This window comes from Accipiter gentilis, chromosome 25, assembly GCF_929443795.1.
Source record: "Accipiter gentilis chromosome 25, bAccGen1.1, whole genome shotgun sequence".
NCBI lineage: Eukaryota > Metazoa > Chordata > Aves > Accipitriformes > Accipitridae > Astur > Astur gentilis.
Window position 1 is genome coordinate 9,033,069 of NC_064904.1, and position 144,179 is coordinate 9,177,247.

At 44.4% G+C, this 144,179-nt stretch overlaps 1 protein-coding gene across 4 annotated transcripts; it reads right to left on the minus strand.

Annotated features, from left to right (window-relative positions):
• Positions 1 to 18,694: 18,694 nt before the first annotated feature.
• Positions 18,695 to 115,301, minus strand: BCL11B (BCL11 transcription factor B). Of its 4 annotated transcripts, none has more exons than XM_049828911.1 (4): positions 115,168 to 115,301; positions 100,982 to 101,347; positions 72,634 to 72,849; positions 18,695 to 25,837 (listed from the first exon to the last, which is right to left on the minus strand). In XM_049828911.1, the coding sequence occupies exons 1-4, from the start codon at positions 115,223 to 115,225 to the stop codon at positions 23,826 to 23,828; spliced, it is 2,652 nt and encodes an 883-aa protein (XP_049684868.1). In that variant the 5' UTR covers positions 115,226 to 115,301; the 3' UTR covers positions 18,695 to 23,825. The 4 variants fall into 4 exon arrangements, with proteins under 4 accessions (XP_049684868.1, XP_049684866.1, XP_049684870.1 ...); XM_049828909.1 differs by having other exon boundaries at positions 100,982 to 101,350; XM_049828913.1 differs by lacking the exon at positions 72,634 to 72,849.
• Positions 115,302 to 144,179: the final 28,878 nt, after the last annotated feature.

A 144,179-nucleotide genomic window follows, 5' to 3' on the forward strand; every position in this document is an offset into this window, starting at 1 on the left:
AGGACATTAACATGAAGGTGGTACTGAGACTCAGTCAGCAGGATGTGGAAAGGAACATAGCAGACAAACAACCAGTAAACATCAGAACAGACTTTCAAAACACCCTGCTAACAGAAGAACCAAGTACAAGCCAGTCTCTTATCATCAAGAATAAATTGCATTGGCACCAACATCAAGATGCCTGCAAGGTAAACACAAGACTTTGTACAATACTGGCATGAAAAAAGGTAACTCTCTTAAACCCAGAAGAAAACACCTTAATTTTCCAAGAGAGTTGGAAGCTCACAAAAACTATGAAAGAAAGAACTTGGTGTGAAATGGTGTTGAGTTATATAATCGATGAGGATTTTAAGTGTATAAGAAAGTTCTGCTAACCACATTTAATGCTGCTATTTTAAGTACGGTAAAAAGTACATTAGGAAAGGTGGCTTCGCAAGAAGGGATACTGTGTTTTGATAGGCTGCTTATATGATACATTTATGTCTGATATCTTCAAAAACTCTGCTCTCAAGAAGTGCCTCATGAGAGAGGACACTATATGTGTAGGAAGGACTAAAACCTGACCTATGCACCGCTTTGGCTCTCTCTTTTTTTGTGCTTGAACATCAAACACCAAGGACATCACTTCACTTTTAGTTCACCTTTTTAGCTTACCCCCGATAACCCTTAACACTTCCTTTCAGGAGAGTATAACTTCTAGGTGCTGCCTCTTCTCCTTTCTTCCCGTGAGTGCAGTAAAGATGAAGCTACTAATGTCCTTCAAATGAAATGACAACAGCTGTAAAAGAGAAGGCATTGTCTGGGGTTCTGAAGAGACATGTTACTTGTCACCTTCTGCGTTACCTGTTAGTGCTGTGCTGACTTACTGCTTTTTTTCTCTTTAAAGTGGATTTCACATTTTTCTCTAGCAGCTCCTTTGGCTTCTGTGGGCCTTTGTTTTGTTGTTTATTTTGTTTTTATCTGCAGGAACAATGTGTGCTGGTTTTTCCCATAGTGTTTTTGTACACTGTGACCCAAAATCTAACACTTCCATTTCTTATTATCTACAACAGAAAATTCCAATATTTTGAATTAACTTTTCTGTTGAGACCAACCTCCGCCCAGCATACGAACAATCACATAGCATGTCTGTATGCTGTACTGTGCGTAGACACGAACACTCTGCCAGCGTGCTAAACCAACCACACTCCACTCAACCGCAGTTAGCAAAGCATTAAACCTGACATAATAAGCCCAGCTGATAATGAACCCAAATATGCTGACTGCAAGACGGCAGGCAACTATCCCACTGCTTACAATGTCCCATTTTTTGCAGCTCAGCAGGGTTGTGTCCTCCTACATGTCAAATGAGCGTGCAGCTCACATACCATATCAAGGCACCCACCTCCGAGAGGAAACTAAGCCGGTGGATTCATTTTGTGTATCTACAACCACACATTCAGATTACAGCTTTCCCCTGCTAAGACTCATGTTTAAATAATTTTCAACTTCCTTTTTAATTATGTGCCTTAGAGCCCGCTTTCCAGATTGAATCTTTACCCTAGGCAGACTGGATCTATGCTAGAACAGCATGTCTCATTTCAGCAGGTATGTGGTTGGAGTTGTCGCCCAGAAAGCCAACAGTCTCCTTCAGGGGAGGAGGAAACACAAGAGAACAAAACTGAGAGGCTGAGGACCCCAGTCCAAGCAAACACGGTGAGCAGATTTGGATATGCATGGCATGCCTGCCCAGCAGCGCATTGCCATGGGTGAGGAGAGCCTCTGATTCTCAGCCCCAGGCAGCGAGAGCAGCTTGCAGTGGGAGGGCAACTAGAGCCACGCTCAGCCTTCTGAGGCCAGAATTTGCCCTGTCTCAACATAAATTCAGAAAGACGAGCAAGGAAGCTGCTGCACATGCCCTGAATTGTTGGCCTGTCCTTTTAGAACAATGTAAATCACGTGAGAGGGATCAGCGGAGGAAGTGAAGGAGACGGGTGGCTGACAATAACCTTGTCAGCCCTTTCCATTACAGGCGTCCCCAAACCCCACCAACTGAGGCAACACTCAGAGGGACAAAGAAATGCACTAATTGTTTTCCCCTGAATATGTCACAAACATCTCTTGCCCAGTGAACCACTCTCTCCTGTACACCCTGAAAAATCACAAAGTCAGATTATCAGAACTTGTAAAAAGAATCATATTTAGCAATCTCTACAATACTACAATGGCTGCAGATTGGATCTGATATGTCTGATGGTTACGGGCAGCAAATTCCAAAACACCTTCATCGTTTCAGTTCTACTGTGTGATTTACGTGAGATTGTATTAAGTGATGGCTGTTGGTTGTCTGAAGTTTAATTTCCAGAAGGATTCTCTTCAAAGCTCCACTTCCAAAAAGCAACTAAGAAATTTGTTTCGCCCACTGAAGAGAGCTCCTGATTTTGGGAAGTACTGGAATTGGTTATTATTAAGCCTTCTGTGTGAAAATTATCTCCCACAGGCAAGTAGTCACAGCAGGTACCAACAATATGCACCTACAGACTTCCAGTCACTCAATGTGGGAGCAGAACTGAAGAATTTCTTCCTTCGGTCACAATTATTTTTCTCTCTCTGCCTATCTCTAGCTTTCTCTGTAAGGCAAGTGATATTTGCTGTCATAGCTTCAGCCTCACTATGTAAGTTAAAAACATGCCCTGTCTCCATTACATGATTACAGGCAGACTTTCAACTCTGATAGTCTATGAGCTAAAGTCAAGGAACGTGCGCCAGTTGTTACAAAACAGTTTTCCTGGAAAATAGCCACCAGACCAGCAGTCAAACTAGGACATTCTACATACAAGGAAGAATAAAATAAAAAAACAGCACAGCAGTACAACACATGATTTTAATAAAGTCAGGAATGCCATGAAATGTCCAGAAGAAAACATGTCTATACTAACCACTAAATTTGATGATCCATGAACATTCACTGCAAGGAGAGTACTGTGGCACCAAAACACTCACCCCAGCATCTTCACTTTCCGTTGAAATCTGTTACAGAAATTCAGGTGTCCTTCTGCCCTGTCGAAACACAGATAACTTGCTCATCTGAGTATCTGAGGACATCACATTATGTGATGTGTCTCACATCCATCACATGTTCTTTGTTCTCTCATCATCTCCCCATGGAGGAGGAGTATGTGGCGCCAGGCCTCTTGTTTTCCTAGGGTTTGGGTTTGGGGTTTTTTTTCTGTTTTTGTCTGCACATGTTGCTGCATACTGGATAAAGCAAGGTCACAAAGCATGTCTCACACTTGGAGTGGAAGACTGTGAGGCTTGTGATGGTCCTTAGCTTCTTAGGCTTTAGTTTTATTTGATGGACAGCCTTCCTAAGGCTGTGTTTCTTTCACACACAAGCTTTACCCAAATGGAAGAGTGCTCACTCGAGCCAGAAGAGCAAAACTACCAGTGTGCACCACCAGAATGCCATTTAGGTAGCTTTCTACAAACTTCAGTGGGTAAATCCTAAGTGTCCCCTAGAGAATTCAAGTGAGGAGTTGTGGCTTGGGCCCATTTCTGATCAGAAATTACTAAGCCTAATGATCCTCATACTATGAGCCATGACAACAAGAGAAAATATAGGTACTGTAGCTTTATTTAACACCTGACACAACCTCTGCAACAAATGTTCACAGCATTTAACTTCAGGAGAGCGCTTTGGTGACTAAGTTAAGACTGAATTCCCATGTGTTCAGAGGTTGGGGGTTCAGAGCTAGGAGCCTACTCATCCTCCCAGATGCCCAGGCTCTTATGCCAGTTCCCTCGTGTCAGCACGAGCACAAATCGCACCAACACTAAACACAGACCTACTCACAAATAAGAATGAACTTAAGGACTCAGCTTCCTCCAGACCATAATGTTACGTGAAATCCAGGAGGAGCAGCCGCACGATGTAACACCGCGTGGCCATGATTGCTGGCATAGATCATGAAAGGAAGGAGGATGTTTAGTCAGCTTGTCCCGGATGTATTGAGAGCTGTTGGCAGCCAGGAAGGAGAGTTTTGGGCAGTCGTCAGGGAAACTGCAGATGGATTAAACATTTTGGAGGGTCCGGGTATCTCTGTTGCAGGAGAATGAACAGCTGGGAGGAGAAGGAGACTGTGAGCACTCTCATTGCGGCTGGGAGGTGCTTCTCTGGGATTGTCTCCGGTTGACCCTGCGCATTTTTGATGGCAAAGCAAAGCCATTCTGTCATGCAGAACTGACGATGCAGAAGCCAGGGTGCACAGGAGGGCATTGCTACTTGTTTGGGTTTAGCATTTTGGCTATTCTGTTGCAAATTACCCAAAGGAACTGCTGTTCCTGGTGGCTGAAGTTCACAGTGTGGGACTGAAAACCTAACTTAAAGAAAAGGGAGGGAGAGCAGGAGAGAGGGTAAATATGCAGATTAGCTATCCTGAAGATTCAAAACAGAATTAATCGTTCTAGAAGCAAGAAAGCTTACATTTAAGATAATGAAAACAATGTCAGGTCACCAAGAAAAAACAGAGAATCACACGTTTAGCATATGCATATCAAGGTTTTTAATGTTATCAGAAGGGAAGTTCTTTCAAGAAATGCAAAGTATCCTGATTTGGCTTGAACACAAGTATTCCCTTAGAAATGCTAATCAGTTAGGTAAAATTCTACAGAAGAATATTTTGTACAGATCTTTTGTCCTACATATGGGTGAAACAGGAATAATTGCATGATGAGATATCTACTATGTTCCCCACACAGGGCTCAGTATGGTATCAGTTCTAGCTCTACCTTCATCCACAAAAGCACCCCTCGTAATTTTTTTCATTAGTACAGGCATGAGCATTTTACTGTACATTGCAAGCATCTTTTCAAGACATCACGTTCATGTTGTGCTTCTAAACATGCACAGATGTGTTTGGACAGGGCAATATGGGTTAATTGTAACTTTACCAGTTATATATTGCAAACAAAACACTGACAATAAAACAAGAGACAGAAAATCAATATGGTGTCAGACAAATTAATTATCAATAGTATATGGAGTTAAAAATAATGGAATGAGATCATCCACTTAGTTATTTTCAACGGTCTGCCTCTCTGTGATCCTCTTTTGAGTCTAGAAAATTCTCCATAGGTCTGCAAAAGCAGAATAATTACCTGTTCAGTCAAGCTCCTTTCTACACCTGCTTCTGCAATGGAAACTCAAACCCATGTCACCAGCCGCCACTCATAGCCCTTTGCCTCAGATCATACCACTTCCCACCTTGCTGGGACCTCCTGGTGCTCTTATGCTTTATTATCCTGACTGGGAAACGAGCAGTTCCAATTTCCAAATGTTTTCCCCTTCTCCCACTTCCTGCTCAGGCGCCCAGCACTGAAACCTGCCTAACCACTCTGCTGACCCTTACCTCCCACAAAGGAGGTACCTGCTCTTTCTCACTGCCTTCCCATTTCCCTGGCCTGGATTTCGTTCCCATGCATTCCTCATTCTCTCCCTGCTTCTTTTGGTCTAACCCCTGTTTTGCATCTTTCACATCAACCAGGCTTTCTGAACCTTTTCTTCAAACCTGGTTGAAGGGCTTTCATAGCTCCATCCCACCTGCAGCTCCTATAATCTCCTGTGCTTGATGCCTTTAGGCCAGGTTTCCAATTTGAATGACACAGTTACAGACTGTCCCTTTCCAAGACAAAAGAAAATGTCTTTGGGCCAAATCCTGAGCTGATATGCATCAGCTTGGCTCTCCTGATTCCAGGGGAAGGGTGCAGGCTCAGAGCAGCTGAGCAGTTCATATGCAGCTTTGCCCTAGGAGATAACTGGAGCACATCACACAGAGTTGAGAAGTTCTCATTACCCCAGTAATGGCTACGGCTAGTCCTGCCTAAAAGCCAAAGACGGGAGCGGGTATATTGGGTTTTTATAGTGGTGGGTCATTCACAGTTCTGTCAGATACATAATAGTCACAGCAGACTTTGTTTGGCTGTTTTCAAAAACTTGGAATTGCTTGGGGGGAAAGGGGTGAAAAGCAACAAAAGGACTTAATTAAAGCGTATTCACTGAGGTCACCAAGTTATGACACATACATTTGGTTAAACAATTACATTTTTGTTCATTGTCGCAAAAACTGGCAGTTCAGATTTACAAGGCCAGTTCCTGTCTGCTAACTCTGCTGGTCTGTCTGGAGTCTCCCCTAGTGTCAGCGTGTGAAAGCAGCGGCCTCCGATAACCAGCGTTTACATAGGACAAAACGTGATTTTTCGGGTCCTCCTCCTTCCTGGAGTACCAAGCTCTAATTAACAGGACTCGGAGGTCAGAAACTCAGCCTTTCGGCATTATGAGATCCTTTCATCAACAAATTATGGCTCAGATCATGCCTCCAGGCGCAGCCCCGGGACAGCAGTAGGTGATGATGGCGAGTCAGCCCCGGAGCAGCCCTGGGAGGCCGAGCAGCTCAGAGACAACCCCGGCAGAAAGCACTCTCTATCCCCAGCCTCTTCCAGCAGCAGCCTATAACCCTCCCCATGACAGCTCAGCCGTCCCTCCCATCCACTGCCCGCACACCTGCCCGTGGGAGAGGGAAGCGGCGGAGGAGCTCCACCCGCAGCACCCAACACCTGGGCACAGGCAGGTTCACAACATCCCTACTCCTCTGCACGGACACATAAATCTGCCCCAACAGGTTTCTCTCCCCAGCTGCAAAATGACTTATATATTCCGCAGTTGATAGGTCTCTGAGCAAGATAAATGAATTAACAGCAAGGGCCAAACCCTCAGCTGGGGAGATTTAGAGCCGCACAGATTTGGTGCAATACGGAGATTTAGTCTTTGGGGGTTTTTTCCCCTATATTTCCCTGCAAACCAAAGCTGTTGTCCAGCAGATTCTTCTTGCAGTACACTTTGACTGGAGATTATTCTATTGCTTTGACCATCCTTCTTTTTCATCCCTTTCCTTTTTTTGCACATTTTAACCTGATAGCTTTTAAATAAAAAATTTCAGTGCTTACATAACTTCCAGCGCACCACCCTGACTGATGAAAGCCAGCGAATCTCAGAGTAAAACCCACCTCAATAATGGTGCTACAAATGAAGAAATAGAAGACGCTTAGAAGAAAGTTGCCAAGAGAGGCTGCGAGATGCCAGATACAAGCCAGGGATGTGTCTGAGGAAACAAGGCAACTGCAAGAGATAAGGCGGCAAATGTAGAGATTTAAGCTTAAGAAATAAAGCAGATTTTTGTAAATCAGGACAATGATACAAAGATGAGAGAGGAAACCAGGAAGAACAATATTGAATTTATCAAGACAACACTGAACAAACAAAACAAAACTTGAAAGTACAGCAGTAGGAAGGAAACACAAGAGAGGGAAATACCACTTTATTGCAGTGCTGGGAAAGAGACAGAACTCTTTAAGTGACAGGGCACAAATCATTAAAAGGACTGGAGTATTCTACAGAGACTTAGAGTCCTGCGTTTAGAGCAACTAGCCGAGAAAAGAGTTTTTGCCTTCAAAAAGCACCTCTGAAATCGCAAATGAATGAAATGCGTGGCCTGACCAAAGCATACAGTAGGTCAAGGCACTGGCAGGCAGTTGCCTTTGATAATCCATGGAACAGCCTGTCAGACAGCAGTGTGCCCTTTCTGATGTCTGTTTGGTGTCCTGTATAAAAAGAGCTGTTGGTTCCCATTGCAGGAGATGTTTGTCTCTGTCACAAAAAACACCAGGGCAGTTGGCACAACTGATTCTCTGAGCAGAGATGCTGAAAGCTGACTGGACATAGAGGAATATTTTTTTATATATATAATATGGGCCACAGAAACAGAGATATTCTGAATGAAGAAATACAGCATCACAGCTGCAAACATACAAGATGGTGCCAAGTACTAGGACCTTTGAAGATTGCTTCAGAAAATTTTAGAAAGGTACCTTGAAGGGCATACACCAGCCTATAACACTAGCCCTGCCGATTTGACCGTTGGCCCCTGAGTATGACCATAGCAGCAGTATGGGATCAGAACAAAGTTCTGCATCATTCCCCAACTGTTCCCCAACAGATGCATATGAAGCATCTAAGGTCAAGGCAACATTAACAATATTCCTCCAGTCTTCTATTTTCCAGCCATGTGCAGCTCAGCAACTTCCCATTCCTGTATATTCAGGAATTCTCAGGGGGTTTCTCTTCCGTAAACTTGCAAAGTCTCCCCTTAAAGGCATATGAACTGTTAGAAACATGCAGCAAGGAGTTCTGCACACAGGGTGAAAAAACACTTCTGACCTTCCCCAGCTAGCATCATCTCACCCATCCCAATCCACCCACATGATTTTACAGACCTCAGATATCTCTTTCACAGTCTGAAGAGACCTTTTCTTAATTGCCCTCTTTCCACATCTTGGATCTTCCCTGTGGACCTTCTCTGAATAAGAACCATGCTAAACTACTTGAAAAAGAAAGCACCACCAATGGTCTTTGCAACTGATCTGTGGATCAATGGAAGGCACTTTGTTATCAGGATTAATGGGGTGGTTTTTAAGGACAGAAGGGGGCAGAGAAAACATGGTTTTTTTAAGAAAAAGAAGGCAGGAGAGTTGAGAGTACATTGAAATTAAGTTATTTTGGCCCAACAGGCATGCAGATATGCAAAGTGGGCTTAAGAGCATTTCTGTGATAGAAGTGGCCTGTACAACCAGAAGGGCAGAAGAGCCCTCCACCCGCGAAGCCACATGGCTCTGGAGCAGCCCAGCAGAATAGGCAGAAGGCGTCAGATCTCAGACCAGCCCATCTTCCCTACTGTCTTACCACGCTGGTCTGGGCTGCCACCGCGCCAAAAGCCGAAGCCCCTTGAGGACGGCAGCAAAATATGCCTTCCTCCTAATGAGCAGGAATGCATTTCTGAGCTACCTGTGAAGCTTCTTTCCACCCCTTACTCTAACCCTAAATTATTCTCAAAGGAGGTGATTTTGTACTGCCCTTCTCTTAACCTCCATTAAACCATCTTTAACGCTACAGTGCCCCTTAATTTCAGTGAGATCAACCACAGAGTAAGACACTATTCAGTGCGGGAGTGATCCCACCCTCCATTTTTGCCTCTGAGAATCAAAGCCTGGGAAAATATTTCACAGCTGATGTCTGTTCCCCCCCACCCCCGATATTTAAGAGGCCAGTCTATTTGTTTATAGTATTCGTTTGTCCCAGCCTAAGCAATCAAGTACTATCCTGCCTGGGGAGGACAACAACACTGGCAGAGCAGTAATGGACAAACATGTAGAGAGGAAAACGAGGGAAAACCAAGACAAAATGCTTGCAAATCTTTACATCTTCTTTAACATCACCTACAACCTTCTCTGGCAAATGCCACGTTAATTGCCAACGCTGTGGGTATGGTCTCCAATTAGGCAATCTGCAGAGGGTAAACACTTGGGCCAGATCTTGGAGCTTCTGCTGGTTTTTAGCAGCTACAGATCTGGCCTGGGATCTGCCGTTTACCCAAGACAAAGGCAAGAAAGAGTATGTCTTATACGTCATGTTAGCATTCGAGCAAACATCGTGTTTAATATTAGAAGCCGGTATGCATGTGGTTGCTTAGGAATGAGAAACATCCCTTCGATATGCCCTCCGATACGCACCGGGTTGCTGTGGGATGTTTTTGTGCATTCTACTTGAGCAGCTACCAGGGTCTGGAGTCCACGGGAACATGACATTGTAATCTTGGTCATGTTTTATTTATGGGGAGTAGTGCAGCAGATAGGGTGTGTTAACAAACAAAGATGATTGCTTCAGGGGCACTCTCTCGTCCTGAGGTAATTAAGACAAAGTAGTTTCACTGGTTGGGGGATTCATACTGCAGACAACCTTTCCCTTGCTAAAATGATCTGCAGCAACCAGGCCAAAAAGGCTAAATCAGAAGCAACATGGGTAGTGTTTTATCTTTGGTTAAAGGTGCATCATTAAATGGCACTGGCATAAATTATACTTCTTAAAAATCCATATAACATTAAAAACTACTGAGAAGAAAATGTCAGGCTCAGAGATGTGCAGATTTTCAGCTGGAAAAATATCCAAAGAATTGCTGCTGCAGCCCAGCATCTCTTTCATGGCCTGAACTGAAAACAGTGACTGTCACCAAGGCCACCCTAACCACAAACCCTGAGAGATGCTGGCCTGACAAAACATGTAAACTCGGAGTCAGGCTCAGCTGTCAAAGAATCTCAGCATCACGAGGGAAATCTATTCCACCACCAAAGGTCACAACTCAGAGACTTATGGCTGCTCACATTTGTTGGTTATTTGCAAACTGTACGGCTGTGATCACAGCCCTGCAGTACTCACTCCAGAGGAACTCACAGAAATACACACAAGGCACAGCGCAGGTTTAGCCAGGAAACACTGAGACCCTCCTCCTCGCCCATCACCTCTTCTCCCTTCTTTTGTCTCTGGCCCTATCCCTTCCACTGCAGCAAGTCCAGTAGGAAAACTCCCCCCAGCTCCTTCTCGCTTTCCATGGCAGGTCAGGCTCTTCCAGTGCTGGGCAGGTGTGTTGGCTGGCTGAGATCAGGCTGATCCCTTGTGGCCCAACACAGTCATGCTGTGCTCCCCCTGAAAGCAGAGGATAGCTTTGCCCCTTGCGGTTTTCAGCTGACCCATTGAAACCAATGGGAGATTTTTCACTGACTTGGACAAGCTCTGGGTGAAGCTTGTATGGAAAAACATCTTTTCTTATACCTTCAGATGTCGCTTGCCATAACAACACATCTACCCAAAGGATGGTTGTTCCTTTAGGACTGAGGAACCAGATCAAAACCCACCAGAATTGGACTCAGGAGATCTCTAAAAAACTTCTAGTTACTTCACGGAGTTTTTTGTATGACCTTGAACAAGTAACTTAACCTTTCTGTGCTTTAGATCCCCATTCATAAAGCTACTATAATAACGATTTTTTCTCTTACTGTTTTTACGTAAGCTCCAGCTTTGCTTTTCTGAGACAGTCGTAGTATATGGGGTATTTCAGAGGCATCAACAATAAAGTATTTCATTTTCAGGATTCCCCGTCTTTCACTAATAGGCTACATTTGCTGTGTAGGGTGCTTACAGCAGCGCTGCTGTCTTCTGTCACCATTAACCCAGAAGAGTGGTCTGCTCAAATGAGAGACAATTTGAAAGGAAAGAATAAATACACTTAATGAAACCTGACAGGTACCTTTCACACCTTTCCAGGGAAAGACATTAATTGCCCCCTTTGCTTTTAACTGTCCTACGTTGATATTTTAAAATAGATCAATATAGTATAAAACCAGTATCTTGATTGCTTGAACTGTATGTTTAATTAGGCTAATTTGCATTTTTCTCTGAGTTAAATTAAGGGCTAAATTCAGGTCTGGTGGAAGGAGGAGGAACTCTTTCCAAGGTTATGTTGCACTAGCTTACACCAGGTCTGAATCTGGTCCACAGGTCTCTACTTACGTTTGATAAATCCTGGGTGAAGGCAAGTGTTGCCATTGAACTCCCTTGTTTAGTAAACATTTTAAAAAATCTTTGCTCTTTTAAGATGCCAGTCAGGGGAGCCATGACCACCGATTTGTAGGGAAAGGAAATGTTTGCCAAGGAAAGGATTTGAGAGGTGCATAAGGTGAAATTCCTTGTGAAGGTACAGTGGATATGTTTCTTCTTCCAGGTACCGTGGAGGTGTATGAAACTATGGAGGGGGAGAACATCTTTACAACATATTTTTCCCTACTTGAGAGGAGTTGTCTCCCTCCTTCATTTTGCCTCCTTCTTCTGCTCTTTTTTGGATAAACAATCCAAATGACTTCAATATTTCCTCATCAAACATACATTGTAGCCTTCTGATCATTTCCTTTGCTCCCTTCAGGACAACCCTCCAACTGGCCTACATTTTTCTTGAATTTTAACCCACAACTGGATGTCCAAAGTGCTCACTATGCTGGACAGAGTGGGCAGCGTACACCATGTCATTTGCAGGCTACTCTCTTGTTGATACATTCCATGGTGATGTCTGCCTTTTTTTTGCAACAAAATGTTGTTGCCTCCCCATCACTTGTGAACCTTCATACCTCTTTTTCTGACCAATGGCTGCTTAGTGAACTTAGTGAGATATTAAAATCACTTTGAACACCACCACCAACCTTCAACACACTTTTGATCTCTCCCAACTTGGTTTGGTGTGCAAATATAATGTGTTGTCTCCAGACCAACTTCTAAGGTTTTAATGAAACATTGCACAGAACTGCTCCCAGTACTGACCCCTTAAAACCTGCTCCATTTTGAGAGTGGCTCTGTGTCTCTTTCTCTCCCTGAACAGAAAAGGTACCCTGAAGAGAAATTCAAGAGCACATAGGAATTCAAACAAACTGAAATATGATGTGTGTCTGGTAGACACAGAGGCAAGCCAAACAACACTTTACTTGTAAGTATGCAGCTTGTTCTAGTGTCCTTTGTGCTCAGAGGATCTGAATTCATTTTTGCTTAAGCTCCTATTTTGCTTAAGCAGCTGTCGTGTGGGAGAACTGCGGAAGCTGATCACCAGTCCTCTGGGCCAGGAGTGTTTCACAGGGACCAAGAAACTTCCCTTGAGCTACAATTACCTGTACAAATTAGTTCACATTAACAGTTTAGGGAGAAGTCAATGCCCAGTTTTGCGTGGCCAGAGGAAGAATGACCAAAACCTCATGTGTGGGAAAACAGCATGGTGAAGAGAAAACTATGGGTTTTACATTGAGGAATCACTCATCACCAGGATTAAAGTGGTAACATGAAATCACGTCTGAATAACAGCTAACAAAAGAAACAGTCTCCAAGTATGGAAAATCATGTGAACTATGTGGCCAGAGTTTCTGCATATCAAGACAAGTACGTACTTCTGGGAAAAATCGCTTGAGAGATGACATCAGACTGAAATGACAAAAAAGCTACTTAATCCTGCTGGCTGATCATTCACATACATCACAGAAGTTCCTACTGACATGCACAGTCTACCTAATTTACCAAGAGCTACAGGTTCCTGCTACTCTTTTTGAGGATTGACTTACTGGGGAAGTCACACTCAGTACCACAACGCCATCAGGGTAATTTGGTTTAAAACACTTCTTGCTTTAAAAAATCTGAAGAACATCGTAGTCTTTTTGAAAAATAATATTTGAAAATATATCAGATATTAAAACTATTTACCAACCTGGAGTGGATAGCACAAATTTGAAAATAATTCCCAAGTTATTTATTATTCATCATCTCAGATAAGTAAGTAAGCCTAGTTGCCTTGGCACAACAGAGCAATACTAATTTACACCAGGCAATGTCCCATTTTGGTTTGCTTCCCCACAAAGCAGAATTAGAAAAGGTGTTTCTCTAACTTGCTACTAAAAAAGAAAATTTTTTAAAAAATCTGCTTCTGCTTTCAGATCCACATCTGGGAAGAGAATCCATCTTCATAGGCATATCCTCATCGTCATAGATGGACAAGACATTCTACAGTCATGGTCAAACATCTGTTGCAGAACAAGATGTACCAACTGAAGCTCTACACCTGAGGTCCTCTCCTCTTCTCAGACTAGATTGATCTGCCAGCAGAGAACTGGCTAATCTACCCGACTTTGCATTAGAGTAGGTGAGGAGCACCCATGCAACTCTTCTACAGAAAGGATAAACTATGGCAGAGGAGTAAACTGCAAATACTTCACATATCAAACTTCAAAACTAGCACATACATAGAAACATTTTCATCATTGAACATTTTTCATAGAGAGAGACATGACTTCTGACTCAAAATGTGTTTTTCTCAACCAGAAAGTTCATGTTGTTAGTCACTGGTAGTTTGGACATTTTAAATAGCTACAATTTCATACCTTTACCTCAAGAGTCTTTGCAATGAGCCAAATTAGAGATCTAAATTTGAACCTCCTGCAGGTAGTGAGGTTTCCACCAGGGTCTCATTCTGAGAGTTTCTCCATGGGACTACTGGAACACTTATGAGACTTATGATCTGGAAATAACTCTGCAGTCTTTCATATCTAGTGAAATGGTTAGACCACTGTCCTGGCCATGTGCTGTTTAGCTTGAATTTGTGCTATCTGTTGGGTACAGTGATGGGTTTCTAGACCTGAAATATGGGGAGTTAGGACTTCTGTCTCTCTTTAGTAAAGATGAAGCTAAGCCACAAACTGAGAGAGGGAGTCTGGCATTCCAATTTCTCTATGTTCAAAAATGTTCAGACATTAAAAGTAATAATTTAAGCCATTGGAATATAAGCAGAATAATATCTATGACAGGAGACTGTTTTTCTAAAATACCTTTAGACCACTGCCTTATTTTCAAAAGCCATTTGGAAATGCAAGGCTTGTTAAAAATCGTTAGATCTTAGAACTCAAGTTACCTCTAAAATAGGATTTAAACTCCCATTTCACTTAGGTATTTTGAAATGTCTAACAGGCTTGATTCATCAATGATCCTCCAACACATTACTTTTTTCTGAACATTATTACCATGTGAAACATTATTTTCTCCCTTGTTTATATCTCTTAACATCTCCTTCCCTCTCCTCTTCTAATTTTGTAATTGCATCAATTCGTTCTGTCAGTCATTTGGGGGTATTTTGCAGGAATAGTGCTTTTCTCAGTGAAGCTGCATTATGTTACATCATTGCTAAGAAGTCAAAGTATTCTGTGATAAGTGCCTGGTTTCCAATTAGATTGCTGCAGCCGCATCCTGAATAGAAACTACTATTGTTATCAATATCAATTTTCCCTGGTTTTGCTGATGGTTCACATTGGGAATATATCATATGGAGACTTTACTCCTTTGGCCTCCTGCTTCACTCCAAAAATTATTCTCACTGTCACATCATGGAGAGTTAAATGAGGAGAGTTTGTTCTGGAGTGTTTCCATATCTGCTCAGCTTTTATGACTTATCTTGGTTTCTCTCATCTCACCCCATCTCACACCAGTGGGAAGACCCATGCACTATGATGAGTGAAGCCCAACATCCCTCAAACACACAGGTAGTTATATCCATCTTTTCGTATAAATTAATAAATATAGTGAGAAAAAGGATTATAAACATACCTCCCAGTGGTGCTTTGGTACTGTGGAAACTTCACATGCCCCAGATTAGTCTGGCTAGTCACTGAACTTTGCTTTATGATCTATTGGTTTCTAGTAAAAACCAGCATATTAAGGATTTTAATAGTGTCTAGTAAAATGTTATATATATGGACATTGCCCGCACGCAATGGCTGCTCCAGTTGTGATTTCTAGAGGGAAGGCAAGGGGTCTTCATTTATCACTGTAATATCCATTTCAAATCAGCTTTGCTAAAGTAACTGGCAATCTTAAGGATATAGTGCTGTGGACTAAAATTAGCTCAGTTACACTTGCCTGTTAATTAGGAGAAATTTGAATGAAATCAATATTATGCTTTAGCTTTCTAGACGTACACTTGAAATTTGAATCTAAGTTACGTACACAGAGATGTATACATAGTTTTTGCATGCTCACGCATATAACTTGTTAGTCATTGGACATCCGTTCTTTATGCTTAAAACATTTTTGAAGAGCAATGTGTTATTTTTGCATTACTGTAATTCCTAGCCAGTTCATAGGAATCATTAAAACATGATTGTTTCCCTTCACATTTTCATTAGCTTTGATGCTTTCTGATGATACCTATGTCTTCTACCATAATCAGCACTGGCACTTGCCAAATCTACATGAAAATACGTAAGTGGTCTTCACTTGCACAGGAGGTATTTCACAGGTATCCTGAGAGAATAAGAAATAAATGAAAAGATACACATAAAAGGAAACCTACATCTAACTTCTGTGCAGAAAAAGTAATCTGTAAATCAGTACATTGTCTGTATAATGCAATGGTCTCCTGATTAGTAATGGGAAATAGAAGAATTAGGATATCTTTTGGAACTAGCCTCACTCTCAAACTACAGTCCAACAAAGCCCTGAAGCACGTGTCCATTCTCAAAAAACGTAGTGCCATATCGTTATATCCTTTGATTAAACCCACAGGGTAATGGACAGTGACAAAACTGGCTGAAGAATCTTTTCTTACCAGGCAATTTTTTTTTTTCAATGGGTAGGTATAAAATTATATTTGATTCTGTTCTGCATAATGTCCTGTTTAGAAAAAGTACCGAAAGAAATAATCTTGCGTTGGTAGTGGATGGGCAAAAGGAGTTAATAGGTCTTTTCCAGCTCTAACATGTGTGATCCCAGAGAACAGTCTGTCATCTGTCAGACAGCGAAATGCATGTTGTCATTGAGTAGCTAAAGGTCAGCGTTTAGCTGAGCTAGGAGAATAATTCAGAGCAAATCAACTATTAGGCAAATGTTGCCTCTTTTTTGCTTACAAGTTGTCTGCAAATAGATCACAATTTTCTCAAATATATTCATTATTCAGAATTATTTCCTGAATGATTTTGGTGTATAATTATTGGTCTGTTCACAAGCCTTTCATTTTGAGTTTTCAGGCTGTTTTAATTGGATGTACAGTTCACATGGTATCTTTCTGTCCTTTGATAGGGTAAATGTAACTCTTTGACTCCACTTTCTCGTGGAAACATCTCAATTATGGAGTTAGAGTTAGATGGCCGCTGCTGTTCTGTTCTATGTTCTAATCATTTAAGTAAATTTTTTGTATATAAAACCACTAAGCCAGATTCAATCCCATGCCATACTTATGTGTAAATCAGGAGTAAATCTATTGAATCATAAGAAGCAATATGGTGTAGAATCAGTGTGAGGAATAAGGCCTTTGAGAAATTAAATCACCTTTATAACAGGTTTCTTCATTATAATAACTACAACGCTGACTTAAAGTACCTCTCCTTTCATACCAAAGTTTGAACTCCATTGGTTTCATTTGGATTTCACGAAGATTTTTCTAAACCTTTTTCCTTTCTTGATTATAACAGAGTTCTTCTTGGGTTACACAAGCATGTGTGATACAGGAACATCCAACCCGAGGATGCTGCAGAGAGACTCATTCGGATTTAGTTGTTTGCAGCCTTGTTTGTGTGATTTCTCGCATCTCCTCTGTCAAAAGGGCGTAATCCAGCTTTTTCCCTCATGCCAACATGTGAGTAATCGGGGGTCTGACAGACAAGCTCTAGCAGATCCAACAGTAATGAGTTAAGGCATCACTACTTCTAGGACGTCCATGCTTCTCCTTGCCGGGCAGATAGCACCTCCCCGAGCAGAGGCAGTGGACGGAAAGTCCCCTCGCACCTTCAAACCCTCCTGGCCACAGGCCAGGGTGCACAGCAGCGGCTGCTGCCGCTCCGTCTTCAAACATCGCATCAACATCTGCAAGGCCTGCAATGCCTTTAAAGCTGACAAAATGACACAGCAGTGTAAAGCTCCACTAGAGTGAAGTCATGTTTATGGGGTGTCAAAAACACCCCATTCAAATGCAAACTGTACAAAATTTAGAAGTAAAATGTAACAGCCTTTACAGCTCACTGCAGAAGGCATTCAAAATGAACATGGCATTTTGGGAATTACAGCGTGAACTATTGCCCAATATAATTGTCAGCGTCGGGTTCTGATTTCATTTTCACTGGTTTTTCATGAGTGCAACTTTTCAAAGCCTGTAACTTTTATATCACTCTGCAGCCTTGATCCAGCAAAGCACTTACACACATACCTAAATTTAGATTGTAGATTCAGGGAGCCTGAGATCAGGAAGGGACCATCTGTAGGAGCTCTTCTGTAGCACAAACCACTTAGCTTCCCCTCCTGACTTCTGAGTTGAGCCAAATACTTTAAAGTCCAGGAGCAGTTCCTTTGAAATGAATTTCAATTACCCACCTGCTTTGAATCACAAGCCTGTTACATGGTTTGTTGGACCAGGGCCTCCAGGAAATCAGAATCTGGTCTCCGACACTCCAAATCTTTACTGAGCTTTCCAATAATGGTTTGAATAACAATTCTCTCATTTAAGATTTCCATGCATTTGCTAACAGGTTGGCTTGATAAAGAGTATCAGGACAGCGAACTGCCTGTAGCTGTCAGCTCTTATCCTCAAACTGCAAATTGTGCAAAATTCTGCCTTTAACTGTGCATGCCTTCATCCCTAGCTGAGGAGGAGGAGCAGATGTGTAGCCGCAGTTACGTTTTGGTGCTTCTCACATGGTAATACGCAGTCTGTGGCCCAAATTCAGCTCCTGCTTAAATTGGTAAGCCTTCTCCCTATTTGCATTGGCATGCAAGAAGCAAAACACGTTAACGAACTTAGGTGCATACAGCACATAGTTAAGTTTATGGGGTTGGAAAGGAACACAAGAGCAAAGCACATCTCACCATCTTCAGAAAACTGTGCTAATTGCCCAAACGTAACATAATTTCCTATGAGAAAGTTGACCGTTTCTAGCATTAGTCTACCACTTTCTCTCAATACCCCTACGCAGGAAATACTTGACATTATATTTAAGTTCAAGAGATGTAAGCAGGACTTGAGCATCTGCTTAGCATCATGCAGGTGCTCACGTGTCCTCCCCAAACAAGAATTCTCTCCTGATCGACTCCCACGAGAATCGACAGAAAATACAGCACAAGCTCTATCATCTGTACTGAAGCTTCAACTTCTCACTCCCTTCTTTTTACCCTTTCCCACCCCTCAATTTCAAAAAAACAGGAAAGACAAGATTTGGAGATCAAGTCAAATGTCCAATTTATTTTTATAACTTGAAACTGGAACAAACGTTGTTTTGAACGAGCGTACAAATGAAATGGTAGACACATGCTGAACTCAACATTGTGACAATAAGGGAAAAAAAAGAGGCCAAAAATCTTGTACAGAGAATAAAAGGAACAATAAATATTTCACTAAGCCATATTGAAATGACCTCCAGCCATCTCAACATTTTATCCATAATAAAAAAAAAAGTGCTCGTTTTTTAAACAGAGCACAAATACCAAGCAATAATAAATAGTTCCAAACTTGTAGTAAAAGACAAAACCTCCAAGTAAACAACAAAAGCTCATACAATAAGTAATAGAAAAAGGTAATAAAAATATTTTGCCTTGCCGGTACAAATGCAAACAACTTAAATCAACGTTACTTTGCTTTGCAGTTCTAAAATACAAAGAGCACCATAAAAATGAGTTTGCCTGTGATAAACAAAACCTTGGACTGTCTTTTACATAGGACTGGGATGAAATGCTGATTTTTTGACCCTTTCCTTAAAAATCAGTATTTTTCTTTCTAAAACCAGGTTCTTGGACCTGTCCTGTTGCCAAGGGATTTGACTGGAGTTTTGCTCTGGACTTCAAAGGCAGCAGGACTAGACACAATAAAAGTAATAAATTCAACCTTAAAATAATAATAAAAAAAAAACCTATTTAAATTGTGAAAAGAACTATGGCAGCATTCTAGCTATTTTATGTCTATGTTATATTGTGCTTATGGCCTAGTAAACTACAGTTCTTCTAAGCAAGAAGAAAAGGAGGGCCATTTCATTATCACTACAGTCTGCAGAAACACAACCCTTGTGCTTTTGGGTGACTTGTTTCAGTGATCTAAGTCACAAAATTAGACAACTGCTGGTGTTAGCTATCCTGGATAATTAAGAACAACAGGGAGACTGGAGCTCCTGAACAACTTACACTAAAATGAAAGGTGAATTTCTTTCTTAAATCAACAAATTGTGGACTGAAAATATGCCGTTAACTTCTGATCTTCATTACACTGATGCATGTCCAAGGGATTCTGCTGAGTTCTGTGACATGACTCTGGATTTATACTAACGCCAGGGACCTGAATTTTCACCAAAAAGTGAAAATGTGCCTTTAAGGGACCAAATTCCAGCCTCAGCTACACTGGAGTAATCCAGGACTAAGAGTGATGAATAATTCTTGATTTATATCAGTTTAATTGAGATCCAGAATTTGTCCAGAAGTCTTAAGGGTACGTTGTTCAAGCCAGGAAGACATATATCTATCTGTTAGGTAGCTGGACCAAATTCTCCCTGCTGTCACACCCATGCCTCTCCAATTGCTCCAGCAGTTCTGCACCGATGAAAGCAGCAGAAGAATTTGGCATGGCAATAGGTTTTGTTGTTGTTGTTTTTGTTTTACGTTTTACCGTCACTTCCTGCAAGAGCGGTGAGCATTTTCTCCTTCTCCCCTTCACTAGAGCTTCAGTGCCTCTTCTGCCACCTGTCTTCCCCTCGACCCAAAAGGGAGAGAGCGTGAGAGAGAGAGAGAGAAAGAAAAGCAAAGAAGAGAGAAATCAAAAGGCACAGGATTTCATCCCAGTCCCTCAAACATTCAGAAATTTATGGAATGTACAATTAGGAGTGAACAGCAGCAAAGCAGCTAAAAACATGGACTGGCAAGACCTGTACACGGAGTAGGTCCTGTTCTGACAGGGAAGAGGAGGGCTGTGCCTGGACCAATTTTACTTCAACCTGGTTACAGCTGTACCAACAGCAGACCATTTTACCATTTTGCGTCGAAGTGGAAGCAACAGCTCTCACTTTTTGCTATGAAACGACTTTCTTCCAGAGGACGGTGGCAGGGTGTGGGGGGCAGTGAGGTGGGGGGTGGCCAGGACAGGGAAGATGTGTCGGACATCTTCGTGTTTAGAAGGGGTGGAAAAAAATCTCCTCTCTCTCTCTCAAATCTGCGGGGAAGCTGTGGGATGTCACCCCAGACACCTTTACGGGAACAGAATTTCATTTCACATGAATAGGCAATAACCATCCAGCCTGGTTCAACCATACCTGGTAAAACCTTGATGCAAGGGGTCCAGGCAACTTTGAAGTTATTTAGAGCCCTGTGGGAACAGCACTTTTTTGTAGGCCATTTCTGACAAAAAAAAATATATATACAACTAAAATTATCTGTGAACAACAACAACAAAAAAATTAAAAATAAAAAAGCACTTAATTATTTTGTTTTGTTTCTTTTACTCAAAGGTCGTCTAACAACCCCCTTTTTTCCTGTACAATAAGGACTTCACATACAAATTTTTTTTTATTTTTGCAATATTTTATCCTGCCAAATTAAAAAAATATATTATGGCAGCCTGTTTGTTTGTTTTTATTTTTATTTCCAAATTCACTAACAAAAAGGTACATTAAATCCCTTTAAAAGGACAAGCGTACAGTTAAAAAATTACAAGCTTCAGTAAAAATACAGCAAGTGCCTACATCATATGAATCAACCAATATCAATATCCATTCCAGAAGGGGAAGGGAAGGGGGGAAAGGGAGAAAAAAAGAGAAAAATAGGTACAGGTCAGAAACGTGATTTTTTTTTTCTGCAAAGCAATAACAATATTAAGCACTTTTTTCTACATACTTTTTCTACATGGTGTAGCAATCACCTTTTAATCCCCAAATACAAGATTCTATACATTTTTTGAAATAAAAATTCAACACCCAAGGCAGAAAAAAATTTACTAAAACTCAAGACTTTACAGTTACAGTGACAAGAACAAATTTATAGACCCACCATTTAAATTTTACTGCAACATTTTCAAGGAAAAAAGAAAAGGGATTTTTTTTTTTTTTCTTTCTGGTTTTGTAAAATGCCCAGGCATTCTCCATTATTACAAATACTGGTCCACTTTTACAGTAATCAAGAAATTTTAATATATATAATATATACTAAAACCCCGTCACCAAAAGAAAACAATATACACATGGCCATTATGGCATTTTTTTTTAATAACCTATTAAGCAAACTTTGAAAAAAAAAAGATTGCTCAAACACACATACACACAATTTCTTTTTTACCCTTGTATGTATTCAATACTGTAAACGTATTTTAAGACAGAGTGCACTAAATTTAACTTTAAAAAAAAAATTAGCCGTTGTTCCTGAATTGTTTTTTCTCATTCAATGATAACAACTTGTAATTTGTGTCATTTGAGTTTTAATTCAGCAGTAAATCATTTCCATTCCATTTCCTAAGCAGCGTTGTCCTGAAAAAAAAAAAAGGCTGAGAATAATTCAGCTAATGGATGTCCGAAGTTGTGCTGGGTATACATCTTCATTTGATTGGGTCTTATGGCATTTTCATGTCCACTATCTTCAACCAGTAATTTTTTTTTTTTTAAGTAAATGTGGCTCTTTTTTTCTAAAGAATGTACTTTTCTTGTTTTACTTTTTTTTTTTTAAAAGTCTTTTCATTTCACAAAAACGTTTTGCATTTGTCTCAAGAGACTCAAATAGGAAGATCAGTTTTCAAGGCACTCACGTCAAATTGAATGGCAGTAGAAAAACTGTCCAATAAATTATTTTTATTTATTTTTCTTTATAGTGCCAGTATTGTGAATGCCATGCTTAGCAACACTGACACTTAATCTCAGCTGTTCCCTTACAGTTTAACCCACCTTTGGGCCAAGTAGAAGAATATGATGTAATTTCTTGTTGAGAAGCCATTTTTCTCTTAACCACAAACAAAAGCTTTAAAGTGCGGGTCAACATAATTAAAATCTCTAACCATAATTCTCCACTGTTTGCTAATATTAGTCATAAAAGGCTTTAAAAAATTTGGAATTTGAAAGTAGAGCAGGTGCATTTTTCTTTTCTTTACTTTTTTCTGTCGTAATGCTTTTATCTGAATACAATCCCATTCTGTTCCTAATTAAGCCAAGGGGAAAACTCTTACCAACTTCAGTAGGAGCAGAATCTTGCCCAGACAGGTAAATAAACTAGAATTTGTTTTTCCCTTCCTTATAATAACATCATTGTACATCATATAAGATAGTTCTAATGTTTCTATTCATAAACCAAATGCCTATGAGTTGAGGCTTTTCATTGAGAAATTCACACTTTCCCATCCTCTAGTAATTATTTTGACTACAACAACTCTGGACTAAAGTAGATGTCCTGACCTCAAATCTATGATTTTGCAGTTTAAAAAGAAAAAAAGATGGCATTTGGCTCCTCCAAGGTTCGAAAAGAATATTACAATACTCACGATGTACTTTCAATGTCTCTGGGAAGAGTGGCAGGAGGCGAAGAGGGTGGGAAAGACACCCCAAAAAGTGACAAAATGGCACCATTATGTTGCCATAGCTTTTAACAACAGGAAGGAACTGTTTAAGAATGTTTCTGGTTTTGGAATGTAGCTGCCTTCTACACCTATGTCTTTTTTGTTGTCATAACTTTAGTGATGAAATCCATCTAGAAAAGGTCTCTATCGTCAGCAACATTGTCAGTGCTACATGTTTGATCCAATTGCAAAAGAAAGTGCTAATTTTAAAGATTGTTATCCGCTGTATAATTTTGTTTTCCCTAATCTTCAAGGTTATTTAAGAAGAGGAAAGGGAAGAAAAAAAGAAAGAATTAAAAAAAAAAAGGAAGATTTCTGTTCAAATGCTGGCTTCTTCACAAGAAATTACACACACTTAGCTTAAATTTCAACAAAGCAGCGGCCCAAAAATTATAATTTTAAAAGATATGTTTCTCCCCTACAATGCAAGTAATCTCAGGCTACGACTGGGTAAAATTAAACAGGGATACCCAACAAAATTTTAAAAGAAATTTAAACAGAAAGAATAAAAAAAAGTACCTGCACATGCCAAAAAATTACAAAAACCCAATAAATACAGAAATTATTGCACAGTTAAAAGGCTCCACAATTTTTACTGCCTTAATCAACCCTCGGGTTTAATAGAACTTTGTAGACACAGGTTATATTTAAGTGCCAAAGTCTGGCACCTACCATAGTTATGCTAAGTTATGTTTACGGAGGCAAGTTAGGTCATCTTTTCTCAGTTGGCAATAGTTAAACTGTACAAATAAAATGTTACCTAGACCCCTGAAATTTAACCTAGCGGGGGCGTGGGGGGAGGGGGGAGGGGGGGGGGGGGCCTTAGCTTCTTTCTGCCTGCTCAATTTTGACGTCATTTGTCAGCAAATGTTCTCCATGCCACTTTTTCATGTGTTTCTCCAGGGTGCTGTAAACACTGAAGGGCATCTGGCAAATGTCGCAGCGGTAGACCTCCTTCCCTATCTGGCCATGCGTTTTCATATGGCGCGTCAGCTTACTGCTCTGGGCACATGCATAGTTGCAGAGCTCGCATTTGTAAGGCCGCTCTCCAGTGTGGCTCCGACGGTGCACCGTCAAATTGCTGCAGTTCTTAAAGACCTTGCCACAGTACTCACATGTATCGCTCCTGCGCCCTTCCTTCGAACTGGGTCGCCCGGGGCCGGGGCCACTGATGTGGGGGGTGCTGCCTCCGCTCGCCGTGCCGCTGCGCCCTGAGAGCCCCCCGTCCAGCATGTCCCCTGGCGGGGTGGAGAAACGCAGGCTCCCGTTCTCCGACGAGTGCTCGGAAGAGGTCGCGAAGGGGGATTGTCGGGAGTCTGTGAATCCGAGGAACGGATCCTTCATGAAGTGCCGCGATGCTGCATACCCTACCAGCCACTGGGAGTAAACGTTTTCGGAAGGTATTATCGTTGCTGGTGGCAAGTCCAAATCTTTCTCTACCTTTATTCTTTTAGAGGAATTGTTTAAACTGGGGCTCGTGATAGGCGTCGGCTTGCGGGGGAACAAGTTTGGGAAGGGTTCACCCGGGCCAAAGTTTCTTCCGTTGACCGTCCCTTCCTCAGTGCGGTCCAGCTCTCCCACCACTGAGTCCTCGTCGCCTGGATCTCTCTGACAGAGGTCTCGGGGACACAAGTCTCGCTGGTCAGAAGACCTTTTCATGAAGCTACTCCTCTTCTGTTTTTCAGCTAGCATGTCGTTATATTGCTGGATGGCACCTAGACTTACATTCTCGATGACTTTTCCCAGGACGAGGGATTTCTCATCCGGCAGCGACTTGGAGCCGTTTTCTCGGTTACGACTCAGCTCTGAGTCCATACTGAAGCTCGACTCTGGCCGGCTCTCATTTTCGAGCTCCTCTTCCTCCTCCTCCTCCTCTTCCTCTTCTTCATTGTCATGGCCCAGGGAAGGATCGCTCTCGTTCCTGAAATCTGCCTCACTGGATTTCAGTCCCTCTCCAGTGAGCTCGCTTGTGCCCGGCTCTGGGGAGCTAGTGGTGGATAGTCCATCGTCTGACCTGCCCGTCATGGAGCCAGCTTTATGCATATGCGTTTTCATGTGGCGTTTTAGCTTGCTGGCCTGGGAGCAAGCGTGGTCACAGAGCTGACACTTGTAGGGCTTTTCTCCCGTGTGACTGCGCCGGTGCACGATAAGGTTACTCTGGAACTTGAATGTTTTCCCACAAAATTCACAGGACTTGCTCTTGGCCTGAGGCTGGGGAGGCGTAGTGCTGCTGGGGGGCATGGGGGGCAGTGGTGGGGTGCTCAAAAAAGGTGATTTCGGACTCGGCTGGAAAGGATTCAACAGGCGATGCATAGGGTTGGTGCGACTGGGTGAGACTGGCGGAGGGGTGGAACTGTTTCCTGCCAGCTCTCGAAGCCTTCTGGAGAAATCCATCGCTGGGGACTCAATTGCCATGGGGTTTAAACGCATAACTCTGTCAAAGGCACTGGGATGCTGGGCAACTAACCCCATTTCTTCGGCACTAAGGCGATGTGGATCCAGATGATGACGAGGCGGTGGGCTGAACAGGGGAGGCGTGTTTGGGAGCCGACCCTCACCAAAGCCAGGGTGTTCGCGCAAGATGGGTCCTGTCATCCGCAAAAGATTGAAAGGGTTGTTGTCTCCAAGGAAATTCATCAGCGGGGACTGTGCAACAGTCTCCGGTCCCAGAGGAGGAGGGATGGTGATGCGTGGAGTAAGGGAACTGTTTGAAGGGCTTGTTTCCAGGTAGATGCGGAATCCATGTGTGTTCTGGGCATGCTGAAGCAAGAACCAAGCACTATTAAAAGGCTGCTTGCATGTTGTGCAAATATAGCTTGAAGGCTCATCTTTACCTATAAAAGAAAAACAGAAAGAACACTCAAAAAATAATACAGCGGAGAACATTTAAATACAGTTGGCATGCACTTTATTTTGCTAGCACATTTCCTCCTTGGCATTTCTGAAAGAAGGACTTAATTGCAATGTATTGACTGATATAAATTGTTGAACAGCACATTTACTTACCACGCTTATTCACTTAACATGTATGACAAATATCACACATACGCATTGGTGCTATATAAGTTTATATCCTCTAACTTGCAAATAAAACCTTCCTTTATGATGCATAAGGATCCAAATCCTTTCACGTGTTTATTCCACAAAAAGGAACTTGTTTCAAGGGATTTATGACTACAGACAAAAAACAAAGAAAATGCAGTGTGGTAGGTTTTACAAGGCACCTGCAAGAAGCTTCAGTGTCATTCTCACTCTTTCATTTTATATTTTTGTATACTTCATGCAGCAGTCCCCTGAGATCTTGCTGAATTTAATTTATACATGCTTCAGTCATGCCAGCACTTCCATTTTTAAAATACTATGTAGGTATTTAGCTGCACAAGTCCTATTCAAGTCAACAGGAGCTTGGAAAGCGTACCCTTGCATAAACCACTTTGACTTTCTTTTTGCCAAAACACCAAGAAGCCACTCAAATGAAACATCCGGTAATCAAAGCCGACAGCACAGTTGCAATTAACAGTAACAAACGTTGGGCCGTGCTTGAACTGGGTCCCAAGAATTTCTGAGCCTGAGCCTGCCCTCCAATGCAGAAATGCTCACCAGAGCCAAAAACATTGTTCTGTTTGCCTTTCTAGCCTCTTTGAACGACTGCATAAAGGTGGAAAGCATTCCTTTAACCTTGATTCAGCTTTACATAAAGTACAGGTGTGGACAAGTCTGCACTACAGTCATAATTTTGCTAGCTAGAAAATTCCAGTCCTGGGCACGATATAAACTTTGTGCTATCTTCAAAAAGCACTTCCCCCCGCCCCCCCTAGCCACCCTTCTTTTTTCAATGCCTCTGCAAGACTCTGATAAATTCATAAATACGTGTCAGCTTGAAAATCACAATCCAGGATTTGTTTTGTTGTTGTTTTTTTTAAATGAGGGGGAGGTTTCCTGAAAAAACAACTACCCATTTTGGAAAATCTAAAATTAATTTCTTGCTTGTTTGTTTGTTTATGAAAGCACGTATTTTGGCTAGCAGTGGCCCTGCTGCACCTAAAGGCACTAAACTTCCTGAAAGTTCAAAGCCTGAACCAAGCTTCCCGCCTGACCCGTATCTGCAGAACAACCCAAAGGAGGCCCAATCCCAGCCCCTCCACAGGAGCTCAGGTCCAAAGCTGAACTACACGACCCCTTTCTAGATTGAGGAGACTGCAATTCATAAAAGCCTATTGCTTGAGCTTGAAAATGAAAATGTATAAGGTGAACAGAACCGTATTATTGAAACTACCATTGTAAAGAGGAAGACTGACTCATAGCAGTCAAAAAAATAAAAGAAGAAAAAAATTGAACTCAGGCACACCGGGCAAAGCAGGATTGCTGCTGACTGAATTCCCCTCTTCTGGCTGTTGCAGGAATGGCCGCTGCTAACAAAACCTACAAAACCTTAGACAAGGAGGCTAGAAGATTATGTGCCTACCTAACAGCCTGTCAGTCTATCTAATCTTATCACCCAATGAACATCCATAAAAGCGTAAAGGAAAAAGCATCTATCAGATTGAGACTTATTTACAAAGGTAGGTGATAAATGTGGTGCAGCTCCTCACGCTCCTATTGATTTAGTAGGGCTATTGCTGTGGATAGCATCTTCAGACCCCGATTTCGGAGAAGGCGGCTCTTCACAGCCAAGAAAAAACATACACAACACAGCGGGCATTTCTGCCTGGCTGACATGGCCCCTGTGCCCCGGCCCTGCACGCTGCGTCGTACGGGACAGACTCAGTTGCTTTGATTAATCTCTAACAACCGCTATTAGAAAAAACACAAGTTTGGGAACTGTACTCCGCTTGGAAAAAGTGCCCGTAAGTGCTATTGACAGTAATGAAAGCCACATACAATCACAGAAAGGAACTGATACATTATCCCTTAAAAATCTACTCAGCACTGAGGCATAGGGAATTTTATGTCAGCTCCGCAGCCAAAGCAACAGTAAATGCTCCCATTATTACTTCAAATATTTAAATTTCTGTTTCTTAGAGAAATATGATGAAAATGTCTAGACCTTTAACTTTTCTTGCACAGCAACATGTGTAGTATAAAAAGTGACAGAAATCACTGAAGCAGACTAAAGTATATAACATACTCTGTCAAAAGCTTTTTTTAACAATATGTTTTACCTCAGCTCACCCTAGAATAGATTTTAATAAAGCCCCTTCCAAAGTGTGATCTAATAGCAAATGAAGTGCAGCATCTTACAAGGTCGTATATCTTCAAATTAAAGACTGCTCTGCACCCTTCACCTTCATTTTATCCACTCTAATTAATCGATTTATTACCCACAGCTGTTCGATTCTTTCATTTTTAAAGTCACAGCATGCATTCTTCTTTGTTGTGGGGTTTTTTTCTCTAAAAAAATAAAAGTGTGTGAGTGTGTGTGCGTGCATTCTCCTTGCTTAGCTCAAGAGCTGACAGGAGGAAGAAAACAGCTGTGTATTAGAGAACGACGACGACAACAGCAACACGTTTACTTCAGCAAAGGCACATACGTAAGGAGAAAAATTCCTGAGCAGTCTGAGGATCAAGGCCAATCTAAAACTGAAATGGCTGATTAAAAAAATTACCCTCAAAATGGCAGCTGGCTGGATGCTTGCTACTACATGTTACATGGAACTGAGATGTTTTGTTTTGTTTTGTTCTCCAAAACTTCACCTCCGTGAAATTCAACTGAGGAAAGTAAATCCCCCTCCTTTTTAGTTTTCTTTCATACAGAGCAAATTAGTGCTATTAGTGATCTAAGATTTACAAGCTAGCAGTCATAAAAGAGTCTTCTCTTCCTTTTTGTTTTGTTTAGCTTTTACGCTCCTTAACACTCCTCTTCAGGAGACCCCAACACGGCGGCAAAATTGACTGCAGGCTACCTGGCTACCGATCTCTGACTGCTTCAGGAGTGTTCATGTGTGCATGCCTGTGTATATATATGTTTTAACTTTCACAACCCTGAAAGACTCTCCTCAGACTCCCCGTTTAAAAAAAATGAAAAAAATAAATTAAAATGTTCATTTCCATATTATCACTTCATGGTTATCTTGCCTAGAAGTAGCCCTGAGCAGTGTAGATGCTCACTTTTAAGAACAGAACAATGTCAAAAAGTCTTTGAAGATCCACTCCAAATATTTTTATATTCAAAAACTTGCTAAATATTTTAAACATGCCCAGAAACAGCCATGTATTGCTCAAGAATGATCCTTATATTTAATAATGCAGTGCACCTACACTATAAAACTCTTTGTTATAAGGCTACTTTTGATATATGGCTATCTTAATCCCTTGCCACCTGCACTGAAGTCTGTCTAAATACCCGCTTTATGACAACTAGCTGTATAGGCTTTGCCATATGCAGTCTTTATCACTTTAGCATGTGCTTGACTTTGAGCATGTGAGTAATCAACATCAGTGAAACTTAAGCATAGGCTGAAGTGCTCTGTTGGATAGTGATGAAATTATTCATGTGCTCAGAGTTAAGCACAAGCCACGACTTTATTAATACTGTTAAATGAACTGCACATGGATTCAACCCTACAGTCTGTAACTAGGCACGATTTTCAGGGCTGATGGCTCAACTACAATCTTTTATCTTTACATTAGTTGGTAGATAGGGTGTATGTACTGAGATGAGACATCCAGGCCACAAGCCCCAAGCAGTCAATAGTAGCTCCAAGGTTGCACTAAAGCCAAACAAATACTGCTGCTGAAGTTCAGACATGAGACAGGTTTGTAGGGCTGGATCCTACTGAGACACGGGTCTATAGGTTCAGAAACGTTGATTTGAAGGCTAGGAAGGACTGTGAATTGAAAGAATGAAAGGACTGGGATAAACCTTAAGGGTTGCCCTTGTCCAATTCCTGACCCAAAGGATCTCCATATCTATGCATCTATTCGTACCTACGGCAGATGCTCCATTTATCCCACTTCAAAGGCCACCTGGATGGAGAGTCTACAACCTTCCCAAAGTCTACCTCATTCCTTCTCTCCTTTACCATCATGAAGGTTCCCCAAATGCCTAATCTAATTTTTTTCTTCTTGAAATTTAAGATCATAATATTTTTTCCTACATACATGTACATGAAAAACATAGGAAACAGTTTAGTCTGTACCTCACATACAGATATCATCCAGCCCAGCAATTTGCAGTTGAACCACTTCGTGTCTTTTAGCACCCCCTTCTCCCAACTTGATTTGGAAATGCCAAGTGAGAGAGAGTTCACTATGCATCGGAGTAGTCTGTGGCAATGGTTGACTACCTTCAGTATTAAAAAAACTGTCTTCTTTTCGACTCAAATTGCTGAGTTGAACTGCCAGCCGTTAGATCTTGTTATGTTTTTATCTGGTAGATTAAAAATCTCTCCAGTATCTTCTCTCTAAGCAGGTGATTATAAACTATGAACTTACTGAATATTCTTGCCTTTTCTGCGTATTATGGCAAACGATGGTCTTTTCCAGAAATATTAAAACGTGTTCCCTCCATTATTGCATGACAGATTATGTTCCATTCAAAATGTCAAAGCAATAATGAGCTTTTTTGTCTTTCATGAACAGTACAAAACAAAGGTAAATTCAGATCCTGCCTCCCAAATTCTGCCCTTACAGGGGGCAGTGAGAAAAGACAGTTCAGTTTTCCCAGCCCAGAAGAAGAATAGCCTGGGTCTGTGGACATTCATCCCGCTGCACCAGGCAGCCTGAATCCCCTGACTTATCTGTCCTCTGCAGTCTTACTTGTATCATTTAGTGATACGCAGATCTTCCTTGCCCAGTTGGTACATTACTTTCTATATACCCTGAATGCTGAGCGCCTTTGCCCTGGAGATAAATTTCCCTCAAAATATCCTCAGTTATTTTGGATACCATCAAACAATAATCAGTGTGAGATAAGAACTGTTGAGAATTCATTATTTTTCTGCTGGGCTACAGTGACATCCAGTGCCTTACGAATCCTCCCCTCAGCATGCCTGAATAATGCCATTAGCTGTAACAGAGAACAAACTTCCCCACCGCCACCCTTTTTAATCACCCACCCATAACCCCTGCCAAGACTGCGGTGAGGACCTGCAGTCAGGTCCACATAACCACTGCCATTCTTTACCTCTAGCAATACTTTCCAGATAATGTTTCTGGTTCCCTTTACAAAGTTACAACAGCAGCAATAAAAATGTTAAGGAATTTTAATGCTGCTTTACTGCACCTTTAGAAGTTCAGGAAAAGTAGAAACTTGCAAGCTTTAAAGAAAGGACACCTTTTACTGTAGCACTCAGGAACAGACATGTGTCAGGTTCCTACAGTCTTTCCGCCAATGTTACTCTCTTCTCCACCACTCGATTTTTAATGAGCATTTAAATAATTACTCCTTGTTATTATGATGGTTACTCTAATAATACCAATAAAGGTAGCATGGATGCTCCATAAAAAACACACCTTTAATTGAATTATTATTAAATTAAAATGCCATAATTGAGAACACTAGTTTAACAAGTCTCCTTGTAAGACCAGCTGACATTAAAGTGCATTAAATACTGAAAAGATTTAGTGTTTCATAGTGAAGAAAATACATGGTTATACGCAGTTTGACAGGTCACCTAGATAAGGGCCAAATACTTTCCAGGTGTCTGCAGTGTGCATCTGCAGTGTGAACTATATCGGTTCATACCCGATGCTTGACTGGGTATGCAAAAATATCTCTACTATAGGTATTTCTGCTGAAGAGGTTTTATAAGCCATATTGCCACTCTAAATTATCCAAGTTAGCAAGAAGATTGACTTACATATGTTTATGATTAAACAAACATATGCTGAGCACCCCCAATATCGAGAGTTTTACCCTCCCTGCACTCCCTGGGGTGTTTGGCAGTGCTGCTACCTCCATTTCAGAGGGACTGACAGTCTCAAAAAAAAAAAAAAGTCAGAAGTGTGAAGTACGGTCCAAGCCTGGGTGAGGATCACCACTGCCAGTCCAATGCCAGTCACTAGTTTTAAACACCAAATGCAAAGGAACCATTTCTCTTTATACCTCTCTTCATTTTCATTTTGTTTAGATCGCAACACAAGCTGAAGATGTAGAACAAGCACAACTCCTCTATCTATCCCCAGAGCTAACACAGTGCATCCATCTCTACGCTGCCTTGTCTAAAGAAAGGGCTCAAGAGAGTCTTGCAGCCCATCCAGCTGAGGCTGATGGGGACTATCACCAACAATTCATAAAGTAAGCATCGACTAGCAACTAAAGTTGGTGTTTTGTGGCTTAGCAAGACGCCTGCAGTCTCACAGCCTAAGCACCTCCAATTCTCCACTCAGATAAACAGCCACTCTCTCTTGTAAAGCTCAGCCGACCTGAAGCGCATCTCAGTCAAGAAGAGGAGATGGAGGTTTAGGTTCAAGAGCCCAAGCATGAGGGGCCACAGAGCCTGTCATCATCTGGAAATGGGGAATCTCAGGATGAGGTTGGTGAAGGGAAAGAATGTGACAGGGAAACAAAAATGAAATGTTTTTAAGAGGTGGATGGAAAAATAAGGGTGTATGAAGAAAGGAGGAGAAGTAACCAAGAAGTGTTACTTCTCAGTAACAAAATCTTGTTTCCTCCCATACTAGGTCCTGTTCTCTTTTTCTGCCTTGCCTCTTGAATAGCCTGTCTCCTCCAGTGCCATCTTCTAGCAGAAGAATCATGACTTCATGCAATATTCTTCTCCCACACGCTGCCTGCGTGTTTTACAGCTTTCTCCATCCTGTTTCCACCTTGACCAGTGAGACTGCAAGTTCTCTACAGACATTACACAAGAAGCTTTATGCCAAGAGAACCTACAAACCCCACAAGACCCTCTCATTCCAAGCACTGATTTTAATTAGCGATGCGAATATTCTCGAGAGCATTTTCTACCTGTTGAAAAAGATCTACAAGAGCGCTGGTTGACACCAATATTAAAATATATTAACATTACACTACTATTAGTAAGTTACTGTTAATTCTTTCTATGCTAAAGCCAACTACCAAACTTGGCCTTTGGTGGACTAAATGCTGCCCCACTTTTGGGAGCCTATTTTATTTTCTGAAGCCATTTGTGCTTTTCAGCCATGTTCCTTTTCTATTAGGCAGGACTGCAAATTGTCTGTTTATCATTCTTGTAATAATAAATATCTTTTTTGTGAAATGAACTATTTTACCATACAAGTGGAAAACCAAACAGATTAATTACCAATCACATAGTCAAAAAGTCAGACTGTCATGCTGTCTGTCTACAGCCTATCCTTTCATAATTCCAAGAACAAAGAGCATGAATCCCTGAAGACCTGGAGATATCAACATGATACCTTAAAATCATACTCTTAGCCAAATGCTGATTTGAATTACCCTGCTATGGATTCAAAGCAGCTCTGATGGCCACCATTGCAGACTTCAATTTTTTCCAGATAAGCTACACCAGGTTATCACAAACTAGGATCTTAACTAGGCTTATATGAATATACCAAGTTGTGATTTTTTTTTTTCATTAAACTTTCCCCAGAAGCATTTTATATGTCCTCTCTAGCATTTATACTTACAAAAAAGAAGGAGACTGCAGGCAGACTACAGTCATGCATAACACAAACAGATGCTTCCTGCTTCTTAATGGACACAGGCGACCTTTGGCTGAAGATGCAGCTTGTGTTCAATAGTACCATTTTCTGTGAGACTTAATCATACCTCAGATCTGTACTGCCAGATTCACATAAATGAGCCAAATGCACGGCTCAGTTTAATTTCTAGTGCATTACAAAATGGCAATATTATATTTTTAGGTATAAAATGTCAATAGTCATTTTGGGCAACTTCCTTCTGGATGTCCAATTTCTCGTTCCTTAAAAGAGCTTGTGGCTTACTGGAAGTTAATGTTCACCCTACAGAAGTATAAGAAGTGCTTTTACTTAGTGCAGAGAAAGCAAGAAAAACGCATAGCAAAAATTGGAACTCACGACACAGGGATTTTGACCCAGGAGCACTATTAAAATGGAAGATAAAAAACATGTTTGTCATCTCTGAACACCTTCTTCTAATTGGTGTTAAATTCTAAAATACAAAGGCAATTTATAAAGCAGAGAAAGGGAGAAGTGTGAAAAGTAAGGAGCGAGCAGGAAAATCAATATTAAAAGATCAATAGTGAATGAGTTAACTTTTAAATTAGCCCTTTGTGATACAACAGTTTCAATTGACTCCACCTTTAGCATCTAAACAGCTTTGTGTCTTTTAGTTGGTTTGTCTGAACCTAAGACATCAGCTAGCAGACTGAAAGGATGCTTTACAAAGCTGCTGCATAAAATAGTGAAAACTATCAGTGAAAATGGCGAAGGCAATATGTGGGGGGAAATGTACCCATTCATGAGACAAAAAGACCATAGGACTACCCATGGCTGGTGGTTTAATATATAGGATCCCATTTACAGCATTAATGAAAAACCCTTGTACTGCTCAAGGACACTTTTAGGCCTTTTCTTTGCATAAGGTATTCAAATGCATTTGAAATAATGTCAGTCTTTTCTACAACATATGACATATGCCAGCAGCTTCCCTTTAAATCGGTTTCCTGTAAGTAGTTTTGTTTGAAAACTGGCAAGTGCTGGGATTTTTTTTTTCCCACAGACTTTTCTAAGGTGCCATTTTCTCATCTTACAAGCAAGAATTCTCAGTAATCTGAATAGGAACTTAAAGGAGGATACATAAAGGAAATTGTCCATGTCATATAATGGAAAAATAAAGAGTAAATTAGGAAACAATAAAAAAAGCCAAAGGGTGAAAACAAATTTTCCTGGGTTTTTTCCCCAGGAGTACTTCAGTCTGTTTTACTATAACTATTTCTTAAGGGTATTAGGTGCCTATTCATAGTTAGTAAATGAAATAGCATTTTTGTTTTAATTCATTGCTTCTTTAACAAATGCTAACTCCCATCTCTGCTTCTTTAAATCCACAAAATCTCCACGTTCAATCCTAAGAAGTATTATAAAGGCCGTAAATCTTGTTTTAATGGAATGTACATTTAGCTATGAGGAGATAATTGACGTTATGGAGGGCCTAGATGCTGAATTATATAGGTTATCTAATACAAAGGGGACTCATTACTGAAGCACTACAAACAAGTAGTAATATATGTATATTGTTCTGAGTGGCGTTATAGCAAAAGTGTTCGGGTCTGCAGGGATTTATAAAACACAAGAAAACAGCAGACATGCACTTGTAAATTTGTCTCATTTGTCTCTGAAGTTAAAGGTTATTCCCTTGATCTGAATTTGTAATAAAAACATGCTAGACTAAGGTTTGTAGAGAATGTTTGAATATGTAAATTGTGTATAATGATAGGCAATTATAGGGTAAAAACTGGACCTTATGAATGTTACAGAATTGCATGGAGCATCAAAGTATTTTCCTTCAGATGAAATATTTATTTTTTATGCATGTTATAAGCACTTTTTCAAAGGTATTCAGCAACCTATTTGAGTGGAGAGTTGACAAAAATCAAACCATTACAACTGACTAAGACTGTGGGCTTATGCACAGGAGAAGCCACAGCTTTTTACAGAATATGCATAATAAATCTCTTGAACTAATGGTTCCGGAGATGGATCCTCAAGGACAAGTTCCACTGATTTTCACTCCCTTAGATGAAAGCTGGTCAGATGTTTCTGGCTTTTTTTTAAGAAGATGTGGGGGTAGAAGTGTGGGGAGGGAGACTGGGGAGAATAACTAGGTAAGAACATGAATTTTCTCGGACTGATTCAGTGAAGCCCCATTTTCCCTTCAGCTCGTTGGCTGCTGTGCTCAGGGAATAACATTAAAAAAAAAAATTAAAAAAAAAAGGATGCTGCACTGAGATAGAAAGGAGTAAAGCCGGGAGATGATACTGTAGTTTATGCTACCGAAGATAAGGTTTTCTCCTTCTCTGAGCACGACAGTCTGTTCAGGTTAACCAACTGCAGTGTTAGAATAACTCCAGCCGACTTGTCACAGAGTACAAAAGTCATCAGCAACTGAATGTTCTTTTCTGCACCGCAATTAAGACGAATCAATACGACGTGCCACAAATGGTATTTTACTCTCAATAAGAACTCGGGCTGAGTTTATTCAGAATATTTTAGCGCTTCCCCAGGGGATTTTGGTCCGACGCAGATGGCAAATAAAGTACTCAGCCTAGGGCTAGAGCACATTATGCTAATTCTAATGTCAGATGTACTTTAATATACAGCTCTATTTAATCACCCCATTATTTCACATTTCCATATGAAAAACCTGCGGCACTTCTGCAGAGCTTTCACTCTGCGACAATGCCAGCTTCCTTCAACTAGCTCACTGCGAAAGAGAAAAGAAGACTGGTCATTCTCACCAGTCAAAATGTTACAGTTTCAAAGTTTCAGTATTCCTGAATTTAAAGTGGGTCTTCCAGTGCAATTAGCAAATCGGTCGGCTAGAATGCTGATATGTACAAAATGCTAAGGAGGTGTGACTGAAAAAAAATAAAAAATAAAAGCCCTCCCCTCTCTACCTCATCCATTCGTGCACACATATCTCAAATCCACTTGCAGAACAGTAATAATAAAAATAAGGAAAATATTTTCATAGTGCAATTCAACCAATATTCTCAACGCTTGTCACCAAAACACTGCTATTCCCGGCTGCACGGCTTCCGTTACTTAGAAGAACAGACATGGCTGGCACAGCTGCCAACCTACAGATGTCTCCAAATAAAACCTTCCTTGTGTATCAATAATTTTTGCCTGCAACAAACTACACCTCTAATTAGGTTTAGAAGCCACACACCTTCAGCATGGGCCACTATCCAAATTATCTGCAAATTTACCTTGATGCCTCATCTCTGGTGACCACAGAATTTGAACCTATGGACCTGAAGGTAAAATGGTTCAAAACTGGATTTACATTGAAAGAAATGAAGGAAAAAACTTTGCTCTGGAGCTATTTTTCAAGCCATGTAGGCTCTTGATGTGCAGACAGGGAAAGCAGAAGCAGTCCTTGTAGCACCTCTTCAGCATCCAAGCTTTCCCTTCAGAGTAATTCTCTGAAGGAACCTTAATTCAGCATTTGTGTACAGTCACCAGTGAAATGAGTTTCATGGTCTCAACAAAATCTTCCCCCAGTTTGGCATAATTGGGGCTCCATGACAACTGGTACTGCACATCAGGGGGAGCCAGGTCAGGACCGGATTATATCGAGCTGCTATTAGCGGAATGTATGAAGCTTAAGTCAATCGTTGTTTTAATCATTGCATTAAACCTGCAATGTATTTCACAAAAAAAGATCTATTTAGAAAAAGACCTACTTTTTCCTCCTCCAGCCACCCAATCTGCATCCTTTAAAAATTGTTCAGCAATGCATGCAGGAGCCAGCACCTGGGGCCAGATCTCACCTGGTTTCACTGTTATGCATGAACATTTAAAGATACAGAACTGCGCTGCTGTGCCTTGACACGGCATATGCCACAACTTCCATGTCCTAATTTGAACACAGCGGATGATATCCCTCACATTCAAGGCAGAAATGCTTACATTTTCAAGCACTCTTTTATTTTTATATATATACATATATATGTGCGTGTGTGTATATACATGATTTGCTCTCTGTAAGACCGGCAATGAATACAGCACTATGCACAAAGGAGAAAGGGGGCTGAGTACAGGGCAGAGGTCCATCTTTCCCCAGCTATTCCAACTAGACCTTCAAAAACATAATCTTATTTTGGGAGACCCATATGCAACGGTTTCACTCTACTGGAAGTTTTGCACAAGTTAATTCAGTAAATTAGGGCAACTTTAAGATTTGTTTAAAGTAAAGACTATCTCACCCTAAAAATGAGTAGTTAAATTCAAAAAAAAGAAGAGGAAATGAATGTTTAATATCCCAATACAAAGTCAATATGAATCTTTCCACTAGCTTCAATGGGTTCTGGATGAGGGTCTTCTTCCACATTGGGATTTGTTAGTCCCAAAACACTGTCTTCAATGTAGGGATAAATCTGGTTTGTGGTGGTGTAGTTAAAAGAAGAGAACTGAGTTCACAGCAGCTATAAGCCTAAAGAACTCAGCTGTAAATATTTTAGAGGAATAAATGGAGACGTATCTAGTAAAGTATCTTTTGTATCTTTAGTTAAAAGAAAAACAGTTGAAATAGGAGAAATATATAAACTGAAATTAATCCTTGACAATTCTGTTGCTTTTTCTTATGCTGATATTATGTTGGGTTTTGGAAGTATAAAAGGATAATAATTCTCTGTAGATCTATCCTATTTCTTTAGCTCACTTTAGATAAACTGACTGCATTCTTAAACTCCATTATTAAGAATTCTTTGAAAACAATTGTAGCTGAGACTAGCAAAACAATTTTTTTAATAACATATTTATTCTTGGCAATAAACAAATTTGTGGAATCCTATTCAATTTCCATCATTATGGAAATTTTTTGAATGCCAGAATGTCTGCAGACACATCTTACACTAAAGGGTTCCTACAGGACTCAAAGGTCCTGTAAAGGGAAATCCCAGACTGGGTGAACAAAGAAGCAAGATGAGCAAAAGCTTTAAAAGGCTAAATGGGGGGGGGGGGGGGGGGGTGTGTGCAAAAGGGGAACAAGGGAAGGAGGAAGGTATAAAATACTTCAGATGAAAAATAAAACCCATCAGTTACAGAAGCAGGGATCTTGGGGGTTGCTCTAGATTAAGCAGTTAAATTGCAATCTATGACTATGAAGTTGTGAAAGGTGAACCTCCAATCATACTTCCTGAAGTGCAAAGATAAAAACACGGTTTTTGCTCCTTAAATAGGTGGTGGTTTATGCCACTACAACACTGCAGAAAATAATGCCAATGTTGGCTTGACAGAAGATCCTAAAAACTTCCTATTTTATTTCTATACAATCCAGATTGATCACCTAAGAGAAGCATAATTAAACAATGCTAAGCATCCCAACCCCTTTGAGAATGTGCCGCTGAAAAATATTTTTAGAACAATCACTGTAGTAATTCTTCTTAGTTGTAGAAACACTCCAAATCAGAAAGTCAATTTTTCCTCTATTTGCAGAAGTGTGCTGGTTTTCACTGGAAAGGCGCCTGTGTTTTGTTTGGCTGCTGTTCATATACTGCCTTGGCAGGATTTCCTTGGATTGCTTACAGTGAACATTGCTCTTGCATACAGTAGCACTCCCATTTTAACCGTCCCAGCCACACGTTTTCTAATAACACACGGAGAGCTGCAAAATCCCTATAAGCACAGCTCTTTAAAGCAGCAACAGAAGGGGGTGGGGGCGGAGGACTGGAGGGGGGAGGCTCTGACCGTTCAAAATCCAGCGCTGCAAACAGAGGATGGTCCTTTTAAAAACAACCAATGTGAATTATGTTTAAGGAGCAGCTTTCCAGGAAAAGAAAAAAACATCTCTGAGAAGAGGGCCTGATTCAGCTGATTCACCAAATCTGATCTGCACTGGCTAGGCTCCGGGCGTCACTGAATTGGGTCCTAAGTACTGTTTATTTTCTTTTTTATTATTATTTTTTTTATTTTTTTCCTGCCCTTCTGAGGGGTGTGCAGATAACTTAATAGTTCCCAGCATTACCTTGCATGTTTGAGACCCCACACCTGAGCCTGTGTTCCTCATGCATCCAAATTTTCCGCTCCGTCGGGGGAGGCTGGGGTACACGGGGAACACAAGGCTCCACTGTGGGAATCAAACGGGCAGGCGAGATGAAAGAGGAGGACATCTATCTCGCTGAAATAGTCACAGGAAACAAATGCAGCATTTCTACCTACGGCTGAGAGAGAGAGAAAGCCAATAACAAAACCGTTATTCAGCTCCGTGCCCTTTACAAATAGGACTGACTTGTTAGTGGACAGCTGCGGCTCAGCCCCCCTCCACGCCATTCCAACTTGCTGCCTTTGCCACCCTGCTTTTGGAGATCGACAGCAATTTGCATCTCCATGCATCTCATTTCTCGTTAAGTAAGTTGATTAATTTGGGCGAGGGAAGTTGTCATTCAAAAAAACCAGAAATTTCCACTGGCATTATTTCCGCCTTTCAAAATTCGCAGACCTCCCCCCCACCGGTCCAGCCCCCACTTCACACCTCTCTTTCTCCCTGTCCCTTTCTCCCCCCATTCCCGCTCCCTCCCTCCCTCCCTCTCTTTCTCCCTGTTGTTTACAAAGGTTTCATTATGTTTTCAACTAATCAGAAAGGCCTACTAATACACAATTAACATGTGACTATAAAAAAATAGCTTCCAGAAGAAGGAAAAGTAATTAAGTAGAGAATGCTCTTCAGTAAGTGCTCGCTTTAACCCATCGTCAGAGAAAAGAGTCTAGGTTAGTCCACAATGGATGGAACAGATGCCAAGGGCGAAATGTTAAAAGCAAATAAAAAAGGACATTATTTTCTTTGGGAATAATAACTATCAACCCCACAAAAAACGAACATCAGACTGCAGTTGTTTTTATCTGACCTCCTCCTCTTTCCTCCACTTTTCCAAAGTGCCTTTTCTGTGTGTTTCATTAAAATAAATACAAAAACAAAGGTATCGTTTATCCCATCTTTCCTTCTGAGGTGACAGGAAAACAAGTGTCCTGGTTTCAGCTGGGATAGAGTTAATTTTCTCCCTAGTAGCTGCTGTAGTGCTGTGTTTTGGATTTAGGATGAGAATAATGTTGATAACACACTGATGGTTTTAGTTGTTGCTGAGCAGTACTTACACTAAGTCAAGCACTTTTCAGCTTCTCATACTGGCCTGCCAGCGAGCAGGCTGGGGGTGCACAAGAAGCTGTGAGGGGACACAGCTGGGACAGCTGACCCCAACTGACCACAGGGATAGTCCAGACCATATAACATCATGCTCAGCATATAAACTAGGTGGAAAGCTGGCCAGGGGGCTGCTGCTCGGGAACAGGCTGGGCATTCATCAGTTGGTGGTGAGCAATTGTTTTTCATTTGCATCACTTGTTTTTCTTGGGGTTTAGTTCTCTCTCTTTTTGTTATTTTCCTTTGCATTACAATTTATTGTTGTTGTTATTTTATTTTATTTATTTTAATTCAGTTATTAAACTGTTCTTATCTCAATGCACAAGTTTTCTTACTTTCACCCTTCCAATTCTCTCCCTCATCCCACCAGTGTGGGGGAGTGAGCGAGCGACCGTGTGGTGCTCAGTTGCCCGCTGGGATTAAACTGCGACACCAAGTAATCAGCATCACCATCAAAATGGTGCAACGCTGTAGGTTATTAAAAAGATTTTACTTTAAAATATTTTAGGCCTGAATGTACACATAAACTAAGCTCCCAGAAGAGTCAGCAGGAATTCTGCCCAAGCACTGACAAGGGGTGTTGAATCCTCTGCAAGTTGTGCTGTGTTATCACAACATATAGGAACTATAGGAGACAGTTTTAAAGGCTGTCGTGTTTGCAGCACTTCAGCTATTAACTTTGGACCTATTTGCTGACACTGTCCTCAGCCTGAGAGCTGCCACACAGGTTGGTAGACTGAGGACACTAGCATATATATAACATACACCATATATATGTGTGTTTATATTGGGGAGGGTATAAATTAAAATGTTATCTAACAGATTCAGTCCTTTTTTTTTTTTTTTTTTTTTTTTTTTTTTCATCCAGGGATTGTCAAAATATGTCCAAATGTTCCCTGTGTTCTTGATGCATTCAGGCAACCTCCACAGCAAAAATGGTTCTCCTTTGGAAAAACATATTCCTCTAAATATCTGTCCTTGGAGTGGAGTGTTTGGGATATTTTTTATTTCTGTTCCCCTCCCTCAAATGAATTCTAAAACAAACAGACACTTAGTTGTGTATTTTGAAAACTAAATTCTGCAAGGACCTCAGTGTTTTCATCAAGATGCTGAACATCACTTTGGTCCCACTGAAATCAAGGGGGAGCTGAGGGCTGTTGGGAGGAACAGGTCCTCCAAAGTCACAAAGAACCACATGCAGTAACAGCTGCCTTTCCTTACATTCCCCTCCCGCCCCCCCGCCGAATTTATATTCCAAACTATGTATCACATACAGAATATTTTTTACTATCCAAAATCCCATTAGTTTCATTGGCACTTTAGGTAATAAGATTTGCATGGTAAAAATTCCATTTCTATTAGATTGGGTCCATAGGACTCACCAGCCTGATATGATTGTCAGAGGAAAGGGAGGATGTGTGGGTTTGTTACAATGTGAGGATTTGTCCACACAGAATTTGGCACCAGTTTAATCAAAAGGACTCACTTTAACCAGTGCAAACCCCAGTGTAGCTTCTATTTCTGTCAGCTTAAAACCAGCTATATCAGGAAATTTCTCACTGTAAATTTATATAGGTACACTAAAACAGGTCAGCTAAACTGGGGTGGCAATCAGTTAAAACAATCTACCCTGAAGTATTCTGGATTGTCAGTGAGAAAGACCCCTTTATTTAAACTAGTGGAAGAGGGTGTTCAGGCCAGACCCAAAAGCTGCGTTGGCTTCACACAGGAAGCCTGTTAAGAGAAATGATGGCATCCTGGGCTGGAACCTCCAGGTCTCTTTCAGGACAGAGTGAAATAGTGAGATCCCATCAGCCAGACACTACTCTCTTGCTCATATAAGAACATAAAACCCCTGGGTCATGCCCACAGGCAGGACCCCATTTTCAACCATGGCCACCAGCAGAAGCTTAGAGAAAGAAGAGCATGTGAATCAAGGCAGAAAAAAGTTCACAACTGGACCCTCTTCCAGGCCTCCCAGCTCCTAGCAATCAATGATTTAGTCTGTCAGTGCCAGGAGTTGATCCACAGCAGATTAGCATGTTTATTAACCACCCACCACATCTTCCTGATTTTGCCTAGTCCTTTTCTGAACGCATTTGTTACTTTTAACCCCTGCGACATCCTGCAGCTATGAGTTCCACACCTCTGTTTGGTGTGAGCGAAAAACTGCGTCGGCTTTAGGTCTGCTGCCTGACTCACAGGGCATCTAACAGGGACACTAGCACTGCCAAGTGCAACCCGAGTGTGTCACGGCAGCAGACCATCACAAAATACTCCCTAGTGACACAGACAGCAAAATCACACTCTCTGCTTTTACACAATTCTTACTTCAGCCACATCCTTACCGATTCCACAGGAGACTGACCTCTAACTAACAGCAGATGGAAAACTTCAGGACTGGGCACAAGTCAGATGTGGCAGCTCCTTCCCAAACCATCTTTCCTTTAGTTTGTTTGCTCTTGACTTCCGATCAACTGAATAGTTTCTTGTTCTGTTCCTAGTCTAGGTTTAACATCTAATCTAGGTTTAAATGCCTCAAACAAAGGAGGCATATTCACCAAAAGCTAGGACATGGTTTTATAAGTACTTCCTGAAACTTGGCATTTTTCCACCTCTTAAGAAGACTCTACAACCTGAAAATCAGTCATGGTCTGGAAGTTTTTCCTAATGCTCATTTCACACGTAGTTCAGTTTACCTATTATTCATGGCTGTAGCTCTCGTTCTGAAAATGCACCTGGTGCGTAGCATCAAGCTGACACTGAAGCCCCATTGGCTTCACAGACTTCATAACCTCACTCCAAACCTTCTGGAAATGGGGTCTGGAGGGGGTGTCACACCCCCGATATTCCTACTTACTTACATCATATTCCCTCTACCTGCTCCTTATTTCACTTGCTCCTATATTTTTAGTTCTTTTCATCTTTCCCTATGAAACAGTCCTGCCAACATTTTAATCACTTTTGTTGTTCTTCTCTGAATTACCTCCAATTTGACAACACTCTCCAATTAGCAAGGTGCACAAAATTATACCCAGTCTTGGGTCATTCTTCTGTGAAAAATAGTTTCCCATTTAGTCTTGCTGTGGATCAGACACCAACTTCAAGAACGCCCTGGGATGGTGAAACTGCGGACTGAATTTGGCCCATCTGCATAACAAAGGCTGACTGAAGTGTACAGATTGAGAAGTAAGGGTATTCTCCACAGCTTGGTGTCATTGTCCCTGGATCAAACAGTGATCAAGAGTCTTCCCTCTTCTATGAACCCCCGAGACCGGCGAACAGAGCTGGGTGATAGAGTGATTAACTGACAATGTTTGGCCTGGACTGTTTGGCCTTTATCAATCTCAGGCAGATGCTTAACTCTACAGAGAAGTTATTTTCTAACCAAAACATCATGGCAATACAGATTTACAAAAAAATGCCATTGAGGGATATGGGATGCAAAGCAGCAAGAAGGGCCCTGGACATGTACAGAGCAGACAGCTATCAGGCTGACTTATAGCCAGAGTTTGGCGGGAGGCTCCAGATGAGCATCCAGGAGTGTCTGACAGGGGACAGATAGTGAGGATGCCAAGGAATTGTTTGGGGAATCCCACTGGGGTATAACAAGAAGTAATGGGATTTAATTGGGCCAGTGACAGTGTAGGCCGTTTATCAGGAAAAACGTTTCCTAGCTCTGAGGTCGGTAAACCCTTAAGAGAAGCCCCAAGCTGATGGTGCCTCAGACGAGGAGGAGCACTTGAGAGTACACAACAAAAATAATGTCATGTTGCCAGAGTCAGAGCAGCATTATGAAATAGGCATTTTCTGCTTTCTAAATTTACAGCCATGATTCACAAAAATGAATGGGGTTGCTCCAAGTACCCCATTTAGAAACACCGGACTCAGCATGAGCTGCACACACCCCCTCCAACCTCAACGGAGGCTGTGCCGTATGGGAGCCTTGGTGCGCTCTAGAAATGAGTGTTATCAATATCAGTCACCAAGAGATCAGGTCAAAACAGTTAATATCTCATCAGTCATGCGAACTGCATCTCTTTCCCAACACACACCTACGGATTTATTATTAGGGTACTTCAGCTCTTTTGTATTTTTAAATCAAGCTCATTCACATACTTTAATGTTCATTATACAATTAAAAATATGTGATGGTAAAAGGTTTTTTTCCTAACTCATTAGGAAATACATATGATATATATTTATAAATCACATATTATAATCTTTTTAGACCTAATGGTGTGTGCTGTCTCAGGCAAAATGACCTGTTACTCAGACTAATTGATTCCGTTTCATATCTACAAGCACAAGGTATTTTTATCTAAGCTTGGTCATTTGGCTCTATCCATAAAACATGTTCTTTGGGTTTTGCTGGGAGGGGGGATGGGAGGAAAACAAGACTGAACACTTGAGTCAATATTTATCCCTTTGTCAAGATGGATGAGGAATGGATAAATCTGGCGTATATGCTTTGTCTACTGAACTTGGCAACATGGACTCTGCTCAGCAGACCCATCAATGTCAACAAATACTCTCCCAATTAACTAACAGTGAACGCTAGGTACCAGACAAACAGAGAAGTCCTGTCTGCTTCAGTGAATAACATGAACTTTCACTATGACAAAATGAGCAGCCCTATCCACTCCCCCAAGAGGTGAGGTAAACACTCAAGGTCATTGAAGTATTGGGAGAAATAATAAAATAATTTTTGATCCATTCAAAATCTGCCCATTTCTAAAGCCACTTTCTCCACCTAGGAAGGTCCCTACATTTAGTGGTCTTCAATTTTTCCAAGCCCCAATGCACGCACAATTGTTCTCAACTGTACTCTTGTGTTTGAAAAAAGAAATTGGAGTAATGCGTAAACCTTGCCTTCCTGAAGACTAAAATGGGACAGAGGCATGAAAGCTCCCCTAATTCTCTGGCCCTCAGAGCATGAAAAGGGACTTGCATCTTTTTATTCTTCAAATCAAAGAGGACTTAAATCAAAGTGGTCACTCCTGCTTCAGCCTACGGGCCTGACCTTCCTCAGAGATTCAGAGCGATTTGTCACATCTCCTGCGCAGTGTGGGGTGCTCTGAAAACACAAAGCAGCTACCAGAGAAGGCTGGAGCCGTATTTCACACGGCTCTGCACTGCCAGTTCTCCCTCCCCTGGGTACGCCAATGTGTTTGTGTTAGGTTTTGGAGTTGGAAGCTGACCAAACACAGACCAAGTTCCTCTGCACCTCAGCCACACACTGTACCCCTCACAGACATCGCCAGCTCTGCAAGGAGGAAAGGCCGCGACTATGGCACGCACAATTTCAGCAGGACGGGGCAGGGCTGGGAAACAACATGGAAACCATGAAAGGTAACCAGAGGTACTGCCTGCAACAAAGCCACTGGGCTCTGACAAGGGAATGCAAGTGGCAGCGAGGGCGACATCTGAAAGCTTCCCACAGAAAAGGACCAGGAAGCCCCACTGAAGCTACAGGGAACTAGAGATCTGAATTCCTCCCTTCAAATCTCACTCTGTGATATGTACACTCCATTCCTATCTTTTCCTCTTACCCTCCTTTGCCAACTTCCCCTTTGTTTTTCCTGCTATCACCAAGCTCTGTTCTGGTGGCTTCTGTTTAATTTTTCCACTGCTGAGGTACCAGTCAGAAACTAAGCAGACCAAATTTTGCCCTATTGTAAATCTACCAGAGCCTTTTACCAGAGATAAATGTAGCCTTTGCAGACACAATAGGGTGCAACGGAGTGGCATACGGAGAGATCTGATTTTCATTACTATAAGGACACAGACAATGCAGTTATGTGGTGATTATTACATAACCCACACCTCTATAATGGACAAACAGGAGTCAAACTTGTGCACTTAAGTAATGAAAGGTTTACAAATGGGCCTCTTCTATTAATGTAAATCGTCTTCTCTATTTTATTAAGATCCATCTACTGTACGGTGTACTGAGCTAACAAGCAATCTTCAGTTGCCACCTCGCGTGTCTGCATTGCATAGTACAATTCCTCCTAGATAAATATCTCGAGAGAAGCAGGAAAACAATTAAAACTAGAAGGTAATAAATGATGAAGAAGCCTATGAACAGCATGCTGGCCCTTTTCCCAGTCTTCATTCATGCATCAAAAAATCCCATAGCTCTGAGTCTTTGAGAGGGCAGCTGGGCAGTAGGGATGTCCACAGTAATATAAATGAGAATTAGATATGATCGAAAGTGCTCATTGCATTTTCAACAGCACATGTAATCTTCTCCCCCTTCCCTCCAGTTCCCCCACCTCTCACCCTGCTACCAGAATAGATGACAAATGATCCTGTAACCAAGCAACTGGGCAACTGAAGAGTTTCAAAGTTCCAGTACATGAGAGTTTAGCTATGATCATTTGGGTGATCAAGCTCCGAGTGGAGATGCCATCCCTGAGTTAAATACCTTTGCTCGCTCCAAATAGTTTTACCCTGGCAAGGATTTGCAAGGGTTGGCGGAGGTAGAATTTTGTCCTCAGAGCTTAGTCGCTCTGTCCATCACTTCTGCTCCTCCCTGACACACGCAAGAGGATGATGACCACAGAGGAAATGAAGATGCATCTACTTGACAGTCACCTGCAGCAATGGAGCCAGCCCAGTTAATACAGCCTTGGTGATACTCCATCAGTGATACCCCAATAAGATTTCATCCCCAGCTAGTGAGTGCTCATACAGAGTCCATCAGTAGGTACACTTAGCACAGTTTAATCCACCACCATTATTCTATTTCTTTGCATAATGGAAAAACATTATTTATAAGAATTAAGTCACTGAAAACATTTTAAAATATCTAAATCTTTTTCATGGGTCTATTCTAACTGCAGTAGCCCTTTCCACTGGGGGATGGATTGTGAGATAATTGATTTTGATGCCACCACGTGCGCCCTTGCTTTAGACTCAGGACACATAACTCACGTGGAGGTCAATTATCTCATAGTACAGTCCCCAGTGGCAGAGTCTATGGCTTAAAAATATCCTACGCTAGAAAAAGTATACCATTATCATAGACTGGCATTTATTTCCAAACAAAAATTTAATGGTAGAATTGTCTATTGCCTACCCACATATACGTGCAGATACATATGTGTGTATAACATATATATTGAATATAAAAGGAATATGTTGGATGCATATCTATTTGTACAGGTATGTCTGTAACTCTCACCACTACAGTATCTTTGTTGTAGATGTAGAAAAATGTACAGCAAGGATTTTTAACTCTTTCATTGCAAAAAGAATGTCTGTAGTAAGGACGTTCAGTTCTAGTCATTTGAATAAACAAGGCAAATAAATGCCTTTAAAAGAAACGCAGCCCAGAATCTGCTAATTGTTTTTAAACTCTGAGCTGTATTAAGCCTTCTCAAATCCTTGAGTATCCTGGCAATACTGAGTCAGCATTCACATATCATCCGTAATTGTTAACTAGCCATCGCAGATGAAAACTATTAGTAATAAAACTCGACCCTATTAGGTTGACCCAAGATTAGGTTTTCTAGCTGATCACTGAATGGGAGTGGTCAGACATGCATTTGTACATCTCCATTTAGCAACAGGGGCCCAGAAGAACGTGGCACTATTCTAAAGGAAACCAGTCATAGGTAACTAAACCCCCCACAAAAGACTTGGCAAGCCACCCTGAGATCACACTGCCAAATTCCAAAGAGGGGGTGAGAGCTTTCCAGTCCCCAGCAACCATTCCGGTTAGACTCTTCAGTGAGGTAGAGGTTAAATTAGTATTAGGTAGAGAAAATCGGTGTAAACAATGGCATCTCTACCAAGCTGGGATTCGAGGCTGCACAGTAAGAGGTAGCTTGCAGGTAAGGGAATATGGCAGGAAAATCAGTCAACTGGTAAATATCACACACCCTTTCTTCAGCCCAGGTCTGTGATGCCTCTCCATAAGCACACTCTTCCAATCTCAGTTTCTAAGTTATGTCAAATTTCTGACCCCAGGTGAATGTTGAGAGTATTCACGCCTTACCACTTACAACTCCATTTGTTTTTTACCACCTTAAGCCTACAGAATATAGCCTCAGCCATTTGAATACCAAGCCTCAAGTTGATGTCAGTCACAGTGAGAGATTTGCCAGAGGGACGGAGATGTGCCTTAAAGTGAAGACAGTGAAAGAAATTAGGAAAACTATCTCGGGAATGTGTATCACTGGGACACTTTAAAGCTAATAGAGACCTATGTTCCTTTTCAAAGTCAGGCTGAAAATCAAAGAGCTTCAAGTAAGAAAACACACGCTTTGGGAAATTAAGAGGTTAGTGCAGCTGGAGTTTTTCATCACTGCTGCTTAGTGTAAGTTTATTGGCCACTTTTAAGTAGAGAAAAGAATGCCTAGCAAAGATCATCTCCAGCATGCAGAGCTTCAAACCTGGAACTACTAGCATCCTCTTCAGGGTGAATAATTACACTCAGTAAATTCACTCTCTTCATCCATGTTAGAATCACTACGGCCATGGATAGAGCAGATATGCTGGAGGGATTTGGGGAGTAACCCTCCTCACTGCACTGCTCTCACTGAACTTACATCTCATTTTATTGGGCAGTAATTAATAAAAACAAAAAGACTAAACAAAAAAAAAAAACCAAAACAAAACACAAAACCAAAAGAAAAACCCCTCCAGATCTTGTGAACTATGGGAGTGCATGAGGCCAGGTCCCTGTAGAGTCTGGCTGGTTTAATAACACTAGTAAGAAAACAAGAGTGGTAAAAAGAACGATCAGAGTGTTCAAGAGCAGCGAACAGAATATCAATCACAGCGCAACTGCCAAAACGCTGCCCGTTCTCCTCCTTGCTGAGACACTAACTCCAAACAATTTGCTGCAGCAAAGAAGCAGATTTAATGAAACAACATGGCTGGAAGGGTTGCGGTGGCAGGGCGCCTGGCAGACCGAGCTACGTGGCGCACAGGCACCAGTGCAGGGCTGCACGTGGGCTCCCACCTCCTCGCAGGGTGCTGATCCCCTCCCCTGCTCCCCAGCGAGACGGCAGTCCCAGAGGAGCCATGCAAGAGGCAGAGCTACAAATCCACCCACTCCTGCTCTCCCTCCACCCCTTCTCCTCTGGAGCAAACGCCGGGGATGCGGCTCGTGTGCTCCAGAGCTAGGCTGGCGTTGGAAATGCCAGTGTGAGCTGAGGCAGGAGAGGAATGGAGGACGCTTTGCTGCTCGCACAGTGGTGTTGGGAGAGGCCTCGCTCTCGCCTTACAAAAACCATTCAGAAGCCTCCACAGATGCTGACCTTGTTCCCCTAAACAGCTCACTGATGGTCAGGAAGACCTATTCCCAAAGAAACCGTCCCTTCACAGGAGCCAGGGTAAAAGGACTCGAGCCCAGAAAGCCCAGCACAAGTCACTGGAAAATTTTTTAATACCTCAGCTTTTGTCCCAAAATGTGTCGTCCTAAGTTTTTAACACAGGTGACCAGCATGTCCTACATCTACAATTACGAGTCCTGCTTGATTTACAAACTGCTCGCTCTCCCGGAGCGTGCCCCACAGTCCTGCATCCTGCATGCAGATCACTGTGGGCCCCTCAATTCAGCGTGACACGAATTCTCACAGTGGAGTGATGTTTTGCACCGGGCTATTGTCCACAAACCATTATTTGTCGAAAAACAAACAAAAGGAGAACATTGGAGATACTTTTACATGATACTTTTCTGGTTCCTGAAAATGTGAGATAATGAATAAAAATGTTCATTACAGAATTATTCACTTTTCTCCATGATTCACGTCCCAGTAATTACCGTGACCAGCCTAATAAAAACTGCTACAAAACGAAGGTCAACTAGCAGTTAGAAGTGTTCATTTTCATTTCAATGTATTCATCTCTGGCTCCTAATGGCCTCATTTTCTCCTATGCTCTTTAATAAATACCACTGAATTACAGGTTAAATAGCTAAATTAAATTATTGCAATTACAGCGTGCGGAGCACTGAAACTGGTTTACCTTTCCCAGTTCAATTAGAGGGGAAGTTTCAACAGCCTGAGACTCCTGATTGCTGTCAATATTCTGAATCACTAGGAATCTGCACTAAAGGCCAGGTTATTTGGTTACAGACTGGGTAATTTCTACACCCCTCTTCCCTCCTGTATAAAGAGGAATGACTTGAGTGCTCTCAGCTAAAACAAAATGAAGCAATCAAAGTATTTTGGGGGAAAGCAACCACAATGCATAATTTGACTGAAGAGAAGGAAGCCTTGAAGTGGTTCAGGCTGAGGGAGAGTATAGGAAACGACAACCTTCTTCCTCTAAAGGAGAGGCAAGTACATTTTAATAAATAGGAATGCTTAACCTGCCATCGGCCCACAATTATTTTACATGTACAAATTAAAGATGTTCCTCATTATTTAAATATATTCCAGCATTTGTTGATGTTGCCCCTTCCACAGGCTTAATTATTTAACATCCCTTTATAAGAATGAATATCTTAATAATAAGGACTGTTAGAAGATAAATTTTTTAAAGAAAAAAGGTTTGTTTCCAAAAGATCCCAGTGCATTCAGCAATATTTGTTGTGGAAGAGCTCCCCCTTACTTCTTCACGCTCATGTTTGCAAAAAGCACCAAAAAAAGCTATCGAGGATGGGGGATTCTTTCCTGCATTGATAACAGGACCATGAAACACAGACACACTCAAGTACAGTCAGAACCAGAGACAGAAATATTTTGACTGCTCAGTGCTATTGCTATTTCTAGCATCAAGGGGAGAGGGAATCTGTTTGTCTTCCACCAAAATCCACATCTTCAAAGCCACATGTTCTGTACTACATTTAAACTGCACTGTGAGAAAAGTGAGGTGGACCATGCAGCTAAATCACTCACAGGCTTGGATTATTTCTTCTTAGGACACCTAAGGGAAGTAGCAAGAAAGGGAGTTACTTTGTGCCAAGTTGAGGAGCCACATTAAAACGTCTCTACAGCCAAAGTAAAAATATATATACTCATTAAGGTAATTGGGAGTGTACACAAAATCCTGTTCTTTTATTATCTCATCTTTAATACGTTTTGCCACTACATGTATTTAATTCCTGGTAATCAACTGGGTGTAAGCAAGAACTGAATATAGCCAACACACCGAAACAGAGTTGGGATTAATATGAACGTTCAAGAAGGGGACACTGACAGGGACACAACTGTGAATTAAAAATGCCACTGAGTCCTTGCACATGCCGCATCAAGGCTGTGGAACACAAATATAATTTTACGTACTGGATTTTGGGTCGGGGTTTTTTTGGATGTGGATCCTGCTGCAAACAGGCTTAACCAGGCACAGTATTGCAATACTGTTTGTTCTCAGTAGTTTGAGCAGAACTGTACCCCTATTGTATTTTCTACAAATTATAAACCACACTTCTCATGAACTTGGGTAGAGAGCCAGATTCCACATATGAATTTCCAAGAGATCAAACCTGCAATGAGGTAACCTACAGTGCGGGGAAGATCCTGAATGTACTCTATAACAATGCAAGAGCTAATTAGTGGCAGCACCTAGAGCCCCAAAGGAGAGGAAAGCACTGTATAGCACTTTGGTTGACTCAGCAGAGAAAGCCAGAAATGCAGAGAGAAAGTATTACCGGGATCACTATGAAGTCCTGAGTAAAGACTACTAAAGGGCTCAGTGCACACATGAGTAGAGGAAGAGGATGAGGAGTTGTGAAGGTGTGAATTTCTCAGACTCATCCCTCTAAGCAAACTTGAAAGGTTTGATTCTCCACCCACCCTTCCTCAACCTGAGAGCAAGGTTCAGTTCACATACAACCTTGTGAACTAAACCCTCCAGGGCTTGAACGGTTCTAGCCAAAACTGTAGCAATGGAAATGAAATGAGTGTTTTGTGATAGCTGACAAATTGGGTTACATCTCTCCAACTGTGAAGTGCATCCTCTCTACAAGGTGTGTTTCCACTGCTTTCCTCCCAGGTCTAAGAGGGCATCCATAACACCCCAGGGCTGAGTGACCCATGTCTGGACTTTCAGATCCTATTTGGAATCTAGCTGGGATATGCAAGGCATGGAAGAGACAATTGGAAGGCTTTTCTTATGTCTATCACATTAAAAAAGCTCTTGTAGCATAACTGTACCAGCCAAGCTATGCCATCAATGTATAAAGCCCATTCCTTTTCACAGGACACCACAGATCCTATCTTATAGATTTCACTTACGTGGTTGAAGTTAAAACAAGTTTGAAGACGGTGGACTAGAGCTGCTCAGAACACTTCTACCAAAGATTCCTGACAGCTAAGATGACCTGTGTTAAGAGCTGAGTTTCAGTGAAGTTTCATCAGAAAGACTGTGCAAGAGATAGAGTTGCCTAGTAGTCAGGGACCTGCCCTAGTAGTCATGAGACCCATATTCAATTCCTTTTGTCAGACTGCAAATTATTTGGGAGAAAGATGCTGAAGCAATATTGATACTGACCCAGAAACCATGGGGTTTGAACCAAAATATCATGGTTTTGCCTAAAAAACTGAAAACAAAATTCTATTTCTCAGAAATCTTTAAGTTTGGGTTTCATTCCAGTAGGAAGAAAAACACAATTTAAAACTTTAATAATTGATGCAAAGTGAACATTTGTTACACTTCTGGATTCTTGGGATGCAAATTCTTATGAGAAGCCTGACAGAAGTCACCATGAAGTTTCTAGTGAGTTGAACAGACCACAGTTTCACACCTAGATCATGTGGGGGTTTTTCAGAACACCAGCACTAGCACCTGAAAGAGTGAGGGAAGTTGAATTTTTCTGGGCAATTTCAAGCTTTTATATCACTATGAAGTTCGCGTTTCCTCAGCTAGAAGCCAAGTAGGAAGGAATGCTAGTGCGTTAGTAACAGACGATAAAAGGAAACGTAAAATGTACTTCTACAATTCCTTGAATTATAGAAACCAATCAAAGCTCAGACAACTTGGAAACACAAGCCAACACCAACTTCTTTTTTACTCTTTTTGTTTTACTCTGTGAAGCATAGTTTGTACCCTCTAGGGCGACACCTTTGTTATACTCCCTAGGGAAGAAACACGGCCTTGCTGAAGTCACTCGTTCTCTTATGGCTGAATTCCCACTCACTTCTTCAAGGTGAAGAGAAAGGGCAATATCACCATAATGCACTATCGAGATCTCAACAATTTCAAGAGACTCCAAACCAGCTTCTCAGGGCTGGTGGCAAACTGCATTGCCTGAGGGAGGGTAGCGATAAAGTCTAGAGACTTCTCCAGGGCTGACAACTATATCACTGCAGTCAGATGCAATTATGGGCTGGAGCAGCTAGCAGGAAAGGGGATTGACAGTGACCAAGAGAGTGGAAAGGCCTGAGAGAAAGCAGACCAAACATTAATAATGCAAAGTCAATGCCTAGATTGCTAAATCTATGCGTTACACAAAGGACCTCCTTTGGCAACCGCTACTCAAGATGACTAACGTTTGCTCCTGCTGACTTCAACAAAAATTAAGTGCCTGAGAAACTGCTACCTAGGGTGAGGAAGGGTATGTCTACATGGTATCTGGCAGGCTGACAAAGGCTCACCCTGCCTGCACTCCAACCTGGCCAGATGCAAGCCAGCACCAATGCAGAGGACATGTAGCTGTGGTTAGTACAGCCCCAAACCCGAGCTAACAAGCCCTGCAGAGAGACGGGGCTGGGGCTCAAAATCCTCATGCACACAGCTGTACGGCTTCCTGCGCAGGGCTGGCACGCGTCCAGTTGGCTTGAAGCATAGGCAGAACAAGCTCGTGTCTGCTTGCAAACTAGCGTGCACACCTACCTTCACACAGCGCTGACTTTCACCCAAGAGGTGGAAGAAATGAAGAAATCCCACAAAAAGCAGCCATTCGGGATTCTCGGCTTCTTCAAAACCCAGAGATTCACACTGTAGAGCCAACCCTGGTTTGCTTTCCTGGCAGGCTCCAGGTATCAAGTACTTAATCTCAATAAAATAAAATTAGTTGTATTTCAATCTTTCAGGTCCCCCCTTGTTTTAATTTATGTTGCATGTTGTCAGTTACAGTAAAAGTTAAAAGCCAAGCAGATCCCATGATTTGATCAGAAATGCTCCAGTACCTCCATGCCTAAGTTTTAGCCCTCCTAAGTATGAATTTTAGACATACTTTTGTCACGCATTTCAATTCTGACTACCTTGGGCCAAAATACTCTTATCTTCTGCGAGATAATTTGATAACTGCTGACCTGGATTATGGGCCTAATCCAAACCCAGAGCAAATCACTTTCAACTGTACATTCATTTTATGCCTGTTATTCATGTAGCGACGTGACCAGACCAGATTTCTAGAGGCCGGGAACTTACTAACCAAGTCAGTGCCTAAGCCCTTTTTTTTTTCCTGCCTGTAAAATGGTCATACTCACCCGTGAGGGCTGATTAGGAGAAACCACAAAGATGAACTATGCCACACAATCCCAGGCAAGTTGCAGCATTTTTAAGGATTATCACTCCATTTCTAAACCACCAAAAGACTACACTTCAGAGAGCAGAGGAGTTAAGAAACACTACACTCTCTGACCCCTACACAGTTTACATTCATAGGAATCTACATGTCAACATGATGGCCACTATTCATAAGTAACAAATCTGGACACTGTACCCTGGTGCTTTCCAGTCAAACCAGATCGCTACACCCATTGCCAAAAATAATGACTAATGAAATGACTAAGAGGGATGGGTAACTGAAAAGCAGAGGCTGTAGGAGTGACACAATACTGTGAAGTATTAATTCTGTCAGGGAGCCTGGCACTGTTTGAGTATTTTATATCCTTTTCTCTTTGGGAACACTATGCCAACCCAGTCTGGTCATTTTATTACATAGGAGCGGGGAATTCCTCCTTGCAGCAGGAACCTCATTGCTGCAAAGGAAAAAGTAAAGTCATCCAGTGGAACAACAAAATGTTAAAACAAGCCTGCGTATTAGAGCTTAAAGTGGGACTCAGAAAGACAGCAAATAACAACTGAACCGGAATCTTCTCTTGCTACTTATGGTACACAGACATAAGAAGAGAGAAGTAAGACAGGAACATGGCAATGGCAAAAATGAGTGGACTGTGCCAAACTTTCTCTTACTACCCTTGCCAAAATGCCCTGTTGTCTCCTGAAATACAACTTAATGGCAGTCAGGGAACAAGAAGCCTGATCTAATGCTCACAGAATCAATAGCAATTGATTTTTCTGATAACTCCCACGGACTTCATCTATGTCCTGCCCTGAAAGAGTTCATTTGTTCCCTCGCTATTTGATCGTATTTCTTCCTAGAGTGGATCTCCAAGGGTTGAATTTCTCTCAATGTACAAGTCTATTCACAATAATACTGTTTAGGTTCTTGCACTGCTTACTTTATCAACATACCTGTTTGCCTGAGATTAAGCCTCACACATCCCCACTACAGAGACACACTGGGGAGAAAGGGAGTTGGCCAGGTTCGCAGAGGGACTGTGTGGTGGGGGCAGCAGCAAGAAACCCCAATTTCCCTTGGCTTCCCAGTTCTGCATTTGAGCGGCAAAACTATACTTGCTGTAATGACTCGAATTTTATTGTTTGCTCATTCTTCAAATTAGAAGTGCTCTGGGCTCCTCGGGATGAAAGGATCTAGCTAAGTACATACTATTGTTGTTGTTGTTATCATTGAGATTATTCACAAATAGAAGTGTCAAGGTATATTCAGAACCAGTTCTGCTGAGGCTCATATATCTTCCAGGCATCTATCCGTGCTGTTATATAGTATTGAGGTGTGAACGGGGAAAACCATGTACCCAGTCAGCACTGTGTTTAAGTGGCCTGCCAATTCCAGCTAATCACCAAGTTATTTACTTCCAGTTTATTAGGCCGAAACTGCCACTAGCTGTTGGCAGCCTCTAATATTTACACCTTACTTTCCTGGGGTCTCTTCAAGCACTGCTGTAATAAAAAAGCCATTTCTTCCAGGTTTAGATGCAAGAATTAACACACAGAGCACCACACAAGACCAAGCCAAATTCTGATCTCAGTTACAAATGTGCAACCCCATTGATTTCCAATGGCTTAATTTGCAATGGTCTCGAGCTGCTGTACCTGAGAGCACAATTTGATCCACCGTTTTCACAGAGAGGAGTAACAGCAGTACCTCTTGTACACTTGTGAGTATTTTAAACACAGCAACAGTTGGACAAACATCAATCACCATCAATGGCCCTCAGTCTCATTTTCATCATATCCAATAAAACCCAGGACAAGCAATTCCTCAAAAATTAGCCTAAATTATTCACATTCGTTTTATATACCTCTGTAGCTTTTTATTATTTTAGTGTTTGAACACCTCAGAAACTCCCACATCTTTATCCTCATAATAGTCCCATCAGAGAATGAAGAATTGGAATTCCTTACTGAATTGGTGGGGTACTTTCCATGGAGAAATTAAGGGACTTTTGCAAGATCACAGGCAAAATTCAACAGAGGCTTGGACTTAGATTTCCCAAACTGTAGGGAATAGGACACGCAATACAAGAATGTCTTCCTCCTATCAACACTTTTCACCGGATAGCAATAAAAGCGAACAACAAATTCTCAAATCCACTCACAATATTTTTCAACCTGGATTTTCCTTTTTTAGCCAGATACAGGGTCCTTTCATTGGGGACCCCTGGACAGGAATGCTTTATTTTCTCCCATCTGTAAAGACACCCTGTTGTTGGTCTCCTAAAGCTGCCTTCTCCAAGGAACGTTCCCTGTGCGGTGTTCTCCTCTGATTTTAGACACCCGATTAAAACTTACAGCCATGCCCTCAGTTGTGTAAGGCCAACAGAGTATCTGCCCGTGCAGAGCAAACATGGGATTTCTGATGCTGAGCCTGTGATGTACGTTGAGCTATGTGCCCCACGTGAAGTTCCCAACCCTTTTACACCTTCCTGCTGCCAACACAAGGGAGTTCCACAATTTGCTCAGGGCCAGGCACACCTTTATTCATAGGAAAACCTGCTAAGAAGCAGCCAGAGTGAACCAATACTGACTCATAGCACATGTGTACTTGCTCAAGTGACCACTTCCAGAAATGATAAAACACTGCCGACAAGCCCTGTCCTGCAAAAAATTACACATTCGCAGCTCATTCGGCAGGCTGAGTTCATTGCAATGAGGAAAGCCACCATGTTACAAAGGATAGCTTTCTTTACACGTTGTCTCAAGGATGTTTTCTCCTACCCCACGTAAGGATGTAGGAACAACCTGTCAGGAGACTACACCAAGAGAAATCAAAACATATTTTGCTGACTGCACTGTAAGCTGTGCCCCATCTCTTGACTTCAGTCCCGGCTCCCCTCCACAGAAGTGAAGTTTACCATGCACTACAGACTGACCAGTAATGATATCAGCCACGTGAGTATTTCACCAGCTTAGTTTAGGATAGTCACATTTGCATCAATTACTTTTCTTCCCTATAGGACAAGAAAGGTAAGAAAAGAGTGGAGAAAGAGTGGTAAAGGAAGACAAAAAGCATGTTTTGTTTTCTAATAACTTGAAAGTATGACCTGATAGGGAGAGAGCTACCATTTATTTTATTTTGGTCCACTTTCAGATTTCCAGTCACTTTGTGAGGTGTATCATTTGGGAACTGTTGACATTATAGCACAGTCAGGTAGATACAAGTCAGGAGAAATAATCAGAAATAATCTAAAAGGCCAGGTTTTACCCCGGTAAAGTGTAGTTACTTTAATTGAAAAAGTCTTGCTGCTCAGTTCAGTACCATTTATGAAAAAAAAACCCCAATGATTTTAAGAAAAAATTGTATTTGAAATTAATGTCATTACGGTTACATCCCAAATGGAAAAGCTGGCTAAATGTAAAACCAGTCTCTCCTCTGTTCTCACCTGCCTGCTCTATGTAGAGTCCTATTCAGGTACCAGAGGAAAGAAAGGTCCCACTGGAAGTACTCTTCTTTGCTGTAATTTTGACATGACTACAGTACAGAAGCTGATGTAGCTGGAGCTCTGGGATGCCAGTACCTATCCTTCTCCATGACTCCAAGTCCTTTCTCTGTCCCTTTTATCCTCCACCTTCCCTCCTCTCTCTCTTTCCCTCTCTCTCCTGCCATATACACATCCCAAGTCAGCCTGATTTATAGACAGCAAGGAAGATTTGTGTTGGTCTTTACATCTCCATCTGTCCATCTATGAAATAGTTTTCTAGTCATAGAAATTATCTGAATAGTGATTTAACAAAAAATAAAGTTGCAAAGGCTATTTCACCAAAAAAAATCAAAGTTACTAAGTCTGTTAAGCTAACTACTTTTTCTCTTTTCTTCACAGTAATGCTGTGAACATTGTAAAAGTACAGGAAAGATTTTTAGAAGAGGCTTTAAAATGCAAGTGCTCTCTGTTTTTTGGAAACACTGACAATCCTACTGCCATTATCAGAAATGCCTGCCCTTAGCCAAAATTTCTCCTCCTCCACTCTGACACACACTGGCTGCTAACCTGCTGTTACACACTGGCTGGGAAGGCATATTCCAACGGCCAAGAGAGCACCACTTGTGAAAGGACTGTAAAGCATCATGCATTACTAAACTGGAGAGCCCACGTGAAAAGATCCTGTTTGTACCTGCTTTTATCTAAAAAGCTGTTGCGCTTATTGTGTGCAGGTGTACGTCAAAGTTGGCTGGACGCTACAAAACCTGATCTCGTGGCCAGGCAATTCGGTCTTTTGCTCCTTTTACTGTCTGCTCTCCACAGATCTGCATGAACTCAAGCTAGTGAACTCTGAAAAGCATTTGGCCTGGCTTGCCAGAAATGCTTGAGCACCTAACCAGTCCTCAAATAGAAAAGAGAACAGTATCAGCTTTTTTTTTTTTTTTTTTTTTTTTTAATGGGCTGGATTAACTTCAGAATCAGCACTGCACATGCAATAGCACTGAAAACTGAACTTACCTGCCCTCGGACAACATACCAACACTACTCCCCTGCATAAAAACTGAGAGACGAAGTCCTGGTTGTAATAAATTCACAGTGCGTTCTCCTGAACTGGAGTTTGTCAAGTACTTCTGACAATTTGAGGATAATGCTGTCTTGTGTATAGATATTTCACAAGCAGAGAAAAAAACTACCTGGGATACATTATTTGTTAACTGTTCACTCAGCTCATGATAGGTGTGTGACTCTGAACTGTATTTGGCATCTAACATCTCTCTTTTGATAGATAGCGATATCTCAGCAGCCTGCTCTCTGAGTCAGTTCAGACAAGGAATGGGCAGCACACGTTCATCAAACTAACATCTGCTTTCAATTCTCATTTATAGATGTGGAATCCTTTCAACTGGACATTAATCATTCTCTACAGCAGCAATTAGATACTTGAGACAGATCAGAACAAATCAAATTAGCCTTATTTATTAAACAAAAAAATCCTAAGGAGTAAATAAAAAAGACACCAGACCATCCTGTGAGCAGCAACATAAAAAGAAAATTAAAATACTGACACACAGGAGTCTAAAAGCTTTCAGGTGCTATTTTCAAAGCCTCAACTGTAACCAAATAGCAGAGGGCTCTACTGCAGAATGCCTCATGGATTATTTTAGCAATAAGGTATAATTGAAAGGATTATCGTGAATGTAATGTTTCCCTTCCAAAAATTCCAGGAATGCAAAAATGACTCTCATCTGCACTGCGTGACTCATGTTTTTAATGCTGGAACTTCATTTTCACTCATGAGGAATTCAAGCTCAGGGAAACGTTACCACAGAAATCCTGATTCAATCGACAAAGGAAAATCTCTCTCTCTCTTTTGCTGCAGTTAAACAAAGCCTAAGAATCATGTCTTTGGAGAGTCTGGCTTGGTTCAGCTTCAGGCAGTGGACATCCTGCACACCAAGGAGGGACACTGCTCTCCCCGAGGGCTCAAGCAGATCACCCCGAGGAGCTCAAATTCTCCAGACTATCTTGAATCGAGCAGAGCACCTTTCTCTTGCTGCGCTTCCCTGGCTTAACAAGGCAGGCAGCTTTCAGCAAGCAAGGTGGAGGACACTGCCACATTTGCGTGGAAATTAGTAGCAAAACACCTGTAGATCACAAGACAAATGCGGACTGATCTAGGGGAAGGTGCACAGCTATTCACCAAACACCTGATTCTCTATCTTTCCTTCAACTGCTTTTTCGAAAAATTGCTTTTATTTTTTAATGAGGAAACAAGGTAACATGTTTGTTAGAGAAAACTGGCGATGCCTAAGCGAAGAGCTCTGACCATCTAGATTACATGTATCAGCAGCATTTCAGGGTTTTTTTATAAAGGGGGCTAAATGTTAAGCAGATGAGAAGTTTCATGAAAGAATATGTCCAAGAATGGCAAGCAGGGTTTGGGTGTCCACACACAAAACGATCCTCGTCTGCCTGTGCCATAGATCATGAAGCCAATCATCTGCTCCCGTTCAGAAAGCCCCATCCCATGCCGGGCTGCCTTTGCTGCTGGAAAGCGCCAGGGTGGGATGAGCAGATCCAGAGGAAACGTGGTTCTGCTGCATGCCCTGAAAAACTGTGCTGCTTTATCGCCTCTCCTCTCAGCACCTATTCAGGGCGTCCATGGGTGGGATGGAGGCTTGCATGGGAAGGAGGAAGACCCTTCTTCCAGTGAACTCGTCAGGCCTCTCCTCCTCCTCCTCCTCCAATATCCACAGCCTCCCATGCTGATCCTTCCCTTTCCCTTCCCCAGCTCTGCATACACCTGACTGTAATAACAGCAGAGATACCATCTGGGGTTAGCTCATTACATGTTTATTACTCCTTTGTTTATTTCTTCATAAATATAAACTGTTGTTACTTGTGCGAGCCTGTGCATCTAGCCCAGTTCTGGTGAGCCGTAAAAGCCCCAAATTGAAAATAGCCTAAAGATGTGAAGAATCACGGCCGGCATCGCAGCCCAAAAGGCAGCCAGTTAGCCGAGGTATGGAGAGAGAACCATTGCAACATGCAGCGCATAGGGATGGTTTTATATTTAAGATTTCCTGGCTCGGAGGTACTGTGTTAGCTAGTTAGATGTGGTTATAAATAGAAGCGCCTGCTGACATTAATCACAATAATTTGGCGATGTGGCTACCAATGTGAAATTACGAAAGGGACAGGTACCTTGCAAACCTAAACCCAGTTTATCGTTGGCCAGATCGTTTATCAGCCAGGGAAAATAACCTTTCCTCCATGTTCTGTGATCTCATGCAAACGGGAATCTGAGCGAGAGAGGGAGAAAGGGGCCTTGGTTTTTTATTTGATTTGATTTTTCATTTGGTTCAATGTAACTTTAAGAAATATTAATCTGCTCCTTCGTTTAATTTCATCTGTACCACTGGCCAAGAGAAACGCACTAATTTATAAGTTGAAGCAAGCCTTGAGATAATGTCACCCACCATTCATCCAAATTTGTCACTAGCATCCCATTAAAGCCGTAATTATTTTTTAATTAAAACTAAGGAAGCTGGCATGCGTGTGCCTACTTTATACATCTGTTATGGGTTAAAATAGCTTTTAAAAAATGTTTTTTTAGACCGCAGTCTTTTGTGGCCATGGCCTATGCCAAAGAAAACGCAAACTTGCTTATTTTCTCCATGGGGCGCAACACTGCCTATGTGTGCCTGAACAGATTCGACTGGCCGTGAAAAGAATTCTAAATAAAACACAAACATGGAATTTGGCAACACCACAGAAGCAAGCTTAAGACTAATTCCAGCATGCGGACGGCTCTCACACAGCAAGTCTGGCTCCACTATAAATGAAACCAGGCTCTGTAAAATCGCCAGTAAAGTTTGAGTTAGGATTTAAAGAGACAGCACTCTTATTCCAAGGTCTAAGGGGGAAAAAACCACACGCGCACGCACACATGCATACCCCAGCTTATTAAGGAAATTCATGCTGGCCCAATAAGTCTGTACGTTGCAAGCTGTGTTTACTTTCAGCAGTCATTTCCATTTAAAAAAATGTGAAGTTAAAAAAAAACACAAAACCCAGCAAATTCACTTTGGACTTGAGTTTTAGAAAAAAATGCTGTAATTATTACTGTAGGGACCACTGGCAGTGACAGCAATGAATGAAGGACCTACCTGATGGCAAAGTTGAAACTATATATTAAAAAAAGAAATTTGTATGAAAGTTTGGGGAAGAGCAGGGGAAGGGAATGGTGCAAATAGGGAAAAGCTCCATAGCCAGAGTGGCCACGGACAGAGCAGCCTGTTCCCATCAGACAGCCCAGCAAGCAGGATGGTGACTCACTGGGACTTGCTGGGAGGGAGCTATATGCAACACAGCCCCATGCTGCCATGCAGCGGGGCAAATCTTACCCTGGGGCAATAAAATCCCTGGGTAATACCTCCCTGGCAGTCACAGCCGGCCCCAGAGAGCAAAGACATCTGTGAAGAAAGAGTGAGGAGAAAGTGAGAAACAGCATTCACTCATCTTTACCTATTAAGGAGAAAACAAATTTAAGAAATCTCAGCTTATAATCACAAGACACGGGCTGGCAAACTTAGCAGGAAAGGGCAAGGAGCAAATTATTTAAGGCACTGGCAGTACTGTCTCCCACACACTCATACTCTGCCTTACAGCTTTGGATGATACCAGGCCACAGAATTAAAATTATACCTCAAGTGCCCACCTCAAACCCTGACCACTGTGTTCTTCACCAGAAAGAAGAGAACAGAAGGGAAGATTTGCTGGCTAGAGGGCTCTAAATATGGGAAAAGCTCAGACATTTATGAGTGTGCTCAACTGCACTAATGAACGTTGACAGTGGTGGTGGAGGCAGGGGCTAGCACCACGGCAGCTTTCACACTGCTCCTCGTGGAAAACGTGCAGAGAAAGTATCAAGGAAATTGGGAGGGAGTTTACAGCAATTTCACAGGATTTTTTTTTTTAAGATTCTACCTCAAATTTACAATGAAGGTATTACAGTTCGGTTTAAGGAACAACCAGAAAAAATAGAGGAAGAACGTCTTTTTTTAATTATTATTCTATTTTATAAGGTTTTGCAGAAAGGTAGAGTTACTCACTAATCTCGTCCTCACTGTAGGCAAAACCACAATGATCCTATTCCCAGTTTAATCAACAGTTCACACATTTTTTATAAAGGATTTGGATTAATCAATCCATAAACACTCAGACCTAATTTTTGGACAGACTTTGTATTATAAGCCTGTCTGTGCCATAATAAATGAACTTACTCTCTCCCTGTTCAACCAGAGGAGAGGAGAAAATAACCCAAATCTCTGTTAGAAGATGCAAACCCAAAAAATAGTTCCCCTGCAGGCAAAGGGCGCTGGTGCTATGCTGAGGTCTTAGAAGGTTCCATGAATTTTTTTTTACCTTGATCGCCATGGACAGTTTTAAATGGTACGTATTTCCCAACAATACTCTGATTCTCATTTGAATCTCTGTACATCCCTGAATTCCACAGACCATGTTCACAGCTGGCATAACAGCACAACACCACCAAAGTCAGAAAACACCTCCTAGAAAGATGCTCAGCTAAGCATCCCTAGGCGGTCCCTAACCCATCCCTCAATGGACTGCTGGCATGGTACAGCATGTCCTGGAAGCACGCGCTTGTCACGCAGCCATGGAAGAGACGTAAGGGATCAGGTTTAGATTTGCGTCTCACGTGAAGTAATCTAGGTCAATACAGGACATGTAAGGAGACAGTCTGACACACAGAAAGGATAGGATGCTCCCCTTGCATGGCCAGGGGATGTACTGAAAATAAGACATTTACTGTTGGCTCCAAATAGCCAATGATGTTTAAACAAGCATAAAAGCTGCAGGTATGTTGTGCAAACTGGCCTCTCTCTAACCACAGACTCTTTATTCTAATAGCAAAGACAATAATTTAGAAAGCACCGTTTCATGGTGTGATTCCAGTGCCTGCGTCTTCCTACTGCCTTACTTAGTGACTGCATTAACCTCATTCCAGAAGTCCCAGGACCTCTGACTCTTACAGCTGAATTCATAAAAAATGTAAACCTTCGCTATGTGGGATTTTTGCCTGCTTCCTTCCAAGTGCGTGCTTTATTGACTCATTGAACCTGGCTTCCCCAGCTTGTGCTATGGCAGGTTGCATTAGCTGGAACAGGGACCCATAGAAATTGTCTGATTAGACAGAAACAAGAGGGAAATAAAGATAGCAAAGGCACGTACCATACTCTAGCCTACCAGATTTCTGTACGTACTGCAAAAATGCTTGGAAATAGCCTGTCCAAAAGAAAGCAAACAGCATAAAAACTTCCGTTGCTAACAGTTGCTCAGCTGTTTACTGCTCAGCAGAAAGAAGGCAACATGCAGCACACAGGAGCCCAGTGGGGCACACGCAAGGTGGATCAGCGTGGCTTCTTTGACTCAAATCCCTTTCTGAACATAAAGCATCCCATCTGAGCACAGAACTCTTCCTTTCATCTATTTTTATGAAGCACTCAGAAAAGAAAAAAGAACCTGGGTCCTCTGAATTAGGCAGCTCTGGAGGGACATGGGGTAATTTTTTTGCAGTTCTCTGGCCTAAACCTGAGCCACCCCAGGAATATGGGATCCAATTCCTCTAAAAAAAAAATTAAAAAAATTTAAAAAAAATAAAGCTATGTCACTACAAAATGTATAATGCTTCACTGTTGCTTCCACCTTTCCCACTCTGACTCGTGAACTAAAGAGCGGTTCTCATCACAACTACCTACACCATGCACCATGGCTCACCCTACTTCCTTTGATACTGAGCATTATATTTGTGTGCAAGAGATTTATCTCTGTTCTCATAAACTGAACAGCCCAATTCACTTCCTGGCTCAGAGACACAAACACATCCGCATGTATCTAACAGAAAGTGAGAAGAAAAGTGATGACAAAAGCTACTGCTGAAGGGGCAGGAGAAAACTCCATCCTGAATATGCCAGGTGAGGCTGTACAAGTGAACTGTTTAGCATATGCTATGTACAAATGAATGGCAATTTACTGAGAGAAGGAAAGAATAATTGCAAACATTTATGCCTCGTGCATGTGTATTAAAAAAAAAAATTTAAAAAAATCAGCTCTTAGAAAGCTGGTGCGTTGCCCAACCAAAAAGGCAAGGCACCTGACAAACACTACCCCTAATTTTGTCTCTTTGTAGGTGATTGCTTCCTTCCTTCTCTTCCTGCAGTTCATTTCTTCTCTTTTTAGGAAGTGTTCACCAAGAGGCATTCAACTCTCTGAAAAGGGTGGGAAGGAGGTGGCAGCAAGGAGAGGCTGGTCCTATCCTGCAAACCATCCCTGGTGGTTTACTCTGCTGCAGAAAGATGAAAGCCATTCCTGTCCCTTTGCTGAATACGAACACGCACCATGCTACTACTTCAAAAACAGGTCTGCCCCTCCTTCAGACAACTGAGGTGTTTCTGGACGTAGCGGCTGCTGAAAGCTACGGCAGTGCCCAAACCTTGCCTACCGCACCCCATTAAAGCAGTCTTTATTTATGCTGGTGTCTTCTGGAAAGTGCTGCACCAATGCCAAGAAAATAGAAGACCCTGTGATTTGTTTGGGTCTTCTGTCAGAGCAGCAGGCACCTTGCCATCAGTGGTGCCTCTTTGTAACCAAGTTACTCTCTCCCTTTCAAACTACTGATACTCCCAAATATTTAATGAATCAAGGGGAAAAAAATCGGGGTTATTCCTAATGGGAACAACAAGGCACAAGAAAGGAGCCCTGTAAAATAAAACCTGCTCAATGAGATAAAAGAGAAATGTCTTTCCCTTGCTCTCCCATAAGCTCCCCTTTTGCCTCATCTCCCACCTGATACCACCAAAGCCTGTTCGTGCTTTAACAAAGATGGATCAGTTCTGTGCGGTCCCCTGGTGCTTACCTATACTCTGAAGTCACCTACTCCTAACCCAGCCATCACTCAGTAAACTCTAAAAGGAAATAAATTTGTTCATTCCAATAAGCAAATTATAAAATCACCTTCATCCATCTTGTTCCTATATTTTTAAATTTGATTGTGGCCAGAGAATTGCTGGCTGGGAATTACCCTTCCCCCACTTGCACATACACCCTTTAAAAATGCAAAATCTAGCCCTCTATTTCAATATTTCTGATGTCAGTGACCGGTGTCGGCTCTCCCCATACAGTAACTGCTTTAAAGCGCTGCATACAGCACTGCATTAAAAATTAATTACACATGCTATTTTATTGATAGTGCATAATGTAATGAGCACCAGCTGTGCTAAACATCCAAACTCCTTTTTAAGACAGCTATAAAAAAAGAAAGAAACTGCACTTCCAAATGCTTCTCCTGTCAGAGGAGAAAAACAGCAACATCTTGGATGGATTTGAAACAGGATTCTTTGATTTAGCTCTCCATTTGGAGCGTTTGAAGAGTTCAGACTCTCGGGCTCAGCATAGTGGTATGCGATCGAGTTAACTCTCTCAATGTTGGAGCCATTGTCCTTACTGCAGGCAACGTTGCCTTGAACCCTTTTGTCCCGAGACTACCAGATTCAGTTCCACCCGTTAATATTGCAATTAAGGGCTTTTCTTTTTTCCTGGGATGTCTGGAAATGGCAAGCGTCCACTTTAAAGCACCTTTAAATATCGCTATTGCTCCTGCTGGTTCTTAACTTGACATAATTAGGACTTACAAAGTTATAGTGATCAGGCATCTGTCTAGAACAAAGCCTCAGCCACGCTCAAATTGCCAGCGCTGCTGCCCCATGCAGCACCCTAATTTTAGTCGCCTCTTTGCCATCTTAAGGTCTCTTCGCTGCCTTTTGACAAACATGCCATTCAGTCAAAAAATCAGCTTGTGATTAGATCCATCTATTTTGAGTTTGGATCTGATTTTAATATCTGGTGAGACAGCTGCATAGACAGACAGGTCACATATGATTTTAATACTTGGATAGATGGATGAACACATAGATTGATAGATAGATGAAAAGATGGATGCATACACTCAGACTGATGCATTACTGGTTTTAGTATATATATCTCTCACACATCCCTGCACTCTGTAAGTACTGTCCACAAAGTCAATTCTACTATAGCATGCATTAAATATTTCACTAAAATAAATAAATACATGTAACCATGACTAATAGGGACATCTCTCCTGAATGTTAGCCAGTACTTTATGCAAACCTCTTCTTTATGCAGCAAAATGAAAAGATACATTTACAAAGGGTCTCAGTGAAACTATAGGTCTTTGTCTGCCCTCAGACATGTATACCCAATTCTTTTTTCTCCTCCCGAAAAAGCACCCAGTGCTGATCAGAAAACAAGTTTTAGTGGACTTTTTTTTTTGAGATGCCATTCAACAAAAATGAAGAGTAAAATGTAAGTTATCATCCTGGGACTTGATGATTTAGTAGGTTTTTGCTGGATGAGTTTGCATTCTCCGCTCTGATTACTGTTTTGTTTTCCATTGATCCTCCTGTGTTAATAAAACCCAGTCTGCAGTGAACAAAAGCTTGCTTCTTGTTCTAGTAAGAAATGTGCCGAGTGCATACCATATCATTAACATAAAAGTTTTTGAAATAATACTGCTTTCTAGACAGACTGTATTAATTGTATCAAGCTTTTTACAGCGGGGTGGTCTAAGCTAACTCTTCTTATTGGCTGACTCCAGTTATAAAACCAACACAAAATTATTTTGGTGATATAACTGAAGGAGGGAAAAGCATTCTTTTAAAATCTATTATTTACTTACAGGTACTTCTTTTATCTTTACTGTCACCTTAACCTTTGCCAAGAAAACACCAGACTAGTTAAATGATGCAGTAAGTAGAATTTCAGTAGCCAAGTAAATTGATGTTAACTTTACAAGATGACTGTGTGATTTTCAGAATGTCCTAATGACTAATATAGCTGATTCCTTGAATTAACAGGAGCTTGTTCCTCTTTTCTGAGCTATGGCCCCATGCCTTCCTCTATTTTAGACCTTAAACTTCACAGCCCTGTCCATTAATCACTGCTGTCCATGCCCACTTGCTGTTTTTATATATGCAACTAAGTATCATAATTGCTTTCCACCTCCTTCCATCAGCCTACATGTGGGAAGGAAGCAGTTTCACTGGTTAGCTGAATATATGTGTATTGGACAGATTTAATTATCTTTACGGAGGTATATAAAACCCTCACTCGCGGGCCCAGGTCCAAAGATTTTGGATCACGTATATATGTGAATGCAGGCGTAGGGGATAAATTATTATCTGTGCCATTACAATCCCCTTTGTCTTATGCCGATTATAATTCCATTCCTGGGCCTTTTGCACTGTAGGATCTTCAGGGCAGGGACTTTTTTCTTTGGAGAGCGCACTGTAAAATGCTATGCACTTCTGCACTGAGATTTTCAAAGCTCATTTCTCGTTAACTTTAATGGGAAATGGGCATCCAAATCTCTTAGGCAGCTTTGACAATTTAAGCCTTAATGTACAATATTAATAAATCAGCATCATAAAAAGAGCCTTATAAAGACGTATTGTGAAAAAATAGCCCCACAAAAAGCATTGCAGTGTATGTGTGCACGCATACGGGCATATACTTTTCTTTACATAATTAAGTCTCTCAACAATCATTTGCATGTCTCTGTTATGCAAAAAAAACTGTGTATGTTTTACAGTTACCCTGAGCAGTTGCAATTCATTGAAATGAAATAAAAAGCAGGCTCAAAAAAGTACCCTAATCTGGCAAGGGGTAAAGCAAAACGAATGCTTTGCCCATTCATATTTTAGATCCAAGCTACACAACCCTGTGAATTTCATGACTCTATTCCAACTTCTAATTAAATAGGCACTAAAAACATTTAAATGGGAGAACCCAATTCAACAGACAGAAGCCTCTGAGGCAAAAAATAAATAAATAAATAGACTGAGAGAGAGATTGTTCTAATGGTGGGTACTTTTTTTAAATCACATGGAAAAACATAGACCTTCACTCACAAATTCCTCATCCTGTGGTGGCAAGACCACAAAGAATTGAACAAAGACCGAGGGGACCACAACCAGCACCGGCCGAGCGACAGTCGGCACCCAAGCGGACTTTGCAGCATCATTCACTGTGATTGAAACTACTATCAGCAGCACGTTTTCTAAAGATCGAAAACAGCTCTGGATGAGGCAGCATAACTTCCCTTGTGCATGACTGAACGTTACTCAGCATTCCAGGCAATAGCTCTTATCTAGGTCGGAGATTTCCAAATGCAGTTTTCACACATGCATACCCCAAATCCCACCAGCATCCAAAAGTTTAGGTTCTCCAGCACAAAACTGCTGGGACTATTGAGGGCCCGATTTGTGAATGGCCAGCAGAGATTTGGGAGAACCTGCAAATTCAAGCCTTCAGAGTTGCAGCCTGCTTGAGAACTGCATGGAAAAAATCCAGCTCCTGAATGCTGAAAAACAGGAAAGGTAAGAAATGATGAAGGAGGAGGAGAGGCGGGAACTGTTGATGGCTTTTGTTCAAAGAAGGAAACAATTCCTCAGAAGCAAGAACAGGGCTGACAGAATAAAAGGCTAATCAAGTCAGAGAGACAAGCAGATCTCTAAAGCTGGAGCAAGTGACTGTTGTAAATGTCTACATTAAAAAAAGAGGGCACAATGCAGGGACCGTCACCAGATTATTAGTCGACACAAAGAACTCACTTTTCTTTCATTTCCACAAAACATTTTGGGGGCTAGAAAAATCCCGTAACCCTTGCCACAGGGTTTAAACCATGCCCAGGCTCACATACAGTGAATACTATGGGAGCTAAGAAAGGGTTAAGTAGACATAATCTCCTTTTTCAAGGGAAGCAAATGTTTCTTTCAAGCAGACCTTGACCAACTACTGTCATAAACATGTAGCATGCACTTTGATATAACCTATTCTCTAAGTGCTGCAGACTGCAGCAGTAATTACAGGAAGCCATGATAACAGGTCTCTCTCTCCACAGAGCTGGCATCGCTCTCCCAGCAAACAGGCAATTCTGAAAACTCACAGCGCACAACTCCAAAGTGAGAACTCAAAGTACTCAAAGTACAAAAGCCTTGCCTTCCCACGTTCTTTAATAAGTTATTCCTTCCTTCCTTTTCTATTTTTAGTTGTACTTGCTTCCCTCCCCACTAGCTGCTGGCATCAGAAGCAACAGGGAAGCAGGGCATCCAGTTCACTGTTACAACTACCCGCTTACCAAAGGCACCTGCGTGCGTACCGCAGCAGTGAGGACAGAGACAGCAAACCATGAGATCAGTTCCAGTTTGGCTTACTGGTTACAGGGAGGAGGGAAGGGATGAGGCAGGGCAGCTATCTGACTTTCTGATCCAGCGCTCACCGTTCGGAAGAGTCCACCTCTACACCCTTCTCAGGCCAGTTGGTCAATCTGCTGAGGCTGATGAAGGAGAGCCTGATTAAAAGAGCATCCCCCCCCCGCCACTGCATGCGGCAGCTCGGATAGGAAATCTGAGCAAATCCTCTGGACTGCACCGTGCCACACAGGTCATTGCTGCAAGCCCAGTGCCTGCGCCCAGTGCAAGCGGCCAGGTGCAGGCTGAGCCTCTCCCAGGCAGCCCGGGAGCCTTCCTCACGCGCCCTCAGCTTCACCCAGGGTCGAAATAGGACCCTGCGGAGAGCTCTCAGCCTCCTCCCGAGAATACTTTATCTTTCAAGATCAAGGGCTTCCAAGATGCAAATTTAAATTTCTTGCAAAACTTTTTGTCTCGCTTTATTACAACAATGAGAGATGTACAGGGACATTCCCATGAGATACAGCGTACTGCAGCCAGGTGGTACCACTGCTCATGGAAGGAAAAAGCTGAGAGCAGCAAAGTTTTGCCGGCTTCAGGAGGACATGAGGAACCATTTCCCAAAGGCTTTACTCCTGACAGTCATTGCTGTCTCTCTAAATCCTCTGGTCCTCACGCATTACTCATCCAGCATCATTCTGGGAACTTCCTATTAAAACTCCACGCACGTTAGCATGAATGAGGGCTGCAGGGCTTGGCCCACCACAGTGAGACTCCATAAACACTTGCGGATTTTGCCACAGCTGTATTTTCTTTTAAATCCTCCCCATTTTCACCTCTCCAGCCCGCAGTTCACCATAGACCCAATCTTGCAACTGAGCCACGCTCAGAAACACCCACTGATTTCAAAGAGATCGCTGGGTCTGACATGATGGGGTCTGGCGACAATATGTCCGTGTCCTCTTTGGCTAGCTCGGTGCACCCTCATTTCCACATCACTTTCCCCTCCTCGCGGTGACAAAAGTCAGGCATCCGAAAGGAATAAAGGAAAAGAAAAGCTGACGGGGGAGAGGCGAGGGATGTGTGGCAAGTTACCAAGGAGCATTTTCTCAAAGCGAGGGAGATAAACGGCATGGAGCACATACATCCTGCGTGCACATGGATGCGGAGGAGAGCCTTTAATACAAATGACTGGGGAGGGAGAAAAAAAAAAGGGGGGGGGGGGGCGGAATACCTCAGATGTTAAATGTTATCCAATTAAGCTTAAAATAAACAGCCCAGAGAGAAGAAATCTTGATACTGGGGTATCACATTCAGTGAGGAGTCTCAGACATTTGTTCACAACGTGGCACGACCGGCCCGGCAGTGGCCCGCTGGTGACAGCTGAAGGTGGGCAGGTGGGGGGAGGGATGGGGAAATGGAGGGAGTCGCTCACCCTTTCCCGCTCCCCATCCTCCGCCAGGGTGGAGGGGGAAGGAGGAAGGGGAGGGGGGTGGTTTGGGCCATCGTCTCTGCCTTCCCCACGTGAACCCAGCAAAGGCAGCTCTCCCACAGCAAAGACGACATCACTTGGCAGCACTACTGACCTTCAGATAGCAACAAAAAAAAAAAAAAAAAAAAAAAAATGTTTCTATTACCTGACAACTGACAATGACATCCAAATGTGCCTGACGTCTCAGTCTGAATCTCAGTCTGAGTCCCGCCAACTGAGACTGCACGTGCACCACAGCAGGGCAGGCTAAGGCAGGGCGGGAGGGAGGCCAGTGCGCGGAGAGGTGACGTGATCACGGATGTGTGAGGGTGGGAGGAGGCAGCTATGGGAGCCCCCGGCAGGTTTGCAGGCCTGGACGGCCCTGGAGAAAAAACAATAGAAAAAACTGTCAGTCGGATCTAAGTTTGAAGGGACAGAGGAGGCATCATCAGGGGAAACAAGCGAGGCGGGGGCTGGCTGCCTAACGCGCGACACGCTTGGTCTGACCCCCTCTCTGGGTCCGGCCGAGTCTGGTGGGCTCACGCTGGGCAGGGAAAGAGCAAGAAGAGACCTGGGGGACCCGCAAACCAGGGCTGGGGGCCCGCAGGGGGCACGGAGAGGGGCGAAGTCGGGGGGAACGGCCGGCCCTGGCATGGAGCAGAGCCGGAGGCGGCAGACGTCGCCACTGGCGCTTGCTCAGGGACCGAATCAAAAGGGGGATTATTGTTTTACGGCTGTGTTAATGCATTGAGACGACACAAAACTGGGCAGGCTTTCTGCCGAGCCGCCGCTGAAGCGGGCTCCGCACACCAGCCCGGACAAAGTGTGGTGACTTAGAGCTCAAATGGCTTCAGTGAGGTGCCAGGAGCCGAGCTCCCAGAAGGAAGCATTGGCGGATGCTGTGCTGCCTTCCCGCTTGAGCTGTGGCCAGTTGTGCATTTTGCATGCCCCGATTATGCAGGCTGCTTCCCTATCGAGCCTGTGAAGAAGGGAGCAACCTTTTTTCCTGGTAGCTAAAAGACGGTATTGTAACCTCCAACCGTATTATTTATTTTTAACCCCTCTAGGAATCACCTGCCATTTAAAAGCTGTATTTTTAAGAGTTTTCTCCTGCTCCACTGGAAACGCTCGCTCGTCCTGGCACTAGTCCAAACTGAGCTCCACGGCTTTGAAAAACTAAGACACAAGTCTTAAATACCGATATACACCTGCACAAATACGCACGAGCATACACACATGCAGAATCAGGTAGGAGTCGCATTTTTGGTTGGCACGAATTAGCAGAGCTTAAAGGGAAGTTGAGCGAACAGCACTATCCACTGAGAATCCCACCCCCTTCATTTAAAACTATGCCTGCCACTTAATTATTAAATAAAGGGTAGCTACTAATCAAGGGCAGTTTCTAAATGAAGATATGTGGTGGAGTGGTCGCCATTAAAAAGCTGGCATTTGCCAACAGTTACCGCACAGTGGTAGATCAGAAACCACAGTTTCCCCCTGTATTTAGATCAGGAAATATGTGTGTTAATTGTGGGGTATCTTCTGGCAAATACTCTCTTTTTTTAATGGTGGCAATTCTGGCTGTGCATGCGTGTGCCCCTTGCAGATATATACAAACACTGTGGCAGCAAGGAGAAATATTTATCTGTGCTCCCTCCAACCCTAGAAAAAACATTTTCTGAAGGAGCCTACACCGTGGCAGCAAGGAGAAATATTTATCCATGCTCCCTCCAACCCTAAAAAAGCAACACTTTCAAAGGGAGCCTCTCCACCTCGAGAGTCCTGATTCGGAAACTAGGCCTGCATGTTGATCTGACAGCTACACATGTGAGGCAAACGGGGATACTTCATCCCTGGCACAGCATCCAGCACTCCAGTCCGCAAGGACTGCATTTGATTTTGTCGTTTATCTTAAATGGCTAAGAGACCACCAGTGCAAAACATTTGTGTGAAGCTTTTGCCAAAACCACAAGTGAAGAGTCTAAATTCCCTGTGTAAATACTTGAGCTTCAAGCATCAAGGATAAAATTTGTGCTCTTTTGTGAGGACTGGTTTTAAATAGAAGCCATCTCTGTGGCTTGTGGGACAAGGAAGGATTTTTTTTTATTTTGGGGGCTCAGTTGCTTTTGTAACTGTTTGATCTCCCTGGAAGTATTACACAAGCAGGTAATGGTAACTACTATCCAGATCGTACCTACGTTGCATTTTGGGCAGGACTGTGCACTAGACATGATCAAACTGATTGAGTCAGACACGGATTTCTCTGTGTGTATGAACTACTCTACTGCCACTGTAACATAAACGAATAACAAGTTTGGTTTTTTCATGGAACAAGCAGAAAGTAACAAAGATTCCCTCCAATGACTTAACAATTGTATCTTATATTCCTAACATTATAAAAATAACTAGGCTAGCATAGGCTATGTTGAGCTGCCCTGATTTCCCTGGCTGGGAAAGTTGTGAGCTTGAAATCAGGATATGGAGTAGGACCACAGGGCAGCTACATCTCAGGTTACACCTAGACAGACACGTCTGTGGCCCCACCATGGCTAAGGGCACAGGTCCTGCAATCACTTGGCCCTCTGCATACTGTGGTGCCATAGTACGGGTTTTGAAGGAGCTCATCACACAGAGGAGCTATATGAAGTGCGCCAGGTGCACCATCAACCGCAACGGCATGGGGTTTTAATGTGGAGGTGCATGGGTCCTAGCATGCAACACTACCCTGAAAGCAACGGCTTCTCCTCTAGCGATGGTGGGTCCCACCTGTTCATTGGCAATGAATTTGATACAATCTGCACAGCCCTGAGGCATCCGAGAAGTTGCTAAGAGCTCATCAAGTGGGTACAGGGAGGGCCTCCCTGCTCTTGTCCAATACATCTCCTCTAGTGTGAAAAAGGAATTAAGGTTTCAAATAGGAGGTTTCTAACCTTCTCAGCAAAGGTATCTTGTAAGAGCCTTCCAACAGAGGTACTAGGGACAAGCCAGCAATCCGCTTTAACAAGGCACCTAGCAAATTTACGGGAAGGACTATATGAACCAGTTGCCAGTGAATGGACGGAACAGAACGTGTCACTCTGAAGGTCTTCTCTGTCCTTTGATGTATACATGAGGAAATCTAAAAGGTGCTAACTTAGTGTCAGAAGGAAAGGGCTGGTAACGGAGAAGAAGAGTAGACAAAGAGAGACTCTGGCAGATGCTCAGGGAGTCGCACCACCACTCCCGAGTCCAGCGCTAAGAGACAAAGATGGTGGGCCTGCCAGACCAGGAGGCTGAGTCTGCCCCTACAAGAGAAGTCAAGTCAGGTGGTCCCTCCTCCTCTTTGCTATCACTTCAGGGTTTGCTTCTTTGTCACAAATCAGGACAGTCTTATAGAACCAGCTCAAGTGGCAAATCATGAAGAGGGAAATCGTATCCGCTGGCCTCAAGGAAAGGCATGGGGAAAAGGAGACCTCCACCATTAGGTACATGATACCTCTTCATGGCTCTAGAAAGAATACTCTAGAAAGAATAAGAGCAGTGCTCAGAAACACAAAGCTTACGTTTGCTAGGAACATGCCCATGTTTCTTTCACCTCTCCAGCTCCCCTCCTGTGGGATTTTTTCCCCATAAAGGCTCTATTTAAAACTGAAAATTAAGATGGGGACTCTACCGTTCTTCAACTTAACTGCTACAGGTGATGGACAAACACAAAACGAACAAACAGATAAAAAGATAAACAGATATAGGTAGACAGACAGACAGTATCCTAAGGCGGTGCTGGGAGTTTTCTGCTCAACCCACGCAGCACCAGGCAAGGGAGGGCAGCCAGTCTCTGGAATTCTACAGCCGATTGACCACATCATGTTGCACACAGGTTTCAAAAAGAAAACACTCCTGCGAGCCCCTGGCTGCCATAAAGGACGCAGCCACAACTGGCACTAAGGGAAAGCAGACCGCAAGAACTGTGCTGCAGTCTTAGAGGAAAATATCTGATCCGACTGGGGTGAGCGGGCACACACACGCAGCTCCGTGTCGCTCGGACATTGCTGACATGATGTGTGAGGCTCGGTTTTCTTCTTGGGTCAGCACTGGGAAATCACTCACCTGCACTGCAGATCTCAATTATATATTCTGCATTCATTCTGCATGGATGCGAAGGGGAGTTTTGCACGTAGCATGAGTGTGAAACATGCACTGGGACTGTCACTATGTAAATAAAAGATCTGCATTGCTGATGGTAAGGGAGAATTTTGTCCTCATGCTTTAAACAGGCTCGGCATATACTCAGTGCATGGCAGTAGCTCACTGGTTATGTTGACTCCCAGGCACGGCTAAGAGTAAATTTTTTGCTCTCTGCTATTTTTAAACTTGCGAAGAAGAAAATAAGGTAAATTGGACATGACCCCAGAAGATGGAAATGAGCATAAAAGCCTAGATGAACATGACAAAAGCCACAATCAAGGCATAAATTGCATCCTTTTGTCGTCCCTCTCCCTGAACCTAGGCATGACTGGCCATATGATAGGGTATACAGTAGAACACGACACTCCTCTGGCACATCTGCAGAAAAGTCCCCGAGCAAAGCACAGAGACGGAGCCACAAGCAGTGTTCACAATGTCCCACCTCAGCTTCCGAGGACATTCACAGCGGTGCAGAGTGTGGTTCAGAGCAGGGGACGGGATCTCAATTTAAGAGACCTTGCTTTACAGTTCGTGTTGCTTGTAAATGCAGCCACATGTAGCGGGTGTGTCCCTGGGGGTGTTGTGTGCTTGCCTGGGTGGGTGCCTGGGTGGGTGTCTGTGCACAGGCAGACAGGCGGCTGCACAGGCAGACGTGTAAACCACTTAACAGGGCACGAACCAAGTTTTTCTCTGTGTGTCTCTGTGCCTGTCTGGTGATGGAAAATCAATCAATAGCTGGTTAGAGACTAAAGCTCAGTTCCATTATTAAAAAACTCTCTTTCAATAAAAAGAAAAACATCTGTTCAAACAGTGTATGGCTACAAATTCATAGTGCAGGCTGCAGCCTCAACCCTGCCCTGTGCCCGTCATGTTCAGGGAGAGTACTGCAGATGTTTTGAGATGGGTTTTACATGAACCATTGCAGCAGCCTTGAACAGACACATCCAAAAGTGAAAAGACAGATCTATTCACTAATCTTTCCAACAGATTTTTTTCTAAGCTTTTCCTAAAACAAGTTGTCTCATCTGTATTACACCCTCTCATACGGACTGTTCCCAGCTGACACTATTATCTTTCCACCATGTCTCTTTACACAGACACCGACAGGGTCGATGAAGCAAACTTGCACAAGCACACATGTGTACAGACACAGAGCGTACAGAGACACAGAGGCACAACCAGTTCCAACGGCAACTATCAGAGCAAGGCATGGACACCCTGCAAGTGGTGGACACCCACAGCATCCGCCAGGAAGGGCTGAAAGACTCAGTGGTACAGGCGGACACGCTATTATACACACTCAGGCACAGAGTCCAGCACTCAGCCAGACACACCTGCACACCAGCCTTTACCTCTTCCCCCAGCACGCGTGTAGCCGTTTTGGAGCAGTTCCCCTACACTGACTTATGATGCTGAGACGAAAACTTCGCTCAAGCTGGAAATGGAAAGGCGGCACTGGGGAAAGAAGAAGGAGGGCAGGGCAGGGATTTCTTGTTATATTTTGCTCAGGGATTTTTTTTTTTTGGCAGACAAGGATTCCCTTTGAATTGATACATTTCTTTCTCCCAAGAATTTCAAATGATAATGCATAAATGAGTCATAGATCAAGAACAGCGACGTGGTGAGCAAGAAGGAGAAAGAGTGTAAGTGAGGGGCACTGGCACAGAAATTTGACAGTACCCCAATCCCCCCCTTCCTCCCCCCATGCCAAGACATTAATTCTCACAAGTCGGAGAAAATTACTATGCATGAATGCAAAAAGCATGATCAGGAGTAATTAACATGGCTTCATATGCAAATTTTATTAATGCAGAAGTACAAAGTCATTATGCAAATGAAACTTACGTCAACTCTCTTGACAAATATTCATCTCTAAAGCTCAAGTTTCTCCCTTCTAATTTTTTTGTATTTTATTTTTTGGTGTAAAACCAAAAAAAAAAAAAGTGACGAGGACTGTTTGACAAGTTTGCAAAGTTGTTTTTCAACTGGAGAAATTTATTCTTGCATTGTTGATATTTTTTTTGTTGTTGTTGTTGGCAGGTACACGACAGCTCATGGAAGAGAGCGGGAGGATGGGGGACGCAGGCTACCAGCAGCAGGCAGCCAATCAAAACGCCAGCGGCTGTAATGAGCGCGATTGATGACTGTTTGGCTTTACTGCAGGGTAATGAACTAGAATCCAGTCTGAGGAGGAAAAAAATATGAATATTCATGAAGCTGTGCTCCTGCCTTTGATGATTAAAGAAATTTTTAATATTCAAATAAGCGCTTGCCAAGTGATTAACAAAGAACAAGCACGCAGGAATATGGAAATGGAGCTGTGGAAGATTTGGGAGTCACAGTCTGTGCAGAAAAGACAGCACAAAATTTCATAAACAAGATAGGCAGATAACCCAATTCAAATCTGAGCAAATAAAGGGGGGAAAAAATCCCCCTCTTTTTAATCAGTTTGGATATTGTATCAGTCACTTTGTTTTAGAGTGCAAAGGAGAATAAAAGCAACCGATGCAATAAGACAGGGGGAAAAATCCAAACCCTGAGAAACCCAACCCAGCAATTACAAAGTAAGAATCCTGGGTGAGAAACCAATAGGAAAATGATGGCTAAGTCCACTGTCTGCTGTGGGCTATTGCTTTTCAAAAGCAGGAGCTTGCCTGATGCTGAGAGCCTACCGGCTACTGAGAACCGCCAACTTGTTGTATACAGGCAGGAGTCGAAAGTATCCCAAAATAACTGAGACCGGTCCCTGCCGTTAAATCCCTTTCCTTGGCTAGAGGGTGCGTCGCGGGGTTTGACCACTGTCTGGGAAAGGAGGGAGGGAGTGCAACAGAAAGAAGAAATATTATTGCCAGGGAAAAGAAAGTGCAAAAGGAGGGTGCAAGGAGGTCTCCGCTGCCCACTCTAGTAATCAGTTGGTAAGAAATGTGTTTTCCATGTCTGAGGCAGAAAGGTCCTCCACTCCCCACAGGTTTCTGAAGAAGGATAAAAAAATCCAGCCACATTACAAAATGTCTGATAAGTTCAGGCTCTCACAGTTTAATAGCTTCACTAAGGATTCACACTGAAGCACATAATAACAATATTAGCTGCTAAAATTACTTTGCAGTTAAAATACATCTAATTAGCAGCCAGCAACAGCCTTTCCCCACCCCCCCCCAGTCTTTTTTTGGAAAAACAGTTAACTTCACGGCTACCTTATACCACAATGAAATGTGGTTGAATGCTTTCTGTTACTCAGAAGCCAGAGTAAGGATGTCTTCAAACTCTTAGGGCACTGGAAAACCGACTCACCTTCTTTGTTATTAAATCCTGGGGTTTCACAGGCCTATTTGGCTTTTCTGCACATATTTAAAACCTCTGGCTAATTATTTCCTATTTTAAAATCTAAAGAAAGCATAGGCTAGGTACCATTTAATAATTAGCTGGTGTCTTCAGAATGCAACATTTCAAGTCTACTTACAAAAGAAAAAAAATAATAACAGCATGAGGACAATGCAACAAAATGTACAAAATGGCCATGACCGGAACCTTCAGAGCTGCCGTGAAAACACATCATGGAGCTAATGGGATTTTTTCCCCTATATCTGCTCCATTTTTGGAGATACAAAAATACCTACTATTGATGTACCATGGGAAAGAAAAAAGGAAGGGAAGGGAAGGGAAGGGAAGGGAAGGGAAGGGAAGGGAAGGGAAGGGAAGGGAAGGGAAGGGAAGGGAAGGGAAGGGAAGGGAAGGGAAGGGAAGGGAAGGGAAGGGAAGGGAAGGGAAGGGAAGAAGGAGGAAAAAAAAAAAAAAAAAAAAAGAAATGCCTAAACATAAGTAAAGATAAGGTTAAACACCAGGCAGGGGTATTGCTGGGAGTCTTTCCTCTGAATAATGCCAAGACCTTTCAAAGATGCCTGTTGTCTCTAGGTGTGTGTGGGTGGGTGAAGTGTGATATTACATAACACACACGCGGCAGCGGCTGTGCGGCTGTGCACAACCGTACTGATTAAAATGCTTGACTGTGAAACTCAGCTCTCCATTTCCTGGGCTGTTAGTAGCTCGTGTCAGACCCTTGAACACCATAAATGTTACCCTTTGTCTATGAGATTCCTTGGCTTTATTTTAATCAATGCATTTTCTTTTTTAATGACAGAGAAGCAACTACCAGCTCATACAGTTGGTTGCTTTGAAGCCCTTCTTAAATGGCAGTTGAGTTCTACCATATAAATGTGAATACTTAATATTTATGCCACATTTTCTTCCTTTCTTTAAAAGCACCCCATTTACATATTTCTGGAGAATAATGATACTTCAGCAGGGCAGGTGAACACACATTTCGGCATATGGAGTCAATGGGAAAAAGTATTAAGAGTCAATATTGTAAAAATCAGCCCCTAAATTTAAGTGGCTTGAATTGAGCGTGCAGCTGTGGTTGCCTGTCAGTAGTTAGATGCTGTAATAATAATAATAACAACAACAACAACAATAATAACAATAATAATACTAATACGCCTTTCATTTCTCTAGTGCCTTCCACGCAAAGATCTGGAAGCACTTTACAAAGATAAATAAACTGAGCTTGGAACACCCCGCGTGGTTAATAAATATCCTAATAAATACCCTGTTTTGCGCATGTAACTCTTCTCACTGCATAAAAATCCACATTTTAGGTTGTCCACATTTTTGCGCGTGGCATTTTGGAGGTTCAGACATCAAGGGCAGGCTGTAGAGATTTCTACTTATCTAAGAGACCATGTGGATTCCCAGAAGTAGCCCACACTATGCCTGCAAGATTGCTTATGCAGTGCCAAAACCTGTCTTTTAGGAAATGGGGGGGGGGTTGTCACTGGACCTGCTCGGGGGCCTGGGTGGGAGGCCCACGGGGGCATCCAGGTGCCACACGGCAGCACAGCACTGGCAGCATCCCTATGAGCCGGGTCCCCGTGGGGGCTCCTGCAGGACCACCTGTCCCCCCTCCCACCTGACGCTCATCCAAACCTGCTCCCAGATCCTTTGCCTTTGTGCTCTGAACACGAAGCTAAGTGAAAAAGTGAAATATCGTGGCTCACCCCGATTAAACACACAAGAAAAATGACTCTCGCCCACCCCAAGGCTGCCTTCATCGCTTCCTCCTGCTGTGCCCTCTGCCCACCCCACCGATGCAAGGCTTTGCCCCCAGAGGACCGTATCCCTCCGCTATGAGAGCAACCAGGAGCGAGAGCAGGGGAAACAAGGGCAGGATTGGGCCTAAAACATCCTAAGGCAGAAGTAAAAACAGCGTATCAACAGCCGCGATATAAATGTAACATAGGAAACCAGGGCGTTTTCTCATCTCAGGAGGGTGGTCTTGCAGACAGGGCTCTGGGCTGGCAGGGGGGCCAAGGCACACCCCAGGGCACGAGCCACCCAGGCTATGGCACGTCTCCTCCCGGAGCTTGGCTCTCCCCTTCCCACCCTTCGCCTGTCTGGTCTGTTCAGCCCCAAAACGCTTCCAAGCAGAGCCTGGCTCTTGCTCCAGGGGTGCAGAGTGCCTAACACAATGGTGCCCTGATCTGAGCTTCAATGTCCAGAAGCTACCACAATAAACTAACAAATAACAATAATCACCCTGATTTGTGGATTTTGTTTTCCAAAAGGCATAAAGGGCTGACAATAAACAGTTCATCAATTTTCCCAAGTTTGTTCCCCAACTCTTGTAATTAAGTCCTGGGGAGTTTCAATGGTTGTAAAAATCCTTATGGGGATTAAAATTTTTAGTCCTGATTATACCGTGAATATTTCTACATACCAACAAATATTCCTGATGTAATTGAAACATATAACCGCCCTAATAGACGATTGCAGCAATTTAACAGGCCCTGGAATTAATAAAGGAACTCACTGGATGGAAAGAGCTGTTTCCAAAGGGCAAAATAGTACATACAGGCAGCTACAGAGAGAAATACCACTACAAATAACCAGAGGGCTTGACCACAAGAACGTGGTCAAGAGGCTAAAACGAAGTGGCCAGGGAAGAGCCTCAGATAGGCAGGAATCAGTAACACTGGTGGATTTCTCCTCTGCCTTGGCCATTCAGGACTGCACCCTGCAAACATGTATCCTCGGGCAGAATATGGCCTCTGGAAAAGAGAACAGCAGGATTTGCTGCTCCACTAGGTATCTCTTCCTTGCTCTGAAGTTTGCCTTCTACTAGTATTTTTGAATTTTTTCCCTGTCCCACACTAAAATTGGAAGAAAAAAAAAAAGTGTGGTGAAATTAGGCAGGATGAGGCTTTAGCAGCTGTTTGGTAGCAAAAACAATTCCTGGAAGGGGAGGGAACTTGAGGAAAGAGAGGCAGATGAAGTCACTCTGCCCCTCTGTGCCTCAGTCTCCCCATCTGTGAAAATCAGCTAATGACATCCACCTGATTTAGTTAAATGTCCTGGAAACTAAGAGGACTCTGTAACAGCAATATATTAAGCAGCAGCACTGTTAACTGCTTCACTGCTGGAAATGCGAAGGAGGACTATCAGGTGATGCTGATGTCCTTGCAAAGCACAGATGGACAAACTTAATATACAGACACAATTAGCTTTGGGAGAGAATCACAGCTCCTTGTTTTTTGGCTCACCCCTTGCCAAAAGCAGTGTAAGTGTAGGCACTTTATAAGTGCTGAATTTCAATGTGAAAAATAGTCTACCTACCTAGTGTGAATGCATACATTACACTTCAAGCAATATAACAGTGTTTGGGGGGGTCCCGTTAATGTGCGCGTTTATAATTTTCAAGTTTTCCCTTGTGCACAGAGCATGTTCACACTTAGCAGAGCGTTTCACTAAGATCAAGAAAACTTAAACAAGCAAAGCAGAGCAAGCGATCGTAACGGGGTAAAAAGCAACAGAGATTTTTAAAATGAGGATTCCCTTTGAGTTTTGGATCTCTTGGGGGGAAAACCAATCCAGCTGCGTGAGTACAAGCAGGCCCAAGTCTGATACCTGAATCTGTCAAATTAAATGAGCAGAGCAATCAACTGGAGATGGTAAAACAATCCACTAAACATGGGGAACTCGGAGGATCTAAAGCTTCAGTCCTCAATTTACTGGACACTGGCACAACTGAGTAAATAATGCTCTCTGAATAGAAAAGAGGCCAGAAAATTAACTAGCTTTTAAATAATGAAAGAAAGCAGACAAATAAACCAGCAACCAGGAATCTAGTTCAGACTACAATGTAAGTTAAAAAAGGGAAATAAAAAACCGACATTTCATTAGCACAAGGAAGCATGTTGCAAACCTGCGCCCAATCCTGCTGCTACATAGCACAATTAAAGTTTCACCCAAAGACCTGGATGCAAGCAGAATTTGGCCAGTCACAATTCTAATTAGACAGGATAACTGAACTCTGCACCAGGAGAGGTAAAACACAAGTACGACACAAAACTAATAACAAAGCCAACTACAAGAATCCAAGAACCATTCTGCATATGGGACATTTTTTCTAAGGTATATTTTTTCTGGACCAGATTTTCCCATAACTCCCAATTCACCAATTTATTTGTACAGAATAGCATCTTTCTTAATAAGATAAAAGTATAAGACACAAAAAGGCTGTTCATTATCAGGTCTGCTTGAAATGGAAGCTGAAGTTGATTACACAGGAAAGTGTATTTAAAAAAAAAATAATAATAACAAAACAGAGATACTATACAAACCAAGGTGAAGCAAAAGAATTCCTTCAAACATCCATGGTCAGGATGAGGAAGCAATGTTAAATTCATACCTATCACCCCAGTAAAATAAAAGCTAGTGGGGTTTTGTTTTGTTTCTGATGAAAATGTCAATATACTCAAATGGCAGCTTATTGCTGTATATCACAGTCTAACCAAATCTTTCTATAACCTCTTGCATTACAAGCAAAATCTCTAAAATGTCACCAACTAAAAAACTGAACTAGCCTGTAATTAGTTTCAACAAAGTAGTCCTTTTAACCCTAATTTTCTAGATGTAGATGGCATTTCTACAGTAAGTATGAACCTTCCTTAAGGACAAGCAGAATCAAACTGTAAAATCATAAGCAGCGATCTAGTAGTTCTTCCTCTAAGCAAGCCTTTTATTTCCCTGTAATAAATTCAAATCCAGTCCTCATTCTCTTAATAGGTGATCAGAGAAAATATGCATGCACACCTAAACCACTACAACAAACCTTATTTTTTAAATAACACTTCAATCACTAATATAATAAAGACTGTTGTAACACGTTAGCACTGGTATCATTATTCCTTATGATTCAATATTCTAATGACTGGCTGTAACAGAGGTTTATGTTCTGCCGAGGTTTATACCACTATTTAATGTAATTAAGCAAACTGGCAGCCAATGCCTCTATGGAAATATCATTTCTATCGCAGAGTATTCCCACCAGAAATTCAGAGGAATCATAACATACAAACTTTGATTCTGTTTATTTTTTCCCCTGTTCTGAAACTGATCTGGCATTTCTTGGACTTAGTAGAAGAAGGAATTAATTTGGCTTCTGTAGACATGTTATTATTGACAATACTAATAATCTATGACAAATGGGCCAACCCCACTCCTCTGTTTCAGCGGGCATTGCAGCCTGCGACATCGCTTTGCAAAACCCCAGAGCTGGACTCTTCTTGTGCCGGGAGCCCTGTGAGTGTACCAGCAATGGGGTTTTAAGTAAGCCATTAAAATGCTAATATTCAGCACGGGCCAGATCCGTGTTACCACTGAAAGCAGAACTAAAGCTCCTCTGGAGACAGGATAAGGCCCTTCCAATGTGATCAAAGAGTAAATACATGCAAAGCTCTGATGGGAAAAGGGATCTTTTTTCTAATTTTAAAACCAAACAGGGAAAGTCCACCAGGCTCATAATCCATGTTACAGTCACATCTGGGATCACTGACATCTGGGATAACAATGGGAAGGAGTCCAGGCTAAAAAGTTGCCACCTGAGGTCAAAGAGGAGGGCTTAATAACCAGGATTGCATCAAAACAGAGGTAGTTACCTTTTGGGCTACACTCCCCTCCACTCAACACAGTTCTGCTGATGACAGCAGATGTGACACATATACACATATATATATACACACACACGCACATAGAGCTGTGCACAGCTTTGTCACGTCTGCGTTTACCCCACATTACAAAGGGAGCTCAGCCCCGTCGGCAGCCCTCACTCAAGCAAGAGGTTTATGGAGCTGCCCAGGAGCACGCTGTTGGGAGCAGAATTCTGCCCCAAAACCAGAGCTCACCCACTGCCTGCAAACAGCAGAGCTCACAAGCTGACTTGGTTAAAATAAAGGCTTAGTTACCTCTCACTCCCAGCTGTAAAGTGCTCTGCGGAGGGGGGGGGGGGGGGGGAAACAATGCTGAAACAAAACCCACACCCATTTGTGGGGAGAATGGGACAAGGAATGATAACGAGAAAGGGAAAATGTCTGGTTCCTATTATTGCTACCTGCAGCACCTTACCTGCACAAACAGCTTCTGGAACAGAAGTTCAACTTTCCTTAATCTGGACTCTTAAACTGCCAGGATCTGGTTACATTTTCTCCTTCTCCACATTTTTATACTTTTATTTTATATTCCAATATGGGGGGGGGGGGGGGGGAAGGGGGGGAGAATCTCAGTGTCACTGTAAGAAAGAAGTCACCGGGTTTTGCGATCCAGCAGCTTCCTTGGCAGAGGCAACTGCTGGTTGGCATAATCCACTCATTTGACAAAACTACTATTTCTGGGCACGGGCTCAAAAACAGGTAGGAAGCAAATGCTGAGAAATAAGGAAGTAAAAACAGCCAACAGATTTTTCACTACCAAGAACGCCAAGAGTAAACATGATTTATTTAGCTGTGTTTAACATGTCTCTTCTGCACTAGACTGCAGAAATCTGCTTGCATTTAGAGCAGGAGGAGGAGGACGCGGGGGGGAGGGGATGAAAAGGGAATCCATTACGGCGCTCCGCTGGTACTTTCTGAATTGTTCAGTCACACAGTTTTATTGAGTACAAGTATTTTCTAGCCCAAAATATATTCATGTGTCAGAAGAAAGCAGCACTAATCTGCTGTTAATTAACAAGCTGCTGCTAACAAAAGATGAAGGACCCAATTCATACAAACAATATTTACGTGGGTGTCGCACGATTTTGTCACAGATCTTTTCTTTTCTACCCCCCCCCCCCCCCGCCCCTTTCCCCCCTGCCGCCTCCTCTTCTTCAGCACCCAGTTGCACGGATGCAGAGCAGAGGAGTCCCAGCTCCTCTTGGGACCAACACCCACAGCAGTGGCAACGACACCCATCCTTGTCCCGATCCAGCCAAACTCGGACAGGATCTCACCCAAGGCACCCAGCTCCGTGGCTCCCATCTCCCCACGCGGGGAATGGCCCTATCGCATGCTCGCAAGTGAAATTTCCTTAGATCCTTATTCAATTACACGGCAGAAGCCATCTCCTGGCGCCGTGCCCATGGTGGCAATGCCGCCGAGGCTCCGGGAAGTGGCACGAAGCCTCCCATCCTCCACATCCATCCTCACCAGCAGCGCACGGGCTGCGAGAGGGCACGGCCGAGATCGCCGCCCTCCCCGGTGCCCTGTCTGCGATTTCACATTTGTTTAATCCAACCGTTTTGCCAAGGACTCTGGGAAGGGGGGAAACTTCCTAACAGCACAGAGACCCAGAGGGATTTGGGCTTGTTCAAAAATATCAGCACACGTACCAAAGGGTAGGGCTGTGAGTGGTGAACCAGAGGGCAGGCTCTCCAGGCCATAGCTCCGCTGCCGTCACCCGCTCCCTGCTGTCATTTTGGACGGTAGCGCTTGCAGCCTCATCCAGACGGGTGCTGAGTGTGGCAGACCGCCCCGAGACCCTGCCGGACACAGCCGGGCACTTTGGAAAAATCAAGCCATTCACATCTTTTCTGCCTCATCTGAGAAACGAGAGCGCCTATCTGCATATCTCCTGTGGGTGGTTTAAAGCTGGCGCTGGCAAAGAGATGGGAGGTTTTAAACCGACAACAACGAGCACTAAAAATTCCTGGACTTGCTCCACTGCCGGGAACAAAGGTGGGATTGCAGGGTTGGAGAAAGGGCTGATGGTCTCCTGCGCTTTACCCATCAAACCATGCAGACCTGCCCTAGAGAAGGGTTACGGGGCATAGGGTTTAGGCTCTGCTCAGCACTGCCATCACCCAGCCAGGGCTGGGAGAAGCGTAGGGACAGGAGGGTGGGAAACAGAAGTATTCAAGCGTGGTTTTAGATGTTCCAGGGTTCTCCCGTAATGGCACACTGGGGTGGTATTTCTGCTAGCACGGTGCTCTGCACACCCCAGTTAGTGCCTCGCCCTGAAGGCCACAGTTTCCTCAGCAAGAAACAAACTCCACTGGAGCATACGCGCATCTGCCCTTCCAGGTTTTCTTTCTGTAGCCTTACCCTGTTCCCCAAAACATGGGGTTTTCACTGCAAAAGTCACAGCCGCCCGCCCAGCACACCCCCCGGGCACCCAGCACCCAGCCCCACTTGCTGGCCCCAGCTCTCCCCCTGCCGCTGGCTCCCCCCCCCAGCACCTGCTCTGGGCTCTGCCCTGACTGTAAACCAGCACCGACTCTTCTGCACATCTGCCCCTCTTTGTGCACGTCCCGAGTCACCTTTGCCATTTCTTGACCAGCATTTTAACAAAGTCCTGGCCTGGGCTTTTCTTAAATAATTTTTTTTTTCTTAACAGCGATACCTGAAACACTGACATTTACCATTTGAAAAGCAAAGCGAACACATTTAAACAAGCATCTTAAAAGTGCTAATGAAAGAGAAACAGATCCATCTGTATTGTATTCTCCACCCTCTATCGCTCAAAAAAATAAACCTTTCCAGACAGCAGGGAAGTCTCCCAACAGCGAAGACAATAGGAGTTCCCAAGCTTCCCACTGAGGGAGTGAGGACAACCAGTGCATCACCCCACCTAGGTAACGCCTGCTGCAATCTGCCGGTCGCCCGGCACAAACCCTAGCCTGAGCAGCTCCAGGGCTCCAGTGCCAACAGAGACCTCATCAATCCAGCTCGTCAGTCCTTCCAAAACAAGCAGGTGCCTTTGTTAGGGGTCTCTGACAGACACCGCTACATCCATAACCTCCTCCTGCTTAAATATTTCTAATGAACGTTAATTGTCAGAGAGGGAGCATTGAGGATTGACGGTGTTTCTCCTCACCCACAGAGCAGTCGTGGTAAGGATGAGGCCAGTCCAAAAGAACGCACTGTCAAAAGCCCCCTGACCTGAGGGATGGGTGCTTCTGGGGGCCAGCAAAGGTGTCCTTTGCTCCTGCGTACTAGTGCTGCTAACAGAAAACTACCCTGTGCATCCCCTTCAAGAAACAGCTCTGACCGGGTATCCTCAATCAGCTTCAAGAAAAATAAAGCGCATCATCTTAAATGATGAACTTTGCACAATGAGGATAGCATCCTTCAGTGGGGGTTGGAGTGGGGGCTCAGGGGGGAGTTTTAGGGGGTTTGGGGGGGTACTGTTCTAATGTCTTTCTGCAAAAAGGCCCTGTACCATAAACGTTAATCAAACACTATATTCTGCCTTTTAGTCTTGAACAATTATGAGTACAGTTTTGTGATCTTTAGCCATATTTACTGATACTCAAAGGCAGATTCTATCTTGTTAGATTGTTATAAATGGGACCCCAGGGAATCGGCACACAGGCAGAGGCAGATGTGAAAGAGCCTTCTCGGAGCTCGGGTATACTTCAGCTTTCTACTGCTGAAATTATGAAGGTTTTGGAGAAAAAAACAACTTTAGATTCCTGTGCCAGATCATTACAAAGAGCTGTCGGTAGACTAAAAAAAAAAGTTCCATTTTGCTGAACTTAAGACTTTTTAAGGTTAACTGTTAAATTTCAAAGTGTGGCTTACATGTGCTGGCCACTTGTATGCACAAAAGTTTCACAGACAGACACAGAAAAGGTCTCTGGTTATAAACCATTAAAGAAAGAAACCCACAAATTCTATCTCATTCTCTCTTAAGTGTATTGGTTTTGCTCCAGACCTGTTTCATAATACGATAAAATAGAGGCATGTTTCCGACACTAGATTTGAGAAGCCGTCACATTAAAGGTAAACTTTTAATCTGCTATAGACAAACAGCACACATTTTTATTTCCTGAGTAACAGCTCTGGAGAAATGTTTAAACAAGAGTTTAAGAGCTTTGTGGTAAAGCCACATATAGGGGTCTCAGACAGCTACTGGGTTTGAGCTTCTTTTTGTTGGTGTTGTCCTTTTTTAATTCTTTAAATAAGCTACTCAAAGGTAGACTTCTAGGAGCGGAGTAACCAAGATGCACAGTAAAGTGAACCTCTAGGCTTGCTTTTATTTCTAGTTAATAAAAAAGAAATGTTTAACCTGAAACACAGGACCAAATTTCTAGCTGTTCATCCCCATCTTTTTATTTTCTTGGGACTCACAATCGAATACTTTTAAGAAGTTAATTGTGTCACAATTAGTAACACATTAGTCCTCTGATATTTTTAATAGCAACCCAGGTTTTTCCCCAAGGCACTTAAAAATGGCAGGCTCGGCTATACTATCCTTTTTTTAAAACTCCCATGCACTTTCTTCTTTAAAAACCTCCCACATGCATTTCACTCGGTCTGAAAATACCACCACAGATCTTAATCCTGCCAACGCTTACAGCCGTGCTTAACTTTCTGCACATCAGTAATCCTGCTGACTGCAAGAGGACCGTTGGCGTACCTACGGCTCGGTGCAAGCTAAGGATGAAATCCTGCCTTCGCTAAAGCCAATGGCAAAACCCCCACTGATGTCAATAAGGTTATGCTTTGACATCCAGTTTGTTGCAGGATTGGGACCATCCTCATTTCAAGGTACTTTCCCAAAGTCTTTTTTGTTGTTTTTTTTTCTTCCTTTTTTCTTCCTGCTGTTTCTCCCCCTCACCTCCCACACTCACTCTTGTGGGGCCCCATATTGAGACCACTTGAAAACTTCTGCCTTTCAAATCCCTCCGCAAGGGAAACCCCCTCGCTGAGACGGGAAACATCCTTTGCAGGTAAAGCTGAAAGAAACTATTTTGCCCCGCTGCGTGCGTTTGAGTAAACTAATTAAAACCTGGGAACTTGGGTTCCAAACGATGCCAAGAAGCAATCGTTAGTATGAGCTGAAGTGAAATGGAAGCTCCAGACGTTTAAAATTAGCTGTAGGGAAAAGAAGAAAAAAAAAAGGGGGGGGGGGGGGGGAGCAGAGGGAAAGGCTTTTTTGTAATTTTACCGTCAAGCTGACATGGTGCAGCTTGGACTGCATGGAGTTAAAATGAACTGGGGGGGCTTGCTCTACAGTGAAGGGGGAAAGCGCTGCTGAAAAGCAGTGGAGGGGGAAGCAGCGGCAGCCGGCTCGGAAGCGCTGCAGTGCTGTGAAGAGCAGGCAGAAGTGAGCAAACCAGCTGAACCGCTTGCAGAATTAATAAGTAACAAAGAGGCTGGAGCTGTTGGCGGGCTTCAGCCCTTGAACCTGGACTCTGCTCTATAAATTTCAACTTGGAATGGCTCTCTACTTGTTGAAAGACAGGTTGGCTCCAGGCCAAGCCATAGGGGGAAAAAAAAAAAAAAAGAAGGGAAAAAAAAAATTCCTTCTTGCTCAGGAAACTTCCCTTCAGTTTCTAACTCTTTTTATGAGCTAGTAATAGGGCACTCCAGAAGACGGGAAACGAAAAGCCGGTATTGAAAGGAAAAAATGAGCCGGGAGTTGGTTTAATAAAGAAAATAAAACAAGTAGGTGCTAAATTCAAATCTGGATTTTGCCTGTGCCCAAGTACATCAGCTATAATAGAAGACTTCAGAGCACCTCACCAATAATTCAAAGGAGACTTTTACAGTTACATTAGCTGGCTACAGGTTTGACGCTGAAAATAATAAATGTCTTAAAAGAAGAGGGCTGTTTAATCCCTGTCTGCAGTCTCGTCATGTTCTCTCCTCCCCCACCACTCCACCTTGTTTAAATGACCATTACGAAAGCAGCGTGGTATAAAAAACATGTAGAACCATCATTTATTCAGCAGTATGTCTTTCCTTTCTTGTTTTTCCCCTCTTCAAACAGGGGTGTGCGGGAGAACCGACACTCTCCTCGGGCTCTGCTCATTGCCAAGGCAATTCCAGCCCCAAATACCCAGCCGCCGCGCTGCTTTCCCAGCGTGAGCAGACAAGGAGTGGGCTGGGGCAGAGCGAGGGGCTGGAGTGCGGAGGGGGGGAGCTGTCAAAGTGGGAAGAAAGAAGGCAAACATCTATTCAGAGGCCAGACGCGCGGAGCAAGGTCAGCCACAGAGACACAGCCCCTCGCAGCAGCTATGCAATTACGGCCAAAGTCTGCCCAGCACCGGCAGTCCCACAGCCCGCATGCAAGGGCTGGACCGGAGGATCTAGGGCAGCTGGAAGAAGGTGTATAATGGTTTTAATTGCTCTTCCGAGGTGCTGAAGGGTAGATGAGATGCTCTTTAGCTAGAGCGGGGGGGCTGACGCTCTATACCACTTGCAAGAATATATGCAGATAAAATACCCTAATGGGAGAGTGGAGAGAGAAAGACGGTAAGAGCCAGCCGTGACCAAAAGGTGAAATAAAATATCAAAATAAAATGCAGCCTAATCAGAGCATGGAGGACAGGCACAGACAGTCTCTTCACCAAAAGTGGCTGTTAAGGTAAATTAGATTAATCACTCCCATCTCCCTTCCTCCCCAAACTCCCTTGTTTTTAATGAAGGGGCTTACTCCTGTAAGGCTGAACGCCGTCCAAGGCTGCTGGACACTTAAAGCTATATACGTAACACGCCTGCAACAGACACACATCCTGTACTTCCACTTTCCAAGAAAACTGGGATCTGCCACTTGGTAGGTCTTTTCCATCTGCAGCTTTTATGACCCTGCCGAGGGACCGGCGAGCAGTGTCCCCCTTTTCTCACTCAAGAAATACGCTACCAAATGCCAGAAGAAAGCGAATTTAAGAGCTGTTGGGCTTAACGGTAGTTTGTGCTGATCGCGCTCGAATCTTCCTGCAAAAGGCATACATGCAAAGAGGAAAAAACAACCGCTAAGTAACCACTTCACATCTGCCATTAAGATTATTAAACTCCTTACAAGCGGTATCTACCCCAGCTTCCCCACTACACACAAACATACACACACCCCCAAGCTCTGCAACATGGCAACTGGGAGCCAAGACGGCTCTCCTTTCCCCGCTGCAGCAACCACATTCATTCCTGTTAAGGGGTTAACGATTCGTTTCCACTACTTCTCTCGAGAAAACCTACAATGAAAACATTGGCTCACGAAAGCGTTCTCACTGCCAGAATGCCACAGCGCGAGTGAAAAGTCCGTTTTGTTTTCATTACATCTCTGGGATTTCCGGCTTAACTCCTGAGCTTAGACACCAAATCCCTAGATACCCCACCCACCCACTTTTTTTTTTTTTTTTTTTTGTTAATAACATTTCTACTGAACGGCCCACCAATTACCATTTGGAGGGTAGGAGGGAACAGGGAGAAGGAACCATGCTGAAAAGGATGCTCTCGTCGGAGTGAGTGCAAGCATCTCCCAAGCCGAGAGCTACCCAGTTTCTCTGGGCTTCCAGAGTTGTCCACTGAGACACACAGTTTTATTTCTATACCTGGCTTCTCTCCTCTATTTCTCACCCTCCAGGCTCCCATCTTCCCACTCGGTCACCGAAGCCAGCGCTGAAACTCAGCCCCAAATCTATGCCCTTTGAAGTTATGTGACATGACATAGAAATCCAAGCCTTTCTTGTACAAAAAAGTATGATTACTTCACAGGGTGTTTTTTTTCTCCAGTTAGATAGAAAAATGTTCCAATCTCCAAAAAACCCCAGAAAGGTTCAACCTTTATGTCACAGCCGATTTGGTCACTGTGTGTATAGGCAGCGCAGTTCAAACACGGGCTGAGAAAGAAAAACAATCTATGGAAAAGACATGAAGGGAGGCAGCCTAACGCTATAGCAGCACTTCTGTCCTGCTGAAGCAAAGGAACCATTTCTGTGCCTTTATCTATTTATTCGCCGTCAGAGGGGAACAGCAACTTTTGCTATCTGTATGGGAGTTTTTCTGTTTTATAGTACTTCCACGCAACCGGCTTTCCTTCGGCTACATTGCAGTGCAAAACTCCCCTGTGAACACAGAAAAACTGCTTTCTTGCAGTCAATACTCCACTGAGCACAAACCTATTGCTATTAGTCACATCCACACAAATGCCAAAGCAGTCCATGGGATGGTTGGGCACTACTTTTACTTTGCTCTTAACAGTTGCTCACAAAGTTGTCAAGAAAAATGAGTAACAACTGGCTGACCAGTGCCTTTTCATCATTTACCATTACTGTTGTCTAAAAAATCTGCCAATCTAATCTTCCATGCTAATAATAATCAGACATATACACAGTTTCTGGTCTCCCACACATGGCCCAAGTAATTTCACAAGAGGGCCCAAATAAAGGCAAAAAACCACTTTGTTGGGTGACATTTTGACTGGGCTCTACCTCTAAGTAAGTCCAGAGTCCTTCCACTGAATTAAAGGAGGGTAACGGCAGTGCCAAGACGGTTCAAAAAAAGCAAGTTTTGCTCTTAATATGCTCCTGATATGCATCCACCCCAGAGCGAGAAGACTCTGGCCACGTGTACTGAATGACCTTCTTAAATCCCCTCTCATCAGCCTGCAAAATGGCATTTCTGTCGAAAAGGTTTTACCTAGCGTTGTCACACGTAAAACCAAAGATGACTCTAACTAAGAGAGATTGGAGAGAGAGAAAATAACAGCAGCAAGCTCCCGTGTCGCAGTTCGGCACCCCGTGCGTTCCGGGGCAGGTCCCTGCTTGCACCACCCGATCAATCTGGCATGGCACCGCCGGTTTCAGGGGAGTTACCCCAGGTGAAACCGGGGTGGAGTGGGGCAAACTGGACCCCCCACCAGTCCTCCAGCACCAGCACCTGCTGTCCCAGCCTTGTGGGAGTCCAGCTAACCGCACACAGGGCGCAGAAAATAACTTTGAAAAACAGGATGGTGAGAGGAACAAAACAAAAAGCTAAAAACCGGCAGGGAGAATCGAGGGCATAATACTCCTCAGCGGTTTTTTTCAGTCTGCTTTAAAACTCGGTGTGATTAATTTCACACTTGACTCCTGGGGGTGCAGGGAAAGCCTTTGTGCCCAGTGGGGCCAGACCCCCAGGGAAGGACATGGCTGGGGCGAGCCGAGATGGCGGCAGGGAGAGGGCGGCCGGTGGCCCCCGGGCCGGGGCTGATCAGAGGGTGCTGGAGCCACACCACATGGGTGCGGTGGAGTTCAAGCAAGGGGAAGAAAGAGTTTCGTAATCGGCAGGTTTCTCACCTTTAACTCTTGCCGGGATTCGCAGGGTGCTTACCCCCGCCTTGGCGGGAGATGCCGTGCAGCGCCAAGCAGCCGCGGCCCTGCCGTTCCTCACTGCCAGCTAGGTGGGCATGCTGACGACGGGGGGCTGCCAGGCCGCCACAGGCCGCCCTCCACACCAGCCCCCCTAAGGATCCTCCAAAGGGGGATCGCAGCAGCTGGAGAGCCTCCACCTGGCCTCACCAGCAGCCTTAAAACTTGAAGCCATCAGCGTTTCAGCTGCCTCTCGTCATGCTTGAAGCTGCAACGAGCCAGGGAAGGGCAGCCGCCACCACGGCCCCCTGCCCCCCCGCCACAGGCTGGGGGTGCCCTGTCCCCAGAGGAGAGCCAGGCTCCCCCAACGTGCCCCCCACCCTGCCCCGGGTGCAAGCAGGGCCCTGGGTCACCCAGCTTGTTTTTCTCCCCGCAACCCAAGTCAAGACCTCAGCGGAGGTCCCCGGGGGCAGGAGGCTTGCTCGTTAACACCGCTCTCGGGGGAGCCGTGGTTGACACCTTCCGTGTGTCGCTACCCCCCCCCCCCGCCCCCTACTGCTTAGCAACACCAATTAGCAAAACACGTTGCTAAATACCTGGTGAAGCTGCAGAGGAGGAGGAGGAGGCCAGGTAACTCCTCTGTGCTCAGGGAAAGCCTGGCAAACGTGAGGTTAGAAACAAGCCTGGAAAAGCCTCCCAAAAAGGATTGCAGCTACAACCCGAGTTTCTCAGGCACTGTTGCCACACACTTCTGGAAGCCTGTTCTTCACCTAGTGCTTTTCCTGGCCTGGCTGTGACAAGTCACTCCTGCAAGACCCACCACCCTGGGGAGGTGCTGGCAGCAGGACCCGGTGCCGCGGCAGCCTCGGGAAGGCGATGGCCCCCAAGCCCCGTGGTGGCTCGGCGCTGCCTAGGACACCTCTTCCCAACCTGCCCGACATCGCCGCCTCCAGCCTCAGGTTGCTTCAGCTCGCGTTTTCCTCCGCTCACGTGTGAAGGCATCATGATGGCTGTCTGAGTCCTACAGTTAATATGGGTGCGCGGGTCCATAATGGTACATTGTAAGTGAATGTCTCAGGGTAGACAGCAATAATAATTAGCTGTCATGATTTGAAAAAAGGATAATCCATGCCATTGAGTTAACAATCACTCACACAACACACATGGATTTAACTAATCTTAATTTGGAGAAAAATAACAATTCTAAATATATCAAATAGCCTATTTCATGGCAACCTGCGGCGGTGTTTATCTCTGGCTTCCAGCACATGCGAGTTATTTAGTTTCTCTCACTGGCAGTTTTACCATTCAAAAGCCTGAAATGAACATTCATGGAGCAGGGGTTGCAGTTAAATCCTGCCTCTGACAGGGAGCCTTTTTTCACGATGCACATCTAGTTCAAGTACATAATGTATAGAGCCTAGCACTGGTGGCCGGGACTGGATGAACGAGGAATTCCAATCAACCCCCTCCCCTTTCCTAGCACCATCTTTGCAGAAATTAACTATGCTGTCTTAATGAACCTCTGTTGCTGGTGTGTTATGGGTCCACGAGGGTATGCTGTCCCAAACGTGTGGACCAGCCAGTGAAGCCGGAGAAGGTCTGGTCCAAGTGGTGCCTGCCCCAGGGAGGCTCCCTCCTCTCTGCCGGGGTTCTCTGCAACCATCCAGCATTAAAAACAAGTGGGCCGGTACTTTTTCTTTAATCTGGATGGCTTCAGAGAGCCCTGCTAACAATCAGCCTGGTGGCCTGTGAGCCCAGCAGGGCCATGAGGAGGACAGGAGATACCATCAGTCAAAGGACAGCGGGAGCCACCTCCCCGGGGCCTTCTTCAGCCAGGACAGGTCACCTGGTTATGCCCAAGTTCTAATAAATACAAAAGATAAAAAGAGGTATAAAATACAACGGTGGACTAATTTTTTCCAAAATACCTGCCAGCAGTGAAGTGAAAGAAGCAGTGACTGATAACTCCTAGCCAACTCATTGGCCTGGCTGTGTTTTGCTGTGCAACAATCTGGTACATCTGTTCGATCCTATCACACCGTCTGTACGAGAGCAGAACTGATTTTCAAACAGGTCAGCCGATTTAAAAAAAACAAACAACTTTACAGGATAGACTGCTCCTAAGCAAGTCACGTCCTCCCAGTGCCAGCTAACGTGCTACCACACACCTTACGGACAGTGGTAACTAAATGAAAGTGCCTTGAAAAGCTTGGATTTGCAAGTTACAAGTCAGGAAAAGATGACAGACTTCATTTTCAGAAGGTCTTTAAAAGCTGATTGTGGAGATAAAGTTGCCTTTGTCTCTACAGTTATCTAGAAATATCAGTTGGAGATTTGCGTTGCATGCATGTAAATTCTTGCAGACTCCTGAGCTCTACCTGCCTCCCTCAAAGCAGCACAAGGTCTGTTTTGTGGTCAAGAGGCGTTCAGTGACCAAAGCAAGCAGAGTTACCAGGAAAGAAAGAAAGGCAAAAAAAAAAAAAAAAAAAAAAAAAAAAGAGGGGAGGAAAGACCTCAGGACTCAGGAGCACCCTTCGCCAGGGTGAACGCTCGGTGGGTGCTGCATCCCAGCATCCTCGTGCCCAGAGGGAGGAGAGGTGCTATGGCAGAGCCAAGCTCAGCGCTTGATGTACCCTCGCTGCACTCAGCCATGGGAAGCTGTAAGGTTTGGGGGCTTAGTCACACCGCAGAAGGCCACACAAATCATTTCGACCAAATAAAAAGGTCTACAAAAATAACACAAGATCAAGGAGAGGAGCTGAAACCTATTTGAGGGCAGCAGCGGTGGCAGCATATTTCAGGGAGCCAGAGTGGCGAGTGGGTGATTTCTGGTTTCCCTCTTCAAATATAAAGACTCAATTATCTTTGAACAGCTTGCTTTACACATGAATTGACACATTTATTTTACAATAAATAACTGAAAGTTATCTATGTTTCCTTTACTGTTAATCTACACAAAGAAATAATAAACAGAGCTTGTCTACAAAAATGCAACTACTGCAGTCCTCAGAATTCAATTAAGCTAAAATAATTAATGCTTCCACCATATTAAATTACTTTATACATTTGAGCCACTGAAGTTTTTTTATTCTTTAATCTTTTTTTTCCTTTTTATTTAATAAAAAAAAAGTTAGTTTCAAAGTGGGGGGGGGGGCTGGCTTGGAGGGGGAAAAAGAGCATGATTTGCTGTTAAAATGTAATGGTCTCCTTTAGCTGACACAGCATGTAGAGTGTTTTGTGCCTTTGATTAAAATAACATTTTAAATGCTTTGAACAAACATATCTCCCCATACTTCTAAGGGATTATTTTACATATTTCTTGGTGGAATAAAGAAATTCATTCTTCCTGTCGCAGTACAGAAAGGCTAAGAATATCTTTCGTCACATATAAAGTAAAAATACTGTAGGCTGTTGCATTATTACCAAAAAAATAAAAAAATAAAGGGAGGGGGTGGCGGGGTGGGAGAAAGCTGCCTTAGAGATTAAGTTTCCCTTTTATGAAATCGTATTTAGTCTCTTTTTTTAACAAATCTAACAACAATGCTCTACAGCCGCTCACTGGGAAATACCTTTAATGTTAAATGCAGATTCTGATTTTCTTGGCTAATGCAGAAAGCCTTTCTATTGAAATATAAATAAGGGGTTTGGTATATCCCACTAAAGCCTTTCCAGTGAATGACTTCTGTGGGTTTTTCATGGCTACCCTCCATGGCTGTAATGTGAGGCTTTTATCCTACTATTGAAAACTATCCGCTGCTATTAAAAAAAAATATGGAAGGACACTGCACCTTTTTATCTCGGAGCTGGGCTCCTAATTGAGAAAGCATTATTACTGCACTATTTAGTGGATGTCCCTATCTCCATGCACTGCTGAGAAAATGCCAATCAAATGATAAACCCTTTTATTTTTCTCAATTCAAAATCTTTCCTACATATTTTCATTTGATATTCAGTTTAGTCTGAAAGAGATTAGGTGCTCCAGATTGGCTTTTAAAAAAATTTTTTTATGCCTTTTCCACATGTGAACATCCCCTTCATCCCCTCCCCCAGCAGACTTTCTGCACAGCAAAAGCGTGACTTATATTGATGCTGACCCCCAGAAGCTGGGATGGGACAGCGCTCTCTCCGCTGGGCATAGCCATTGAGGTATTTTGCTATGGACTGAACTTGGGCACAGATTAGTAAGAGGTGAGGTCTGCACTGCAACTACAGCACAGGTCTCCTGGACCGACCTTACTAAGCACTAGGCACCCTCTGCAAGGGGCTGAGTGTCATCAGCTCGCACAGAGATCAACAGCTATTGAGAGTGCTCAGCACCATCCAGGAGGCCTTCAGCAGAGTGGAAGAAAAGGTCCTGAATACTTCTCTTCTGCTCCCACCCAACGGGAAGGAAATCTAGCCCTCAAAGCTGCTATTACCATGAGGTAGTCATCTCAGCCAAGAAATGCATTCACAACTGCAAAAGGATGGGGAAAGCTGAAAAAGGATGAGGAAAGGACAGGGTCAGGTCTTACAGTAGGGTTGCTTACAATGCTACAGCACAGGCTGCCACTGCTGATGTCCCCAAAGCTACCAGCTGCCCTGTGCCAAGATGGTGACTGCACCCAAAAAAGATTCCTGGAAGTCAACAGGGTCATCAATGGATGGCTTATGCCCTCTCCTAAGGGGCAGATCATCTGGAGATCTGAACACTGCAGCAGTTCGAAGTCCACATCCTCATTTTTGCAATGGCCAAGCCCATCAGAGATGCTGGGGAGTGACTCGGAGACCTCCAGTGCTAAAAGCGGGAATCTCTTAAGCTTCAATTGTAAAGATAGGAGCCTCTCACAAGTCTTCTGGGGATCCCCTCGAGGGAACATCTCTACTACAGGCAGGATCCTGGACTGTCAGATCTAATCCCATAGGGCAACTCCTAGAGAAACTGGGATAGTGGCAGCAAAGACAAAATTACCACTGGTCTTCTGTATGGGATACAGTCGGTTTGAACAAAAAAGGCCCATTTGAGGGGAGATCCTGCTGTGTAAGATAAAACCCCCACTCACTAGCAGGGAACAGAGCCTTCCTTTCACCGCTGCAGCGGGGAGGAACGCCCTGCACGACGGAAGCGGCCCCACGCCGGGCGCTCTGCAGGAACCGCGGCACAGCAGCTCGCCCAGGTGGATACCATCACCGCCTGCCCACCTCTGAGCCGGGCAGGCCCGCTGAGTAAACGTCAACTGCGCCACGTAGGAGAGTTTAAGGAAGAGGAATGCCTGCAATTTGCTCACCCAGGCCAGCCTGTGCTCTCACAACCACATTCCAAAGCGCCATTTGGGGAGTGCATGTGAATGGAAGTGTCGCCCACCCAGCTCCAGCCACGCGCAGAGACCCGGGACAGGCGGCGCAGGCAGCAGTGCAGCCCAGGAAGCTGACATCTACCCCCGCGGAAGGACCAAGCAAGGACCTAATGAACCCCTGCTTTAGTCCTTAAAACCACATCTTCTTCCCGCTGCAGTCAGCGGGAAGAGGATTTTTCCACTGAATTCAGTGGGGTTGGGATTCGCTCCTTCCCAGTGGGTCTGCATGTGACAAAGGGTATCTGAACTGGACTGAACTGAGCATCTCACCAAAGGCCCCTACCCCTCCGCCACTGCTACCTGCTTAAGGATGCTCCTGAAGTGGTTTCTGACCCCAACCTTCCGCTTTTTCTTACATGTACAGGCTGTCCCTTGGCTCTCCCAGGGGATTGAGAAGCCCCTCTCTCTGGGAGCTGCCCCCCTCTCTGGGAGCTGGCCCTGCGCAGATAGCTACACTGAATTAAACATGGGGTGGAGAGCCCTGCTGAGCCCTGCTGAGCCGTGAGGATCCTCCAGACCGATGGCTCCTATAAAGACCTGTTACTGAAGCCTCTGTTTCATGGCGCTTTCTAGAGGGCTCTCGTTAAAAGATTACCTAGGCAGTTGATTGAGTGTAAAACATGCTGTACCTGCAATGTTCTCCTGCTTGGGGCAAATTCCTTTTGTAGGCGTGAGAAGACGGTCTTCTTCATCGGGTGTGACTTGGATCCCGATTTCCACTGGCTCTGACACTTTCCTGAGCTCGGCGCGTGAGGAGGGGGGAGGGCTGCTCTTATCCATGCTCTTTTCATAGCAGGCACCACCAGTGCCATTGCACTGTTTTCTCTTGTGCTCTATAAAAACCAAGATGTCTCCCAGCGGGAAGTTCATCTGACACTGTCCACAGGTTAACAAGTCGGGGTCTGTCCCGCCTGCGGTGATGCTGATGCCGCCCGGCTCTGCTATTGCCAGGCTCTCATCCTCGTCGGCGAGTGCCGGTTCCACATGGTCAGCCTCTGCTTTACATGGACAAGGAGAAAGAGGGAGGAAAGGGATGAGGGGAGAAGAGAAAGAGATTGCTTTGAATGTTCACAGACTCTGAAGGATGCATCACGAGAGGCCCAGCCTCCCCCCACCCCCCCAAAGAAGCCAAGCCTGATGAGATCTTTCTTTTATTTTTCAGCTTTTCTGCTCTCCCAGAATGATTTCAATATATTTTGCAACGAAGCCTGCCTGAAACAAAATGGAAAGGCTGACCTGGCATAGCTTTCCTGACAGCTCCTTCCCACTGCTGCCAGCTCTGCAAGGATATCAGCAAAGAGCCATTTTGCGAACATTCGAACCCCGAGTCACTTTCTGAAATAGTTCCTCTCTTTTTATCCCACCTTCTCATTCCCACCGCGTCTCCCAGCCATCTGGCCAAGGCCCCATCCAGCAAAGCTTATGCACCCAAACCTCTCCTCCTATTTCAGAGAGAGGGGGAAAGCTTGTGTGCTCCAAACAAGCAGGATCAGGCTCCCTGTGGCATACAAAATTAGCACCACCTTGTCCCATTACAAAGATACTGGCAAGGTTAAGTGACCAGCCATTACCAAGAACTACAGCAAACTATTTGCAAGGGTATGGGACGCAGGATACAGTCTCATGAGAAGTTAAGGGGTTTCAAAATCGTGTACAGTGGGAAAGAGAATGAGGCACTTATTTAACATACTGGAATATTGGCCGAGTCTGAAATCTTCCACTCTATTTTCCTGATGTCAAATAACCCTGCAGTTGCTATATAGGTTAATAAAAGTTTTTTGTTTAAGTCTTGCCCGTGGACCTGGTGGATTTCATACCATTACCCCCAAAGACTGGGAAAGCATTTCTGAGTGACCTGCATCAGTTTTTAAGAAGGAAGTAACTTCTCATTTCACAATTAATAAAACACAGTGCATTTTTAATGGGTATTTAGAAGATAATTCTTACATTATAAAATAATTATGGATCACCATCCATTTCTGGGGCAAAACGTGGGTTTTAGTTTGTTTTCTCTTGTTCTGCTGTGTAACTGCCAAATCATACAAACCTTGGTCTTTACTCAGGCAAAATTTCCACTGACTTTTGCCTAAGGCTGTTTTGCCTCTGCAAGGACTATAGGATTTGGGCTGAGCAAAACAGAGGAACTAACAGTATGTAAATCAGTGAGTGAGACCTCTAATCGAATCAGGATTAAAGGAATAGGAGGAAAAATGTTCTCTATTAGCCCAAGCAGTTTGCTTATGGATTTCCTGGGGAAAGCAAGTCACCCAAATATCTCAAAGAAGTAAGACTGAGATAAACAGATGTTATAATCCAGATCTGGATTCTCCTCCTAGCCGAAAACAAAAGGTGTTTTGTCCCACTCTTCAGCAAATTGCAAAAAAAACCCACATAGGAAAGGGACAAGAGGTAGAAGGTGAAATGTATTACCTGGCAACAAAAATGGTTGAGCCTTGAAAAAGGCAGTTTAGAAAAAGAATCGCCCCCATTTTTGCCTTCCAGAATAAATACTTGATCGGTGTATCTACCAGCTGTATTACATCAAAGCTCACTAACAGCAGAGAGGAGAGCAGCAGCAGCACCAGCAGGAAAAAGACGGGGACCCCAGAGAAGTGCCCAAGCAGGGACCATCCTGCTGGAGCAAACGATGGGCACAGAAAGGCTTCGGTTTCCTAACTCACACCAAGCTTACCAGATACACAGCACAGTACTCATTCTGAAAACCATTAATTAACTTTTCCCCCTTAATCTAAGTTTAAAAGGAGTTTGAAGACAATACTACGTAATTAATTCACCAATTTATATCATGAAAAGATGCCTCCTTGCCTTAGTGAAAACGTAACCATAACCTTTCGCTGAACAGGGACTGCTGGGAAGGGAGCGGGTGCCTGCAAACAGTGTGTCACGATGCAAAAGGTAATTATTTAGTGCTGCGGTTCCCTTTAATGATCTAACATTGAGCAATATTGTTTATATTGAAGGGGAGCTTGCACCTTTAATTACCAATTACATATACATCATTTTAGAGCCAAAAGAAAAGGACAGTGAAAAGGGTCCTTTAGAAATGTGCGCACTATTTCTAGGAAGAATTCCTATTAAGGGGGAGCAGTGCGTCAAAATATTAAAAAAACCCACAAACCATACAGAGGGGCACACACAGGCACGCAGATACACACGCGGGAGATGGGACAAAGAGCTGGAAAAGACAATACGAAAACAGGAACTGAACCAAGGGTCGTAAGGAAAAAAGGTGGCAGAGGGGGAAAATGCTTGTTACTAGCTTCACCTAACATTCCTGTAAAGCCTTCAGATTAAAGTCTGTCTCTTAAATTACAAACACTGAATTTTTGCATTTATATACATATAACAAATAAAAAGAAAAGCACAGATCTCAACTTGATTATCTTTTTGATGTGAGAATTATTTTTTTTTTGCCTGTGATTTACATTGTGCTCTTCAGAAAATGTAGCAAAACTGCTGCATTTGATAAGGGTCCTGACCAGGCATCTGTGGAAACATGAAGGAGGTTTGAACAGCTAAACTGTTGCAAATTCTTTCTTTTCAGTTCTACACTTCATTTGAATATTAGTTAAATCCACATATGCCTATTTGCTTACACTCGCTCACTCTCTCTTTCCAAGGACTCTGCAATGGCATTTTTTTTAAAATAACATCTGGTATTCCTTCATATTTTGGCAGTCATCACATTACCAAAAATCAGCTTTTCGTTTTCTTGGTACACCGAGCCCTCGTGATCAGTAGTAATTGGGTTTCAAACTATCAAAAGATTTTTTTACTCAACTCTATTTCTGATTTAAGCTTAATAAATCACCAAGCATGATGAGACAATCCGTACACCCAATAATGCAGAAGCTATATTACATCCCCTTATTCGGGACATGGAAAACAGATACAAAAGAATGAAAAACAAAATACTGAATAGATCTGCAGATACATTTTATCCATGGCAATTTGGATTATTTTTTTTTTTTTTAACTCGGAATGAAAAAAAAAAAAAAAAAAAGGCTTCCTATTGACAACTCAATTAAGCCATTAAAAACCTACATTCAAGTAACATTACAGCAGAGATTTAAAACCCACAAAGGAAAAGAGAAAAAAGCCTGCAAGTCCAGCCCATAACGCATCGGGTCATGCCTGGTTAATACAACAGCCAAGATCTTAGGCTATTTAAGGAGTCCTTTAATACCAATGGGGCAATTTGGGCCAGTCTCAATCTAAAGTTCTGACTCCGCTTGTGTCTGTGGGTTTCAAATGAGTCGCTTCACATTATTTGAATTTAACTTTGTGGTTTTATTGCTGTTTGTTGGTAGCTGGGTTTGGGGGGAGGAGGGTGTTTCCTCACGAGTATTTATTCAAAATTAATTTATTTTTTTTTTAAGAAGGAGAAATCAAGGCACACAAAAAAGGAGAATGAAAAACATCTCATCTCCCTTACGTGGGAAAAGGAAAAAAAAAAATGCAAACGAGCTATTTCCATCCAGGACTCATGCCCTGGTTCTTCCAGGTGTGTTAAGGTGTGCCTGGCATTTTTCTTGCACCCAGCGATTCCTCCGAAGAGGACTGCCTTGGCGTTGCCTGCCTAAGGAGCACAGCGAGTTGGGACGGGCAATCTATGGGGACGTGAGTGACACTTGTTATCCAATGGCTTCATGAAATTAATGCAACCGGAGAATCTAAACCATTTGCTCTCCTCTGAAAAGCATTACACTTGCTGGCTGGACTCTAAGCAGCCATCTCCAAGCTCTCTGGCTGCCTCCCATGGCAAAATACAGTGGACAAACCCCTCAATTCCATAAAGGCACTGTCACAAAACCACCAGCGCTCCTGCTTCAGCATGGTGACATCATTAGAGCATATGCGCCCCATGCAAACAATACTCTCATGCCCAGTATTAAAGCGAATGCACATGCTAACTACTTTCTGCCTGTCAGATGTCTCAAATTCATACCCATTAACAGTGAAAAAGACTCTGTTACTAAAAATCATTTCCAAGGCCTCAAAGGACGGAACCGTGGATGCTTGTTCACAGTGTTTGGGTGAGGCTGGGTCGAGGCAGCAGTCTTTTTTTTTTTTTTTTTTTTGCCTTTTTATTGTACTGCAGAACCAAGGTAAGAAGGGATCTTAAAGTTGCCAACTTATTCTCTTCTTATTCTTCCCGATCTGCAGTATCAGGAGGAGGCAGAGAAAGGGGGAAGAGGGAACGTTTTGGTGCCGGGCCAAAGCATTGCGTGTGAAACCTCCCCTCCGTGGTTGGTTTCTGCACAGATCGATAACGGGACGGTTAAGGCGAGCGCTGCCAGCGCCTTCGCCGCAGAGGTGCTGCTGGGTGCCCTGCCTGCCCCGGCACCCCGCTGCAGACACCGCCCGCCCTCGTGCCCACCTGGGGGGGCGAAGCTGGGGGCTGTCCCAGGGCCACCCATCTCTGGGACCAGCTGGGGCTGCCCAGGGTCCGCCACGGGGGCACAGCTCCCGGCGCCCAGGCAGGGGAAGCTGCCCGCCGGCGTGCCGCGGTGCGCCGAGCACGCCGTTCCCCGCACGCAGCCGCTGCTGTCTCGAAGGCACATCCAGAAAGAGCTCAGCCCAGTCGGGGAGCGAGCACAAAGAAGTGACTCGCTCTTCAGGGTGTTGGCCCAAAGCAGGCCTGAAAATGATGTCCCCTCAATCAACACCCACATGTCACATTTACTGTAACATCAACGTGCTTAACGGAAATGGCGCGGGTCACATGCTCTCTAGCTGGGTTATCGCCGAGATCGGTGTCAGGATCCTCGCTGCACAAAGACTAACGCTGCGCAAAGCGGGCGACGCGGCTCCTCGCCGTCGAAGTTTATCAATAACCTGTTTTCAGAGCCTCCCCGCAGCTGCAAGGTGCAGAGTCGAGCTTCTGCCTACGTATTGCATCAGCATCACGCTCAGCGGTACTAGGCACCGCTTATCTGCCATCAATTTTTAATTTTTCTGAGGGCTGACAAACAATCGTTCAGAGTACGTTACATTTTTTCTAAACAGAAGTCTGAGGCCGACTCGGCCAAAAGAGGCGACTCGATGGGGAAGCCCCAGAAACACGGGGGCCCCGCAGCTCTGCCGCACTTTCCGAGCGACGACTCCCACACACAAAGGCGGCCGGAGCGGCGGCGAACCTCTGCCGCGCCGCCCAAGCCTGCCCCCGGGGCCGCCGCCGAGCCGCCGCCGTCCGGTCCGGTCCGGTTTGGTCCGGTCCGGTCCGGTCCGCCGCTGCGCGCCAGCCCGCCCTCTCCGCGTGCCGGACGGCAGCACGGCCCGGGCCGGGCCGCCACAGCGGGTGGCGGTGGTCGTGGCGGGCTGGCCACCGGCACCTGCCCGCAGCCGGCGGGATGGAGCCCGCCGAGCCCCGTCCGTCCCCGTCCCGTCCCCCCCCCCCCTCCCCAGCCACGTCTGGGTACCGACAGCGAGGGGACCGGGACCCAGCGGTGCAGGGATGGGGCGGCGGGGGGGGGGGGACGGTGACAGCCGGTTTCACTCCAACGCCTGAGCAAGCCCCCCGCCCAGCCGCCAGCCAGAGGACTCCCCTGCACCGCTGGCATGTCAGACAGCTTTTGCAGAAGTATCCCGAATCTGTGGGAAGAGCAGTTTAACCCTCCGTACACACCTGAGACGGAGCGAGCCCAAGCACCGCCACAAAGAGCCGGGCAACGCAGCGGGGTTTGGGGAAAAGACGAAGGAAAACGACACAATAACCACGCCGGACCCAAAACGGAACAAAAGCCAAGAATAGCCAAGGAGCCGCGCGAATCTCCAACACTTGTCAGATGTTATTTCATCAGAAACTATGCCCAGTGTTAAGGAAGGGAGTGGCGTGTCTCCGCTTAAGTAAACTATACGTTCATAAAAAAATATTTACTGCTTTTGAGAGCGGAAAATGCATAGGCTCTTCTATAGACTGCAGAAGCTGTAAATCTCTGCAGATAAAATGGGATGTGATGATGTGATATAAAAGCATTCTTTGTTCCCCAGTGAATACATTTGTTTTATTTAAAACTAAACGACAACCAAGGAGAGAAAGGAGCGCTCGGTGCCACAAAAGGAGAAGGAGCAGTATTTGGGTACAGGCTTTTAACTGGCGTGGAAAAGGATACTGGAAGCACAGAGTCTTACCCCAGGATTTAAAAGGCAGGAGCAAAATTAAGTAATTAGTTTTGAGCATGTATTAAACACACAACAATTTTGTTCTCTTCTTAAATATCATGCTCAAAAGAGACTGTTTCTCAATTGTGTATGGCGCACTGTTGCTCATACACAATTTTCTTAAGCTTTTTTTTTTTTTTTTTTTTACTTTCATTGAAGCATATTCATTATAACATTCAGCGAATTTATGGCTTCTTCCAGTGGCTTAGTAAAAGGGGTCATAAAAAAGTTAAGTAAACCAGTGTGTTTTTTTCCTCTCCCTTAACTTTGGATTCCTTTTTTATACTGTGCTGTCTAGTGCTTAGTCTTTGGAAAGTACCTTGGGCATATCCAGCACACACACAAATTATCAGCTGCTCCAGGAAAAAAAAAAAAAAAGGAATTTCTTGCACTGAGGCAACTACACAAAAGACTTGCATATGTCAAAAATACAGAACTAAGTCCCTGTGAATGCTGCACCATTAATCAAATCCCCGATCTGGTGTCACTTTTGCCAGTAAAATGATGATATTCTTCTAACCCCCTTCTACTGGCGCGTGCCTGCAACGCATGAAGTGTGTCCCTCTGCTTTAATTTGTTTTCGAATAGTCTGCTTTAGGCATTTTTTATATATCCTTTGGAAAAAAGAAAAAAAAAAAAGAAAAAAAAAAGAAGCTACTACTTAAAGCTCCAGCAAGGGTCTACAGTACCGAGCAAGCAACAGCTTTTCGGGAGGGAGGGCAGACAGTGAGCAAATTTAACTGATGTTCAGGAGCTGAACACACAACTGCCTCTGAGGCTGTAACCGTGGGTGCCAAGGAACGGTGTGCAGTCTGCCCAGATACATTTTAAGAAAGAAAATAAACACGAAAGAGGAAGGTGCTGTAGTAAGAGCAGCTGAATGAATCATACATTTATCAATGCACGCAGTTATTGATGCCTTTTCCCTCCCTCGTTAAAAAGATACATATATATAAATCCATCTACAGCCAATGCTGATGCTTCACCAAGCACTTTTATGGTATTGCTAACTTTAAAGCAGGCGGTAACCCCCAGCCCCCGTTTTTTTTTCTGCGTGCTTTCTCTGGAGGCTACCAAGGGGAGACCAAATTCAACCGACAACTGCAACGCAACCCTGGAGAAACCGAACTGCAACCCAAAAGAAGGAAGTGCAAGGAGGCAGAGAGCCATTTTGGGGTAGCAGGTCTCCACGGGGAGGACTTTTCCGCTGGGCTTCGACCTGGGGGAGTGAGACGGGTGGGAGGCAGAGGACGGAGCGGGAGGAAGGGGAGCGTGGGTGTGCGTGCGCTGGGTGGGCAGAGGCAAGGGGAAGGAGGAGAGAGGGATCGTTGTTTCTCTTGGTAAAAGTTAACAGTCGTGGAATGGAAGGAAAGCCACAGTCGGCGAAGTCTGAGGTTTCGGGAGGGGAGAAGGGAAGGTTTTCCCCATGGCTGGGAAACACTAGCATCAGCAGCAGCCTGGGCACTGTGCTCTTCAGCTTAGCGGTCTGTCAAACGAGCTGGCTGCTGTCTATATGCTTCCAAGCAGCTCAATTCAAACATTAAATGAAGTAGAGAAATCATCAGATAAATTGCTGGCCCTCTCTACCCAAGAGTGAAGGGTTTTTGTACAGTTGATGACAGCCCTGGTCTTTTGTCTGACCTAATTTACTTCTCTTTCAGGTTAGAATAAAGCACGCTTTCCTGTCACGGGATAACCTCCATCCACATACTGCACCCTAAAAATGAGAAGACACTTGTGCTATGGTAACAATACCATAACTTGCTGAATTTATCGGGTTGGGTGAAATAAATGTCCACGGATCAAAGCTTCCCGTGTGTATGCCACGAATTATCTGTTTGGGCAAGAAAGCGTCCCGCTAAAGTCCGACGCGCAAGCTGACTGCGGCAGAGAACAGCACAAGCCCGGTGAAGCAGCCTGTGAGCTGCTCAGCAGCAACTTCTACATGACAGATGTGATTTTGTGTTTATTTCTCTAGGAAAAAAAAATGCTTGTTTTCATTTGCAGGACCCGCAGATTTTTTGCTCTAAGGACCCGAGGATCAAAGCACGGTAAACTATCTAATAACAAATCCTCTCGGCAGGGCTACATGTGGCTTTCTGACATGTAATCAACGCCAAATTATGTACGTGTATGTCTGCCTTGTTGCTGTGCCCACCTTCTCCTAGAACTCCAGCTTCCTCGCTCAGTGTTTCTACGTCCACTGGAACAAACAATCGGATCTCCGTGGAATTTCCCCCCACGCCCCCCGAGACGCTTTCTCGTGCAGGTACCATTACCCCGATCGCTATCTGCCGACAAGAAGTTGAGAATTTAAACGCTGTATGTTGACAATAAAAGGCACCGTTAGAAACTAATTTTAATTAGAAACTCCTGTCCGCCCGAGCCAATTAATCAGCGGCGATCCAGCTGAAAACAGATTCGCCTCGCTCGCAGCCCCTCTCGCTAGCGCTCTGCAGCTCTTCGCACGCCGATCAATGCGACAACTTTGCCCTGAAAACATTCTGCGGCCCCGCGAGTGGGCTGCGCGGCGGCCTCGGGTTCCCGGGGCAGAGCATCCCGCGCCGCAGGGCCGGAGCCAGCCCTGCCATCATACAGGCTATGAGCTCCCCCTAGTCGTCAACACCCGCCACTGGCAGCCGGGGGCACAAGGCGGGCGGGCGAGCGACTCAAAAAAGCCAGCAAAGTTTATTTTGGAAAGTATTTTCCACCAACGGACGACCCAGAGCGCAAAGCCGTGCAGGTAGGCAAGGTGGAAGGGGAGCGAGCATCTTGCGAGAGGCTTTTTTGAAGCGAAGAGGCGCGCCGGCAGCAAGCGCAGCCCAGGGAAGAGCCGCTGAAGAGGTGTCGACCGAAGTCGGTAACTGGCATCAGTAATTTGCACTACTTCTACGAGCGCACACTCCACTAAGTCATAATTATTGTCAAATATGCCACAAGACAACCCTTTGTTCTGCAGAGAAACATACGTTTTGCGCAAGACAAGGGCTCCAACCATTCCTATTGAAGGCAGCCAGGTTGTAAAATCTTGAAGACTTTTCTTTCTCGATATTTAAATAAGCCTGACAAAATATGCTCTGCATCTGCCGACCAGCAAAAAAATGCAAAATGGTTTCTCGCCCGCTGTACATCTATTTAAGCCACTGAGCACATCAACCGAAAAGGACGGAACAATCTAGATCCACAATCTAGTTACTCCGCACCAGTTTTTAAAAAATATTTTAAAAGACCAGAAACTATGAAAATGTGCCAGTATATTATATATATTTTTTTTTTACCTTGTAAGTCCGATACAAATATATTCAAATGAGAGGCAACCTGGAAGTCGACAGCACACAACCTTTTTTTTTGTCCTGTCCTATTTAAAGCCAACACATGTAACGTCTTTTAAAAGCACATTAAGCTTTTCGGTGCACAGCTATGCGGGTATTACGAAAAAGTCAGCCATCTCCAAAATAATAATAATTTCCTCTCTAATTCTTCAGTCACAGCTTACCATCCTCTTTGTACTAGAGTTGATTGCCTTGGTGGGGGTTTTTTTCTGCAGGAAGAGTGCATTAATTGCACTAAATCTAAATGCATTTTAAGAGAAGCTCCTTGAAGCCATTTGCAAAACTTTGATATGCAAAAAATCGTAGGGGTTTTTTATTATTATTTTTAATGACTATGTACAAATACAAAGTGATAAAGGAAATTATTACTTTTCCTAGGGAACCTGTTGACCAGGTACTGAAGAGCCTCCTTGGGAAACCTGGTTCTCTACCTAGAATTGTATGATTTTACTGTGCCTTTCCCTCCCAATCTTTGCTGCTGCTCTACAGAAATGTTCTTGCTTTGCCGCCTTCTGCAAAACTGCTACCAGCGAGCTTTTCACATGCTCTCGCCTTTCACATTTCCTTCGGATGCAAAATGCAGGGCTAGTTTGAAAACAGATTTCTCAAGTTAAAAAAAGAAGATCTTAAGCTGGAAAATCAGCAATTTGAATCAAACTAAAATAACATTTCTTTGCACAGAGCAGCTCAACAGCTCAGCCTCCTCTGCTACATAATCGTCTCTTTTACTTTGTCCACCCATTTAAGTGAGCTCAGCTACCAAGTTTGTTCTGTCCACCACCACTGAAGAAAGGTCCAGAGCTGCTCCTTTCTCCCCATGTATTTCCCCTCTTTTTTGTCCTGCACACGCATCCATTACAAGGCTGCCTGGGTGAGCCTGGCAAGGACAAACAGGCCACTCCAGTTTTCAGTCTTAAAGACCACTGTGCTAATGAGACCCTGCAACTCTGGAGCACAACTACATTGCAGCTTCTCTGCTTTTTATGTTTGTTTGTTTGTTTGTTTGTCTTACACTCAGGATCTAAACGTTTCTCTGAACACCAGGAGCATGAAGCCCAATAAACTCCAGCTGAGCAGTGTCAGAAAACCCTTCTCTCTCTTTCCCCCAATCTCTCTCCCAATCTCTTTCCTTCCCTGGCACAGACCTCCAATCCATCCTGAAATGCAACTCTCCTGACAGATGCCAAAAAGGGAGGGGGGGGGGGGGGGGAAGCCCAAGCTAAACATGACATAAATGCAAGATTTCTGAAAACAGTATCAATTCATCCGGCTTGGGGGGCTTGGCTTGGGGTTGGCTTTATTTTGTTGGAAGTGCTTTGGTTTCCCGTTCCCTTGCCCGCTACTTTCCAAACTCCCCCTCACAGAGGACGGTCTCCCTGGCTGCTTTTCCCCCACGAATGACACCTTCCCGAGGAGTGCGGGGATTGCGAAACCCCCTCCTGCAAGCCTGCAGCTGAGGCTCAGCGCCTGTGCGCCGAACTGCCTGCGCCTCCTGCTCCCCCCAGCCCCAACCCCAGCCCCAGCCCCAGCCGCAGCTCCCCCCCCCCCCCGGCTCCCACCCCCTCCTCCCCTGGATACCTTCATTTTTTTCTGCCACTGTTCAGTATGCAGCCTGATTTCTTCGCCAGCTTCCTCAGGATGGAGAGAGAGATAAATACAAGAGGGGAGGGAGGGAAGCTGCGTACCGCTCTGCTCTCCATTCCTCCCCAGCCTCCCCGCTAAACCCATTGTACACGCAGCTCCTCGGCACCTTTTAATGCTCTCCTGCCTCATTATTTACTTTCAAGTAAAGCGATCAGAAAAGGAGATCAAATTGGAAGAACAAACCTACCTGGCTCTCTTCTCCACCCCACCCCCCCCCCCCCCCCCCCAGCAGTAACAGCAGCGAGAAAAGAAATGTTTCACCCCTTTAAACAAATTCAGACGTGCGCAACAAACCAGATTTTCCGCACAACCCCTTTCGACACCCCACATCTCCTCGCAACTGAGACAGAAAAGTGGGAGAAATTGCACAAGGCGATTTAGAGGGGTTAGGTGGTTGATGCTTTTTCTTAAAAAAAAAAAAAAAAAAAAAAGAAAAAAAAAAAAAAAAAGAAGCCACCAACAAAAAAGGGAGACGCATTTTCCAAACCGGATGGTTAAAAACAAAAATGCAATTAACGAGTTGAGGAGGGGGGGAATCCACCTTTTATGGTGATGCAAATCTGACTCCAAATAACAATGAATTAAAAACAAACACCCCAGAAAGAGCTGAATACCAGATGCATCTTCATTTGTGTTCCACCAGCTGATGGGCTGGAGGGGGGGGGGAGGAGGAACGGGTTAAAAAATAAAGGCCCACACCAAAAAAAAAAAAAAAAAAGACACAGCAGAAGAAAATGAAATTTCGGGACCCAAACCGTCCCCCCACAACCCTCCGCTACGAAAAGAAAAAAATCTCACTGGAGGTGGAAAAATTGTATACACATATATAATCTCGATTCCCAAGGAAATCTTACAAACAGAAATTTATCACCGGTAACAAAGAAAGAGAGGAGCTCGCAAGCACCAAATGCTCCTGGCAGATGGCTCCTATTCTTGGCTTTCAGGGGAGGGGAGAGAAGCCGGGGGAATATTTTATTTATTTATTTATTTAAATTCTTTAAAATCTCAACATAAATATTCGGATCCGCCGCGGCTCAGGCTCAGCCCCGGGCTGGCTCCGTGCGCGCCGCCGCCCCCCGCAGCACAGCAACTTGCGGACTCGTTTTTTTTTTGGGGGGGGGGGGGGTGGGGGGTGTCCGGCCGGCCTTCCCGGCGGGGTGCGGGGGCCCCATCCCGGCCTCCGCCCCCCCCAAACCTCGCCACGGCCCGCCGGGCATTTTCTCCCACCCCCCTCAAACGGGTCCGATGCTATAGGAGGGAAATGGGGGGACACCCCCCCCCTCCCCGTGCCCCGGTGGCGGCGGAGCAGCGGGGAGCGCTGGGGGCCCCGCGCCCCGGGAGGCGCCCCCTTCCCAACATGCCCCCCCCACCCCCTCCCGCGGCACAAGCCCCGCGGGGACGAGAGCGGCGGAGCGGCGGAGCGGGGCGCCCGGCGCGGAGACCTGCCCCCGACTCTGCCTGCAGGCGCTCGCCCCTCTCCCGGGGCTTTAGGGGTGGGAACGGGGAGGAGGGGGGATGCTGGAGCTGGAGGCGGGGGGGGGGGGGGGGGCGCCTCCTTCCCTCCCCCCGCTTTATCTTTTCCTTTCCTTTTTTTTTTTTTTTTTGGGGGGGGGGGAGCGGGTATGTGCGTGTTTTCATTTCACAATGGGAGCTTCGGCAAAGTGCAGCCTCCGCTCCTGCCCCGGCACCCGAGCCGCTGCCCGGCCCGCATTCCGTGCCCTCCAGCCCCGTCCCCTGCCTCGGCTCTCCCCGCGCCCCCCGCCACCGACAGACACCCCCGCCCGCCCCCGGCCCCTCTACAGCCCCTGCCCTGCCTCTAGCCCCAGCCGAGCCGATCCTGCCTTCTCCCCCCCCACCCCCCCAATCCCGCTTCGGAGGAGAGTTATCTCCCCCCGCCGGCGATGCACCTGGGGCGGGCAGGGTGCAGCCTGCCCATCTACCTGCCCCGCGTCCCCGCGCGGGGGGGACCCGGCGCCCGCCGCTGCCGGCCCGCGCTCCCCCGGCCGGCCCACCGCCTCCATGCGCTTCCCGTTAAGTTCCCCCCCCCCCCCCACCCCCGGCCGCTCCGCTTCTCCCCCCCGTCGCTGCCCACCTTGATCCGCCCCCCCCCCCCCCCCCCCGCCGCCCCGGCCCGGCTGTCACGCCGAGGCAAGGCGCTCGGCCAACTTTTCCCACCGCTCCGCGCTGTCCCCGGAGCAGGGAACGAGGAGCGGGGCCGGGGGCGAGCGGCGGAACCCCGGCGGGGTGGCCCGGCCCGGTCCGGAGCGGGGCGCCCCGCTCCGCCGCCCCCCGCACACGCACCCGCTCCCCGGGGGAGCCCCGCGCCGCCCCACGCCGCCCCACGCCGCGCTCTCCCCGCCGGCAGCGCCTTCCCCGCTCCACGCCGCCTGCCTGCCCGCCTCACCTCCGCACCGCTGCAAAAACGCACAGCAAACTTCGGGCTTCTCCCCCCCTCCACCCCCAGCCCATCCCCCCTAGCCACACACCCCCCTCCCCTCTTTAATTCCCTTCTCCTCTCCCTCTCTCTGAAGTCATTTACCAGCTTTGGTTGCTCCTGGAGTCTCTCCCCCCCCCCCCCCCCCCAACCGCTTCCCTCCCCTTCCCTAATTTCGCTCCTCGATTTCGGCTCGGTCTGGTTCCAAGTTTAAACTTACGTGTGATAATCTCTCTTTGTGACAAGTGCTGCGGGTTTCCCTGCTTGCGACGGGACATTGCCCTGGCATTTACACTGGCATCGCCTGGAGAGCTGCACTGGTTTGGGGGGATGTGTTGGGGGGGCGATCCTCCTCCTCTTTTTTTTTTTGTCCTCTTTCTTCTTCTTCTTCTCTATCGAGTTCTTCTTTCAAAAAAAAAAAAATTAAAAAGAAAAAAAAAAGCCTCCTTTTTGTTGCTGCTGTGGTGCACTGGATGGGATCCCCTCTCAATTAAAAATCATCATCATCATCATCATCATCAGGAAAAGCTCTTTCTCGCTCTTTTTTTTTCTCTCTCTTTCACACACTCTGTCTTTTCTCCACAGCTTCTGCCACTTGGACTTCCAGATCTCTTCTTGAACTTGGGAGGATATGCACCGCCAGTGACACTTTTCTCTCTCCCTCTTTCCAGAGTGCTTGGCAAATTGGCAAGTGTGCTTTTCCACCAGGAGGGTAAAAAAAAAGGAAAAAAAAAAATCGAAAAAGCAAAAAAACCGCAGGAATATCAAAAAAAGTACTAGAATTGGGATTGCCCCCACACGCAAAAAATTGCCAAAAAAAAAAAAAAAATGTTTTTCAGAGATTGACCCTTGCTGGGTAGATATATAGAGAGAATTTTTTTGAAAAGGGGTAGCCAAAACTGTGTCTCCTCTCTCCCAGTTCAAGTGGCACTCGCTTTGCCCTGGTGCTTTTGGATTGCCAGTGCTCCTGCACCACTTTGCACTCTTCCCCCCTCGCCTGGCACTGGGACTGGAAGGAAGGAAGCCCCCAGTGCAGCTGGGCTGGTGCTGGCTATTACTATTATATATTGCAATGTGAAGATGGCGGAGTCCTGGTTCTCTGGGAGCGCTCTGTCTCTCTATGGCTGGGGCTGCCTCTGTACAATGGGATAAAATTCAAGTTCAAGTGCGGACGTGACGTTTAATCTGCACTAGAGACAAAAAGACCCAGAGAGTAGGAGCACTGGGGGCGACTAGCGGTGGCTTTTTAACATTGTACCCTGCAAGAGAACAAGAAACGCCACTCGCACACACCGCACACACCCGCGCACACACACACGCACGCACACGCGCGCACACACACACACTCGCACACAAACTCGAGCCCGTGCAGGGCTCGGGAGCCGCTCCGGGCTTTGTGCCGCGCCGCCTGCTCGGCTCCGCGGAGCGCCGGCACCGGAGGAAAGCGCGGGGGGTGGGGGGTGGGGGGGTGAGGAGGGACGAAGCCGCATCCTCACGCACGGCCAAACTTCCCCGAGCCCGGCGCCGGCCGTAGCGGGGGGCGGCCGGGGCGGGGGGGCGGCGGGGGCGGGCTGCCCGGGGCCGCGGCGGGCTCGGCGGCCGAGGGAGGCGCGGGCGGGCGGCTGCGGCGCGCTGCCCGCCGGTGCCGCCGCCTTCGCCGTTACTCATTGCGGCGGCGGCCGGTCTCCGCCGTCCGGGCCCGGCGCCGGGTCGCGCTCCCCGCCGTCCGTGCCCGGGAGCGGCAGCTGCCGCGGGGTCTGGGGCTGCTCTTCCCTCCAGGCGCCGCCGCAGCTCCTCGGCGGCGAGCGCGTCCCCCCTGCATTTCTTTCGAACAGTTTTACAACAACACAAATATCTGTGTGGGTTGGGGAGAGGATTTTTTTTTTTTTTCCCTCCCTCCCTCCCTCCCTCCTCTCTCCCTACCCGAAGTGTGATGGTAGCGGGACACGCGCGCACACCCGATCCGCACACGCACACGCGCTCCGACCTTCTTCTCCCACCCCCCTACCCCCCTTCCCTTAAAATCCTGGCAGAGAGGATTTTTCCTTGGAGGAATTAAGTCTCAGCCACGAATCGAGAGACGCCGAGTTCCCAGGGACCGCATCTCGGTGCACTTGTCCTCCTTTTTCACACGCAGGTAAATGCCCACAACTGCGTGCGCTTCTAACTTGGGAGAATCTTGGAAACCAACTTTTTCCCCTCTACCTCCGCTCTCCGAGCCCAACTCCTGCGATTATTTTTCTCTCCCCCCCCCCCCGCCCCCTCCCCCAGACAAGGAAATTGTTCGGTGCAAACAGCTTTTCAGCACCAGGTCTGGACAGGGCGAGGGGAATTGGGGAGAGGGGGAGGGAGGGCTGGGGGCTCGAAGGCAGATGGAGCAGAAACCCAAGAAAGCCAGCCTCCACCCGGAGCACGCTAGGAGAGCCGCTCTGCACTCGTGTCATTTACTTTCCACGTTAAATTAATATCTTCTTTTTGTATTAAATCGCATGAGAGCCTTGGGGGGGGAGGTGGGGGGGGGGGGACGACGACCAGAATTCAGCTCGGTGCCCTTAATCAGCTTTGAGTAGAATTTGGCTAAACAGCATCGCTCTCGCCTCCTCCAGCAAATCTGCGTTTTCCTCCCCACACCCGTCCGCCCGCTCACAGCTCGCATTTCGGCGCTGCCAGCCCCCGGCCCCCCGGAGCCCGGCCCGACGGCACGCCGAGGGCAGCCGCTTCCCCCCCCCCCCCCCCCCCCAAAAATGCTCCCAGGCCGGGCGGTGGGCGCCGGGCCAGCCTTGCGGTGCCCTTCTCTGCCCCGGCTCAGCCCTCCGCCTCTATTAAGGCACGGCAAACACGTAAAAGACATTTAACGGCGCTTAAGCTGTTTAGATTCTTCGCCGCGAGTGTTTCGGTTTGTTTGGCAGGGTCCTGCAAAGAAAAATGTGCGCGGTGATGGCAGGGGCTCCGCGCCGCCGGGCAGGGAAGGGACGGGAGCCGCGCCCCCCGCCCCGGCCCGCGGGGGTGCCCCCGGGGTCGGCCCGGCGGGACAACGTTGTCCGAGCCTGCGGGGGCCGGGGGTCGGGATGCGGCACCCTCGCGGGGTGGGGGGGGGGGGGGCGGAGGGCAGGGTCTCCCCTCCGCTGGCCTCCGCAGCCGCGGGGAAGGGGGCCCCGGCAGGTCAGCGGGGCTGGGGGCTGCCCTCGCCCCTCTCCCCGCTTTGATGCCTCCTCTCCTCCCGGCCGGCGAGGCCGAGAGGCTTTGTGTGCCTGTGCCTGCCGGGCGAAGCGCGGCCCGGCCCCGGGGCCGCTTCGCGGGGCTGCGGCCGCGGTCACGGAAGGGGGTGGTGGTGGGGGTGGGTGTGTGTGTGGGGGGTGTCACTTTCCACCCCCGGGGGTGCAAAGTCCGGCTCGCAGCGGCTGCGGCCGTTTCTCAGCGAGCTGCAGGAAGCTGCACCCCTTCGGAGCGCAGCTTATCGGGAAGTTACTGGGCATCATCTGTTGATTAACCAGTGTCTTCCAGTGGGCACTGAGAGCGGGAGATAAGGGCCGGCAATGATTCACCAGGCGGGCGCCCCGTCTGCCCGGGGCGGCGGGGCCGCCGGAGCCCCCTCTCGCCCGCACGGCCTCGCCGGCTGCCGGCTGGGCTGCGGGGGGTGAGCCCCCGGCCTGCCTCCTCCTCCTCCTCCTCCTCCTCCTCCTCCTCCGAAAATACATCCCAATAGGGGGAAAAAAAAAAAATAAAATTCCAAAGTGATTTCTCAGTCTCCTCTTTCCTCCCCTGTCTGGCACTTGTGATCATTAGCACTGAAAGCTGTTAATGTCTTGTCTCACAGCTCCCCCTTTAGTCTCTCTGCTCTCCCTGTCTCGCGTTCAAAGCCAGATCAATAGCAAGCTCTTTCTAACCTTGACCTATCCCTCGACCCGCCTCCATCTGCAGCTGGCCCCGCGCTTGTGTCCGTGTCCCCCCGTCCCCCCCCCCCACCGCCGCAGCCGGTGGCAGCAGCCCCGCAAGAAGGGCCGGCTGCCCGCGGGGGGCTGCCCCGGGCGGCGGCGGCGGCCCCCGACATCGCCCCGCTTTGTCCCGGGGTGCGCGGCCGTGCTGAGCGCCCGCAGCCGGGAAAGGGGGGGGGGCTGTGCCCCCCGGCTGCCCCGCTCCTCCGGCCGGGGGGCTACGGCATAGCGCCGGCCGCCCGCCAGCCTCCTGCAAACCTGGGGCCGCAGCCCCCCAAAACAACAACAACGAAAAATAACCGACAGCGACAAAAAAAAAACCCAAATGCCCAGGAGAAAGACGAAAACAGGCCAACGGGGAGCACGACCTGCAAGAAGAGGACGAGCTTTTCGCTGGCGTTAAAGGTGCTTCAGTGCCTTGTCTTAAATTAGGGGGGCAAAGCACTCTCTTGCACAAAATAACTTGTATTAAGGCAATAATCTTTTCTGTCTTCATATATACTGGGGATTCGAAGAGTTCTCATCTAGGAACACTGTCCTTATCATAGGGGAAAACAAGCTAATACGATGTTAAATATTCCATTTTATCCTATATACAGCAAGGCATGCTGAGTCAAGAACTCTCTGCACACACATGTTCAGCTTCTGGGTTTCTCTTTCTTTCTTTCTTCCTTTTTTTTTTTTTTAAATCGTGCAATGTCTTTAGCTAAAATTTGGCACGGATATAGATACATAAATAACAGTGGCTTCAGTGTAAAGAGGAAGTCCCAATATCCTCACGGAGGATAAGCTTGATGTGTCACTTGGACACATTTCGAATGCATTTCCACTTTCTCCCCATTTGCTCAAATAACTTTTCAGTCGAAGAAAAATTGGAGCTGCAGATTCTGTGTGATGTGATTTTAGTTTCTTCCCAGTCTCTACTGAGAAAGCTCATGCTAAGTTAGAAGTAAATTGTTTTTGATACAGATCTGGGAGTTGGGGGGGGGGGGGGAGAAGAGAGGGAAGGAAGGAAGGAAGGAAGGAAGGAAGGAAGGAAGGAAGGAGGTTTGAGACAATCTTGACATAAATGAGGCGGCTGTCCTCATTCTCTTTGAATCTTTAAATGTTGCTGCTTGGGAAGAAAAAAAAAATAAATACAAAAAAATAAACACAGGGTGTTGATCTGATCGGCTCAGTTAGCCGCTCCACCTTGTGAAAAGACACAGAAGCACAGGATCTAACCAGATCATATTTACATACATATTAATAAAGCTCCCGAGGTGGCAGTTCAGCCTTCACATACAGTGCAAGGATCTCTGCGAGTTCTCATTTTAGACCCATAAAAAAAGATAAAAAGAGGTCTTTTGGGCTTCCCTGAATATTTTTCTGCAGTGGTTTTATATCATTTCTGAAAATTACATAGTTAAGTGGCATCAAATTTCTGGGTGATATAATAACTCAAAATGTGTAATTTTTTTGTATCAAATCACTTTGCAGCCATAAACAGAGCTTCAGAACCTCAATCAGAGGAATGATTTGGTGGGGTTTTTCATTTATGGCAAACAGTAAAATTGTTCTTGTTATCTATTCAAATATATATAAATTGCAACATTTATTCACTTGATTTTCTTTTCCATGACACTGGTATATTTGAGGGTGCAGTGAAATGAAGGCTTAAGCAGATAGTGTGTTATCCCCCTGCCCCATTCCCAAGACTTTTTGGAGAGAGGCAAAAGTGATGCAGATTTTGCTGTGTTTTTGAGACATTTGGTGTCCCCTTATTCTTGGTGGCTGTCACTTGCTGATGTTTCGAGGAGTGAATTTAGAAAATGAGATTTTCTCAACATTTACATTCTAACCCTTCCCTGGAGTCCCCTGCTAGGTCAATGGTCTGTGGGGTTTGGTGTTTTTTTGTGGGGGTTTTTATCCTGCAGAGTCCCTCATTTTTCCAACTCTTTCCAAGTGTTAAACATACTAGGTAACAGTCCAAATGCTGGGGCCCAGTTTTCTCCCACACCTTTTTTCAATTAAAATAAACAAAATCAAAACAATACCTCTTCCCCCACCCCAAAAACTAATCATGGAACCAGCAAGCCAGAGCAGAAGCAAAACACTGATTTTTTTAATTTTTTTTTAAAAATCAGATAAAGTGCAGGATTGGGCCCTGTTCTCCTTCAGTTTAAAAGGTGCATTCCTAAAGGCAGAATTTGGTCTGTTTAAGCTTCAGACTTTTCGACAGTAGCGATTCCATTGCGGTCCCACTGAAATCACTTGCAGGACTCTCGGGGACTGCGGTGAGAGCAAGATGTGGCCCTACATTTGTAACTTGAGGGCCTCTCTAAAAGTCAGGTAACATTTCTCTCCAGCACTGTCTCTCATCCTACAAAGGACTACCTGCATCTGCGTACACACGCCAACAGGCAAAGGTAGAGGGGAACCAGCTTTACAAGCATCCAAAGTGAATTAGAGTCAAGCATCACATCTGCTATGTATGCTCCATCCCACTACAAATACCATTTGGGCATCCACATAACACCTGGGTTAGGACCGTTATTTACCAAAAAAAAAAAAATTGAAGGAAGATGGGCAAAATCCGCTGTTGCTGGGGAGGCTTTTTTTAAAACAGCTGGCACATATTCCTTAACAAATTCAGTCCAAGGATTGTTTGTGTCTTTGGAAAACGAATGCCATCATTGCATGGTGGAATAAGCTGAGTTTTGTGAACCAGCACTAGTTTTGCTGTAAAAAAAAAAAAAAAAAAAAAAAAAGTCCCTGAAAAACTCCTAGAAATTGAGGGAAATCTTCATCTAAAGAGGTGCTTTTAAAACTTCCTCCGTTATGGAAATGCATAACATTGTCTCTCTCTAGAGATTCATGTGCAACTGCGTTTGCATGTGGAGGGGACAAAGAACCCCTCCTTCATAGGTACTCCTCAGAACTTATACATCCTGAAATTTGGGATCCGTACAGCTCTCCACTGCTTTCAAGTGCAAGTTTCAACCGATTTCTTCCCTTTCCCTTCTCAGATGATTTTAAGAGGATTTGAAATCTTTCGATTGTTTAAAATAACAAAGGCCTCTAAGCTCTGAACGTGGCAATGAAATCTTCAGCTTGAACTCATGACAGAAACGTTCCAGCCTGTCTCTTGTGAATCATGAAAATCCGAATCTGAACATCAGAAGAGAACGGCACCTCATTCATTCTTGTTCTTTACCTCTCTATGTTCTTCCTACTTTATTATTTTATTTAAATAGGGTATATCCATAGTGAAGTATTATTATTATTATTATTATTATTATTATTATTATTATTATTATTATTATTATTTTAACTTGGGCAACAACTCAAACAGGGAAATTCATCAGTTTCTAGGTTCAGTACCAGCCTCTGCAGTTTCATTATTCCTGTCGACAATTATGGATCGGAGAAGTGCGGATGCCTGGCCTGGGAGTGCTTGTGTATTGCACCCAAATTACACATTCCTGTTCATAAAGAGTGGAGCAAAGTATGAATGTGAACGTCATTGCTCGTGTCTCAGGCAACTACTCACATCTTAATTGAAAATGATCAAATAACAGCATTCCCTTCGACAAACAAATGACAACGTATCACCGGGCTCATTGAAGGTAGTTGAGCTGAAAAGCCAGGGGCAACAGACGGTATCGGCCGTAACCCCCTGCGAGCACACGCGTGTGCGCGCACACACGCACGCCCCGGGCCTGGATTGCGTTTCCTTGCACCACGGTTCCTTCAAGGATGCCGCTCCTGACTCCAGGATCACGCTTGCGGCTTTCCCGGTTTGTTTTCGCCTTCTCCCCAGGCGCCTTGCTTTTGCTTCTGCGCGTGAGCCACGATGATAGATCGGTTGTTCCTCTCACCTCCGCTGACGCTTTGAAATGTAATTTAGGATGATCAGGCCACCTCGGCACTGGGTGGACCAGAGGTTCGATAGCACCCTAGTCAGAGGCCAGCGAGATGCGAAGCATTTACGGAGCAGCAAATGAAGTCTTTTCTGAGCCAACTGTTCCACCTGGACCCCACTACAAATTATTGTTTTCAATTACCACCTGTGTACTCCTTCCCATGCAACTTATTGATGTAAAATTACAACAACACTGGTATAAATAAGTTATGCTGCGGTTGTAAAATGGAAGAAATTTTGTTGTAGCAATTATGTTCAGCAAGATGACAAAATAAATTTCCAGTGCTGTGCTTGCAGTAACCTGGGGAATTTAAGCCTCATAATTTCCATTCATTTCAGATAATTTGGAGTAATTTCTATATGTAATAACTTTGTAATGAAAAACACAGCGGTACTGAAGTGATTTCAACTCTTTTTTTTTTTCCTATGGTATACATGGCACAAAATAAATAATAAAAATAATATTTCCTTTTTGTATGTGTTCGGTAATTCTTTCAGCAAAATCATAAACTAATACCAGGACTAAATCTCTGTCCATGAAATGAAAAATAAATTGAGTTAAAGAAAGTGAAAAAGTATGAAAGGCCTTGGATGTTTTATTGTGACTTTATTAAATTGTATCATCTCTATGCTCTATGGTGTCCCCAGGGGTTACTGTTCTGGGGAAGGGCAGAGAGCTAGATAGGTACATGTCCCTAGATCAAAAGCAGAGATGGTTGGAAGAAATTCATACGAAAGTGTTTAATTCAACCCTTTAATTTTTAAAATGGAAACTGGAAGTAATAATAAAAAAATAAAAAATGAGAGAGGTGTGGGATAGTACAGGACAAAAGGCACAAGTCGCTCTGGGGCACTGATTTTCATTAGTGTATTTGATGGTAAGTTACTTAGAGACTGTAAACATGTGTAATCACAGAGTATGTTCCAATACAAGGGAATAGCATTTAATTAAAGATAAGAAGGAGTACTGTACATCACTGAAAAGCTGTATCTGTGTCCTACTTACCATCACAACAAGGCTATTACTACACAATAAACAAGAAATCATGTGCTCTGCTCTGTGGAAAACAGCGATTTCCTTGGGAAAAATAATAATACAATACCAATAATATTATTTTTGCATTTATGTCTCACTTGCATCTCCAGGTGATTCATAAAGGTGGGTAACGGTTGGGATATGTCTCCTAGTAATGAGCAAAAGGAGGCATAAAAAGTGTTCCCATAACCTTGAAAGGTTACTCAGGCAAGCTGTGGGACAGAAGCAAAAATGCAAGATTGCAAAGGCTAAGAGCCAGTTCTCCTGACTACTAAAAATCCCTCTCTGAATAGCATCTCTACCTCTCTTCTTCAACAATAGCAATATTAAAATGTCATGTTGTTCCTCAGTATTAGGCTACTGAGCTGTACAAGAAGAGGGTCAGTTTGAGTAAGTTCCCCCAACATCATATGAGGATAGTACTCAAGGTTTGCGCCTGTCCCTGCACACCCTTGAATTTGCAGATGCCCGGTGACTGCAGGATCTCACTCCCTTGCTCGCTTCTCCATGGCCCATGCAGTAACCCAGGCTGCCTGAAGAGAACATGAAATGCAAGAGGGCTGAAGATTTATGACAGACAGCCCACTGGAAATGTTGTCCGGAGATCATGCAACAGCACCGCAGGGATAACCAAAACCACCGGCTGCTCAGAGGGAAGGAAAGAAAAAGGCAGTCTAGAAAAGACTCTGATTTTGAAGGGGACACATCAAGCCACAATAAAAATAATGCACGGATTCTCAATTTGCAGCTTACTTGCTGCCGAACTCAGTGGTTGTTAAGTGCCTAAATAATTCCTGAGGCTCTGTTGCCAATTTGATCGAGTCAGGAATTGCCGTACAACAGTTTATGTCCCAGGTCACCAGGATTATGTGGGTCCAGAGGCCATACTCTAGCAGACACTTCGGACAATTCAGATCTAGAAACACAAGAGGAAATGTAAGAGAGGTAAAAGTCAGCCACAATACAACAGCACACAGCAGTTGGCACCAAGGTTTTAAAAATACAGATTCCCATCCCCAACCTTCACACTAAAGAAATGGAAACGGAAACAAAGTTCTGAAAGCTAGAAGCAGGTAGAGGTCAACAGCAACATGTAATGGCAGGGAGCTGAAAAACTCTGATCCCTTCATCAAAAGCAGCCTCAAAAGCAAGGACCAAAATAGAACCCACTTGTGGTCATGAAGTTGAGGGGCTACATTTGAATAGCGGCTCCTGTGTCTCTGTATCTTTGTGTAATGATGTTGCAGTTACGGAGAAGAGGGAGCTGTCTGCTGCTGCTCGGAGCCTCTACACCAAAGCCCAGGAATGTTTTTTGAAATCTATTTTTTAAACATATATATGTATGTGTGTGTGTGTGTGGGGGGGGGGGTGTATATATATATATATATATATATATATGCTTATCCTACCTTTTGTCGATTTTCTGACCCCCTTTCAGAATTACAGGTAGTTTTACTGCCTTCCACTAAATTGCCCCAAAATTCAGTAGATGCTTTCCCAAATATAATTTTTTGAGAGAGCAAGTTAATGTCTGTAAGCAAAGCAAACGATCATCTACCAAAGTACATAAGTAATTTCTTCTGAGTCAGGTTTAGACAAATCTTTCCAAATGGCAATACCCTTGTGTATCAACTGCCATCCGAAGCCTGACCCTTCCTAGTCCTTCCTGCTAGAGAAGGTGTCTTATATTGAATCTTCGCCGGGACAGGGCACAAGTGGATTTTATTTGTTTTGCTGAATATATGTAGATGAGGTCAGCCTCTAAATTGAGATTTAAAAAAAAAAAAATCACTATCTTTTCTGTATTCAAATTTTGAGATACTGAGCTCAAATTAGCTATCCAGAAGCAAAAGTATAGTGGGAGTGGGAAGGAGAGAGAGAAGAAGACAAAAGCAGGTGTCATTTTAAGTATATTACTAAGTGCTCTTGCTTTTTAGATTATTCATGTGTTTGCAGAATCAGGGTCTTAGACTAAAGCGCACCAAGGCCACGTTTGCCTATATGCACAGCGATGAGCACACTACCAGCGCTTGCCATGCAAAGGAGCACATCGAATAAGAATAAAACAATGCCAACAAAATCCCCCTCACCCCATGCGCAAATTAAATTCATGATGAGCAGGCCTGAGGGAGGGAAGCAGCAGTGGAGGCCTGGCATGCCATGTTAAACTGAATCTCCCTTCTGCCTACTCCTCCACCTCTTTCTTTTCCTCCTCCTCGCCATGTGGCATCCTACTCTCCTGCTGCTTGCCTGCTACGCCTCTGCATCCCCTCCGTGAAGCACCGTACGGTAGCGGTAGCAGTAGCAGCAGCAGGAGCACGCTGCCAGTCCCTGCCTAATCATCCCCCACCGTGCCGTCCAGGAGGGCCCGCTCACCCCCTCAGCCTCCTGTCCCACCGACCATCACGCAACTAATTGGGGGAAGTCAGGCGGCAGCACCGCAGCCAGGACGCTCGGGCACCTTCTGGACTCGCCGCGGTTGAGGACGCAAGCGTTAGGCAGCTGACAGATATTCTGCCCCACCAAAGACCCCACCAAAGCTGCAGTGGCTGCCACACTTGCAATTTATCGGGCAATATGGAAGGAGATCTCAAACAGCCTCCATGAGGCACTTGGACCTACTATCCCCTGTCCTCTGCGGCAGCTCGCTGGGATATTGGACTGTTCGGTGCCCTTTTTCGGGATGAAGCCTCACAGACTCACTCTTTGGGGGGATTTCACTGTGGTTGACCCGGTGCCACCGGTCACTCATGGTGATAGCTGTTGCCTTATCACTCTGTCACGGCTGTGCTGCTCAGGCAGTTCCGGTGGTGGTGGGTGAACTTTGCTGAACTTCTCCACGCTTCCTTCCCTTTGGCTGCGGGGAAAGTCAGAGGAGGAGCCGTGCAACTAGCAGGGGGGGAGGTGGGGTGCTCTGGACCGCAGCTGCGGGCCAGCAGCACCGGTGATAGTACTTTTACTACTGACAAACCAAGAGACGCCTTATCTCTGAACTAAGTACAGCATATCTCTTTGCTCCAGGCTGGACGTTGTTCTGAGATGACCAACCCATGCAAATCAATTTGCAGTTTCAGCGTGATACATTCTGCTGATATTATAAAGGACATGAAATAGGAATGCAGTAAAACCATCCTGCCTAAAAGCCTCTGTGTACATCAAAACCTGTAAATACTCTCACCCCTGTATACACCCCTTCCTTCTGTTTGCAGAAGGGCATTCGAATGCACTGAGGAGGGCCAGGCGTGCCTGTGGGCTCTGCGCAGGCAGCTTCTGCCTGTAGGCAGCCGTGGTGGACAAGCACCGCTCTTCCCAGTGCAGGGCTGGACTGTGCGGCTGGAGACGCAGGGCTTACCGACTCAGCCACAGACCCTTCCAGACCCAAACTGCCGAGTCGTGAGACCTTACAAACTCAACTTTGCAGTGGGTTGGGGATCTCTTCATTGTATGATGCCAACCTGCCCTAGAAGCTGTAGCCACAGCCTTGCTACTGTTTCGTTGCTGCCACCTTCAGATTTTATTAAGATTTGGGCATTTTTTTGTGTGAAAAAAATGTTCACAGTTAAAAAAAGAGCTTTTCCTAACTGCAGAGGGGGAAAAAAAAAAAAGTGCCAAAGCCCAAACGGTGCCAACCAAAAGGCTCAGCATTCCAGGGAAAAAAAAGGACACTTTACTAAACACAATAAAAGAAACTAAACCAGCAAATGCTTCTTCAGTCACATGCACAGCGCTCAGGCTTACCTCGTGAATCCCGAGTGCCTGCGGTTACCATCTTGCTCTTCTATATCAGCTCAGGCTTCGTGTGCTTTCGAGAGTATGAGCCCTGAAACCATTCCCCAGCTGGCCAGCATCCATCAAGACAGAAACCTGCAGAGTTGGGGGGCTTTGGCTGACCAGCGACCATCTTCTGGGGCACAGCAATTAAGAGCACAGTAACGAAGCTGCAGTAAAAGCCTGATGGGTCATGTGAGAGGTCAAACTTCAGCTGTGCTCTTCTCACCTAGCAGAGTTCAGCGGGTGAGCTTTGGTGCGGGAAAGCAGATGGGAGGCCCAAGGCTGGGCTGGCACAGTGCGGCTTTGACCTGGTTTTGGCTTCTCCAGCCACTTGCATTGCGCGGTGCTGTGCAGAAGTGTCTGCTGCTCCCCGACACAGCATACATGTGCTTGTACGCTGCTGTGTACCTCTTGGATTTAATTGTACGTCACCACCACCACTCCCGTATGCTTGAGGTCTTAATTTTTCTGAGGAATACGGTGAAATGTTTGGATTCCCCAGGGAGGCTTATTTTTTGGCCATTTGGGACATTTGGTATTCAAGTTGCATGTCTCTGGGGCATGTGCAATTCAAACCTTTCAACTTTCCGAGATCTGCCCATTGCTCTTGAGGACTTGGATTAGTTGGTTTGAAGGCTAGAGGCCACTTGTATAATGCAGGCAGCAGACCCTCACCCAGGCTTTCAAGCAACCAAACACACAGCTCCCACTTGAATTGTAGAAATCCACCCAGTCTTGACTTCAGGACAACTCCACAACAACCTTAAGTGAATTACAATGTGTTGCATCCCCTATTAAAAAGCCAATGCACCTTATTGCCATCCTGAATTTGTCTAGCTTCAGCTTCCAACTGACTGATCTCACTGATTTGTGCTAGGACAGAGCACTGAATCCCTTTCCCGATACTGGTCATTCCCAATTTCTGGTCATGAAATTTCTGAACTTTCTCACCAATAAATCACTTGTGGTCGCTCAATAAAAGGTGCAGAATCCAGAATCCAAATCACTTCCTTACCTCTTTTCTAAACTTTTTCCAGCACTCACAAAATTACACAAGACTTCCTTTACAGTGCTAAAAAGAAACAAAACTGGTGTTCTCACCTCGTTTGCAGGGCTGAAGAAATCAGTCATCAGGAACCAAAACAGATTTATTGTGCATAACAGACCTAGAGAGCTTGTTGTATTTATTTAAATGGACCATTGAAGGAAGGGTATTTAAATGGACCATTGAAGGAAGGGCATTCAAAACCCATTTTAGAACCAGAGCTGTGCTATAACCAGTCTGCATCAAAGGCAAATTTACTGAGGAGGATAAAAAAGCTCAACCCTCGTCCTCCCTAATTAGCTCTAATCAGTGAGAGATATTCCTGCCACAGGCTAAGGGAATTGCCACATCACTGCAGAGCCCTCATATCCTTATCACTGCTGTCTCACATCCTGGTGGTTTCGCTGTATTTACCCTTGTCTTCCCTCTCCTTTGGTTATTATCTCCACTTCACTCCAAACCAGAGGATGCCCAGTATTTTTCTGTTTCTTTCTATTGAAATAGATACCAACCAGGAGCTTCTGCCATTTGAAGACTCCACTGAGGTATTAATTACATTTTTAATGGACACATATACCTTTCAAAATCCTGCTGGACAGAGCATGAGGTTGAGACTCATGAGAGGCAGGTGCACTTAGTAACAACCACTATCAGCATCAGCATCCAGCTTAACAAACTTCTCTTTTTTTTTCCCCTTAGATTCTAGCTTAAATATTACTTAGAGCAGAATGAAGCGTCTGTCCTCAGTACACAAGAAACTGATTTGTGCTGTATAAGCACTTTCTGCAAGGGATTGTCTTCTTGGATCTTGCTTGTACCTTGCCAGCACAAAAAATCCGCAATTCCCCAGTGAAGAATATTGTGAAGCATAATTTTTCAAAGAGAATTAAATACTGTATTTTTATCTACTGTTGTTGCACAGATGTCTTATCTCAAGTTGTGCTTCAAAAATTGTATTTACAAAAGAAATATGCGTTTAAATATATGTTTTATGCTTTACCTAGTATGTATTGGACTAAAAAAGCAGATGTTCAACAAGGCTGTGTTTTAAAGCTAGGTCATCTGTGCTGTCTTATATCTATTGGAGAGAATGTCCAGCTTAAAATCTCTGCCTATTCCCCTCCTTTTATTTCTCAACGATTCTTACACAGTTTTTAACACAGGTCAGCTGAGCTATTTTGGTAGTGAGAGACAAACTTCACATAGGTAAGGTTTTGTTACTCATTGTCATTAAAAGAAGGGCAGGGCCGATTCCTCTGAAATTTCAGCTGTCAGGAAGCGATGATTATTGTGTAAGTTATCTTTCTTTTATTGATAATTCTAGCAGGTCAGTCACTTGAAATATATGGATACCTGCATAGGAAGCGTCAGATGTTGATACATCCTGATGCCAAACAAAGGGGCAGTTGGTCCCATTGTGATTGCACTTGAGCTTGTGTAGATGGAGTTGCTTCAGCTGTAGGATGGCACCACTGGTTTTAGAATTCGACCTAGCGGTCTGCAAGGAGATGTGTGAAAGCATGTGGCCACGTGCCAGGCTCTTGGCACAGTAGGCAAACCACAAATTCAGCCATCTTTTAAAAATACAAGTTGAAGAAATAATTTTTGATAATTATATAAATTAGTAGTGTAAGATCTATTGTAAAGTATATAACACACTTTCTGAAACAGGAACATATAATGCTCTGGACCTGATCCACCTCTGTCTGGTACCTTGTGTAGGCATTCAGACATGTCCAAAAATGAGTGCCCAAAGCTACCAGGTCAGGACAGAATATTTTATCCCCCTTTTACCCTTTACACACGGTGCACAGGGACATACAGTCAGGAGGTCTCTCATCACAGTGCAGACAGTGTCTGGGCCAGATTCTCTGGGCGATGTTATCTTTTCTGACGTGGCACAGGGAACAGAGCCGTGCCCTTTAGTCCTGTTCAAATCCTGCATGTGGCCCACAGAGACTGTCTGTCCCTTCATGCAACTGGAGGGTACTGAGGGTTTGAACTGTGACCAGAGAAGGGCTGTGCACTGCCCCAGTGCTCTGCCCTGGGTGGTAATCTTGAATGTCAACTGTTATAAACTCTGAGCAATAACATCTCGTTTCATGGATTTATTATCAACAGCCTGCATTGCCCATTGACCTCAAGGTGGTTTTATTGTACATCACCATGATGTGGTCACATTTCTCCAGGTTAGAATTGCTGCTTATCTCTTCTTTCAACAACATCGTGGCTTCATGACCCAGCTGGCTCTGTAATGAAATGTGAGAGCAGATGTTGGTCCTGAAGGCTGGTGGCCACACTCTGCTGTGTATGTGGACACCCAAGGTCCCTCCTGCTGCTGAAGCTACGCTGCAGGTATCTGAAAGGCATTCTGCTTTTTAACTCCCTAGGGAGTTGCAGGATTGAGGCAAACATTTTGTTTCTCCACCTCTCTTGCATCTTTGCCCTTGCCAGGCATTTTTCTTTCAGCCTTTCTTGTTGTTTTGCTACAGAGCTCCCACCCTGGCCTCTGCTGCCTGCATTATTGGTAGGCTGTTCCCTCCCGCTCGCTGCCTTCCTTTGCTGTATTGGTTTGACCTTTTCCTGGGATAGCTAGCTGTTCCCTTGCTATCTGGAGGTGTTTCTCTAGGGCTAGATCTCTTTTTATACTTTTCTGTAAGAGGGACGCATGTGTCCTACAGATGATCTTGGCTCTATTTAGGGAGTGTTTAACATCTCCAGAGCTATAGATTTTGCAGCTCTGCAAGGCGGGTGTCTATCTATCTCAGCTCCTGCTTCTTGGGGTGGGGTAAAAGATACAATATTTCTCCAGAGTCTCATTCTGTCTGCAGGGTCATGATTCTAATCAAACACCTTTATCAGCTCCTCCAGTGTTTCAGGCATTATTCCTGGCAGCAGCATCTCACTTGCTTCTTGTCCTTTAATTCCCAGTGAGACAGTAAAAATCTTTACCTTCATTTTCTCATCTTTATCTCTTATGGTCAGCTCTGCATACAGACTTGGTTCTGGCTTCCCTGCTACTATATGGGGGGTTTTTTTTGTCTCCCTTCATGTTACTTGTTTGCTCTCTTTGTAGCTGCTGCTCTATAAACTTGTTCTTCCTTGCTTGCTAGGGGTTCACTGCCCAGGTTCATGTACCACATGCTGTGTGATCCCATGAGACGACTGTAATACTTCTAGGTGTGGCTCTCTATTAAGACAATTTCTTTGTTTATGCTGATCGGCCACAGACACTGGCTACCCGGTGCTGATAAACTCTTCTGCCCTGCAACTCATGTCTCCCTGTCCTGTTCCCAGGAGGCAGCTGGAAGTGTCCAGCAAAGCATCGTCAGTCACAGGACCCTGAATTGCTGCCAGAGTGGTGGGGTTGGACATGCAGGGACAGTGACTCCTTTGCACTTTCATTCTCTGCCTGAACACAATAACGGGTCAAGATCTTTACCTGATGGCAGGATAAAACTGGCCAGACGTGATAGGACTGCCCAGATGCAACGGACAGGACTCGTAGGGTCGCGCGCACACACATTTGCAGGGCTTGAACTCTATCATACCTGGAGAGAAACAGGCACTTTACAGTGCAATTCATCTCAGCCTAAAAAGCATCCAAAGAATGACTTCCAAAAAAATGCTTGTTTCCCTCCTTCCTTCATCAAAGGAGCAGAATATCTCCAGAATGGAGATAGCGTAAGGTGAGGGTATTTGGGAAAGAAGGAAGCTTAGAGAAATGACCCTAGGAAGAATATTGATTTTGCTCTGTTTTGCTGGGAGAAGAAGGATAATAAATCCTTGTTCTTTTGTGCTTAAAAAAGGTGAAAACTCTTTCTGCTGTTTGCTGCAAATATTCAGGGTCCAACTCTTCCCTGCTGCAGCCTTTGATGTAGCTGCTACTTCCCTTTACTCAGTGCAGCTATCCCAGTGTAAGACCAGCCACAGAATAGACAACCAGGCCACGTATTTTTTAAAAAATAGATGAAAAAAATAGATGAATGAAAAGCCCTGCTCTCCTGGTGGTAATGGAAGGCTTCTTTGTATTTAATACTGTGGAGAAAATTTGTCCAAGAGCAATTCAACCAAATGTAAATATTGCCCCCTACTAGTACTGCCAAGATCAATGAGAAGCTGGATTATCTGCCTCATAAGTGCTACCATTTATGTTAGATCAATGCTGGGCCTGGTTACATGTATGCACCTGATATTCCAGTACTTTTCTTGTTGTTTTTTTTTTTTTTTTTGTAATTTCCTCTCGGTGTATGCAATGCTGATGAAAGCTCTTGGGTTAAGATCTCTGGAAACTGAAGTCATCTGGTTATCAGCAGAGCAGCCTCAGGTGTGGCACCAGCCTGTCCCTGGGGTGTTTCCAGGAGACGCCTCCCAGGTAGCTCCGGTTTGATGCCCTCTGGTCTATTGGTCAGTCTGATAAAGACACTTACATGAGTGCAAACTGCAGGACATGTCCGTACCCCGTGGTTTCCTCACTCAGGTCAATAGGCTGCAGAGCTCATTCCTCACTGTTCATGTAAGCTTAGGTCCTTATTGCTACGTTGCATTGTTTGGTGAACACGATAAAGAAGTCGAAATTCATTTTCATTGCATACTCACAGATTTTTATTCATTTTCCACAAACATAGAGGAAATGTTTTTGTTTCCTCCTTCCAAGAGCATTCCCAGAAAATGAAAGTCTTGCAGTATCTACCAAGAAAGTTGCACCCCGATCCAGCAAAGCAATTAAGCATGTGCTTAAAATTATAAACTACCCACTGACTGAAGCACTCTGCCAGAACCAGGACATCTTTCTCCAGTCCTGATTTTTCACTTTGTAATTATAAATTATCAAAGTAACGGAAGACAAGGCAGTGACAGAGGGTAGGCTTACACCACAAGCGCACAAGCGTCATCCCACACAACCAACCTCCGAAGCAGCTAGACAAGGCCTGGTAAGCACATTTGTGCTTTACATCACTTCCAGATCCAAACTCTCGTGTCCACTTAGCAGTGTGCCCTCCAGCCTCTGCCCAGTGAGCTTTGCCCAAGCACCCCTGCACAGCACAGAACCCGTGCACGTGCCCACAAGCTCCCTGCAACACCAAGAGTTTCCCTGGGGGGGGGGGGGGGTGTCCTACACATAGACCAGAGGGAGATCAGCACCGATTCTTTGGCAAAATTCCCATGAGACGGGGTCCCTACAGCTTCGGCACGGCCACAGCAACATTTTTGAGCAGCTCGGGATGGAGGCGACAGTGCCAAAGCTTTATAGGAAATCTGCACTACGTGGAGCAAAAATGGTTCAGGACACCCTGAGGAGCCTTAAAGCAATATGACATTTTGTCAAATTTAATCCAATTCCACATATTTTGCCAGTGCTTTCCAAACTTCGTTGTCCTATGAATTTGGCAACTCTTCCGTGTCTACCCTTACAAAACAGGATCAGCTTTCAAAGAGAAATGTGCCCAAGCAAAATCTGCATCTTCCTTGCCAGCAATTATGGGAACATTTTCCATCTCCTTTGCCTTTCTCTAAGAGCCTTCTACCTCCCGTTTGGAATAGCCTTCATAGGACATTCAGTCCTTCACCCTGATCTCCTCCAGAAGGACTTAACTAGCTAAGGAATTTCCTGAGCTTTCCCATTTGGAAGCTGAATCTCCTTCAAGAAAATAAACAGTTTGGAAAATGAGTTTTCACTCATTGCTAAGACAAAATATCCATCTTCCATAACAGTGATGAAAAGGTGGTATCTCTGATGAGGGTAAGAGAACCAAATAAGCCTCATACAGTCCAATAATAACTGAAAGAGCAGTGGGCTATATGCATGCTCTCTCACAGGTGCATTCATACCTTGCCATCTGCTGAACAGAACCTGAACTGCCAAGTTGTGTTGCCTAAAAGTTCTAAGAATTAAAGGAAATTTTCCTTTGGCTTATGTTGTCTGAGTGTTTTTCCTGAGAATTGGAGAACCAGGACCACTGTTGTCACAGTATAGCAGCAACTATAAAGATTCAGTGAGCCAATACTCTTGCAATAGTTTGTATTTTTAGTGCTTTTCCTTGCAGAGTTTTTTTTTCAAATTCCATCGGTGAAGGGATTAGGTGGGGTGAGGGGAGAGATAACTATCCAAGAAAGTAAGAATATACATCTGTGAGTCATCACTTGTCTTAACAGACCAGTCCTGAGAGCAAAGAGTGCTATAGAAATGTCTATTTTAGTCCAATAGGAAAAAAAAAAAAAAAGTTTGGAGAAGTGAACATTTCTGCACAGATTGTCACTACTTTGTGAATACTCACTGAAAAAGCCATGAATCTGGTACAGCTCCACAGCAGACAACTTTGGAGGAAAGCTTATTCTCCGGCCGTGAATTATGCACAGATAATTATACTGTTCTTTTTTGGCAGCCCACTCTGTGGTTCCCATCTTGGCACATCATCTTCTGTTCCAAGTCATACACCCATTAGCTCAAGCCTGAGAGCCCTTCCCCAGGTCACACGCACAACACCCTCTGAAGGAGTGGAACCATGATGACAATTTGTCAGATATGATAACTAACAAATTAGTGCCTCACGTCGCCGTCAACGTTTGGGGTTTCTGATACAGTGCATGTAGAGCTATTCATTAGGCATGTTTGACAGAGGGTGGGAGTGGAGAGGTTGTTTTGTCTTCCTTCACTTTTAATTCTGACAATTGCAAATACGCTGCAGGCTTCTCAGCTCAAACGCTCATTGCACTATCCTGGCTAAATCCTAGTGAGGAGAAGAAATGAGCTCTCTTGGGTGACCACTCCAGTGTGTAGGAGTGAAGCATCCTTTTCATATTCTGTCAGCGCTACAGTAAAAGCAAAAATCTTTCAAAACATCCTTCATGTATATATTCAGATTCCTCATACTTTTATTCCACTTTAGGAACATAAGATCATTGGAGACGTCCTAGTTCTAACAAGTATTGTGGAAATACATTGTCAAAGCCTTTTAAAATGTTCCCTTAGATACCTCATCTTAAGAGGCAGCCGAGCTTTCAGCAGCTGTGAGGTACTGTAGTTAGCTACAACTGCTACAATTTGTTGCAGCTCAGCCTCCTGGAATAATTCCTGTCAATGAATCATTATGGATTAGGCCATACTTAAAAGGTTAATTTATATACAACTGCTGGAGCTTGTATTGACCCTTCTTACACTGGTCTAAGGCGCTGAATGTTTTATTGCCTCTCTGTATAAACAAAAGTTCCAGATAACTGCGTATCCTTGACAAGATGTTCTTAACTCTTTCAACGATGGGCAGCCTTTTTGAGACAGCTCTGCCCGTGAGGACGCCAGGAACAGCGTGTTCAGGGACATATCGACACCTCCTGTTTGGGATTCCCACTGTGCTTGCAAAGGCTGTCCCATTACACCATGGCAGTGCCAAACTGGATTTTGTAGGTTTGCATCCCTGGTAAAAATATGAGAAAGGAAACCTGTGCAGGGAGAGCTAAAATCTTCCATTAGAGGAAATGATGTGATTTAAGGGATACGCTTATTGTTTGTTGCTCTTGCTTCTGCCTGGAGGAAGTTGTGTGCCTGGGAGGTTGTCCATTTCTTTCCAAGTCTTTCACATTTCTAATAAAAATATGACTCATCCTTACAAACCTCATGTCACCTGATGCATGGTTAGCCACAGCACAGGTAGGTGTTAGAACCTTAAGTGTTATTCGTGAATAAAGCTGACCATAAGTCCTGGACATTTCTCCACACTGTAGGCACAAGGCAACAGGTAGTGTTCAGGTATCCAAGGTACGCTTTAATCCCCAAACATCCACAGTGCTAGTACGGCTTGGGAAAACAGTAAGAACACACTGCAATAAAAGCTCAACAGTGGTTTAAATGTCTGCAGTTGCTCTGCGCAGTAGAGTTTGTGTTTGCAATCCTTCATGGCCCAACCATATGTTATGGGAACACAGGCTGATCTCAGCCATCTTCTCTGTGCATCGGCTGCTGCAGCGCTGCAGCCTGATCCTCCCCACAGAAACGCCTGTCGGTACTGCGGCCAGGACCTCCGCCATCCTGAAACGATTGCGGTGGAAAAATCAGAGGAGAGACTCCCTGGGTTGCGTTCACCATGGGCATTTCAGGTTTCCAGATGCTACTGGAACCTGCAGCCACATCCCAGCTGGAGTAGCCCTTGTTGTAGCATCTGTCCCACAGCTCTTTATGCTACACAGATTGGGATTCTTCAGCACACCTTAGACATCAGGTGCCTCACACGACACCTGATTCCGTTGTATGTATGGCGCCCATCCACCATGTACGCTCTCAGCCGTCCGTTACTCAGGCTTCCACTACCCACACGTGAAAGCGTCCTCCTTGCTGCCACTCCTCTCCCCAAGGTTTGAGAGGCAAAGACATGGGATGCATGTCTTTGTCAAGTTTTCCCTAGATGGAGAGACCTAGCCCTTCCGAAGCCATTTCAGTCCATGTTTGCCAGAGATGTTTCCATCATCTTTTCCTTCTGACATGGGCCAGGATCACAACTACGATCTACAGTTTTTTCACAGCTTAGGATGTTTTTGGTCGGAAAAGGCCATCACCTTCTCTTCCCAAAGGAATACCAGCCATCACAGTGGTGGGGGACAGTGAGTACTGTTCCTGCCATGCTTGTGTGGCTATAGCTGGGTGCTGAGGTCCCCGAACTCCTGTGAGACAGATGTTTCAGGGCTAGTCCAAAGAGCTTGTAAGCCAGCCCGTATCCATCTCTGCATATCTGGGCAGTACTGCCACAAGCAGCTCAGTTTCCTGGGCTGGCAGGAAATCTGCGTAGCCATCTGCAGACATACTAATCGGAGCTAAAACCGAAATAGTCTTAACATACAACACGTTGGGCTACTCAAGTTAAACTGAGCTACCTTATCAGTACTCATAAACCCTACCCTCACATATCTAACAGCAGTCCTCCCTTCTGCCAGGACAGTAGAGCATTGTTCTCCTCTAGGTACGAAGGATAAAAGCAAGATCTCTGTCTCCCCTTCCCATGTACCCAGAAAGCACAAGCATACAAGGCTCTGCCGTAAAATATAAACACCATCCCTCACGCAGAGCCTGTCCTCTTCTCCCCACAAACATCCTGAAGATACAGAAAAAGTTTTTTGTCTCTCCCAAAGAAACATTTTTCCCAAGACCCATGCTAAGAAGTTTCCTTCCTTCATCTATGAGATTACCAGAGAGCTAAGGGGGCTTTTCTGCAAAAGCCATGTGTTGGTCCCACGCAGCGGAAGGCCTCTGTTAAGCCCAGCACCAAACCTTCCCAGGCAGGTTATCAGTACCTCTTTGCTGCTGTTTGCCCCGTATCTCTCCTCTGTGTAGAGATTCTGTGTTTCCCCCAAGCTCAAATCAGGCTCCAGCCCAGTGCTGGGCTTCCTGGGGATACTCACCCATGCGAACAGAGAATTTAAGAAACCAAAGTGACCTCCCGAGGTCCTCAGATGTAAGGATGTGGCACACCACTTTATACCGAAATGTATGTTTAATATCAACTGTTCACTTAGATCAGATAAAAACTGCCAGCCTGGCTTAAAAATAAATGCAATACCAATCTGGACAACAACAAAAAACAACTCAATGTGCCCAGGGTGCCCTGTTGTGGCACCTTGCTGCTGTCAGAACCCTAGCAGGGCTGGATAGGCTGGTGGTTGGGACAAGCGTTTGAGATGTTTTGTCATGGGAGTGTGACTGAGCAAGTGCAGAAGTGCCTCTTCATGCTGCTCCTATTCCTGCATCTCCCGCCCTGGGCAGTGGGGACATGAGATGCCTGTTGGGGTCAGTTTTGCTTAGGGAGGGTTCACTCACTGCTTGTTGCCACGTCCATGCCCAGCTCTTGGCTGCCAGAAGTGATTTGTGATGTGACAGGTTATTTTTGCTGAAAACAGAGGTATTTCTGCTAGGAAGAAAAAATGGTTCTAAAACCTGCCCCACAGATACATTTCTGTTTGAAATTGGGGGCTGCTTTAGAAGCCTAAAGCAGGTCAGCCTTTTCTCATAAAAACTCTGTAGAGAGAAGAAAAAAAGTCTCCTCCCATATCCCCTGGATAGAGATGCAACACAGAAGGGGAGGCTTGCTTTCCTCTTACCATCCTGCCTGAGCTCAAGGCCAGGTTTCCCCCGAGAAGAGGCCCAATCCACCATACACTGTTTTCAGCAGCAAGACATCTCTTGCGGAAGCCCTTCCACTTGTTGTAGATAATAAAATATTTATTTGCCCAGAGATTTAGACCTCTCTTCCTTATTTCACATTAGTGCGCTAATCTCTGGCAGCAAAATCTTTCTCCCCCTCACACGTGCGCAAGTGCTCTCCTCCTCCAGTTCAATGGATATTTATTTTTCCTGTAAAGTAGACTAACTGGAAGACCAGAGTACCTGATTACCTGGGGGCAGTGCATGATGCTGAGATGACGTGCAGCAAGCAGGCAAAGAGTTTAAAAGGTGGTCTCTACTTCCCATTTTAAATGGTGTGGTTGCCATGGGGTAAAATGGGAAACTTGTCTTAGCAGTCTTCTTGCGCCCAAATACTGTGGGCATCTAAATAGTTTCAAATGTAACTCTGCTCCTCTGAAAGGACTTCCTCTAATGTAAAGTTTACTCCTCTGATGGGATTGAAGTCACATTTGGCTAATATCCAACTTTTTTCTTTAAAACTGGCATGGAGCTTAGGGATGATGAAAACCTAAAGCCACAACTACCTCCTTATTTCTCTTGGCTTAGACGATACGTCTCTTCAAAACAGAAAAATTTCTAGCACATTTTTCGTTCCGACACAGACCTCTTTCTGGCGAATTGCAGGTTTTTTGTCTGAGAATTTCTGCCATTGAATTCTTGATACCAAGACTGGCAAAAAAAAAAAAAAAGAAGAAGTTCTCAAAGACCTTTCTGAAATTGCTCTGCGTTTGTGAACTTGAAAATAAGCAGAAATCTCAACTGTATCATGAATGCTGTGTTCTTCTTCATACTCAATAACGTTAGAAGGTCTCATGGGACCACTTACACAAGTGGACAATTACAAATGCAAGCAAGGAGACCACAGTTCGTCTCCTAGAAAATCTTTCAAACTTTGACAGAGGGCATGTCTTACCCCTTATCACTCTACCCCCCCAAAATCAGTCATTGTGACTACCTTGAAAGTTGGCTGTACCTAGAATGCTACTGAGAGTATTTTTCCAACACTGCAAAAAAAAATTGTCATGACAACATATTATTAATAACTAAACCTGCTGCTGTTCTTCCTCTGTGGCACCAAAATGCTGGAAACTACTTAAAGCAGGAAAGATAATAATCTGTTTAATAACCATGTTTTATTGTGGAAGACAGTGCTTCTAAAGCTTTTCTAGTTGAAGAATCACCTGATCTGTATTAAAAACAAAGGACAACAGGGGAACTCTAAGAACTTTTGGAAATCAAGCTCATTTATTTTTGTCAAACTCTTTAGTTTGAAGATTTGTGAATGGAGAAAGCACATATTCAAGAATTTATGTATATTTTTGCAGTATGCCTCCAGTATGCCTCTGACCAGGGTGGACCAGAGTGTTGGGTGCTGGGCTGGATAGTGAAGATTATGTGTCTTGGGCGACAGGATGCTTTGGTGATGAGAATTCCTGATGCTTTTTGCCTCAGTTACTTGTTCCAATGCAGCCCTGGTTTGTAACTGCCCACCTCTGATGGCTGCTCTCAGTAAACTGATTGCCATCTCAGACATGACCAACACTAAGACTGGCTTAGTTAAAGCTCCACAAACCAGTATGGCTGTAAGGCGCTTCTCTTCAGTGTAGAGCAGCAAAGCCACGCCTACTGTTAATGACTGACCACCTATGCAAATCTCACCTAATCTTGGTCTCTGCACCAGGAAGTGTGCTGATGGCCACCTGCACCTGCAACCTCTAATGTACACAGGACATGAGGGCACTACCTCCTGCATAAGCATCCCTGTCGCTAACCCTAGTAGCTGCAGCAGTCAGGCTGGAGCTTACACAGAGTGGGGCTCTTCTCCCCACACCAGGAACCCTTTCTGAATAGGGCTGAAGCAGGCTGGCAGGGTGTGAGACAGCGGTTTGTGCAGTTATCGTTCAACCTGCACCTATGTTGTGACTGAATATATGCCCTCGGGTCTACAGAGAGCAATACACAGCCTTTCTTTAAAAAATATGTTATATTGGAAAGCATTTAGTGTACTACAAAGCCAGTAACTGGGTGTGTCTGTTGAAACTCTGAGTCATTTCTGAAGTCCACTCCAAAGCCAAGTCATTTGAGTCCTAACAGGCAAAGGAGCAGTTAAGCAATTACTGCAGCACTGCAGTCCACACTGCTGGTAAGAAGACAAGGGCTCAGGTTGTTGTCAAAGCTCAGAGTAATGGCCATCCCCATTTTGATACTAATCAACAGGGCTAAGGTTTTAATTCACACCTTTGTCAATTTTGTTACAATAGGGTGTAAAATAAAATTGGATACAGGTTCATTTCAATTGGATACAGGTTCATTTCGGTCAACCCAAGTTATAATGATTGGTCAAAAGTCACAATGCCAGACACATTTATTGTTAGTTATCTCAGTAATCTTTAACCTTCCATGGCAAAAGATCTCCAAAGAGAAGTAGAAAACAAACAAGGGTTGGGCATTAAAACATAATGACTCAACTGAACCTGGGCTAGCTTAAGGCACTATTTTCTCTTCTTTTGTTTTAAATGTCTCTCCAAGCCTGTAAAGCAAGCTTGACATCTGTATCAGGACACACGAGGTGTTAGCTTAATAGTGATCTTGTTCATGGAGCATCTGTGAAAGTGTTAGGTTCTCTGAAATTCATGTGTCTGGTCAATCAAAAACAAAAGCATCCCCTACTGCTGTGTGATAACTTCACACATTGCTTAAAAGTCTGGTTTGAACTGAAGATGTTCATTAAGTCTGTGCGTAAGTTCCAGCCTCTTTGTTAGGTACTGAAAGGGTAGATACTTCAGATACCGTGCAAAAAGCTCCGAAAAAAGTGCATATCCCTGTGCTGAATTCATATGCCACTTGGTATTATGTGCACCAGAGCACATAAGGTATGTCCAGAGAGAGATCACTCACCTATTCTTTAAATATGCAAACTGAATCATGAAATGTCATTGGCACAAACAGAACTAGACAGCACTTCTGCCAGCAAGGCAGATGAGCTTGAAATTAAAGCTCTAAGGAGACCTGGGTTCAAACCTTAGCACTGACTTTCTATTTGACCACGTGTCAATTAATTACTCGGATAATCTTTGCCAAGTGATGTGAGATCTTTGAGTGAGGAATGGTGTAAGAGCAAGATGATACAAACTTCTGTTGATCCATGGTGTCTCTAAACACAATACTGAAAAAAAGAGCTGTGTGAAACTCTGATTTCGTTTCACAGGGATTCCTCTCACTTTGGTCTGCAAAGGAATTGCACACCCATGGTTTGTTTTGACTTTTGGGGTTCAAAAAATCCAGCTTTTGCCCTAACACTATGACAGTCAGTAGGATTACTGAGACACTTTCAAAGAAGATGTTCAAGCCCTTGATGAACTGAGTCTGTGGCTCACAAATTTGCAGGAATTGAGAGAATGTTATTGGCTGTTGATTTTTTTTTCCCTTGGAATGAATCACCTACTTTCACCTGGTTTTGTATTGACACCATGAGAGACTACTTTTGGCAGGTTTTTTAATCCAAACCTGTGAGTCCTCCTAGCTCCTAAACACTGTGGAAATACTTTTAGAAATTCAGGCAGCTTAGAGAGAGGAAGAGAGAAAAGGAGCATGCAAGGGAAAGAAAGAGAGAAATTTCTCAAAGGGCTAGCAAATCTCAGTAACCTTTTGACAAACGTGGCCTGAGTTCCAAGTTTGCAATGCAACCTGAAGCCAAGCAAGTTTCTTGTGATTTGGGGCTCTGCTATGAACGTTTTGCACAGCCCTAGCTAAAAGGATCTGTCCTGCTGTGCTGCACTCTGTGCCCTGTGTGCAGTGCATTTGTCACTGTGCAGAACAGAGGAGGGGAGTACAGATCAAAGGCGGCAGAGAAAGATGGGCTCAGCAGCATCCAAGGATCAAGGTGCCCCTTAAAGTTTTTGTGTTTTTCTATTTGTTGTTAAATATTTTTATTTGGGGGTGGATGGGGGTGTGTGTGTGTGTGTGATGCGGAGAGGAATCTGCAGCCCTCTAGTTCTATGTTTTGCTGATCATTTCTGTCCTTTGCACACTGAGACTTCCCATCAATTAATGCCCTAGCTCCCATATAGAAGTACATTTGTGATCTTCACATATTGAAAATCAATCTGATTCCTTTCTGGATAAACCCTTGTCTCCCAGAGCAGGCCAGCTCTTGAAGCCCATTTCCAAAACAGTGTTTGTGTTGGTGCAAAGGAAAGATTTGGATTAATTTCTGTTGCCCTGCTTATGTGCAGGGATCTTCAGACAATCAGAAACATCACCTGCAAATCTTCCTGACAGTACAATTTTGCCTGTAGCTATGAGGTTCAGTCATACACAACACATCTTCCTTCTAGTCTCATCGCTCTCAGAACAGTGCTGGGCACATTTTCTGTTTGCATTATGCTTAATTCATAGACTCAGCATTTGGCATTGTTTGTAAGTCTATCATTATCTTTGTTCATATTGACATCAAAAGCTTCCCTTCATGTGTGTGTCTATGAGCTCGGTGGAGCCTCTCTATCAATCAATCAAGCAAGCAGGCAATCAATCAACGTACAAGTATCTGAAGCTGCTAAATACAAGAAGAGAGCATGTCAGGCAGATACCTGGCTTCTAATTAGGACTAGGTATTATTCTAATTTCTCTGACTTGTTCTGTACTTCATAGGACCTGGGGAAGTACTTTGTCATTAACATGTCAATAAAGCAATACAAATGAGGCTGGAGGGAAATATCAGCTCCCAGCACCACAATGTCAGCCCTGGTCTCTGATGCATTCTTTTGCTGGGGGGCGGGAGGGGAGAATGCACTTTCAGACGTAGTTGATCAAAGAAATATCATATACAATAGATTTTCTTTTCTTCACTCTAGTGGCTGGGTGGCCCATTGCGATTGATTGAATTTTATGAATTAAGTGAATAAGTGAACACACAATGACAAGGAGGTTGCGTTACAAAAGCTGGGATGCCAGATTCTGCATCCCTTAAGCCAGTGTCAGTTGGGAATAATTCCACTGACAGCAATGGAGTTACAGTAGATTTCTTCTGAGGCAGCTTGGATCTGGCCTGCCTTGGTTTCTGATGGCTGTAATTTAGTTTAATTATTTATGCTAACCCTTTATGCCATACTTTAAATGTACTATAATATATTTTCTCATATCATAGGTAAGGAAAATTTAGTAATATACATCATTAATGAAACATTAACACTACTAAATCTTTGGAGAGAAGAGATCCCATTGCTGATGGTGTGAAAATGATGAGGTATGTATATTAGCATAGAGTAAGATAAAAACATTCAACTGTAAAAGCAGGGAAAAAAAACCAAACAAATCTTTTACCAGCTCATGTTATTTGGAAATATCAAAACCATTATTTCTTTTTTTTTT

Bases quoted from the DNA above. Each gene is read 5' to 3' on its own strand.
- BCL11B (XM_049828909.1), bottom strand. From the start codon at position 115,225: ATGTCCCGTCGCAAGCAGGGAAACCCGCAGCACTTGTCACAAAGAGAG. The intron at 72,850-100,981 runs GTACAGCATGTT...TTTTTTCTCCAG, and splicing joins CAAGCAGGAGAACATTGCAG to GGCCGTCCAGGCCTGCAAAC. The intron at 25,838-72,633 runs GTAATAGAAACA...TTTCTTTTATAG, and splicing joins ATGTCATTGTCAGTTGTCAG to GTAAAGATGAGCCTTCAAGC.